Source organism: Salvia hispanica, chromosome 6 (assembly GCF_023119035.1).
Source record: "Salvia hispanica cultivar TCC Black 2014 chromosome 6, UniMelb_Shisp_WGS_1.0, whole genome shotgun sequence".
Taxonomy (NCBI): Eukaryota; Viridiplantae; Streptophyta; class Magnoliopsida; order Lamiales; family Lamiaceae; genus Salvia; species Salvia hispanica.
Window position 1 is genome coordinate 1,935,715 of NC_062970.1, and position 126,803 is coordinate 2,062,517.

At 36.1% G+C, this 126,803-nt stretch overlaps 13 protein-coding genes, 1 long non-coding RNA gene and 1 other non-coding gene across 21 annotated transcripts; 9 read left to right on the forward strand and 6 right to left on the reverse strand.

The window, feature by feature from the left end:
• The first annotated feature begins 10,797 nt into the window (after positions 1-10,797).
• On the forward strand, positions 10,798-12,952 carry LOC125191774 (serine/threonine-protein kinase RIPK-like). Its single transcript, XM_048089185.1, has 4 exons — positions 10,798-11,264; positions 11,399-11,534; positions 11,945-12,081; positions 12,167-12,952. The coding sequence occupies exons 1-4, from the start codon at positions 10,884-10,886 to the stop codon at positions 12,785-12,787; spliced, it is 1,275 nt and encodes a 424-aa protein (XP_047945142.1). The 5' UTR covers positions 10,798-10,883; the 3' UTR covers positions 12,788-12,952.
• Positions 12,953-14,446: 1,494 nt separating this feature from the next.
• Positions 14,447-16,933, forward strand: LOC125192207 (RING-box protein 1a-like). Its single transcript, XM_048089722.1, has 5 exons — positions 14,447-14,678; positions 14,805-14,855; positions 14,935-14,994; positions 16,471-16,542; positions 16,629-16,933. Exons 1-5 carry the CDS (start codon positions 14,531-14,533, stop codon positions 16,664-16,666), a joined length of 369 nt encoding a protein of 122 aa, XP_047945679.1. The 5' UTR covers positions 14,447-14,530; the 3' UTR covers positions 16,667-16,933.
• Positions 16,934-17,952: 1,019 nt separating this feature from the next.
• Positions 17,953-18,034, reverse strand: TRNAS-GCU. The gene has a single exon. It is a non-coding gene; the product is annotated as a tRNA-Ser (tRNA).
• An 11,227-nt stretch (positions 18,035-29,261) lies between these two features.
• Positions 29,262-33,117, forward strand: LOC125193159 (subtilisin-like protease SBT1.8). Its single transcript, XM_048090908.1, has 3 exons — positions 29,262-30,094; positions 30,387-31,303; positions 32,205-33,117. The coding sequence occupies exons 1-3, from the start codon at positions 29,385-29,387 to the stop codon at positions 32,864-32,866; spliced, it is 2,289 nt and encodes a 762-aa protein (XP_047946865.1). The 5' UTR covers positions 29,262-29,384; the 3' UTR covers positions 32,867-33,117.
• A 1,470-nt stretch (positions 33,118-34,587) lies between these two features.
• LOC125197076 (ubiquinone biosynthesis protein COQ9, mitochondrial-like) lies at positions 34,588-39,087 on the forward strand. Its single transcript, XM_048095776.1, has 6 exons — positions 34,588-34,946; positions 35,185-35,292; positions 35,892-36,053; positions 36,123-36,294; positions 37,060-37,133; positions 38,734-39,087. Exons 1-6 carry the CDS (start codon positions 34,668-34,670, stop codon positions 38,812-38,814), a joined length of 876 nt encoding a protein of 291 aa, XP_047951733.1. The 5' UTR covers positions 34,588-34,667; the 3' UTR covers positions 38,815-39,087.
• A 68-nt stretch (positions 39,088-39,155) lies between these two features.
• LOC125193517 (protein NEGATIVE GRAVITROPIC RESPONSE OF ROOTS-like) lies at positions 39,156-39,962 on the reverse strand. Its single transcript, XM_048091331.1, has 3 exons — positions 39,687-39,962; positions 39,475-39,610; positions 39,156-39,399 (listed from the first exon to the last, which is right to left on the reverse strand). The coding sequence occupies exons 1-3, from the start codon at positions 39,960-39,962 to the stop codon at positions 39,380-39,382; spliced, it is 432 nt and encodes a 143-aa protein (XP_047947288.1). The 3' UTR covers positions 39,156-39,379.
• A 33-nt stretch (positions 39,963-39,995) lies between these two features.
• On the reverse strand, positions 39,996-40,457 carry LOC125191699. Its single transcript, XR_007171207.1, has 3 exons — positions 40,340-40,457; positions 40,198-40,273; positions 39,996-40,105 (listed from the first exon to the last, which is right to left on the reverse strand). It is a non-coding gene; the product is annotated as an uncharacterized LOC125191699 (long non-coding RNA).
• Positions 40,458-48,492: 8,035 nt separating this feature from the next.
• LOC125193964 (pentatricopeptide repeat-containing protein At1g71210, mitochondrial) lies at positions 48,493-53,114 on the forward strand. Its single transcript, XM_048091935.1, has 3 exons — positions 48,493-51,320; positions 52,282-52,465; positions 52,661-53,114. Exon 1 carries the CDS (start codon positions 48,662-48,664, stop codon positions 51,263-51,265), a length of 2,604 nt encoding a protein of 867 aa, XP_047947892.1. The 5' UTR covers positions 48,493-48,661; the 3' UTR covers positions 51,266-51,320; positions 52,282-52,465; positions 52,661-53,114.
• A 296-nt stretch (positions 53,115-53,410) lies between these two features.
• LOC125193965 (40S ribosomal protein S29) lies at positions 53,411-54,621 on the reverse strand. Its single transcript, XM_048091936.1, has 3 exons — positions 54,462-54,621; positions 54,290-54,389; positions 53,411-53,582 (listed from the first exon to the last, which is right to left on the reverse strand). The coding sequence occupies exons 1-3, from the start codon at positions 54,521-54,523 to the stop codon at positions 53,574-53,576; spliced, it is 171 nt and encodes a 56-aa protein (XP_047947893.1). The 5' UTR covers positions 54,524-54,621; the 3' UTR covers positions 53,411-53,573.
• A 624-nt stretch (positions 54,622-55,245) lies between these two features.
• On the forward strand, positions 55,246-58,855 carry LOC125192486 (membrane-bound transcription factor site-2 protease homolog). Of its 6 annotated transcripts, none has more exons than XM_048090075.1 (11): positions 55,246-55,381; positions 55,487-55,620; positions 55,709-55,774; positions 55,856-55,922; positions 56,026-56,112; positions 56,603-56,706; positions 56,964-57,111; positions 57,214-57,294; positions 57,382-57,834; positions 57,912-58,226; positions 58,341-58,855. In XM_048090075.1, exons 2-11 carry the CDS (start codon positions 55,523-55,525, stop codon positions 58,503-58,505), a joined length of 1,584 nt encoding a protein of 527 aa, XP_047946032.1. In that variant the 5' UTR covers positions 55,246-55,381; positions 55,487-55,522; the 3' UTR covers positions 58,506-58,855. The 6 variants fall into 6 exon arrangements, with proteins under 6 accessions (XP_047946032.1, XP_047946031.1, XP_047946033.1 ...); XM_048090074.1 differs by having other exon boundaries at positions 55,487-55,613; XM_048090076.1 differs by having other exon boundaries at positions 55,272-55,381; positions 55,498-55,613.
• Positions 58,856-60,238: 1,383 nt separating this feature from the next.
• On the reverse strand, positions 60,239-61,623 carry LOC125191930 (protein LURP-one-related 6-like). Its single transcript, XM_048089365.1, has 3 exons — positions 61,390-61,623; positions 60,931-61,173; positions 60,239-60,576 (listed from the first exon to the last, which is right to left on the reverse strand). Exons 1-3 carry the CDS (start codon positions 61,621-61,623, stop codon positions 60,433-60,435), a joined length of 621 nt encoding a protein of 206 aa, XP_047945322.1. The 3' UTR covers positions 60,239-60,432.
• A 3,282-nt stretch (positions 61,624-64,905) lies between these two features.
• Positions 64,906-68,981, forward strand: LOC125196640 (probable polygalacturonase). Its single transcript, XM_048095236.1, has 5 exons — positions 64,906-65,642; positions 66,330-66,450; positions 67,430-67,678; positions 67,942-68,095; positions 68,231-68,981. The coding sequence occupies exons 1-5, from the start codon at positions 65,172-65,174 to the stop codon at positions 68,754-68,756; spliced, it is 1,521 nt and encodes a 506-aa protein (XP_047951193.1). The 5' UTR covers positions 64,906-65,171; the 3' UTR covers positions 68,757-68,981.
• Positions 68,982-70,615: 1,634 nt separating this feature from the next.
• Positions 70,616-82,204, reverse strand: LOC125196200 (putative late blight resistance protein homolog R1B-17). Its single transcript, XM_048094617.1, has 4 exons — positions 81,659-82,204; positions 80,892-80,939; positions 71,041-73,295; positions 70,616-70,969 (listed from the first exon to the last, which is right to left on the reverse strand). Exons 1-4 carry the CDS (start codon positions 82,154-82,156, stop codon positions 70,945-70,947), a joined length of 2,826 nt encoding a protein of 941 aa, XP_047950574.1. The 5' UTR covers positions 82,157-82,204; the 3' UTR covers positions 70,616-70,944.
• A 13,342-nt stretch (positions 82,205-95,546) lies between these two features.
• Positions 95,547-101,242, forward strand: LOC125196179 (putative disease resistance RPP13-like protein 3). Of its 2 annotated transcripts, XM_048094586.1 has the most exons (5): positions 95,547-96,019; positions 97,922-100,165; positions 100,256-100,288; positions 100,601-100,741; positions 101,057-101,242. In XM_048094586.1, exons 1-5 carry the CDS (start codon positions 95,603-95,605, stop codon positions 101,072-101,074), a joined length of 2,853 nt encoding a protein of 950 aa, XP_047950543.1. In that variant the 5' UTR covers positions 95,547-95,602; the 3' UTR covers positions 101,075-101,242. The 2 variants fall into 2 exon arrangements, with proteins under 2 accessions (XP_047950543.1, XP_047950544.1); XM_048094587.1 differs by lacking the exon at positions 100,256-100,288.
• A 3,193-nt stretch (positions 101,243-104,435) lies between these two features.
• Positions 104,436-107,634, forward strand: LOC125193520 (putative disease resistance protein At1g59780). Its single transcript, XM_048091334.1, has 3 exons — positions 104,436-104,726; positions 104,831-105,287; positions 105,848-107,634. Exons 1-3 carry the CDS (start codon positions 104,436-104,438, stop codon positions 107,632-107,634), a joined length of 2,535 nt encoding a protein of 844 aa, XP_047947291.1.
• Positions 107,635-126,803: the final 19,169 nt, after the last annotated feature.

Consider the following 126,803-nt stretch of genomic DNA (forward strand, 5'->3'; position numbering starts at 1 on the left):
CGTCTCATGTTACTTGCACTTTTACTTTTCGGCACGTCACAAACTTCTTACACTATTTATAGTTTAAGTTAGAATTAATGCATTTAATTAATATGTTAGATTAAGTTAAGAGGTCCATTAGTAAGTGATGTCTCGTTACACTTAAAATTTTAATTTAATTATATTAAAAAATCAATCTTAAATTTACGGCCTAAAATAAAAAGTGCGAGTAGCATAGGACGGAGGGAGTACTTTAAAGGTAGGACCCACATCCCACCAACCTTTTCAACTCACTTTCCATTAAATTTCTTAAAACCCGTGCCGGGTCAAAGTGTCTCAGATTATCTGGGACGGAGGGAGTAAGAAGTAATCATAAATACTGAAAAAAAAGAAAAGAAAAAAGAAGCATAAGAATGCCTCCGTCACATAATAGATGGCACATTTGGGGATTGTCACGAAATTTTAGGTGATATTGTTTTGTGTATTAGGTGGAGAGAGCAAATAATATTCCCTCCGCCCTAAGGAAGATGACCCTTTTCTTGGGCGGTACGTGATTTTATGCAAATTTATTTTGTGTATTGAAAGGAGAGAGTAAAGTAAGAGAGAGAGAATAAAGTCGAGATAAATGAGTTTCCATTTTAAGTATGAGTCATCTTAGTTGGACAAACTAAAAAGGAAAGTGGGTCATCTTCAATGGGGCGGAGGGAGTACTATATTTATATTAATGCGATATTGTGTTTTTTCTAAAAAAGAAATATAACATTTTTTGTGAGACAAACTAAAAAGGAAAGTGTGACGTACTATATTTAGCTATAGTGAATTGCATAAATTTATGAAGTTTGTCAAAATTAAGTTTTAAAATTTGAATGACAAACATAAAATTCTCAATCATTCTATGATTCCAATGATAAATTCTTTGTTGTAAGTTCAGTGGAGTACAAAATTGTTGCATACATATAAACTTCTGGTGATATTTATGAATAGTAAGTTAATTGTGTATTAACAAGATAACGTGAACAACATCATTTTGAACTTAAAAAAAATATATTGTACTCCTACTTGGTTAAGTGGGACAGTTGGGAAGTTTTTAAACTTTACGGTTTGTTATTTAAATTAGGAAAGGTGTGTCACGTGGGTGCAATTCAAATTTTGATTAAACTTTGTTATGTTGTAAGCAATTAGCACTTTTAATTATTCAGATGTCATCGCTTATTTTTCAAATTTAAAAATCTCTAATTTCATAATGTGTCTAAAATGCTCTACAAACAAGAAACCAAAAATAAAATGAAAAAATACAATAAATAAACAGCATATGATCATAAGAAAAAATTTCATTATTTGAACGATACGAGATTCTATGCTATTTTATATACGTGTTAAGTGGAAAGAGAATAAAATAGAGATAAATGTATTTTTATTTTTTAGTAATAGGTCATTTAGTTGAAACAAACTAAAACAATAATTGGATCATCTTCAATGTGCCGGAGCTAGTATCTTTTAACCACATATAGTATATGATTATGGAATCAAATTAGGGAGTACATTTTGGGGATTAAATTTGGAAGTACACATTTTTTGGGACACAACCCTAAATTTTACCCTAACCTACTTCTAGGTACGTCGTTTGTACTGTATGAAATTTGTTGGGCTTGAATTGGAATTACAATTGGGCAAGTTGAAATATATGTCTGATAAAAACTTAAAAGGGTAATGCCTAAAATAGTGAGACAATCTCAACTAACTATAGATAAATGTTGGAAAGTATTTTTGAATGCACTCAACATGATTAATCCAATACATTTTTTTATTATAACGTCCTTGTAAATTTTTTTTTTTAATTCTTGAAATATGCACTCAACATGATTAATCCAATATTATTACCTCTCCTACATTGTCTTTATTTAATTGAGTTTAAAAGTGGATTCCCATCACTTTATGGCATAAAGAACTACTCCTATTTGCGTACCTAACTTTTTTTTTATATAATTTTTCAATAAATCGGATGGAGCATGTATTATATACGTGGCGTAAAATTTTGAAATATCTAACACACATATGTCAATACTTGTAAATACTTTATATCTATGAAAAGGAGACACGCAAAGGAAGAAACTTATGAAAGATCATGACACAATTTCAGTTGAAAAGAGAGGATTGAAAAAAATGTATACGACAAAGTGGTGTGAATCATACAAATTAATAAAAATTGCAGATCATATCAAAAGATAAATAGAGGAAATTATCCACCACACCTTTAAAAGATCGGATCTATAAGTAAATCGATCCATGATTTAACCACACTTACATGTTGACAAGTCTATAAATTTACAGATAAATTGAAATATAAATAATAAATAAAATCTTACCGAAAATCTTAAACATAACTAATAACTATATTCAGTAGTCATCCTTTTATTATTTGAATTTCAAAATCATTACAATTTAAGTCATAAAAAGCCATTTTTGATGCTAACAAATCATATATGGGCCGGGTCGATATAGTTAGTGGGCCTAAGCGATCAGAAGCCCATAAACTGTAAATGGAATCCAATTTTAATATTTTGTTCTTTCATATTCTTTGACACTATAATAGTTTTCATATCATAAAATATTACTTTGATTTTAAACCCTTTTTATAAGAGTGAGAGATTAAAAGTAAAATGAGCACCCCTTCATGCTAATTTTTTTTTTATTTATGCTTGAAATTTAGTATGTAACGAAATGGGATTTAGAATAATTATTTGTCATTTATAAATCGACCAGGAATTCAAGAGATATGTCACAGCTTCTCTCAGTAGTATATATGTTGGAATCAAATACTACTCCATAATGTTTTGGGCACAATTATTTTTACTTCCAAATTAAATATCCTTTTTTTTATCATTAATGGAGTATATCATACTGGTAACATTGATATCATTACCTTGACTTTGTCACACATGACATTTTCGTAGCCTTTTTAAAGGTTCTGCATATGCATAAAAAAAATGGAGTATTTGTAATGCAAAACTGATCCATTAATTTATCCCTATTTATTTATGTATGTATTTTATAATTTTTTATTTAGAAGTTGACGCAGCGCAGTTTTGATGAGTTGACGAAGCCGACGCCGTCACAATTGTAGAAACAAGTGTGGAACCTAAGACAAAATGTTTCCTTCATTTGTTTAAGATCATGTTGTACATATTTTTAGGACTAATCAGCCACTGCCCAATAGTAATCATTAATCCAAGATTTTTAATTTAGAGTGCATCAACATAACATGTCGGTGTAGGATCGATCGGTGTTATTCCGAAGTAGTCGACATGGCATTGTCCGTTAAAATTCTAATATTTTGTCCCAACCAAAATAACAAAATAACTCTATTATTATGAAACGGAGGGAGTATATCTTGTTCTCTTTCGTTTCTCACCCTCTACATTTTTATTGTTGATATTGAAGAATGGATTAAGAATTAATTAGATTATGCAATATGAATATCGGAAATGCCTTGTGGATAATGGGCGTTCGAATTAAAAATAGAAATGCATAATCTGATTTATAAATAATAGTCAATAATTAGTATTTTTCGCGGTATGATTAATTAATTACAGTACATCAAATTATTTCGTCTTACTCAACATTTTCGCCTGATTATTAATTATTTTCTAGAATATAGTGGGCTAGTCAAAAGTAATGTGTAAGATTGAAATATGGGAATTAAAATTATGTGAAGTTCGACTCAGCACATTAATTGCACATTGAAAATAAAAACTTTTGAATGGAAATAATATCTATTCGACGACCTCGTAAGCATGTGGATATTTTATAAAGATTTAAAGATGGAAATTACTCGAATATATAATTTAGGGAATTGAGATTAGTCATAGCCATAGTGGTCACGAGACTCTCGACTTGTCTTACTAGTATGATATTATATTATCCGCTTTGTTCGATGCTCTCTAAAGACTTCATACTAATGGAGTTGGATTAATTCATATATATATTTGTAATTTTTACCCATTCTCTGATATTGGATATGATTTGCTCACCTACAAATACAACTGATATGCATGGACAAGTCGTATACCTTGCATGATTTCAATTCGTAACACTTTAGTTATGATGTGATAAATTTGAATCACTAATGTACAATTCTTGCCAAATCCTTGTAAGTTGTATCCTTTGTTTGGGAGACATATTAAATTAACACAAGATAATTAATTAAAATGGGCTTTTAAGATAAGGATATGTTATCTCACTCTTTTGGGCGGTTAAATAATCCACTTTTTTGAACTAATCTGCTTCAGGCCTCAGCGGTCCGAGATGGGCTTTGATAGCCTAACATGAACCTTATTTATCTACCAAACAGCCATATAACTCATATATCTTGGTCTTATCTACACTACCAAACAAGCACTAATTCGATTCTAATGCCAAATTATAATATGTTTAGTACTTCATTTCATTTGCGTTAGCAATATGAAGATCCTCTAATTGTGAAAAGTTAATTAGACTCTAATTTAACATTTTAAGTACCTTTTCTGAAATTGGAAGTAATAGATATTTATATACTTATGTATTGACAGGTAGTAGTATGATTTTGTATGTGAACAGAAAAGATTAATTATTCTAGATTTGTGGTCTTGGAATTAAGAAACAGGTATAGAATTCCAAGTGTAAATAATCAAGGATTTTAACCTGCAGATTTTAGTGGATTGGTCATGGTAGATAGTATTTGCTAGACCAAAGCACTATGGACTTTATTTTGTCCATACATCTTTATTTTTTGTCATACGTGTATTATTGCGTATTTGATGATGTGTGTGTATACATATACATATTTCAGCAGCCGACTATATAGCTCATTCTCATCTTTTATTTAAGTATTTTTAGGAGATAAAATCAACGAAAGACTTAAATAAATTTTCATATATTGACATTTAATTAGAGCCTAATTTGTAGTGGGAGAGGTGTGCAAATTGTCGATTAAAGATAAATTATACCCAAAAAGGTTTTGGTTTTGTTTTATTTATTTTTATTTTTGACCCAAAAAGGTTTGGTTTGTTTGTACATAGTTGCCACTTGCTAGAGGCATTTTCTAAACCATTTATATATGCTCCCTCTTTCTTGAAATTCCTAAATTCAGCAATTGCAAATATATAATTTAATTAGTATTATACGTTGTTGTTTAATTATTTAATGTGATGTTATATTAGTTGTTGTCTGATGCGTGCACGTAATTAGTCAGTAGCATTGGAATTTTGGTTAGTTACAAAATCTGATCAAATTAATAGTTTTGATAATTTGCATGCTGATTTTAAAATTCATATAAAACCAGAATTTAATAAGTAAAATAGTAAGAATTTAAAATAAAAAACTCCTCAAATAAAATCATTCCTCCAGTGGAAATTAGTGTCTGTTTCAAGCTAATATTTTTTTATAATAGTACATTAGTAATTTAGTACTATTGTTTTATGAAACCGACATCGTTCAAAAGATCAATAATTAAAATTCAAAGAAAATAGAAAAAATGCTTTATTTTATAATCTCTCTGGACAGAGAAGTCTTAAAGTTCCTTTCAAATTAAATTAACGCCACATGATTAAAGGATTTATATAATTTTTTATTATTACAATTAATTATGTATACACTATGTCACACAACATTAATCACAAATATAATTAAACAAGAAACACATTGACATTTTGTATTCCACATGTTGTAAATTTTTTTCTAAATTAGCATACATTTCCCATGCGTTCGAGTCACTTCCTTTTTCCAAAGTTAAATAATAAATTTGCGTGATTAATTGGAATACTATTACAGTCAATGAATATCACAAAAATTTCCTCTAAACATATCCTAAATGAGGAAAATTAAATTTGTTAGAGGTTTGGTTAAACTCCACTAAGAATGAGAAGGTAAAGGTTAGTTGTGTGTTTGATTATACTTTCAATCCTAATTATTTTGACCTTAATGAAATTCACATTCAAATTACTGCAAAGACCATTAATTTACGAAAATTTGATTTTTGAAGATAATTAATTGCACATAAAGTAGTCCTATTTGAATTTGAAATGGAAGGTTTTGGTGTGAATCGAAGTTTCTAAAATGTCATTGTCAAGACTTTGGCAGCTGCCCAAATGGGCTTCTTGTTTATTCCACAAGTAAGCTAAATTTAAACTTTCCAAAAGTCCTAATTAAGTTTTTAGTTTTTACATTAAAAACCAGAAGATATTTTGTAGGGAAATAAAAAATCCTATTGTTTCAATTCTAGTGCCATTCTTACATTGTTCTATTGAATTACTCTAACATGAATAATTTAAACTCGACTCTTGAGTTTTAAAAAGTGAAAAAATATAGGTATAAAAGATTAATGCAATATTCATCTCATTTTTTTTTATATCTATGCAGTTTTATAATGAAATATGAATAAAATTAGTTCGCACTTAGTAGGCTACGAGTTGATGAAGTATAACCTAATATTCACAATTATATCCTTATTTGATATTTTTTATATTTAAAATAAAAATGTTCCATAAAAGTTGGTTAAGATTTTTATATGCCTGAGTTGTCCCATAGAAAAAATGTAATGTAAAAAATAAATCAATTTAAATACTTAGTGAATTTTTTCCTCACATCATCAAGTATTTAGGGATGGAATTTAACTAAAGTTTAATTAGTCTCATATTCATATATCCATGAATAACATAGCTCTAGCAAAAATCTAACATGATATAAAAAAAAATGAATCACATGCGAATATCACTATGATTTAACTGGTGAAGGCGAGAAAAATCACATTAAAACATTAATTTCAATGTTATGATTGAATACTTCATTTATTAAATATTTGGGAATCTTTAAAAAATAATCATATAGATTGTGACAATAATTGATATTTGTAACAAAAAAAAGAGAGGTGTTGATTTATGATGTAACATGTTTATAACATGAAAATGCAATTGATCTGTTGATACGTCGCAATCGTATGAAATGTAGATGGAGTCTATTAAGCAAAATAGGCCATTTAAATGCCTAATTGTAAACTGAAAACATAATTAAATCTGTTATTTAATATTCATGTCCAATATTTTATAATGGGATTATTAGGTGATAACTCCCATTTGATTTAGAGAGTTATTATATAGTATATATTACTATCTGAACTTCATCCACGAAATATACTCCAGTATTTTTTATTTTGGATTATCCACCAAAATTAATTTCTATCATTTTTCTCTATTAAGATAAGTATAATTTTACATTTACAAGACTTCAACCATTTGTATTTCTAATCTCTCTTTTTCTTTACAAAATTTCTAATTTTAAACTGTCAATTACAATCAAGAGTCAAGACCACTTTTATATTCGGAGGTAATATTATCGAGAAATATTTAGATAGGATTAAGGGAATAACATACATTTGACTTAGTGGGATATTATTTTATTATATATAATGAGAAATATAATGTTACATAGCCATATAATATAAGCATTATTTTATTTATACATTTAGTTTTCAATAAAAAGTTTTTAATTTTATAAATTCATATAAATCAAAATTAATTTGTTATTTTAAGGTTATAATCTGATATATATTCCACGCAGCTTTCATCTTCTTACCAACTACTACTATTTCTAACCCTTTATTTTTCAAAAACTATATAGTAGTACTATTATGCATGCATCAATCTGCATGATTCATCATTCATTTATAAAGTTTTCAATCATAACTTCATCACCAAAGAAAGTGCATGCTCCACCCCAACAACAACACAATACAAAACTTAATTTACTTACGCATTTTAATTATTTTTGTAACTTAATTATTTATCTCACATTTGTTGAATTGGGGGTCAACAAAAATATTCTCTCTGGATAAATATTGTAAGATTTTATTATATTACATTATAAGATCTCAGCATGCACAATTCATACATTCATCATTGTTTATCATTGTGTGTTAATCCGCATAATTTGGTTATATATTTTGTGGAATAAATCAAGACAAGATGTTGCAACAAATAAGCTACGTAATTGTCATCATATACCATGCCAGATAGTCTGGTTGCCATGACACATATCAATGGTAGACATAATGATTACTTTAACTACATTTGTACATACAATTAACATATACTTATACTTATTATTATATAATTATTAAGTGCTACTATCATTTTAAGTTAACCTCAATAGTTACTGTTATTATCATCTCATGTCAAATCGAAAATCAACAATCTGACACAACTATGTGGGTGAGTTCGAAAATCAACAATCTGACACAACTATGTGGGTGAGTTAGCCTAGCAGTAAAGATCTCGATTTCAAATCCTTTGTAGTGTGGTCCTTAACTACTATCTAAACATTGACAATTATATCTATCCACCATCACAAAAGCTAATGATAGAGGAGATGTATCATAAAATTAAAATGTTCTTTTATAAATTTAATTGAGTGAACATATCACCTGAAAATATGTTCAAATTATTAACTTTTTAATTAATTAAATGTGGGATAGTTTGCCGTAAATTAAATAATTTTGCGAGTGTAGCGCCAAATATATCCATTGAAAAATCTGAAATTTTGTGGTGTGCATTAGTCTTGGTTCGTACTTTTTTTTTCATTCATAATTAAAAATAGTACTAGTAGTACTACATTAAATGATGATCAAACTTCTAGAACATTAACGAGTTGCAAGAAAACCTACCCCCATTTTATCTTATGAATTCTTGTGAACGATTCTTCCTCATATTGACCTTACCTTCCCTCTCTGACCAAATCATTAATCAGCGTGTATAATTTATTAAAAATTGACAATTATTTTAGGAAAAACAAATTTGTAATCCAACATTGAGCAAATTGTTCAAAACTAAATATAGTCAAATTATGGTCTTTATCAATTAAAAAACCTTTCATTTGTCCCTCAATTACTTGGCAATGATTCTAGTGATCATGTCTATTTTGCATATCATTGCATAACTAGGTGATGAGTGACTCATTTCTACATTCCACAACGAAAATATTTGTAACATTGTATGTGATATGACATTGGTAAATCACATGTATACACCATCACCGGTGAGTTAAACGATGTCAGTTGTTCATACCGATAACGTCGTCTTTTTTGGTTTAAAAACATCGACAATATATTACACGTATGTAACTAGATTTTTTCGTCACATGATCAAACTTCTTAGTTTTACCAATTAATTTTAAACTCACAAGGACAACCAAAATATAATCAAATTTCATGACTTTTTTAGCAAATTCTCCATCTACAATATTCCTATATAAAACAATTAATTAAATGGTGGTAGCATTCTAACTGTTTATGAAAGATCAACAATCCCGCGTGAGGGAAAAAACGAAAAAAAAAAGTCCACGTAATCTACATGCCCAAGAAAAGAATATTTCAAATTATCCAACTAGAATTTGAATAATATTCAAATAAATGAACAAATATTTTCAAAATAGAAAAATTAAAAAACGGCAATCGGCAGATCCAGGTCGTCCCCACAAAGAAAGTCAAACGGAGGGCACAATGGTCATTTTCCATTCAACCAATTTACATAATTACACGTATTTGTTTTGCTGATTATATTAGTAGTTGTATGTTTTTATTTTCATTTTTTAACCCACGCGTAATATAACTCCTTCCATTTTATACTATTTGCGGCTTTACCGAATTAAATAATAAAATAAAAACATTGTGTTTTATATGTAATGCAATATTAGGATTTATTGAAATTAACTAATATCTTTTGTATAATAAAAGTTTATATAGTACACTTTTAGTTGGTCGGATAAACATAGTAGTATTGCTTTTTAATACAATAATGTGACAACTATTAGAAATGGGTTACTCGCCTCTTAAAATGCCTCATAAGGAGGATGGTTATCCACACTTATATAGATGAACTAGGATCGTTACCAAACCGATGTGGGACAAGATATTAGAATTTTAATACGCCCCCTCACGTGTGCGCCGGAATGACACATCGGACTTCCATCACGTGGGTAGGCAAGAGAAGAGATAAAGCAGATAAACCATCATCGACTTGGGCCCTGCTTCGATACCATATTAGAAATGAGCCACCCATCCCTTAAAAGGCCTCATAAGGGGGAGGGTTATCCACACTTATATAGATTAGATTGGATCATCACCAAGTCGATGTGGGACAGAATTTAGAGAATTTAACAACAACACATTTATGAACAATACCATAATTTTAATAAAAAACAATTTAGTTGGTCGGATAAACAGAGAAGAATTGTTTTTCAATGTTGATATGTCCATCAAAATTAATCTCTATCGATTTATAGTAAATTTCGCTCCCTAATAAAAATGAGTCATATCTTCTACTCTAACAGTATTCCAATTACTTTATCTCGTTATCTGTATTTTATCCTTATGTTATCAAATTTGCATTAAAACTCGTTTTGTCTACTACCAAATTATTTTTCGTGGACATATATAATAACTAAATCATCACCTAAGATGTTCAAAATTCAAGAAAAAGGTAGGAGTAATAGTTTTTGTCACTTCACGTGATACCTCATATTTTACCATAATTAAATCAAAGTATACATACATAAGTGAAACATAAATCAAAGTAGACCGGCAATGAGTCAAGCTAGTAAAACTTTTCAATTCTACCAACCTCTCACGTATTGTCAAATGGGATACGTATGTTAGGACAGTAGGTGAACATATATGGTATAGCTGTACATTAATTTACACACACATTAACTAACCATATAAAATTAAAACATTACTAAGTCTCATTATAAAAGGAGATATGTGCACACTTCTTGTCTCCATGTCTTTGTACAATTGTTGAAAATTTCAACCTCATCCCTCAAATATTTCCCCATATAAACCCCAAACACAACCAAAACTCCTCCTCATTTTCAAAATGGCAGTGAAGAGGAAGATGAAATGGCAAGACTATTTCCCGGGCTGCTTCAAGCCCGAGGCCCCGGTCCGGGGCAAGAAGAAGCCGGTCGCCAAGCAGACCTCGTTCCCGAGGATCTCGATGTCCGATTTCAGCGGCTCCACCGTGCTCTCCGAGGATCTATCGATCTCCCTCGCGGGATCGAATCTTCATGTGTTTACGCTGCAGGAGCTCAAGGTCATCACGCAGAATTTCTCGTCGAGTAACTTCCTAGGCGAAGGCGGGTTCGGGCCCGTCCACAAGGGCTTTGTTGATGACAAGCTTAGGCCGGGCCTCAAGGCCCAGCCCGTCGCCGTTAAGCTCCTTGATTTGGATGGCGGACAAGGCCACCGCGAATGGCTGGTAAATATCTTATCAACTAAATTGTACTTCATTGTCCTGACAAGACCAATTTAGTGCAGACTATTTATTTTATGCATGATGTTTTATGGTTGACTTTTGGTTTAATTATGTTTTTTTTCTTGATTAATTTGCAGACAGAGGTGATTTTTCTTGGTCAATTAAGACATGCTCATTTGGTGAAGTTGATTGGATATTGTTGTGAGGAAGAACACAGGCTTTTGGTGTACGAATACATGCCAAGAGGAAGTCTTGAAAACCAGCTATTTAGAAGTAAGTTAATTTGAATTTAATTATGTCACCAAAACTATATAATTAAGTTGATGGAAAAAGTCAATTAGATGAGTTTGAAGTTGATTGAAACAAAAAAAAAGTGTTTTGGAGGATGTATTTGTTTATCTAACTGTCATGTTGAATGGATCAATCTTTTCTTGGTAGGTGACAACTGCCAAAGAATTTGATTTAAATAAGTTGTTACCCTGTCTTAATTAATCTTTTAGTATATAATCCTTCTTGTTTTTTTTATTGGACAATTTGAGATAAGTTGGTGGATCATTCCACACGTTATAAAATTATTATTTCAATTTTCTACATGATTGATGTGCAATAGAAGAACATATGTAATTAATTGAATTGATTTGAAAATTAAAATAAGATTAATGTTTTTTTCCTCTATTACACAGGATTTTCGGTTTCACTTCCATGGCCAACAAGAATGAAGATAGCTCTTGGAGCAGCCAAAGGGCTTGCTTTCCTCCACGAAGCCGAAAAGCCCGTTATATACCGTGATTTTAAGGCGTCCAACATTTTGCTAGACTCGGTAAGAACAATCACTTTTATTCATAACACGTACCGTTTTTATTCAAAGTAATTATTTAATAGAATGGCCCCACATTGTTTTGCAGGACTATACAGCCAAGCTCTCGGACTTTGGGCTCGCCAAAGACGGCCCAGAAGGAGACGACACGCACGTCTCCACGCGAGTCATGGGCACTCAGGGGTATGCTGCCCCTGAGTACGTCATGACAGGTCACCTGACAGCTGCGAGCGATGTGTACAGCTTTGGAGTAGTACTGCTCGAGCTGCTCACTGGGCGGAAGTCAGTAGACAAGACCCGCCCCTCCAGGGAGCAGAACCTGGCCGAATGGGCGCGGGCCCTGCTCAAGAGCCCGCGCAAGCTGGGCCGCGTGATGGACCCCAGACTGGAAGGCCAGTACTCCGAGGCTGGGGCCCAGAAGGCGGCGGCCCTGGCGTACCAGTGCCTGAGCCACCGCCCGAAACTCCGGCCCACGATGAGCGAAGTGATCGAAGTGTTGGAGCCGTTGCAAGATAGCGACGGAAACCAAATCGGAACCTTCGTCTTCGTCTCCACGGATAGCGATTCGAGAGAAATATCGAGCAACGGGGAAAAACACAAGGAGATGAAGCGGGAGAATCATCGGAAACCGGCGGCGAAGTCTCCGAAATCGCCGCTCACTTTCACAGAGATGAACTCGCCGCACCACCACCGGATGAGGAGAGTGTGATCATAAAATGCAGACTTTTTTGTACATAAATTTTAGCCATTGCTGCTGGTTTGTGTAGAATTACACATGTGATTAGGCCAAGTGTAATCATGGTTTTGTCATTAATTTTTTTTTATTCATTTGAATTTTGTGATTTTTAATGCAATGAAAAGGGAAGATTGGTTATTTTTGGATTGTTGGTTTGTTAACAAAAATAATTGACAACATTCTATATGATGGTTCCCCTTTGATTAATAGATCAGAATTTCGAATAATTATTGTTAAAGATTGAGGTCTCAATAAAATGAAATAGATAATTTACTAAAAGACTAGTCTATTATTAGAAAATGCTTGATCTTTAAATCTCTCACCAATTGTTCTCACAATCGCTGTTGAATATTGAGTTTGTAATACGGTCGAAGAGGCCGTACAGTTCTCTATTTTTGTCGCGGTTGCTAATGCTCTTACCCGATGCAGAGAAGTAAACAAACAAGCAAGCGTAAACAAATCTATATTTTTAATTTGATAATTAATAAACAATATCAATAGGTCAGATTTTAAGTATGGCATAGAAATAATTGATGACTTTATAGGCAAAAACATGGTGTCGATTTCACATTTCTCGAATTATTTGAGATTGTTTTGACTTTTTTTTAGTAGCAATCGAAGAAAACAAAACAAAAAAAGAATAATACAAGAATAATAAATGAATAGTTTTGTAATTTTATGACTTATTATTGGCTAACAACAACTTAGTCTTGAGAATGGGTACAAAATAGAAAATATTCAATAGAAGCATGTATTATATATTGTGGACTATAGAAAGCTTAGTGTGTACGAAATTTCATTCTACTATTTTATTTATTTTTTATTTCGTTTCTAGATCCCTACGACGATATTGACTATAAACCAAACGATTATTTACTTGGGAATGTATAGAGGTTGGTGAAATAGTGTGTATAAACTACTCGTACTAATTTTTAATTAATAATATTACTACTATTATTAAGGAAAAAACAAAGTTGAGTTGACACTTATACCATTGTGAGTGGAATTTCAATATGTTTTTTTTTTTAATTATAAAATAGGAGTAATACTCATGAAGTAATATACATAAGCATATACGGTATACTATACCCATCAAAATTCAATGAAAAATCACTAGCATACATATTACTCGAATTGTTTTTGCATTATCAAAATATTAGAACGTAATTGTAGGTGAACAAAATATGTAAATTACTCATAAAATAACGGATTAAGGCCGAAAGTCTTTCAGCGGAATGTAAAACACAAAACGATATCGTTTACATCCATTAAAAAAAGTGGCATTTCATATATTGATCGCTTTGTTCAACTATATAACCTGACATGCCATGCAAAATTTTAATTTAGGAAAAAATTGAGCTCTCGAAAAATTCACTACATGGTGTAAATTTATCACCAAATTTTAATTTCATGAAAATTACCTATTTATTATCGACAAAGTTAAAAATTTCTTAAATTATTGGCGTAGAAAGGAAAATTGTAAAATAAAAATTGTACTACCAAATTAGAATAATGCGAAATATAAATATAATCATAAATCGAATATCTAGAATTCGAACTATTTCATGAAATCTATTTAATAAATCATCTAATTATGATTATAAAGTTTAATCAATAGAAAAATTTGATTCCTTTTTGATATACAAAGATTTCGATTGCCATTGCCTTCCCCCAAATTAATACTCTGCAAAACAGCTGCCATTAACCCTAGCAAAAATGTCGACACTCGACACCGACGTCAACATGGTTCCGGCCGGAGAGGGCTCATCCGGCGCCGGCCCTTCCACTACCACGCCGCACTCCTGCAAGAAATCGAAGAAATTCGAGATTAAAAAGTGGAACGCCGTCTCGCTTTGGGCTTGGGGTATTTGTTCTATTTCCACTCCTATTTTCCGATTCGAATTGATTTATACGAGTGTATGCGATTAGGAATTCGTTCTGAAATTTTCGCGTGATTTGGATTGATAAACCCTAATTCGTACTGTTGCAGATATCGTGGTCGATAATTGTGCTATTTGCAGGAACCACATCATGGATCTATGTATGTCTCTTATTCTCTTGTTTACGCTTTTTTCGAATTTCGATCCGTTTTGTTTAATTTTAGTGATTTTTGTTGATAGGCATTGAGTGCCAGGCTAATCAAGCTAGTGCGACGAGCGAGGAATGCACGGTTGCTTGGGGTATGTTGCTATATAGGAGTACTTCAAATCGTTGCAATTTTGTACTCTTGTTTTCTCTGAGAAATTGTGGTTTAGAATAAGATAGTTTAATGGTAAAGGTGGATAAAGTAATAGATCTATCATCTTTATGATCTGAGGCATTAGGAAGAAAGGAATGAATGAATCGTATCACACCTCATTGGGTTATCTACCCGGTTGAAATCTGGAAAAGTAAAGATTGAATTACTTTTCATTCAACTACTCTACCCACCAAAGTATAAGCATTATGTTATTAGGTTGGATTTTATGTCATTTGGGACCTGTAGTCATTATTGTGTTATTAAGATAAATATATGTTGCTGATGAATTGGAGCTAAGTTTTTCCTGAGCTGTAAACGACTCATTGAGAAAGGAAAACTATATGACAGTAAATTAAGAATTTGGATGACTGTTCGATGCTAAGAACTTAAGATTGATGTTAATCCTATGTCTGCTAGTTTCTGATTTTCATACTCTTTTCATAAGTTATACAAAAGGTCAATCGTCACAACTTAGTGAGAATTCATTATTAGCTACCCGTGTCCATAAGATGCCCGACTAGCAATAACTAATTTGTCAAAACATCACTCAAATCTCAAACTCTGGCAGCAATGGGTATCTTGCTTCTCTTTTGCTCTAAGTTGGTTTCATTTTGTCTTTCTGAACAAATATACCCGTTCAATCTGAAATTAGCTCGTGCAATTATATACTGACAAATAGAGAATTGCCTAAAGTTAACTGTAGCCTTATAGACTGCTAAATTGAAAAGTGATCAAATGTGATGCTGCTGCTGTTTTAGAAGTGCCATGATGCCATTAGATTTCCCATTTAGCTTATAATGCGAACTACTCTTGCCTCCTATAATAGGAAGTTTTTACCTTGTTTGGTTACAGCAACAGTTGGATGAGCCACCTTGAATCCTTCGTGGTGTGTCATCTTATGCTTCCTAAAAAGCTGTGTAGTATGAGGAAGATTGGTCCTTAGTCCTTACTATGCTGTTTTGCTTATTGTTTGTGTCATGATATGTGCAGTCCCTTTTCATTATTTAGAAAAGTTTCAAGGATGTTTTCTTTTAGTTGGTCTGTGGTGCCAAATATCTTCGCATTCAGTTGTTCTCTCTCTCTCTCTCAAGAAGTGCCCTTGGTATTTCTTAAGTTTATTCTAACTTTGTTTAAGTAGGGCCATTTCATGACTGGAATGTTGTGCATGGCAGAGAGCATGAATTCTGTGAACGAAATTTAATATACTTCATATTGTCAGTTCTAAGTTTTACTGGAAATTGAAAAGGAAGTTTATGTTTGGTCTTTAAAAAATGAGATCACCGGTGCCTTCACTATATTCCATCCAGTACAACTCATCGTCCCAGATCATAATTATTTACTGTAACTATCTCTCCTTGTATTTTATTTTCTTGCAGTTTTCAGTTTTTTTATATTGTTCCTCCTACAATTTCTATAGGGGTTTGCAACCATGCTTTCCACTTCCATTGCATCAGCAGGTGGCTTAAGACTCGCCAAGTTTGTCCTCTTGGTAAGTCGTTTTCCACGTTGCACACTATACCTAATCATGTCATTATTGCGCCACGATGGTATCTTATGGTCCACAATAACTTACAGACAACAGCGAGTGGGAGTTTCAGAAGTATGGTCACTAGAGTTTGTGACTGGACTGGTCACTGGCTTCCTCCTTCAAGTTTGGCCAAGAGAATTAGTGTTCCTATTGTTTCTTCTTGGAGCGAACATTAAAGAATCGGGAGCCTTGAATCATCACAATATATCATTTGGACATCTTTTTCTAAACAGAACATCTTTAGACACATGTTTTGCTCTGCCTAGTTATTATCAGCACCATCTTACTATGCTAATGATTTGTGGATATGTCTCTTGTTGGTTGTTGCTGATATCGAAAAACGATTTATCTACCACAGTTTCTTTTCTTTTTTTGTTGTTTCTCTCTATTTTGTGAAATATTTTACACATTTATATATTGTGATCTGCTAGAAAATTTGATGGTACATAATTGAGTACTACTAGCCAATTTAGCGGTAATGCCAGTTTTAAAATCTCAAGATTCATAAGAATCTTGATTTTAAATAGGTTTGGAGATGTATGCCAAATACAAAATTTGTTTGGTAAAATAGTTGAATGAAACACAACTTATTTTTCTCCTATTGGTGTCTGATGTTTGAGTCACTCTTCTCCTTAAGTCAATAGATGTCATTTCATATATTTGAGTTATCAGTTATGTTTCTCCTTCAATCAATTGGTGTCAAAGATGTCTGATCTATCATGGCCACAAATGTTACAATCAATTAATGTCAAATGTAGAGAGTTTGAGTTATGATGGCTAGAGTGTAGAGTACCATTATTGATTATATTTTCTGTATGTGAGACAACCATCACTTGTTCATTATTGATTATATTTTCTGTATGTGAGTATGTGAGACTACCATCACTTGTTCTTTTAAAGTGTGATTTTGATTATGAAAAGCTAGATTGAAAAATAAACATAGCTTCATTGTTTAGAGCATCTCCAATGGACGACGCCCTTCCCGTCGCCCTTTCCAAATACACTTCCTGCCACGTCATAAGGGCTTTCCACCCTCCTGCCACGTCATAAGGACTTTCCACTGCACAATCCGCCCTTCCTATCGCCCTTCCCGCAATTAAAAAAAATTCACAAATTCACAAATATTCAATTTACGTTACGGAATTAAAATTTAAACGAGCCGTATATATAGAGTTCTTTAAAATACCGGACTTCCGAGCGTCGCCACAATGGCGGACATCCCCCGCCCTTCCCGTGTCCTCACAGGACGTCCACGTCCTCCTCTCCGTGCCACAATGGCGCCCTTCCCCGACGGACTTCCCGGAAGCCTCTCCGAAGGGCGACGGGAAGTCCGCCATTGGAGATGCTCTTAGAATAGAATAAAAAAAATAACGACGCCTGAGAGATTCGAACTCTCGCGGGGAAACCCCATGTACTTAGCAGGCACACGCCTTAACCACTCGGCCAAAGCGTCGTTGTTTATTTATTCCTCAATATAATTATTATTAATTATGAAATAAAACGGAAAAGAAAATCCTCACCCCTTAAATTACTTCTTTATTTTGTTTCCTTATCTATAATAAAGAATTTCATACTTTCTTATTTCTCACGAGTTAATATCTTTCATGAGTTAGTAATATATTTCCTCATATAAGCGAAATGGATAACAAGAAATGGTAAATTTTTAGATTTTAGAGGGTGAGATTTTTTTTCGGATATTTGTCAATGATAAATTTACCATCAAAGAAAATGCAGTCAAGGGTGTAAAACTCTTGTTCATTTGCTCTCCTCAATTAGATGAAGACTCTTTACTTGTGTTGGTTTAGAGTAATAAAATAAGAAGGATATGTATCCCACCAAAAGTAAGGAGATATTCCACAAACTATCCATTTTGCTTATTGTTAATGCAACAAAGTGCATGTGTGATATAGTTTATTAATTTTATCTTATCCCATTTTATATCCACTAAAGTTTTAGTATGTCACATATTTTCAAGTATAAGTTTATAATGTTTTATTTGATTTGGAGGTTAGTAAAACGGAGGAAGCTTATCTATCGCCTCGCTTCATAAATTCATAATTATACAATCTTTTCAATTAATGGAATATTTGTCTACTTTGGATAATGAGTATTTAATTTGCTATTTTTTTTTAATATTATCCTATAACTCAAATTGAAGTTGTTACATTGTATAGTACTCAATAACATAGAAAAACTCAAATATATTATACATGGAGTAGTGTTATTTAACTAAGATCACAATGAGTTCATATAATGCAGGTAGGTCAGCATATTGATATGCTTAAACCTCAAGTAGAACATAATTGATGGAGCACATCATAGTGATTCATTGATTCATGCAGCTCAAATAAATTTTATATACTAAAATTCAATATCATTTTAGCTCTGAAAATAATCCTATTGGGCCAGATCTGCTCCCATTCATTCAACTATTATTTCCATGACAAATTTGATTTATCCAAATAACCATTATATCATCATGATGTCATTTTATTATCATTTACTATTATATTATATGATAAATATATGTATATATGGTATTTGGATATGCAAAAATAATGTGTGGGTCTAGTAAAGTGAGCCATATGATCATTGCTGGTGCTCCCATATTGTCACTAATAATTGTCAGTTGTGGTTCAAGATTTTGTTTTAGACAATAATCCACCTTAACTTTCTAAATCTAGTTTCTTCCAAATTATTTAATGGTTGAACTGTTGTAGTGCCTTCAATAAGAGAATAAACAAAGCTGCATTCATAAATATCTCGTTACTTTTTTAGGTCTTGGACTTGATGGCCATTTGTGGTGATAATGGTTTTTTCCTAATATTTCATTGTATTTAATTAGACTTGGGGCATGAATTAATACTTATAACATGCATCCATTGATTTTGTTTTGGAATTGATCACTCTACTATCTATTGAACTATATATTATAGATATATTATAGCTAGATACGACCTTTCTACTATATATTATAGATATATTATAGCTAGATACGTTCTTTGTTAATATACACTTTTTTTGAGCATGAATTTTCAGAATAGTATGTTAAGTGAATGGTGAATAAAGTAAGAAATGCAGAGAGAATAAAATAAGAGTGTTATTTTTTGTCAAAAATAGAAATGACTCAATTATCTTGAAACTTCTTAAAATAGAAAAATGACTCTATTAATAAGAAATGGATGGACTATATATTATACTCTCTCCGTTCTACAGTAACAGAGGCATTTCGTTGTGAGCACTCATTTTGAAAAAATAATACTCCCTCCGTCTCACTTTAAGAGTCCTGGTTTACTACTTTTGGGTGTCCCACTTTAGGAGTCCTGGTTGGAATATTCCATAATTGGTAATAGGCCTCATATTCCACTCACCTTTTCCCACTCACATTTTATTATAAAACTAATATATAAAAGTAGAACTCACATTCCATTATCTTTTTTCACCAACTTTCCCTTGTATTTCTTAAAACCCGTGTCGAACTCAACCGGGACTCCTAAAGAAAGACGGAGGGAGTATTAAATAGTTAAAGTGGAGAAAGAGTAAAGTAAGAGAGAGAATATTGTAGATAAGACTCCTCACTGCATTATTTTCTTTCTTACTTTACTCTCTCTCCACTTTAACTATTTAATATTATTTTTTTAAAATGAGAGCTCAAAACGAAACGCCTCTATTACTGTGGAACGGAGGGAATAGTATATTAAAAATATTGACAAACTGTCAGAAAAATTATGAATTTTAGTCAAATTTTGATCTGTTCAGCGACTTTATAAATCAATCTTAAAAATCATAAATGAACTTTAACATTTGTTTTTATATTTTTTCATGTGGTCAAAATTTAGATAAAATTGTATCTCCTGTGACAGCTGAAAAATTCTACGAGAATGAGATTGTCACTCGACTTTAATTCTATTAATTGGACAAAAAATATCTTACTACTAAATTACATTTTCATAGGACACATAATAATTAAAATAAGAAAAAATCTTACTGGAAGGTGCATGTGAAATGCTTAAATAGATTTTAGTAAAAAGCAATTATTGGAATCATGAGGGACCATGTGATTTAAGTAGCTATACATCACATGGCTTTAAAAATCCACCCAAAGTTTTTAATTACTCCATATTTTTAAAAACAATGTGAAACGAAAGAAGTTATATGATTACACCGAAAAAGATAAATATCAAAAAATAAATACACCCTGTTGAATGTCAACAAAAACAGACGAAACTTACCTGCCAAATTCAATTAATATTTTCATATGAGAATTTCCATAAATGCTCTTTTAAAGCAATATTTGAATATATGGACGCATTAAAATAAATTTGGATCCACGATTGCAAAATTGTGTAGCATTTATTGTATTTAAGAATAATTGATATTATATGACCTTGCAAAATTCACAAAATATCAGAGTTTGCAATTGGGGGAAGTAATTAATACTATATCTTATTTTATGAACAATTGAAGCATGAGTGGAAATTCTCAAAATAATGATGAGAATTTGCATTTATACAAAAGAATAAAATACCCCATAAAGTAAGAGTTAATTATGGTATTAGTGTAATTTTAATATATTGAGAAATGTAGTAATTTTTTTAATATATATTGTATCAAATGGCAAAAGAATCACGTCTCAATTAGTAATTTTAGTAGAGTGACAAACCGCGTGATTTTATTATACTAACAAAAAAACAAATAACACCGATGAGTTATGACATATTTTCTTCATAGTAGCTAACACTACCGTACAGCATTCATACATTCAAGTCAATATCAGCAAATTTTAAAAAAATCCAAATAAATAATGAATATATATAAATAAATTAATATACCTATTTCACATTCTATTATTTTCTCTCTGTACCAAACAAAACTCGCAAGCCAAAAAGAATAGCGAGACATGATTCAATCATTCCATCAAATAAGAAGAGCAAAATAAATCCACACACTTATACGATGAAATGAACGACTATTTTCCATCTTTCAAGCAGACTCAACACTCTCTAAATGTAACCGTAAATATTTTATATGAACCACGTAATAACATAGAAAAAGAAAATCCAAAGTTCCTTATCAATTAAAGTGCTCTTCATTCTCCATTCTGAAAATTATGTATTCTTGTTGAATCTTCTTTGCAGAATAAACCAAACAAGAAGAGAAAATAGACACATGACGAGAGAGACAAAGAAGAAGGGAAGAAAAGGCGTTGCTACATTATAACGTCATCAATCGACCATTAAACGGCTACATGGAGTAGACAGCTCCTACGCCAGCGTGTTATGTAATTATTCGTAACACTCTAAAATAAGAAATTCAAGAAATTCTGGATCCTTCAGTATCTTTGATTGTGATAACTTAAGCATCCTTCCTATTAATTGGAAATGAAGCATCTTGCTAACTAAAATCGACTAAATAACGCTTTATCATCCATCCATCAAGTGCTATAGTTAATTAGAAGTTTTTTTTTATTATTTAAAAAAATAAAAAATTAACTTATATATGAAAAAGGAAATTACATATAAACTTCTAAGAAATGAGGAAATTATAACTGATTTCAAGAGGGCTCGAATTCGACACCTCCATTGATGTCTAAGCTCCTTGCCACTAAGACAAAGACTCTGAAACTATAGTTAATTAGAAGTTGATTTAGTGATGCATGCTACTAAAATAAGTAATGAATATGTTGTAGCACGTATAGCAAAATTATTGAACATGTTGGAAGTAATATAAAATCCAAAGAAAAGAAGCTGCGTAAATTATGCCACATTTCTTTAGATTGAAGGAAATGTGATGCCGCCACTATTTGCGCAAGCTTCATGACATCTGTAAAATCACCTTTTTAGCAAAGTTTTGACCAATTTATTGACTTAAAAAATTATATCGAATCTATCTTGTTTTTAGTTGTTTCATTATATTCATCTCAACGTTTAAAATTAGCAAATTCATCTCTAATTTTCAATAATTTTGTTCTAACTTTTTTCAGCTTAATTACTGGTTTTATTTCACTTTTTAAAATACATAATTTTTTAATTTTAAAAGTAACTAGTATATGAAAGATAGACTTAGTAGGTCGGAAATTTTGAAAATGTTGGGGACAAAATTATAAATTTTAAATATTAGGATGAAATTATTTATGCCGATTACGTGTAAATTGGTTTAAAAATTAATAAAATATAGTACACACTATACATAGGTTGTACATGCACATGCATGTAAACTAATTAATTCGAAGTGTTATTTTGTTGTAGTACTACTACTACAATTTATAGGCATGATACAAGTATTACCCTCATTAATTTAGAGGGTTTGTTTTGAATAAAATATATTTAATCATCAAGGTCTCGAGCAATAAGGGAATGTGCTTTCAGTATTTTGAATTGATTATAATTTGGTTTACCAATATCTTAATGTTCCATAATTGAGTTTGTCTAAAGTCTAAACAACAAAATTATTTATTTTGGATTCTTAAGGATAAGTCTAAACAAGTATACTTTCTAAAAGCTTTGGGATTTGATATTAATGCTAAAGGGACTTATTCTATTAAATTAAATTTTAATGTATGAAAATGCGAGGTGAATGCTTTTTCTTTAGGAGTAGAAATGACAAGCATAATCAAAATTAAATGAGTAAATATCACTATAGTAAAAGTTTATTTGGAGACATCTAAATGATGAAAGGCTTTTATTCAGAGAGAGTAGTATGGGTATTAATTAAATTCAACTACTTTCTTTATTAACAGTTATATGTATTTTTCTTAAATAGTTTTAGCAACCAATGCTTTTGGTTCATAACTTATATACACATGTTAAATAATTGCACGTTATTAAAGACATTAATTCTTCAGCAATAATTTGGGCACTACTATCATATATAGCATCATCTTTTGCCCTCTAGAATGCTAATGGAATTTCTGTTGTATAAACTCCTATATATAATTCTTTAATTATTTGACAAATCATTATTTTTCATTTTCCTTCAAAAGTAAATAAATCCGTGATTATGCATTGACACCTTATAATTAATCCTATAAATAAAATTATTGATTTTGTGACACGAGTATTTAATTTATATATGGACTTCCAACTATGAACCACCAAAACACATAATTAAAGTTAAATTACTTATCCCTAAATTGAGATGTTAAATGTAAAAAGGAATTACCTTTATCTCCTAGCGTGCTAGTAGCTAATCATGAAGAAATAATCAACAAAAGATGACTAAAGTCTCAAATAAGTGACCAAGCTATCTCAAAATTATGCTCCTTTGTCCTCTTGTAACTTTGTAAGTGTGTACGTGCTCGCCCTTTTTTTATACGAATTTTAATAAATATACATATAGATGAGTGAAAAATGAAAACAAAATTATTATATGAATATTGGAATAAAATATAAGGATTTAATTACGGGTGCTTTTCAAAAATGAAAAGGGACGGTTTTTACATATTCACTAGCAAAATGAGCACACTAAAACATGGAAGAAGTATTATAATAAAAAATAATAAGCTATATATTCACTCCCAAAAATGGACGCAGAAATATTACATTGATAGGGGCTGAGATTTCTAACTTTCATTTGAATGTATATTTTTAGATAATAGTCATTATTTGTAAGGGCGATTATACGATAATTTATATTAAATATCAATAACTTTTACAAAAAATTAATAGAAAAATGTTTAAAACATAAATTCATTAAGCACTTTAGCCCTTAGTCACCTCCATTTGGGTCTGTCCATAAATCACTCCTTCAATTTTAATTTCTCCATTTGAGTCTGCCCATAAATCACTCCTTCAATTTTAATTTCTAGTCCGTATATACTTGCAATTATAAATAAGTGAGAATGTGTGAGTTGGGTAACTTTACATTTTTGGATAAAACTACGGATCAAAACATTATTAATCCATTGCATTCAGACACTAAAGTACAAATATTTTTACACTTTGTTTGGAAAAATTATTTATCTACATTTTTCGTACTTATGAATTATTAAATGTGTATAATATTTAATGAATTTATTAAATAATATAAATTGGATGATTAAAAAGAAATATAATTATGATATAATTTGGAATATAGATTTATTGGAGTCATGGTGTAGTAAAAAATTAAAGAAGATAATGATGTAATTAGAGGTATTAAATTGGCCAATATCTATTTTGAGGCGGTGCGCGTGCGGCCTACCTATTTTTTGCATTCCCATGATATATATTGTCGCACTTTGAATTTTAAATTGCCTCGAAATGTGTTCTTCCAATTTGAGAAGTTTGTCAGATACCCAAATTTTGACTATACTATAATAATCCAATTAAATAACTATAGTTAATTTATACTACATCTTTCTTTATTATTAAACGAACATAAATTTAAAGATTTATCTAATAAATTTAAATTTGAAACTATTATATACTATTAATCACTCTACTATTAGCGAATAAGCAACTTATATATTTGTATATTTTCTTCTTTTCAAATACTTTATATTCTCTTCTTAATGTGGTAGTAGAAAACTTTTTTTTTTGGGGACGATATTTAAGAAAAGTTGTGTAATTGAGTTAAATTAAGAAAAAATAAAATAGTAAATAAAAAAGATAGAGTGATGAAGTGAGAATAAAGTAAGAGATAGTAAGTGGAAAGAAATTTATTGACTTTTGTTTAAAAAATAATGACTCTGCTATTATGAAATGTATCAAATTGCTAAAATGACTCCACTACTATGAAACGAAGGGAGTCTTTAACTAATTTGTAAAAGAGTCATTTTAAAAATTGAGAATTGTTATGACTTGTTCTATTTGTAATCTCAATTATTAATATTGTTATTATACGTAATTAATAAATTTATAATGGCTAGGGGGTGTATGAAAAGCTAAACATTTACTAAAAATAATTTCCCCACGACTTTATTTCCAAATTTTACAATATGTTGGTATACTTCATTCAATTCGTACTTTTTATTTTATCTCTCTCAATAAAACATATTCATTTCTTTTTCTCCAATGTTTCGAATGAATTCTATCGACGCTGCTCTTTCGCGCATCTAAAACAAGAATATATACAAAACATGAAATAATTTTTTTATTTTTTGAACATGTATTAGTACTGAAATTTATTTTCTAGCTAAGATTTAAATTCACCACGAGTAACTTGCAAGAAATTCCAGCTATGTATATTATGAGGAGGTTTAACATATAGTCATAGAGTAGTGTGTAAATACAGTTGGGAGATATTTATTAATCTACTCCACATTATATTCATGGTAAATTCTATTAAATGCGACTGGTTAGTTCTTATTAATTAATTTGCATTTAGAGTTACAGTTAGTAGTTCATCTTTTATGCTGGGATTGTAAATTGTTGAGTAGTACATAGTACTCTTAGATAAGGCCTATGAGTGGATAATAATATTACATTGGTACGAATAATAATATTCATAGTGAACGATACGAGTTTTATTTACAAAATTAATAAATAGAAAAATATTTTGAAGCATTGTCATTGAAAAATGAATATCCTCTAATCAGGGAAATAAACTTATTATAAATAGAAATAGATAATTTTATTTTATTAACAAAAGAAACAATTCATATTTGAATAAAAAGAGAATCAATATAAAGATCATCAATTGATCTTACGAATTATTCTACTGATCATTAATTATTTTAAGTTAGAAACATAATCACCAACACTCCAATTTTCTTTCTATACCAAACTTCAGTTATTATTGTGTAATGTAGTGATAATTTTTTTCAGTTTTATATACTATTGCAACTCATAAAAATCTGCATTTATGTTATTGAGTTGCTGAAAAAGTTGTGAATTTTGTAAAGGTAATGTGAATGATTGACTTTAGTCAAATATATATACACATAATTTTTTCCAAAATTATGGATTATTAATATCTTATTGCTAAATCAAAATTCTTAAATTCGCCATTAAATATTATATTTAATTTTGTCAACATATTAGAATGGACCTATATATAATAAACAAAGTGACTTGAAAGATTGAGAAAGAACATTAGCAAATAATACAAATAAATAATTTAATATAAATGTAAAGGGAGAACCGAAAGCAATTAAACATAACTCAAGTATGTTCTCATAATAATTTTCCAATCAATTACTCTACCCCTTAAGTCTAAAGTATCACTTTCAAATCAAATCTATGTCATGTTATATTTTTCCACAAATAGTCAAAGATTGAAAATTACACTTTGACGACACGCTTTTTACAAATTGAATGAGGATAATACTATACTACATAATCTTGTATTTATTCAAGATAATTAATAATAGTTTTATTTTTAACTCGCAAGATTATAGCTTCTGCCCTATTAAATGAAAAAGAATTATCTTATCAATTATGTTGTTCTTCATTTTCTATTACTGATCATTATTCTCTAGCTGGGTTACTCTAGTAGTACATAATTAGTGCACGGATTTTGTATTTCAATAAATATGGAATATTTATAAAATTATTGTTGTGTGCATATTTTTATCGTGAGAGTTCATCATTCTAAACGTCTCCTATTTTCAATTTTCACTAGGTTGGAAAAACGAAATAACCAGAGCATGTATTTTTTTTTACAAATGATTCATAATACCATGGCAGTTTGAAACAGGGGACCTATTGAATAGAAAAAAAATCTTATTAACTTAGTTGCATACAACCATTTATTTTTAATACTCGCATATTCGCTCATCTGCTATTTTGGAATGTCAAAGTTTCTGTTATTTTTCGTCACTTTCTAACTAGATTGGTTAGGCGTTTCACGTTAAATGTTTCATTCATTTTCCTATTTTTAGTAAATGATAGGTTACACATCTCATAATTTTTATAAAATTATTACATACTACTAATATAATTCATATTTCATTAATTTTTCAACAATTTTTCTTTACAAATCAAATAATTTCTTAAAATCAATACTAATACAGTACAATACTCAATAAAACACTTATTAAAGGAATGTTGAGTTCGACACGAGTTTTAAGAAATATAAAGGAATGTTGGTGAAAAAAGATAGTAGAATGTGAGTCATACTTTTATATATGAGTTTTATAATAAAATGTGGGTGGAAAAAAGTGAGTGAAATGTTGGGCCTATTACCAATTATGGAATATTCTGACCGGGACTCCTAAAGTGAGACACCCAAAAGTAAAAATTGAGACTCATAAAGTGAGACGGAGGAAGTAGTACTTCATGAAAGTGGAATCCACGTTTGATTAATTTTTACAATAGTTTTCGTTCACATTTATATAAAATTTGCCAAAAAATAAAAGGACATTTTAAATCATGGGTGGATGAAGTATTAATTACCGTCATCAATTTTACTACCTAAAAATGAATTGACATACAATTGTCTAACTTGAACCATACCATTTTCAAAAACTAATTCAATATAAGTGATATTTGTAAAAGGTAAAGTTGAAACTTGAAAGCAGTTATTGCGTGCACTTTGCTATTTACAGTTTATTTCACATCTAATAAATAAACTACTTTTTCACTATAAATATAATCATTAATAATATATTCATCATATAGTCATTTCATATTCCTCTAACAATTCTATTATTTGTCGTTTTCCATAACAATATGACCGATTCATTTCATTTCAGCATAAGTCACGGATTAAGTACGCTCGATAAAGAGAAATATTGTCCCTTCACATAAAATAAATATTGTAATGAGACAATTTTTCACAATTGCCATCTGCCAAACTATAATGGACAAAAATTGAAGCGCTTTTTCAACACGCTATTGTTTTAAAAAATAATAAATCATGAAAACATATCATCAAATTTATTCAAATTCTAATTTTATTTTTTGTAATTTTGATTTTAGTTGATAAATTACTCAAAAGTTTGAATTTATTTGCATTTATTCACTGCAAAAAAACTAGTCTATATTACTCTATCCGTCCCTGAAAATTTATCATTTATTTCCTTTTCCGCCGTCCCTAAAAGTTTGTTACATTTTATTTTTACTGATTGGTAGTAGACCTCATACTCCACTAACCTATTCAGTATTCTCAGTCACATTTTATTATAAAACTTATATATAAAAACTTTTTTAGCACACTTTCTATTACATTTTTTAAAACAATTAACGTATCAAATGGTGACAAATTATAAAGACCAGATAGAGTATTACTAATATTTTTCATTCCAATGGTGTTCACATAAAATTTTATGACTATCATATCATATACAATATCAACAAAAATTCATTGGAAAATAATAACAAATAAATTTAAAATTCATGATTTTTACCTATGATCATTAAAATTACCATTTGCCTAAACTTTCTGATTTTTTGGTATTTTTATTTAATAAAGTAGTATGATTTATTTTTCACTAATCATATCTGAACTAGGAGTATTTTTTTTATTTATCTTTACATTATCAATTTCACGTTAGGATAAACTTTTTTTTATGGACAAAGATAATTGAAATTAAAGGTGGATAGAATATTACTCCATTATTCAAATTAAATCTAAATCAAAATAGAGAAACGACATGCCCAACCCACTAACTATTTAGTGGGTCTCAAAAAAAAAGAGCCGTAATCCACCAACTACCTAAGTCTGAGCTGGCAGTGGCATTTAAGTAATTAACTCAAACTCCAGCCCTCAAATCTCAGCTCTATCCTTATTTAAAATCACGCCTTCCTCACCTCTGTCTCCTCAGACCCTCTCCATTTTTCACACACAGTGAAATACATACACTCTCTCTATCTCTACATATAAAACATATCTGTAGAAAGAGATAAAACAGAGAGAGAAGATATCTCGAAGCTTTTCCAAAAATGGCGACGCGCTTAGCAATCTGCCTCTGCGCAATTGCCGTTTTCCAGTCATGCCTCGTTGCCGTTACGAGCAAGCAGACCTACATTGTGCAGATGAAGCACCACCTCAAGCCGGCGGACTACGCCACACATTCAGACTGGTACTCCGGCCACCTGCAGGCGCTCACCTCCGCCGAATCCGCCGCCGATTCCATCCTCTACACCTACGACGCCGCCTACCACGGCTTCGCCGCCGCGCTCTCGCCGGAGGAGGCGGAATCGCTGCGGCAATCGGACGCGGTGGTCGGAGTGTACGAGGACACGGTTTACTCGCTCCACACCACCCGCACGCCGGAGTTCCTCGGCCTCGAGGCGGTGGACGGGAAGTGGGCGGGGCACGGCCTCGAGGAGCTCAACCAGGCGTCGCAGGACGTCATCGTCGGCGTCCTGGATACTGGAATTTGGCCGGAGTCGAAGTCGTTTGCCGACGCAGGGATGACGGATGTCCCCGCGCGGTGGCGCGGCGAGTGCGAGGCGGCGGCGGATTTTAATCCGAAGATCCATTGCAATAAGAAGCTGATCGGCGCGAGATTCTTCTCGAGAGGCTACAATATGATGGCGGCGGCCGGCGGGAAGAAGGAATCGAAGTCGCCGCGGGATGACGACGGCCACGGCACTCACACCGCCAGCACCGCCGCTGGATCTCTCGTCGGAAACGCCAGCTTGTTAGGGTAACGGATTTATAAATTCAGCTTATAATTTGGATATTATTGTTTAATTCTATTTTTATTATATTTATTTCAATTAATTTGGATATACTATGTGATTGTTAGCTAATTTCATGAATTTTTAATGTAAAATTGATAAAATAGAATTGATTTAGGGAAGAAATTGATTGAAATGTTGGTAGTATTAAGCACATATTGATTGTTGATGATCAAAATTGAGAAAAAAACATATGTATTGATTGTGGAAGAAGAAGAAATGTTTTCTTATCATTCTCTTTGAACTTACGTTGCTCAGGTACGCCAGCGGCAATGCTCGCGGTATGGCGCCGCACGCGAGGGTGGCTGCTTACCGCGTGTGCTGGTCTTCGGGTTGTCTCGGTTCGGATATCCTCGCAGCGATGGACCGAGCGATCCAGGACGGAGTCGACGTGTTGTCTCTATCCCTCGGAGGCGGATCCGCGCCGTATTCACGCGACACCATCGCCATTGGCGCGTTCGCGGCGATGGAGAAGGGGATTTTCGTGTCCTGCTCAGCCGGGAACAGCGGTCCGGCTAAGGCTTCCTTGGCTAATGTCGCTCCGTGGATAATGACGGTCGGAGCTGGCACGATTGATCGGGACTTTCCTGCTTACGCCACCTTAGGCGATGGCCGGAAATTCACCGGTGTATCGCTGTACAGCGGCCGTGGAATGGGGAGCAAGTTGGTTGAGTTGGTTTACAACAAGGGGACTAACTCCTCCGCTAATTTATGTATGGCCGGCTCGCTCGATCCGACCGCGGTGCGCGGGAAGGTGGTGGTGTGCGACCGGGGGATCAGCGCGAGGGTCGACAAGGGCGCGGTGGTGAAGGAGGCCGGCGGAATCGGGATGATTCTGGCAAACACGGCCGCGAGCGGGGAGGAGCTGGTGGCGGACAGCCACCTCCTCCCGGCCGTGGCCGTCGGGAAGAAGATGGGCGACGTGATCCGGCAGTACGTGAAAACCGCGAAAAATCCGACGGCCGCGCTGAGCTTCGGCGGCACCGTGCTGAACGTGAAGCCCTCCCCGGTGGTGGCGGCGTTCAGCTCCCGCGGCCCGAACATGGTCACGCCCCAGATCCTGAAGCCTGACGTGATCGGGCCGGGCGTGAACATACTTGCCGCGTGGTCCGGGGCAGTGGGCCCCACCGGCCTCGAGAAGGACACTAGGAAGACCCAGTTCAACATCATGTCTGGTGAGTATTTTCCTTCCTTGCATAACGGCTACCTCTTTTATGCCCATCATTATTTGACTGCTTTTGGTACTTTATTATTATTTTTATTTGGTAAGTGTGATTCAGCAGCAACAAATCTCATGATATTTCTCAATGCTGTTGCCATGATAGTATTAAGAAATTTGAAATATTATTAATTACTCTATTGTTTTACTCAGGAGGTGTAACATGTCAAACTTAGTCTTGTTTGATTATTTAACTATATACTGTAGTTGGTTCTGTGAATAAGGCAGCCTTTTTACTATTACTTCAATTCATTGGGGCTTGTAGTGGTGCCCCGGGTTTTGAACCGTCGGTTTGTGTTCCGGTCTGAGAAATGTGGAACCGTGACTACTCGACAACCAATTTCCCAATTCCGGTTTTGAACTAATCTTGACCGGTTTTACCTCTTATTTCTATGGTTTTTTTTTCCGATTTTTCATGGTTTTGGTTCAAATGGGAAGTGTCGGATAACTTCCCGGTCTGGTTAGGTTTTAACCACCGGTCCAGTTTTAACTCGGCATTTACTAGGGGCTTGTTTGTAATAAATAGAGTGTTGACTGGTGATGTTTGTTTCAAAGTTTTTGGTGATAATTTTGAATTTTGAATATAGGATATATCATACATAGGAATAGTGTTGTATTTGCATTAGTGGAGATATCTTCACAAAAAAAGTAACTACATAGATCAACATGAGCTGTAAAGTAAAGGGTGTAACTGAAAATGGTTGAGCTTGAAAATGACATGACTTAGTGTATGTGGTCACATTCTTATAAAATAAAAATATTCAGACACCCATACCTACCTTTTGTTGAATGATACCTTAGTGCCATTGTCACTACACTGACTTTGTACATTATATTTTGTGACATTGATGTTTCAGGCACATCCATGTCCTGCCCTCACATAAGCGGCTTGGCCGCCCTGCTCAAGGCTGCGCACCCGGCGTGGAGCCCGAGCGCGATCAAGTCGGCCCTGATGACGACGGCGTACACGGTCGACAACTCGAACTCGCCCCTCCGCGACGCTGCCGACTACTCGCTCTCCACGCCGTTGGCGCACGGTGCCGGCCACGTCGACCCTCAGAAGGCGCTCTCGCCCGGGCTCGTGTACGATGCTTCCCCCGATGATTACGTTGCGTTCCTGTGCTCGCTGGGGTACACGGTCGAGATGGTGCAGGTGGTTGCGAAGCGCCCGAACGTGACGTGCGCGAGGAAGTTCCGGGACCCTGGGCAGCTCAACTACCCGTCGTTCTCCGTGCTGTTCGGGAAGTCTAGGGTTGTGCGGTATACTCGCGAGCTGACTAACGTGGATGTGTCCGGGTCCGTGTACAAGGTCGCTGTCGAGGCGCCGAAGAACGTGGTGGTCACCGTGAAGCCCGCGACGCTCGCCTTCAAGAAGGTGGGCGACAAGCTACGCTACACGGTGACCTTTGTCTCGGCCAAGGGGGCGGGGGCTTCGAGGAATGAGTTCGGCTCGATCACTTGGAAGAACGAGCAGCATCAAGTGCGGAGCCCCTTTTCCTACTCGTGGACGCGGGTCTGAGAATGTTGTCGTCCCCAACGACGATGCTCGGATTCCCAGGATCGGATCGGCCAATCATCCTTAGTGGTATCGAAAAACAAGTGTTGTCGGAAAAAAAAGGAAAAGAAGAAGAAGAGATGGTAGATGGATGATGCGGCGGTTTGGGATGCTGATTTCGTCTGTTAATGTTGCCTTTGGCAGAAGCTGCCTTTGTTTTATGGGATTATAACTATGTTCCAATATAATTTAATTAAGCTTAAGTCATAAAACCACCTAATTCTTGTTGTTGATTTTAACCTTCGAAACGGGAACGAAAATACTACATCGGATTCGAATTACTAAAAATAAAATCAAAATCACAATATAGAATTAGACCATGCAAAAAAGTAGTACTCCATAAAAGACAAATACTACACTATATATAAGAGTTTGAATCGTACATCACTCCTATTTCGTGTATGGTTTGCATTTTGCAATGAGACATAAAATATACATGTAATAAATGGCATTTTTTTGTTACTCTATTTATTTAGTTGAAGTTATTTTTTTCTATATTCAACTAAGGCATATGTAACTCTCAAGAATAAAGTAATATAGTGCATGCCTAACTACGAATGCTCAATGATATATTTCGTTATCTTTGGTTGACTGAATCCATTAATCAATACTATAACCCGAAATCCAAGCAAATGGCTATAATAACGATTGTGAATGAAACAATTCGCATATAGCAAGCAAACATGGAGTAACAAAAAAAAAATGAGGGTATTCATCCTCAATTCGATAAATGGGATAGTAATGAATAGCATTGGCTGTGTATGTGTAAGTAGTCATCCACAGACTTGTACGCAATATTTATTATGATCGTGATAGATATCTATAAAATTTAATCCACACTAACTCCATCGGTCATGCATTCAATAAAGGTCGGCATAGTTGGCTTCTATAAATTGGGGAGTGGTGTTGCAGCGTTTGTGCACACAACATCACCTCAGTTGGCTTCTTCTTTCTATTCGTCACACTCTCTAAGCAGCAACCGCATTGTATCTAACAATGATTCATGGATTTGCTCGTGATTTTATTAAGTGAGATAGTTGTTTTGCTTTTTTTTCATGCATGCATCAAATATTTCATATGGTTATACTCATACTTTTCCCATAAAATATTTGATACAGTGTTGTCAACCGTGCGGAGTATCATTTCGCTAGAAGAAGGGTTCGAGCACCAACTTATATCGGATTTGTTGGGATAAGGGTTCAAGCACCAACTTGTACTCTATATATGAAGCCATGAAATAAGACTTTTTTCCGAACTCTCAATTCGACTCAAATGCTTAAATATAACCTTATTTAGAATTTTCAAGATTAACCAAACGAAGGCATATACTTAATCGTCTACTCCCTCATTCCTTTATAGTCGAGTCATTTTTTCATTTCGGAAAGTTCCCTCAAGTTGAGTCATTTCCATATATAGTAACTTTTTCCTTTCTCTTACTTTATTATCTCTACTTTATTCACTTTTTACTTTATTCTCTCTACCTTTTTTCTCTTTCTTTACTTTTTTATCTATTTATTTAACACACTCAACATTCATTTCTTAAACTTCGTGCCGAAAAGTTCCGCCTCAACTATGAGAGAAGGGAGGGAGTATTATTCAATTCTATTTTTAACAAATTATACTAATATCATAAAAATAGAATCATTAGGAGTAGTATATATTAATATTCGTGACAAATGCAAAATTGCTTCACTTCCTTTTTTTGGTAACCGCGGACTTGAATTGCAGTGCATACGTGGCATTACTAAATTCCACTACTAACTCAATGTACCGATCCGCGGCGAGGCGGTTGTTGCCGGCGGCGATCTGCCGCCGCACTCTCCGATTAGCCTCTCCTTCTCCTTTCTCAGCCCCAATCGCACACCGAGCGGCGTTTTCAGCTGGCGCGGCCGATAACGCTCATAATCACACGCCTGATAACACCGCTGCTTTCAATTCGTCGCCGTCAACAGATCAACGGCGGAACCCTAGAGCCACGGCCAGCCCCAAATCTCACTGGCAGGAAGAGCAAGCTCGCGTTCTTCAGGCCTCGCTCGGCCACGTTGTACGGTCTCCCCCTCCAAATTTATTAGCTCTCTTCATATATCGCGTAATTGTATTATATGCAAATTTGCTTTTGGTTTTGTTTGTGTGCATTATCCTGGTGATTGATTATCATTGTTAATTTGCTGCATGATGATTTAATCGGAGGAAAACAGAAAACTTATTCTCAATTTTGTTAATATTGTATTTTCCCTCTGTTTGACATATGTATGCGCATATTGTGTGATTTTATGGAGCAGGTTAGATTAGGATGGACAGAATCTGCAATGGTTGCTGGAGCGAAGGAGGTTGGTGTCTCTCCTTCTATTGTAGGATCTTTTCCTAGAAAGGAAGCTGCTCTTGTTGAGGTATAACTTTTGATCTTTACATCCGTTTGCTTTGGGGCTTTTCATGTATTACCTCCAACTAGAATGGTTGATTGTCATTTCCTTTGCTTTTCTAATTCCAGCATGTTTCCTGCTCAAGGAGTCAAATTAACTGATTGACAATGAATGAATTGTTGATTTAGGAACTTGGAAAAACTGAATTGTTTCTCATCTTTTCTTGACTTTGTATTGAATCTTATATATGGAAAGCAAAGAGTGTGTATGTGTTTTCAATAGTTTGCAACTCCTCACTCAAAATAAGTAATTGGTTGCTCTAAACAGTTATGGTGTTTGTCAATCATAACCAGGTTCTACTCACATCATGTTGATTGACTTATTTTAAGTTGGACAATTGCTATGCATAATCTTCTCGTTAAATTATATGGTAGTTGAACTGTACAGTCTGCTATTTCCATTGTACGGCCAGTTTACAGGGATTTCATCTTTTCCCCATGATGGGAGTATGCTATTAATTTGCTGTATACTGTTGCTTCTCTAATTATCAAAATTCAGTTCATGTGCCACTTGTAAGCAGCCTCATATCATGCTTAATGTCCTATGTCCTTATTTGTTTTGTGCAGTATTTCATGGATGATTGTCTGCAAAAGTTAATTGATATTATTGACACAAAAGAGGATTTGAAGAACTTGATTCCGAGCCACCGTGTAGCCAAGCTAGTCAGAATTCGCTTAGAGATGCAGGCACCTTACATCTCAAAGTGGCATCAAGCACTTGGCATACAGGTAACTGTTTTAGTGAGTCTCTTATTCATTCGTTTACCATATACTTTCTCTGAATTTTGCTCATTTTAGGCGCAACCTTTGAATATCTCTACAAGCTTCAAGCAAAGGGCAATGCTTGTTGATGAAATTTGGCATGCTGCTGGTGATGAGGCCACTGATACTGATTGGTATGTGAAGCGCACAGTCCTTGGTGGAATATATTCGACAACCGAACTATACATGCTGACAGATAATTCCCCAGGTTAGAGTCCATATTATGTATTTTTCTATTCGAACAGTCCAGTTCCATCTCAGAATGACCTTGGTATTATGGGCACATCAGCTTCAAGCCCCCAACTAAAGTCAGTGCGGAAGGGTTCTGTAGTCTTAGCTCTTGATAGAATTCTCTTTTAGCATAATAAACAAACAGTATCAGTTTTAGGCTGCTGCTGCCCCATCAAATACCCCTTGACCTGACTTTTCTCTCCCAAATCAGTACTCTTGTAGTCCATCTAATTAGTACTCCCTCCATCCCAAGGTAGTTGTGACGTTTATTTTGGGCACGGGATTTTAAGAAATTAATGTTTCAAGGTTAAAGTGGAAAGGGAATAAAGTCTAAAAGAGAAAGAGAGTAAAGTAGGAGAGAGAACAAAGTTTCTTGCCAAAAAGGAAACGACTCAACTACATTGGGACGACCTGAAAAGGAATACGACTCAAGTATCTTGGGACGGAGGGAATAGTATTTAACATCGCAAGAACGTTCAAAAAGTTGATTCTCTAATTTTCTACTCTATAACAGTGTGACTGTTATTCATTTCCGTACATCATTTTATCTTAAGCTTCCTCTGTGTTTCCCATTCAGGATTTCATGTCAGAAACAGTAGTTACATCATGGTGGTGATGCAATTAATTTATCCTTTAAATAGCTGTTTAGTCCTGCTAGATTGTTGGATAGAGCATTAACTAGTATTGTTTACATTAATCACCGGCGAATGGCTTGTTCACTTGCCACGCTTTCTTTTGTCAGATTTTCAGGACACATGGGCTTTCTTGGATGACCGAGTTAGAGATGCATTTGACCTGAGAAAGTCACTTGAAGAGGTAATCATAATACTCTGGAAACAGAGTTGTTTGACATGCGAAGATGTATTTTGCATATTTCTTTGGGAACCTTCTCTCTTTTCACTTGATTTTGAATCCTACCCAAATTGTGAAATACATCAGCGTTAAATGACACCGATTGAGTACATGGTTTCCAATGCTAAACCAACTGACAGTTTCAATCTCTCAAGAATAACTGTCCTTAGTGCCCATTACCCAATGCTCAGTATGTTGTATGATTATTCCAATTTATTGTAGTATATGCTCTTCTTTGCTTGTTTTAGATAGAGGAAGAGATGTATATGAATATATAGTAAAACTCCTTTGAAAATGTGCATATTCTAACCTTTTAGTTATCAAATTTTTTGTTACTCTATTTTGTTTTAAAGAAGAAAACAAGGCATCGCATCTTATGTGTGTGTGTATAGAAACGACTTCTTATTAGAGCTATAAATCTTCCTAAAAGATTACTGTGGTTTTGAATAGTTTATGGGCCCTGAATCTAGATTCACTAAACATGTCTATGTGAATGTATAGCATATTACGTTTGCATGTTTACCTAATTTGAAGTGTGAGGAATAATAGTTCCGAAGAGCTCAAGCAAGTTAGGATGAGGAACATTTGCTTCTACATGAAATTCATACTGTAATTTCCATTTCTGAACATATTAAAAACTCCAGCTTAGAAATGCAGCATAATCTTTTTATTGATTTTGGAGAAAGGAAGTGCTCTGAACAACATACATGCATAAACACCCTTAAACTAGGTTGGGAGGAGCCGAGGAGGATAGAAATTGCTCTTTAGGCAAAGAAAGTAGCTATAATATATGTTCCTTAAATAATAGTAATGGATTTAGCCATGTACTGTATTAAATTATTTGATTTGATCTAACTTTCGGCTAGTACTTATTCCATGATGCAGCCGAGAAGGTGCAAATACTTATTCCAAGATGTAGGCTTAAGATATATAGAATTATAATTAAGCCAGCTCATTGAGCTAGAGCATCCCAATGATCATCTCAAATAGCTACATGCTTGATGCATTGGTTGAGGACCGGTTCCTTATTCGAGTTAAACTTTTGCCACCGTTTTAGTTATTTTTTCTTTTTGACTTGAGAGCCTAAGAACCTATTCTACATAACTCTGATTTCTATCAAGTCCTTTGAGAGTTATGATTGGAGCAGATTCAAAGAATTGAATGCTACATGCTTAGTATATTGGTTCTGGGATCTATCAGTTAATTATAATTTTTCTAATTATTTCCACACTTTGCAAGACATTAGACACATAGCTAGACAAGATAAGATAATCCATAACAGAACCATTATAACCATTAATTAGTAATTCAGGTATTAATAAATGCATCAATTATAATGAAACTGTTTTGGAAACCCACCTGTATTCTAAAACATGGCTGGAATTATTGGAATAATTTTGTAAATGCCTACTTTCCCTACTGCAGTTATGTGTTACAAAGCATGTACATACCATGTTTTAATTTCCGGTTTTTTACCGTATCTTCTTTGTTTCTCTTTGTGCAAGAACACATGTATAGCAATCCAAATATCATTATCTGAAGCTTTTTGACTTTGAATCTGCAGGTAAAATATTTGGCCGAAGCAGTGGGGGCTGGGATGGGAGGTCCTGTGCAAGGTTTTCTGAATAAAATTCTTAAGCGTTGAGCGTTTTACAAGGGTGGTAGAAATAATTTTACTGCTTCCGTTCTACCTCTTTTTCCTTCGTCTTCCATTTTACAATGTCAGATAGTCAACTACAGCCTCTCCCTTCGAACTTTCTCTTCGATTGAAGGAGACTATGTATGTATGTTCAACAAGAACGCTAGAAGGTTCGATCTCTGATATCTCCAGAATCCTCTATCTGGAAGAGTTATTTTGCTTTATCAGATTAGCTGTATATTCATAATAATGCTGTTGTGGGTCTTGATTTTGGTCACATTTATGCAGCTTGTGTATGTAAAACAGTATAGTAACTTTGAACATTTAATATTTATACACATTCTGAATAAAGACAGTGTGTAAAACTCATATATATGTGCTCTTCAATCTACAATCAATTTGATATCTCAACAAGAATCTTGAAGAATAACATGTGTAGTGATGTGCCAACCATGGCAAAACCCGATTTAGCCATGCCGTCGAGTGCTCTCAGCACTCAACGCCACGGCAAGCCATGGCAAAAACATGCCCAAACTCCAATCCAGTTAAGAATTGTACCGATCGCAGATCGTCAAATCTCCAGCACAATATCTGCAAAACATCGAACGAACGCACAGTTGGTAACACGTTTCTCCCCACGAAAAACCATTATCGATTTCGACTTACATTCGGAGTCTGTTTTATCCCATTTGCTTCCATGAGTGGTGTTGTCTTCCTCTTCCTCCTCACCCATATCCAAGCATTTGTTTGGAGTTGTTGGCCTTTGAGGGTATATCTTCTTGTGCAGCATAGCCCTCAATATCTGTAAATATTTAATTAGTACTACAATAAATATTTATTCATGCATAAAAATTTTATTTTAGAAATCGAGCTTTCACCTTCTCCATCGTCGATTGATCAATTTTCAGATCTGGAAGCGGATCTCTGATAATCGGAGGCGCCGCGGCGAATCCGCCGCCGCAGAGGAGCGCCTTCTTCAGCAGAAACGACAACGACCTTTTTCCGATGCCTCTGTTTCTCTTATCCGACTTGATATCTCTTCCGCCTCTCTCCACGAGGCTGCCCAGCCTCTCCAGGCGGCGATCGCCGCCTCCATCGCCGCCGCGCAGGCAGTTTAAGAGGTGCTCTACCGACAGATTCTCCTCATCATTCATCGCTGGTGTTGATTCATCACTCTCAACTACTGGATCCACTTTGTCGCGATTTTTCGGATTCGCGTTGTTTCCGAATGTGCCGATCGCCAGCAGCGCGTTCGGCCAATCGGAGAATTCTTCGTTGCAGGTGATCTTCTTCTCATCTGCATGCATTTCAAAATTGAAATTGAATCACGCAAATTCATCTTCTTCTTAGCTCTATTGGTGTCGGATTAATGATTTGAGAAAAACAAACGTGATTTTGGTTGTGGATTGGGCTTCGTGTTGCTGCCTTCGTTGCCATTGCGTTTGCTTCGAATCCAGCTGAAGATCTGAATGTTGAAGATTATGTTAGTTTAGTATTGACTGTTGCTAGCTTGAGTTGGAGATTAATTTACCTTCATCTGTGGCAGCAACGATTAATCTGACTTTTTTCTCCAAAAAAAAGTGTGGATGGAGTTTGTAATGTGTGTAATGTGTATGGTGGAATTGGAGAAAAAAGGTGATGGAATTCCCACAAGCATGAGAAATGAGGTTTCTAAGGTATAAATAGAGCGGGTAATTGCACGGAAAATCATGAATTTTGTGTCAATTTTGATTTGTTCCGTAAGTTTCAAATTTTGAATGATACGGAGTATCTGAAGTTTTGATTTTTCTGACTCGTTATGTTTTAATTTCGGTGAAATTAAAGCTCATGCGATGGATAGAAAGGTATACATGAACAATACGTTCAATGAAACATACGATGTTGTTTGTTGAGGTAAAAAATAACATCATTTCTTTTATAAAAAAAAGTCTCATTAGCTCTACATGATCGAACTTGTTTTTTTTTTTTTTTAGTTTCTTGAACAAAACGATGTATTTGGCCGTCCATATCAACACGTTAGTACACGTAAGCACCATTATTTGTCCAAATTATGAAAATCTTACACATGTGCGCCAATTCAGAATCACATTTGCCCGAAAAATCATTGAGCCACAATGATAGAGACCTAGGGCAGGTGTGCGATAGCCTATGGGTAGGTGTGAGTGTAAGGAACTGACAGGGATCTTCTTAGCTTCGATTTAGCTAAAGATCTCCATCGTGAAAAAAGTCAGAGAAATCAAAATTTATTGAATTGTCGTTTGAATGTTGAACTAAATAAATTAGAATTTGTTCAAAGTTCGTGATATTTTATACCTCAGACAGGTCAATTTACGTATGTATTGGGTTCAAGTTCCAAAGCACTTGTTCAACCGCCCTTTTTTGAATTTCTCTTGCTGTCTGTTATCCTATGCGTTTGTTTCATCGAAAATTTCTTACAGCTTCTTCAACTGCTTTTTATGTGCCGCAGCATCAATAACGATTCATTATTAAATATAAACAGATTATGATTGTTTATAATGTTTGAACGGTTAATCAACTATAAATTCATATTTTATCTTTCAAATGTTTGCCATTGTATTTTTTGTTAATATTTGGCATGTGAGATTATAAATAGTAGTACTAATGAATTAAAGCATCACACAATTATACTCCCTCCGTTCCATATAATTTGAGACACTTTGACCCGGCACGGAATTTAAGAAATCTAATGGAAAGTGAGTTGAAAAAGTAGGTGGGATGTGAGTCCTACTTTTAAAGTATTAGTTTTATAATAAAATGTGAGTAGACATGAGCTAGCGAAATATGGGGTCCACTTGGTAAAAGTGAAATGAGATAAATTATATGGGACGATCCCGACCCGAAATGAAATACTGGATCAAATTATCTGGGACGGGGGAGTAAAATATAAGAAAATTTACACGAGAATTGATTATCTAAATCGGTGGAGCAAGTACATATGTTTGTCAAATTTGACTATCAGTCTGCTCAATTTTGACTCTATTCTAACACCAATAATGAAACCATACACATTGATTGTACCCTCCACCTTCAATTCCAAAGTGAAGTTGCTATTTCATCATTTATTACTAGTATTATTATTTAGTCCCTAATCAATGAATAAAGTTTGGCACAAATGCATGAACAATTAACCATCATCTCACTCTTTTCCTAATCACATTCTTGATAAAAAAGGGTTATTTATCTTATTTCTAATTTAATTTTAATTATTGCCTAATCTTTGCTAGGATATACTGCATTGTGTATGCACCATGCTTTCGAGAATCATGAATTTGTTTCATGCCGAAGTTTTAATCCCATGACTAATTCATTTCTCTCTCTATCTATCTATCTCTTTAATTCCTTTTTGTTTCGAAAATCATTATTTAGAAATTACTATAATAAAAGTTGGATTTTTTGAGATATAGGGAGTAATAAATTTATGTAGGTAGAATTTTTATTATTTTTTATTTTAACAAGTAAAATAGTGTCACGTAGTCGTGAAATATCTTTATGGACCCACATCGTGAAATGTATGGATGCACCCTAATTATGGACCTAAATTGAATAATTTTCCTCCACCAAAAATGTTTAAAAAGTTGGAAAAGAGAATTTTTTTGGGCTTATCCCTTTAGTGGAAGGGCAAGAAAATATAGGTTGCATACATTAGGTTTGTTTTCACTAAAACTGCAAAAAACCAAAGGCTGCAAAGGCCATTTAATCCTATTAGGCTGGAATTAAATTGGTTAATTTAAGTGATAGGAATATGTGTTTTAATAGTTATTTGTGTGGATAAGTGTCTTCCCATGCTCACCCAACCTATGTTCTTGTCTATATTAGGTATATGTCTAATCTTCACAAATACTAGTATCACATAATTAATATTTCATTTATATATGGGTGAATTTTAAGTTGAGTTACAAAAAATTATGTTAACCCTAAGTAAAAAATCTCAAAAAGTTTATTTTCATCTTAAAATTAAACGTTGGAAATATAACTCGATCCTACATTTTGGGATTAGTATGTAGTATGTAAATGTATATTACTCCTCTTTATTAGTAGTTAATTTTTATAAACCGATTTTCATACTATAAAATACCTCAAAAACCCAATTACATACAATGTACATTTGATTAAACCTAAAAAAAACAGTTGGCAGGCAAATTTTACGTCATTTAAATAATTTTAATAAAAAAAAACATCTGAAAAGGATGAAAAAATACTATACACTGTATTCAAAAACTGTTACTGGCCTAATTAATAGGCAGGTAATTTGACAATTTTGAACCACCATCATTCCATTAATATTAGTTCAGCTATAAATAATTGAATGTACCATTCATAAATTAAGAATGATATTCCCACCACTTTTATACGAAAGTGACCAAACATGATGAGTTTCAAGTACTTTCACTTTTACATTCGTAAAATTATAATATCAGAATTTTGATTTTAGATTTATTTTATTTTGTTAAAAAAAATTTATATTGTAAAGAATTATTTTGGCTATTAGATAGTGAAGGTCTATGAATAATTATAATGCAAAATATATATTTAGCCAACATTCCAATGCTCTCAAAAAAGCCAGTTTTTTTTTTAATGTGCTCCCAAATTAAACGTGGGTCCAATTTTGCCGAAACATTTACAACTGTTTAGATGGATATTTATTTTTATTTGTGGTTCTAACTTAATTTAATGAAATGAGTTCCCTTCAAAGGAACAAGAGGAAAATGCCACACAAAATTTAGCATACATATAACCACTCCACAGATTCTAGCTAACTTTTTACATTTTATTCATTCAAGATTTGACCTATAATACAAATATATGCATGCATGTCCACCTGCCCCCAATTCCATATTTACATACTCCATATATAAATCAACATTATTTGTGAGCATTATTCTTTTTCAGTCTGTATTAATTAACATTATTTGTTTAATTTATATACATTTTAATTTGATTTTGAGCTACTCCCTCTGTCCCACGTTACTTGAGTCATTTCTTTTTTGCACTCATTTTGAAAAAATAATAATAAATAGTTAAAGTGGAGAGAAAGAAAAGTAAGAGAGAGAATAATGTAGAGAAGAGTCTTAACTATAGTATTATCTTTTTTACTTTATTTTTTCTCTACTTTAACTATTTATTATTATTTTTTCAAAACAAGTGCGAAAATAAAGTGACTCAAGTAACGTGGGGACGGAGGGAGTATTATATATAATCAAAATAAATATATGATATACAACAAATAAGAATGGAAGGGGTGCTCACATAAATTATGTGTTATAATATTTCACTCATACTCTCTTTATATACTCTATCAATCCACAAAATGTAGAATAATATGTATGAAATGGATTTGAAAATTGAATCTTTTGTCTCCTAAGAGATTCAAACTGAATCACACAATTTCGAATCTACCATACATTTTCATGATATAAGACCGATAAACACACTTTTAGCAAATTTATACGTGTCTGTACTAAATTCACGATTTATGATCAATACTCCCTACGATCGCAATATTCAGTCCCGTTTTGGCTCGCTGCGAGTTTTAAGAAACGAGAAAGAAACTCATAAAATAAATGAACTTTAACTATATGGACTCGTCGAAACAGCAAAACAGAACTTTATATAACTTTATATCGCGGATACAGGAATTACATTTTAAAAAAAAATTAGCCTAACTAATTCCTATAGTATTTGTTTTATATTTATCCCATGTGGATCAAACAAGGGGCTCAAGTTCCAACCTAGAAAGATTATTGGTCTTATGAAATGAATAAAATGGGTGTGGCGCCTACAAAATATTACTACAACCCATTGCACGTGAACATGTCCATTCCCACATGATGATTGTGCAAAACAATTCTCCTTTGGTCTGCCGTCACACGTGTCAACCGGCGGCGCCCCCGATCGCCGCTCATCGTACTCCGCCGCACCAACACGTGTGTCCGAGGTCGGAGAATTCACCATCACATTCTTGAATTTTGACAAAATCTAATTATGTGCCACTTTACTCTTTCCCCCATGCCTATGCATACATCCCAATTACTACTAGTACAATTTTGAGGAAAATTGTTATTTTGGGTTTTTTCTTGATTAATTAAAGGTGGAAATCAAGGGTGATTAGTGTGTGGATTAGTGGGTAATATGTGGGTTTTGGGCTCCAATGGTGCTGCGGCATATGTTGATTGGAGATGATTTTGAGTTTGTGGTCCCTTTTCGACTAAAAGGAGTAATGTTTGTTCAATTTCTAAGGATGGTTAACATTATATACCAATAACTAATTTATGTGGGTTGTGGTTTTCTGATTTGATTCTGTGGTCCAATTGCTAATTTTATGATTCTATTACATTTGTAATCTATTTATATACGCGTGTGTATATAAATAGAACTAAGACATGTTCTAATCCACTAAATAAAAAATGAGTGACTAGATTGTCTAAAATTGATATTATCATATTTTCTTTCTGGTATAATTTTTTTTTAAATTATAGTAGTAGTACTCAAGCTTTGTCACTATCAGTTAACAAATCTACCATTTTTATTAGACGCCACTTTTAATGGGACGTCAATTCTAACTAAGAGCATCCACAATGGCAATACGGTAACGTAAAACTAACAACGAATTGAGAAATTGGTTCAGCACCATGACACCTTTGTGTTCATCTTAAGTGAATCTTCGCACATTTATCTGAATGAAAAAGAAAATTTCGTGCATCATCTTTTAATCCATGATCCTAGTGCTCAAGGAATAAGTATCTTTGCATTTTTTCAATTCGATTCTATCTTAAAAAATATATACTTTATTTATGTGTCACCAAATAGACCATGAGATTACATAAAAAGAACTCTAAATTTTAAGGCATATAATACTTGTATAGGAATGTGATCAAATGCAAACTCTAAATATTGTACAAACTTCAAACTTCGATCCAGACCGTTAGAAAATATCAACATATGATAATATAATAACAACAAAAAATGTCAACATTGTGTCAATGGTTAATGTTGTGTTGAAATTGTGTTGGCATTGTAGTGACACCAAAATCTTGAAATTTTATACTGTGTTGATGTTGGTTGATGTTTTATTGAAAAGTTTGAAGTTTGTGTAATATATAAGTTTGCATTTTATCACTACCCTGCTTGTATAATTGTTAATAACACAGGTACTCCATTAATATGTAATTTCACATATGTTTTAATTTTATGTTCCAGATTTTCGATATTTTAATTTGACAGGTAATATTTAAGATTTTAATAGAAATAAAGAAAATGCCATAATTGTGCAAGGAGATCCTTGGTATTAAGACACAAAACAGTGGGCAGAATTAATTAATAAAATTAGCTGCATAGATGCATGTACAAGTACTATTAGCTAGGGGATCAAATCCATAACTTTGATGCCTACTTTATGTACTTTTGTGTCTAATTTATTTTATCAATTTGATTTGTTCATATTTCGACCAAATTGAATTAATTGGGTTCCCAATTATATATATTTGGCATCCGAAATATGAGTTGGATGTATTCGGTGCAAAATTTAAATTTTCGAAATATTGGGATATACGGCTTATGTCCTACTCCCTCCGTCCCGCTATAGTAGTCCAATTGACTTTTCTGCACTCGTTTTGTAAAAATGATAATAAATAGTTAAAGTGGAGAATAATAAAGTAAAAAAGAGAATAATATAGAGAAGAGTTTTATCTACATTATTCTCTTTTTTACTTTATTATTTCTCCACTTTAACTATTTATTATCATTTTTATAAAATGAGTGCAGAAAAGATGGAACTGCTAAAACGGGACGGAGGGAGTATGTTTCATGAGTCGTTTTTTTGGAAAAGAAAATGCGTAGTATGAGAAAGATTCTAGAAAGAGGAGAGATTAGTTGTGTTACTCTTATTTTTTAAAAAGGAAAAATTAATTACTCAAGTAATGTGAAATGTTTTGAAATGACATTGGGAGTAGTTTGTAGGAGTAGGAAAGATTGAGATAGTCACAGGCTGAAATGTAACTCAATTGGTGAGACGTATCTCATCTAAACAATATATCAGAAAATTGAGCTACCACAAAGATAGATAATGAACCATTATTAATCATTTTTTTTAAAATATAAATATTTTTTAGTAAATATTAATTTATTACTCCCATCCGTCCCACATTTGTAGTAACATTTAGTTATGGCACAAGTTTTAAGGAATTGGTAGAGTGTGTAATTAATGAAGTGAGAGGTGGAGTGTGTAATAAATGAAATGAGATGGTGGAGTGAGATGATGGAGTGTGTAATAAATGAAGTGAGTTGGTTGAAGGTGGGTCCCTCTTTGACTTTTTGGTTTTTTATTTTTGTTATGATTTATTTTAATATAGATAATGGCATTTGGGTGTAATTTTAGTGAATAATGGGGTAAAATTTTATGTGCAAATATGGTAAATTCTAAATGTTACTCCAAATGTGGGACGGACTTTTATGGCAAAATGTTACTACAAATCTGGGATGGAGGGAGTACTATATTATTCTAAATTTTATTAAAATAATTAATTTAGAATTAATTTATTACTATGTTATTCTAAATTTTTACTTTTCTTTACATTATTTTCTTTAAATTATAGTACTAACTCATATTGAGAAAACATCAATAGGCTCCAATTTATAAGATGCTGTTACATGATTTATATTTGGACTGTAAATTTTTTTTAAAAAAACAGTTTTATTAAGTGTTGGAGGCCCAAGCCCAAGTATTTTCAATTGTTCAGCGTTAATTCTTCTCAAGATTGTTCAAAATTGAATTGGTCCTACTCCTACACTAAATTAATGTTGTCACATTGAAATGTCAATCTCATATGCTAAAACTAATCCAAATACTCCTCTATCTATCCAATTAAACAGTATTCATAAAACTCAATCTTATATAATCCATCTTATTAAATATCAAGTGTCAAATTATTCTACTTTAAGTAGCCCATATCATCAAATCAGATATGTATGCAATGGCGAATTAAGGTGGTCGTGGGTACTGACGGCCCCCATTGTCAATCGATGAGGGTCGGAAAATTCCATCAAATTCCATCATTCGAATATATATTTTGACTCACTTTCATTCTTCATTAACTATTTATTGCTGCCAACGACCGTTGCATTGTCTCAGTCTTCATATGCCGCCGAAAAAATCTCTTTCGCTATGTTCAATCTCAAGAGTTTCGTATACTGAATCCATCGTTTATCGTGTGTCCAATTCTACTCTTAGAACTTAGTACTCTTATGAAAGTCTCTCCTGATGGAGGTTTGGGCCTTAGCTAATTGTAATTCACGGTGGCCTTATTCTGGGCCATTTGCTTTTATATGGTATACCACTAGTATATTTTTATTACACATTAAAATTAAAACTATAATTTTGTACTACTACATTTTTATGCCACCATTATGATTTTACAATGGGGTATTTCTTCCTATCTTGGGTTTATAAAACTTTGTTTTTCTAAATAAATTAACTAAAATAAATTACATTGGTGCAATATTCCCATCTAAAATGAATATGAAAATTTTTAATAATCTTATTGAATCTTTATATTATGTGATGTAAATATATGTAGACAATAAATTTAAATGGCAATTTACTAATCTGTTGAATTAAAATAAAAGAAGGAAATCATAAAATTAGGGAAAAAAAGAAAAGGAGGAAAAGATAACAACGTTTCTCCTTAAACCTCCACACTTCTTCTCCGTTTACCCCTACAAAATCCGCCGCCGCCGTCATTCTCCGACGCGGCAAAGCTTATCACCAATTCCCTCCCTCCCCCAATTTCACTACCCCGTCAATTTCACCTCTAATTGCTCGATTAATTTAACAGTGATGCTGAAGCTCAGAATCCCAAGGCAATCCAGATCCCTAATTCACCCTCCTCCCTCACCCGCCCCAGCCACGGCGGCGGCTCTATCCTCCGCCGCGGAGCCTCCTATTCCGATTCCCTCATTTTCCAGCACGAATCGATCCGTCGCGGAGCCGCAGCAATCCGACCTCGCCCATTACTTCAGAGAATGGTTCATGTCCCGAAAAATCCCCCTTTACGATCGCATCTTGGAAGCCCTACACGCGGAGGACGCCGACCTCTCCCGCTTCAACCTCCGCCTCTCGGAGGAATTAGTCCTCGACGTTTTGAGATACAACACCAAGGATGTCCTCTCCTGCTTGAAGTTCTTCGATTGGGCGGGGCGGCAGCCGGGTTTCTTCCACACGAGAGCGACGTTCTGCTCCATTTTCCGAGTTATTTCGAAGGCGAAGCTGACGAATTTGATGCTGGATTTTTTGCAGGGATATGAGAAGTATCCGCATAATGGTAAGCAATTGTATCATACTATATTGGTGATTGGTTATTCGTTAGCGGGGCGGTGTGAGACTGCGTTGGCTGTGTTTGGTAAGATGCGGTTTTTGGGGCATGATTTGGATCGTGTGGGGTATAATGTGCTGCTGAATGCCCTCGTTGATGGAGGTCATTATGATTTTGTGGAGAGTTTGGTGTTGGAGATCAAGAAACGGGGGTGTGTGGACAGCTCCACGCATACGGTTATGGTGAAGAATTACTGTAAGCAGAATCAGTTGGATCAGGCGGAGGAGTATCTGCGCGGTGTGATGAAGGCAGATGATAAGGTGAAATTGAATCGGTATGCGTTGTCTGCCTTTCTATCTGCATTGTGTAGGAACAGGGAGTTTGAGAGGGCTTTTGTGTTGATGGAGGAGTTCAAAATGATGGGAATTAATGTGATGGGGCATGTGTATGGTGCGTGGATCAGCGAGCTTGTTAAGGTTGGGAAGATGGATGATGCATTGCAGTTTTTCAAGGATAAGCGTGCGGTTGATGATTATGTACCGGATGTTTTTCATTTCAATATACTGATTTATAGGCTTTTGAAGGAGGATAGGCTTGAAGATGTGTATGATTTGTTGGTGGAGATGACCAAAAGGGGGGTGGTACCTAATGATGTCACAATGAATGGTGTCTTATGCTTTCTATGTAAAGTAGGAATGGTGGACGTTGCAATGGGGTTGTATAACTCAAAGGAGCAGATTGGCCTCTCTGTCAATCGCATGGCTTATAATTATCTAATATTTTCTCTGTTGGGGGAAGGTAATGTCACCGAATCATATAGTGTGTTGCAAAACTCCTTGGAGCAGGGTTATTTCCCTGGTGAGAGGACCTTGTCCATCGTTGCTGATGCCCTCTGCAGAGACGGGAAGCTTGATAAGGTGAAGGAGTTGGTTACGTTCCTCTTGAAACAAAAACTCGTGCCCAGAACGTTTTCATACGACAAGTTCATATCAGCTTATTGTAGGGCTAATAAAGTTGAAGAAGGATATGTGTTACACGACATGCTTACCGGATTAGGTCAGTCATCTCGGAGGTTTGGTTACCATAGCATGATTGAGGGATTTTCGAGGTCAGATAGAGGAGATATAGCGGCTAGGTTACTCATTGAGATGCAAGAAAGCCATTATCGCGCAACCCGGAAATTGTATATCCGAGTCATTAAGAGCCTATTAAAAATGGATAACCCAGACACTCGATTCTTTCAATTTCTTGAAACGCAGCTGGCTAGTGGACTTTGTGACCCCTCTGTCACTTACGCGAACTTCATTGATGGGGCTGCACATGCAGATAGGCCTGACCTGGCTCTGAAAATATATGAGGAGATGCAAAAATATGATCTTCAACTGAATTTTAGAGGTAGCATCAGATTATTGCAGTGTTGTTTGAAAAACGAAAAATTACCCAATGCTTTGTTTCTGTTCTGCCAATTATCCGTTCAATGGCAAAGGAGAAAATTGTGGAATGCCATGATTGTTGGTCTTTGTAGACTTAAACATGTGGACTATGCTTCAGAGTTGTTGGTTCATATGTATAAAGCCAGTATGACTCCATCTCTCCAATGTTATGAGGAACTTATCAAGATGAACTGCTATTTGGGGAATTATAGTGATGCTATAGATCTTCTTGATGATATGACGAGAATTGGTCGTCAAGTTTCATCCTTTATCGGCAATGTATTTTTGCTTCATGCTTTGAAAAGTAGGTCATTATATGAGGCTTGGGTTTCTTTAAGTGAGACAAAAAAGCTCACAAATACAAGTTGGATGCTGGGTCACCTGGTTGGCATATTTTCTGATAGTATTGGAGGATATTATTTGGAGGAGGACATCGAAACACTAATCGAGCAGTGCTTCGAAACTGATCTCTACACCTATAATATGATGTTAAAAAAATTTATCAGGAAGGGAAGCAACTCTGCTAGTAGATTAGTCCATCGGCTGCGCGAAAAAGGATATAAACCAAATAGATGGACTTATGAAATAATTACCTATGGTTTATACAGACAAGGGCGGAAGGAAGAAGCTAACATGTGGAGGAATGAGATGGCCCTAGAAGAAAACCCAGAAACGTTGGACATGAATAGAAGATGAACTTTGTTTGTCACGCAAGGCATGCCTTAACAGACAGCACCTTCAATACAGCCAAGTAAGTTTATATTCTTGCTTACGTTATCTATGCTTCTCATTATAGGAAAAATAATCGTAAAGCACCCGGTGCTCAATAGACTTCTATAGGATCCTGAATATGTTTTACTTGGAGATGGAGATTCTTGAGAGTTAGTACTAAATTATGGTATGGAGATGATGTGTATGAGTATATAAAGTTATTCTTTAATGGAAAGAAGTAGGTAGTACTTGATAAATTTTTCACTAACATATTCGCATCTGGAAAATGTCAAAACTTCCCTTCGTAATTCTTTGGTGGAGAAATTAATGAATCTGATTCGATTGGGACCGGGATGCTAGCAAAATAAAATATGGACAACACAGCTGAACTCAATATTTACTAGAGATATATGTTTGAAATAAGGATTGGTATTTTTGGTAAAGTTGTTAGTACTTGTAGAGTTGGAGGATTTTGAGCTGCTTGTGAAAGTATTTTTCCATTTTCATGAATGTGATATATGACTGGGAGGTTTCATCAGAATTCCAATTAGTCATCAGCATTTTTCACCTCGAGCCTTACTGCTTGGGCGAGAGCATGGTTAAATAGTCTTACTTTTCTTTACATTATTTCCCATGATCCGAACCTTGCAGTTTTGTTAGCATTGAGAAGATTCAGTTCATTTTTATTTTTAAGGGAAATCAGAGCTTTTTTACGTATGGTTAACAAAACTTCTTCAAGCTTCCCCATAGAACTTACATATTCCATCTTACAAGAAAAGTTCAGCAAAACATAATCTAGCTTCTAAGACATCAAAATTTCGTTCAACTTTCCTAAGTACTCCAACTGTTTTGAGTTCATGGTTAAGTATGATAGTTCAACTCATTTTTAATATTTAATGGGGTAATAAACTGCATTAGTAGTTACTTAGATGTTTTCTTCTTGTCATCTTTACGGGTATTCCATTGATTTATTCTTATATCAGAAGATTTCCCTTATTCAGATTAGCACAAATAAGGAACCAGCAAGCTATTGAGAAGTTCATCGGAATGGAGGCTGTGGCTTATTTTACAGATCAACATTCTTGCTATACACGAAGGGAAAGGCAAAAGGCACATTCGCATAAAAAGAGATGCTCTTGAGTCTGCCAAGGCATTGCTGTTCCATGACAATAGAAGTCTGTGCAGGTAAAAGATATATTCAAACTTCAATTTCATTTTATATGATATTATCTCATAGGAGAGAGATGGAAACAAATTCTTTCCATTGATGTTAACATGGCTTGGCATCAAAGTTTATCCGTTATCAAGATCCTTAGCTTTGTCTGTGTCCTCAAGAATGGTTCGATTCTCCAACTCTATTCGTTTGCTCTTTCTTGGCAGTTGGGTCGATGGTGGTGGTTGTACTTTTTTCTCGAGATTGAAGGTGTAAATGAAGTTTTGATGCCCGTAGAACAGAAATTAAAGGCCTAGCCCAGATTTGTGGCTTGCGTTGTGAGAGCCCTTGCACTCGCAGGAACATCATATCTTGGGGCTATTAGTGTATCTTGAGTAAACTGGTGCGGATGCCTGTTGGGACGTTTTCGGGTTCAAAGTCCTGGGAGGAACCTTGCATCAGCGAACGGAGATCAGAATGAGAACAGCGACATTCACATTAGTCAAGTAAAGCATATGAATCAGTTGCATCTCAGATTTTTTTACGTACATCAGTTTTGTTACACCATTGATGTATTGTCTGAGCTTATCGTAAATATTTATTCATTATTTGACCTGTAACAGTTTCTGAATAATTTTATTCCCAAGAACCATGAAAATAAGCATTTTCAGGGGAGATCAACATGAATGGTAATCTCCAGATTCATTGTATTTATTGATATGTTTGTTTAATAAGCAATTTTTTCATTCTAATTTTTCAACTTATGACCAATAATCTTAGTTTTTTAAAATTCTATCACAATATTTTTTAACACTTTTGTTCAAGACTATTTATCAATTCTATCACAATATATTTAACTTGTAATTTTATCATTGGAAATTCTATCAAAAGACAGAATCATAATAGAGGGTACCAAAAAAAAATCATAATTGAATCAATTGAAGGAATATAAAGCATTATAAACAAGACGATGAAGATAAGATAACAAAGACTGAAAGTAGTACTATCAATTATCAAAAGTGATAAGTAACAAAGTTAACATAGCAACATAATGTCTGAAAGAAATTCAACAGCTAAAACAAAATTTTAAAAATCCATTCAGTTTCCATGCCCTCGCTTCAAGACCTCAATGTCCAAGCATTAACGGTACTGCAAAAGGAGAAGACAACGATATTGAGAAACAGCACAATTGGAATCAAACGAAGTTGATTTATTAGCTGAACTATGTAACATAGTTGTAACAGCAACATATTTGTTCGTAGAGATCAATAGAATTCATACCACCAAAAGAGTTGTAGACAAACACCAGCTTAAACTAGAGTTTTCAAAACATACTACTATTATCCATGTATATGTACCATAAACCTGAGCAATTACACATCCAAATCTCGCGAAATACAAAACAGAAGTATCACGAAAAGAACAGCATTGAAAAAGTATCCATTTTGAGGCCAACAAATAGCAATGAAATTCAATATCAAACAAATAGCAATGAAAATCAATATCAAAACAATTAGCAATGGAAATCAATATCAAACAAGTTTCAGGCACATGTATATATGGATTTGATCAGAAGTTAATTAGAAATCATGTACATAAAAATGCTCAGTATTTAATCCCCCAAATATAAAACAAAACATTCAAATCAAAATCCCCAAACGTATTAACAGCTCCAACACTAGATTATCATCAAACCAAAATCAATAATCCAATCAAAATCTCCGGACTAATAAACCACAAGACAGGGGATACATACAATACAATATCAATAGATCTAACAACAAATAAAAAGGTTCAACAATTAATCAGAAATTTAATCATAAACCAAAAAGGGGGAAATACGGTAAAGAATCGACCTTGATGAAGCCAATCTCCTTGGCGTTGCTGCGGAAGCACTGCCTGCAACACATGAGACCGTACTTGCGAATGATTCCATGGGGGTTTCCGCAAACCCGGCTGCATCACAATACTAGGGTTAGCGATTGGGTAAAATCGAAATTAGAAAAAGAGAAGCGAAATTGAACGAACCAAGTGCGTGAGCCAGGGCCGTAGTTCTTGGGGTGCGAATTCCAGATGTTGGAGTGACCCATCTTCTGTCCCTCTTCTCTCTCTGCGGAAAATCTAGAGTTTTGGAGACGATGCGCCGACGATGTAAAACCCTAGTTTTGGTGAAGGCGAGGTCTGACACGGTATTTATAGGACTACGTCGTTTTATTCTAATTTAATTTATTTAATAAAATATTAGTTTTGTTATTATCTATCAACATAATCCTTAATCTAATAGGTGTATAATCTTCAATCCAATCTCACTACATATTTTATTTTCATACTATCATATTAGCACTATAAAAATAGAAAAAATAATTACAAATGGTATAAGTATGATGCTAAAATGTCATGTGAAAGCTTGAATTTTTTTCAAAAATCCTAATTTCTCCACAAAAAAAATTATTATTATCAAAATCGAAATTTAATTGCGGCAATAATAATTTTCACATTTTTTGTGTACCCTTGTAAGATTATTATCTTGGATCAATGTTTTGATTTATACTACTTTCAATAATTTAATTATGTAATTCTAGAATTTAGTTTTTAATATTACTGTATTATTTATTTTTATTTACAAATATCAAAACATAGATAAATATACTTAAACTGAAAAATATTACTATAAAATTTTGAATTAAAGTGAATAGCTAAAATTTGAAATATTGAATTTGACTTGAAAATTTTAAAATATAAAGGTGGTAATAAGGAGTAATTAACAAAAATTAAATGGTGCCAATTAAATCTCCTTAGTTAATAGCCATAACTGAAACCTGCTCAAAACGACGTCACTTGATCCTTCTTCACCACTCTCTCCCTTTCACTGCGACACAAACAACCGGAAAAATCGCCGGCGAATTGAAGCTCACTCTTCGAAACGAAGCGCTACAATTCAAACACATGTAGTAACTTACTGTTGCAGCGTTTCCTTTTTTACTTGCTACATTTTTCTACTGATTTTGGATGCAATTGAAGCTAACAGTTGACAACGCTAACAATTTCTGCAGAAGAAATGCAGCAATAGGCTCCGCCGCGGATGATGGATGGTAGGCGAGGAGGAAGACGGCGGGGCGATCAGACGCTTCTGCCTTTGCGCCGCCCTGCTAGGCATTTCGCTCATACCGTTTCCTGCTGGTATCGCGTAATTAATTCGTATTTTGCTTGGAATTCGGAAATTGAGCTGTTGGTTTCTGCATAGGATGATGTAATTTAATCATCGAATTGTGTAGGTATTGTGATTTCAAGTGCATCGCATTCAATGAGCTGTTGTTTCGTTTGGGTCGCAGGCACGCTAGGTTTGTGCCTTTTTTTTTATCTCTGATGATTCTGAATTTTTGGTTTGATGGAGCAGTAGTTTATCCTGTGGCTCTATGCAGGATCTTGAGGATTTGGTTTTCCATTGGGATTGGGTTTAGCTTGGCTGCTCTCATTGGAGCTACAGTAGTTAGTGACTTTTTCAGCATTTGCAACCCCTCTTTTCTTCTTTGAAACAATTAAGCTTGCTCTCTTACATGTGTTATTGTGTCTTCTTTTCTCTTTCTGCAAGATTATTCTCTGTGAAATGGCAAAAGCAACTCTTACGTATGCTGGAATAGCGCGGTCTCGCGACTCCTCATTCAGCCTTTCTTTTTTGGTTAGTGTTACGTCTTCCTTCAGAATATGTTGTTGATGATACTTCTATTGTACCTGGATGATGATGATTCATCTACAAGCAACAGGATGCTAGTTTTATCTGAAAAGGGAATTCTGTTGCTTTGACCATTTATATAATTATATTTGCTTGAAATGGAATTTTGGATTCTTATGTGACTAATCCTACAATTTCAACTGACATGGAGCATGCATGATGGGTCTAGTTTGTTTATGGAATTTGCAATTTGCTCCCCTCTTGAACGGATATTGATCATATTGTGCATCCCAATTCCTAATTAATTAGATTGTCATTTGGGGCAATTTATTGACACTCAGTGTTTTGGGTGGCTATTTTGTCATTTTGTTGATGTTGAAGATCATTATTGGCTAGCTCATAAATCCCTCCCTTATATTTTGTAGAGTTGCCTTCTTTCTGTGTAATACTTGAGCTTCTTGGTTGATCCTTCAGATTTTACTTACTCTTTATGCAGACTGCTGGCATGCACATGTCACCTTCCAGTATGGGCTTCGTGTGCTTATCTTCTTTCTTGTGCGTACTGGTGCATGAGTTTGGCCATGCTCTTGCAGCCGCAAGGTTAAGAATTTCCCTCTGCCACTTGACACTCATTGATGCCTTACAATATTGTAAGGCAAATTACACTTCTCTATTTGTGACGCCTCTGTTAGTATCCAGTTGCATGTGCTATCAATACTAGGAGAATATCATTCTTTTGTATCATATGGAGCTGAATATACAATACGGTTGTGAATACTGATAGAATTGAAAAGCTCTTTTGGTTAGAGAATGTATCTCACTATGGTTATTGTACATTCAATTCCTTGCTGGTGCAGTGAAGGTGTGCAGATGGAGTATATTGCAATCTTCTGTGCTCTTGTATTTCCGGGAGCTTTGGTGGCTTTTAATGACTCATCATTGCAGCTATTACCTGGAGTGGCTTCTCTCCGTATCTATTGTGCTGGTATTTGGCACAATGCGGCAGTAAGTTCACATGTCCTTTTTATCTGCTAGTAGTAGATAATCTCTGTGTAGTTGTAGTTTGCATTCCCTGATGCTGAGCCTAATTAACTGTATCTTCTGCAGTTTTGTGGAGTTTGCACATTGGCTTTGTTCCTTCTTCCCTTCGTCTTAAGTCCACTCTACATCCACGGTGAAAGCCCCATGGTACTAAAAACAAGCATATTATTGTGAAATGAGTTTGCCAATTGTTTTGGATGCCTCATAGCTAATCCGAGAACTGCTTTTTCACAGGTATTAGATGTGCATTCTACGTCACCATTGTCGGGTTATCTTTCACCATATGATGTTATACATTCTTTGGATGAGTTTCGTGTCTATACTGCTGACGAATGGAAGCAGAAACTTACTGTTTTGACCGAGCAGACTCCCCCACTTTCGTTTGGTCAATCTAGTGGAATGGGAAACTTGCAAAAGAGTTATTGTATTCCGCATTCCTTGATTGAAAAGAGCATTCATGTTCCATTCACAAGGTATGAAACATATTGTCCAAATGAACTTTTTGCCTTCGCACCAATAACATGTCCCGATATGAGCGAATATGGCGATGGTGGCAACAAAACCAATAATCAGGAAAGTGTAGAAACGATTCATTGTTTGAATGCTAAGGACGTTATCAAGCTTAAGAAATGTGCGCATGATCCCGTGCAAGCTTCGAGCAATAAAAGCGGATGCCTTTGCTCAGAGGTAGTGTGTCTTCATCCTGAAATTCTTCAAATCTATTGGCAATAATATACTTTTCACTTGAAATCGTCTGGAAACAGGATGAATCGTGCTTGATGCCGGTGCAACTGCCAGGTTTAGGATGGGTCGAGATTACATATTCTAGATTGGAATGCCTCAACCATGGAAGAAGTTTAGTTTCGGAAAACCAGCAATCCAATAGTGGAGAGAAAGGCTGCCTCCAGACTTTTGTCTTTGTTGGTGATCTCACCGCAATGGCACATTCAGTTCATTTGACATCATATCAGCCTCGACTGTCAATGTATTTCATCGCGTACCTTCCAGATCTGTTGGAGAGATTTCTGACGTGTTCCTTCCATGTCTCTATGGTTCTTGCTCTACTGAACAGCCTACCGGTAGGTCATACAACCATTAGGAACTGATTTTGGAATATTTTTTCCTGTGTTTCTTTGCTTGATGATGCACTGGTGACTCGTATAACTGTAGTTAAAATGTTTCCATTGTATCAGGTGTTCTTTCTCGATGGCGAATCCATTCTAGAGGCCACTTTGCTGCACTACTTTGGCTTTCTGAGCTCCAGGACGAGGCAATCAGTTCTGCGATGTTGCCTTTATGCAGGGACCGCGATTTGCGCCTTTTTAATTATGCGAACAGTATTCGTCTCGGTTAGCTAGAGTGGTTTGCTGGTGCAGCAACATGTTTGCATTGATTTACCAGAGAAATTGCAGTGGACAGAAGCAACCCAAGCCGATTCGTACAGAAAAAGAAAGCAGAGGAGGTGGAGGAAGCCGAAAGACTAGCCATTGGGAAGAAGATCCAAAGCTAAAACTGCTTTTGCAGAGTTTACCAGTTTTGTTTGTTGAGACTTGATACATATCAAGACTAACTGCAGACTAAATAGTTGTATGTTTCATTTTCTCAACACAAATTTGGAAATTTACTCTTCAACACTTCCCAAAATATGTAAATACAAACTTTACTTGGCCTAGTGGCTAATACTCGAGGCTAAAGTTTTTGAGTTCGAGTCCATTGTGACGCAGCCTTTTAAAAAGTTCTGTTTATTTATCCATAAAAGAAAGACCGGCTAGATTTTGGGAAGGTGTTAGTTGTTAGGCCCAACTGAATTTTTTGGAGGAAAGCGGATTTTCCGTATGGAATGTGGGCTTAGGTCGACCCATAATTTTATGTTTTGGTGGTCCGGCCCGACTGTTTGAGAAGATTGATAAAACTAGTATTAATGTCATTATGAACCAGAGACGGAGCTACATGGAGATATAGGAGGCCCATGGGCTTCCCCAGCGTGAAATGTCCGACTTCGTCATTGTTCTCAACTATCCTAACTCCTAAGTGAAGCATCTTGGAAAGCAAGTCATTCATTTTGTCCCATGCAAGTTGGACTTTCAACATGTAATTTATGTAGGTAGAGTTAGTGACAATTTTGTGATTCTCTCCAACTACTATGACCACTACTATAATTTTCTACGTTTTATTACCTAAGACTATCTAAATTAATCCTTTTTCGAGTAAATTCAATACTAGTGCATACAAATTCAAACTTCTCAACTTCTGCACTACTTTCCATTTTCTTTTAACTATTTGCCTCAATCATCACTAGAGGTTAGTGGATCCATTCTTTTAACAAAATAAGACATCAACATTTGAGGTACGGATTTAACGGGGTCGAGAGATTGACTGACCCTACCACCAGCTCATGATTGCCGTCGAAAAATCCTATCAGTCTGTCATCAACCCATGGCAGCTCCGCCATCGGCCCAAATAGAGTGAGAGAGCAATGTTTTTTTGACTTCACCAAATTATATTTAAGCTTAAATTATTTTGATTAAAGAATAATCCACACTTTGGGGTCTTTTAAGCAATAAAATGTAGTAGAATTCAAAGCTCTCTCTATCTCTGCAGGACCGATCCCCTTTCTTGTTTCCCAAATGCTCAGCGAGAATCGTGCATCTCCTATTACCGACCCCACGAGTTTTATTTTCTAAATACATCACCGTCAACATTCAATAACTTATTTGTACTAATTTTATCTCCCTTGTCTACATGCATGTAACAAAATAAATATCCATCTTGAAACTTAGCACTTTTTTAGCACATGGAAAATGTGGAAAACATGGGTGCGAGTCATGATAAAATTGTAGTATGTTCAAGATATGTACTACTATAATATATTTATATAATGAACCAATCACTTTTGATACAAGAATCCCCTTTATTCAATATATATATATATATATATAATGAACCAATCACTTTTGATACAAGAATCTCCTTTATTCAATAGTTGCTGAATTTCCAATCCTTCTTGAGTCCTTGACTAAGACAAATATGAAACGTACACATCATGTACTTGTGTTACGTAGCTAACATACTTAGCTCTACAAACGCATAGTGCATATCCAATCATTCACCAATATCGATATGTTCGACATGTGTACTGATGAAATAAAATAACGAAACATAAACACAAACGAATCTCAAACAATTTTTTTCCCTTTCGAAACGTTGATTGACTAATATTCCAAAAGGAGAAATAAAAACAGATTGATTAACAAGAATTATTTAAATAAAATTGTAATAAAATGGTCAACATCTTGTAGATCCATCATATATGTAGTCAAGAACAGCAATCACTCCAAAAACAAAAGCTTGATCGAAACCAGCCTTTATTTCCACATGATACATATCTCTTGTCCTCATCAATCGTTGCATCTCCTTATTTACACCAATCTGCAATAATAAAATAATTTTTTTGTCACAACCCAAAATCGTACATTGCACATTCTTATATGCAACAGGGCAGAAGCAGGGTCAGACGCATAAATTTATTTTGACAATGGTTACAGTACTATTAATATAAATTTTGAGTTTGAAACTTTGTGAATTTTGTTGAGATAATAAAGGCTTTGCAAATGGTTCACACAAAATATCATAAATTCGATGATTTTATAAAGTAGAAAAATAGCTTAGTAGGGGCTTAAGTCCCCACTAATCGTGCATTTTTTAGTATGGATAATTGCTACTAAAATCATGAAGTTTTGATTTGTTCTGAAAGTAACGGTATAATGTTGATTGATTCATTACCAGTGCTACGACATCTCCCATGGGGCTAACAATGGTGCAAGCCCGGGCGGGAAAGTCGCCATGGACTTCAAAGCTGCCGTGGCTGCAAAGCTCCTTGGATTCGACAGATATCCGGAACACATTTTGGGTCAAGAAACACGAGTTTGGTTCCTTTAAAGTGAAGACGAGTTTTTCGGACCCGACGAAGTCGTAGACGAACCCTTTCCATTTCCTAGTTAGGCTTAGTGCCTCAATTGTCCCTCCCTTCAATCACAATACATCTTAACGTCAATTCATCAAAATTCAACAAAAGACTGAAACAAATCCACTATCTGTTTCATGTCAACCTATGCGTGTAGCAACTCCCGATATAGCACTAAAAGTAAAAGCAAGACGCGACAGGATCCGCACAGGGAAAAGCGCTTGTCACTCGTTGGCAATTAGCGGCATCCTGAAAACGTCCCGAGTCGAAATAATTACCTTACGCCGGATGAGTAGCAAAGCATTTCCATCTCCATCTTTGAGAATGAGTTCATCCTTTTTGCCAATAACTCCGCAGCCGTCGACGCGAAACAAGACCCGTTGGGCCGCGTCCGCCACCACGAAGCCGCCCCCGTTGGCCACGTTCGGCCGCCGCCTCACGGCGAGGATCACATCCGACGGTGCACAGTAGACTTTGCTCACAATTGGTAGGACACTTGATTTTGTAGCCATTGATTGGATTTATTCCAAAATTTCAACTCAATATTCCAATTTATAGAGAAAGTGAATTGTTTCAAAAGCAATGTTCAAATTATTGGGTATATATATAATCTATATTCGAAGAAGTTTGGCAATTATCCTTTTTGACTATTTGTGCAGCAAACGAATCTTGTTTTAGTGTGGAAAAAATTAAATTGCGTTGCTAAAATACGTAGAATTAATGAATTATGGTCTCAAATTTCACTTTGGAGACTGCATAAACATTAATTAAATATTTAATTTGAAATGATAAAGATGATTATAATCATACGACACGACACATACTATAAGATCTATTATTTTTGCTAATTTTGTCAAGATTTTGGTATTTGGAATCGAAGTGAAGTGTTTTATAATATTGCCTTTTTAGTGTATTGATTTTTCTAAAGTTTCACGTCTCCTTTATTTGAAAACTGGCTGCCTAATGTTTAGGGAATCGTTTGAATGATTTTTGGTCTTTAATTGCTAGAAGCTAATTAAATTTCTTAATCTTGATTAAAATATACCTTCCTCAACTACGATTTTCGTCGATGACTAGTGAAAATCACAAAGTTTGGTCAAATTTTGGTATGTTTCGCACACTTCAGAAGCTTGCAATTGTCCTACAATGACTTTTTCTGAGCAAATACGATGTAGAGTTCGCGTACATGTGTAAAATTTTAGCAACATGAATGTATATTGGTGTAGATGTGTGTGTGAAATGTGGCTAAACTAATTAATTTTGAGCCTAATGAAGAACTTAAAATAATAAAATGTTATATTAATAAATTTGGTGAATAATAGAATTTTTGAAACGATGTGAGTTGTTATACAATAAAATTAAGGTCCAATGGATACAAGAACTATGACCTATATATTTTTCATGAGTTTAAAGGAAAATAATTTTTAATTAACCCTTAATTGTAATTACGGGGGATTAATATTCATGTTAACGATTTTGACTAATTTATTGAAAGTAAGTAAAGATAATTAGCTATTTAGCTTTATCTAAACGTGACATGGTCTTGTGATATATATCCAAGTACAAATATATGGTGGGCATTAATGACTTTGCAGACGTGTATTTGTGAAGTGAAACACGGAAAGAATACTGTTTTTCGAAACGATTTTCATTGATATTTCAAATCGAGAGGTGTACCATGACCGATTATTTATTATAGCTTGTATGCATTAGCAAGATGTGAATGCTTTAGATATGATCAATCATTTTCAAAGAATAGTAAGTACGTAATTATCGATGGAAAAGTGTTAATTAGATGTGCTTTAACTAAGAAGTGAATATTTCCTTAATATTGAAATGAAGTCATAAAGTGATGCAAATTTACGATGATATATACTGATCGTAAATAGAATTACGTGTATATGAATGTTTGATAAATTACTTTATGATTTATATATAAATTCACTTAGCATTCTTTAGATTAATTAAAGAATGACATATATGCATGGATAAATTTGTGCTACATATCTTATATGAACATCAAGATTTAATTTATTTTGTTTGTATTGGTATTGTTTGTTTAGTTTTACTAATTCAGTTTGTTTCTAATATCTTAAATATTGTTATCGGGTTGTTAGTAAAAATAAAGCTTGATTCATTTTTTATTCATATTTTAAAATTATAGAGAATGGAGAAATTGAATATTATAGTTTTTAATCTCATTAATAGTGTTTTAAAAGTATTAGAATTAAATTAAACACATAAAAAAAAACAAATGTTAACATAGACTTTTTTGAATGATTTCTCATAAATAGTGCTCACATAAAATTAGAAACACAACTTTGATCAAATATCAAAAAATAAGAGTATATTTTATTAGGAATATGATCAAATGAAAACTCTAAATATTGTACAAACTCAAAAGTATGATCTGGACCATTGAAAAACGTCAACAGATCACAAAAAAACATCAACAGGAAAATGTCAACAGAATTTCAACGGTAGTCAATGATTGATGTTGTGTTGATATTGTGTTGATACTATGTTGACATTAAAATCTTTAAATTTTACACTGTGTTGATATTGTATTGAAACTGTATTAAAGCCGTGTTGAAGAGTTTTGAGTTTGTACAATATATAAGTTTGCATTTTATCGCAGCCCCTTCACTAAATGTATAAAATTACTGCATTCACAATTACATTGATGTGATTGCATTGTTGAAAAGTTACTCAAATTTAACTACTCCCTTTCTTCATCAAGTAGAAACATACAAGTAACTATAGATATCCGTGATACATAAAAGTACTACTAATCTTAATTTAAAGATTAATTATCATATAATTAGACATATGACCAGCCCAAAACTAATTTAATCAATTGACTGTTACTCTCTACCTATTTCCACTAACCAAATTGATCTTGATTTTGTACCCTCAAATAGTTAGACATCTTCCTTGGGCGGTGGCACATTACAATGCTCCAACTCTTCAACAACTATTTTCATTTTCTAAAGGATAATTAAGGGTTGACTTCAAAGTTCAAAAACCTTAATCAACATACATATTTGTGTTCAAATTAATAGCAGCAAGCAATGCTTTAATGCAAATACATGCGCGAGTGGCGTGTCCTTACAAGCACGCCACACAGCGCATAACTAAACGCCCTTCTCGGCTAATCTAATTGGAGTGTGCTGCATACTCCAAGAATATGCCCGTCGAAGATAAATTATAGTCATTCATTTTTACTAAGTATGAAAATTGAATTAGTATAAAAAATTTCCCACCTACTTTTCCATTGAATCAACAATCCTTTTTGTAATTTTTATCCATAAATAGTTCACCTTCCACTGCTTTATTCATGTTAGTATTCCATTTTTCCTCCAATTTCTCTCATATTTCTTTGTATTCACAATTTTCAAATATTTAAGGAGGAATTTAAATACTAAAAATTTCAAGGTTTAATTAGGTTGGAGCCATGGCCCATGTGTACCTATGAGCCCACATCAACAATGGCCTAAATGCATGGAGGTATCCATTGCCTATTATCTCTCTAGCTAGATAGCTTATTCATCATAATACAAAAAATAATTATTACAAACTTTATGTTTGAACATGTGAGAATCACACTTATTTAATTCACATTAACACTATCATATTGTTTAATTCATCTTATTTAATCATAAAATATTAAACATTAATAGTATTAAGATCATTAATCTCACATAAAATAAAGTCCATTTTACTATATTATTTAGTACTAGTATTTGTTTATTCAGAGTTATATAGAAAAATAAAAAATCAAGATTCAATTTTTAAGGTAATATAATAAAATGATTCATCTTCTCCAAATCCCATCGGAAAACTGCGTCTGAATCTCACTTCCCTTTGAATTCACTTCACTGTCTCAATCAATTCCCAAATCCCACACTCATCACAGCTCCTTGATCCTCACCTCCCACCCTCCAATTCCCATTTTCCCCCTTTTCCAATCCCAATCAAATTATTCAAAAACCCATCTCCCCAATTCATGCGCCCCCAAATCCTCTCAGAACCCACCAATTCCAGTCAATTCGACGATTAGATGGTGGAGACGCTCACCCCCACCTCCAGCCCGCCGCCCCTCTGGCGGAGATCGGACCCCAATCACCACCACCACCGCCGCTGGATCCCATCGGCCTGCGCCTTCTTCCTCTCCACCCACAAGACCTTCCTCGCCGCCCTCTGCCTCGCCTCCCTCGTCACCGTCGTCTACTGGCAGCGCGGCGCCGCCGGCGCCGGCGGATTCTCGCTCTTCGCGCCGGCGTTCCAGCTGCGGCAGCTGCCGAAGCTGCGCCCGGTGGCGTTCAATTTGACCGATTTCGGAGGGGTGGGCGATGGGGTGACGCTGAATACGGCTGCGTTTGAGAAGGCGGTGAGGGCGATTTCGAAGCTGGGGGGCAAGGGCGGCGGTCAGCTGAATGTGCCGCCCGGAAATTGGCTGACGGCGCCGTTTAATTTGACTAGTCATATGACTTTGTTCCTTGCTGAGGGTGCTGTTATACTCGGCATTGATGTGAGTGGTTGATTTGAATTTTGTGGATTTTGCTGTTTTTTGTTTCTGTTTTGAAATTTATATGCAATTTGTTCCTTTTTAGGGTTTGAGTTTTTCTAGGTCTGCGTTTATGAATGGCAAAGAATTGATTTTTTTCATAGGCTCATTTTGGTAGTGAGCTGAATTTGTTACTTGATTATGAAGATCTGAAGAATCCATTAGTTTTTGTAAGAACTAAATGAAATGTTATCTCTAGATTTATTAGCTAGATGGATATTTGTGTGGATTTAGCATGACTGAATTAAGGAAATATATGCATTTGCTAATTTAAACCACTTACCGATCTTCACTGAGCATAAGAAGGTTCTATACATGGAAGCCGAAATATGCTAAAATGTTATCTAGAGGTATTGGGAATACACACATATTGATTCCAAAATGGAATGGGTTCCTTGAATGATTCTACGTACTCGTGACTCTCCATTACTGAACATGACAGGACCAATATGCTGAGTAGGTTGCTTTTTATGTTTTTTTAGATACTCCATACATGCCAAATTTAGTACTATCTGTTTTCAATGATCCTCCTTTTACCGATTTCGATCTGGCATTGTTTGTACACCTCCTCATGTATCTTAACAAGTTGAAGGGCCGTATATATCTTAGTAGTTCTTACACTGATAATTGATCTTATTACTTTTTATGAAGGATGAAAAATATTGGCCTCTTATGCCTCCATTGCCTTCTTATGGATATGGCAGAGAGCATCCGGGACCAAGATATGGAAGTCTAATCCATGGCCAGCACCTCAAAGACGTTACAATTACAGGTTAGCATTGGAGGTGTGTGGGTGTGCCTAATATAGTTGTTGGTAATAACTGTAGTATTGTTGTTTCATCACATCAGATATCTTTTGTTGTGAGAGTTGATATTGATTTTAGAGATGAGAGTAGAACCTAGATTGCGTGGAAACTAAGTAAACTTTATCAAATAAGTCTGGCCTCATGGTGCCAAACATGACTGGAGCATATAAATGGGTGAGGCATCTGTTGAATGATTTCCAGAATTAAGAAATGGAGATTAGTGGGCTGGAAGTGGCTGAAATATCTTAGCCACAATGTCATTTTTACTTTTTTTTAAATTTTCAGTTTGAAAGGTTTTGGCCTTTTGGGTCAATAAGCTCTTGGAAGTTAAGTTTAAATCCAGGACTTCTGTTGTTGCCTATACTTGTTATCCAAGCACTCATACTTGGTTCATTGAATTCCACATAGATATGCTTCTCAACCACCCTCAGTTCATATTATTATGATGCAATCTTATCATGCTTCAATATGGAAAATTATATTTTTCAACCTATTCATGCTGTCAAGTATATAGTAACTTAGTAATTTTGATTTTATCTAAGACACGTGCATGAATTTATGTATACCAATCACACATGCCACAACTGTCTCAGCTGCATGTGTCACTGTGGTTGTGCATAAAAGGCAATTACATGAATATTATCCTTTCCTTGTTTCAGCTCACAAAAATTGGTTAATAAATCCTGTCAAAACCTAGACGTCTATTCTTAGTTAATCACTTCATAAAATAAATAGCCCATGGTCTGTGTGTCAAAATGTGCTTAATACATCAAAGTAGATGGACATTGCCCAGAATGTTGAAACTCAAATAACTGCAAAGTCCACAAGTTCGATTCTAAGTTCATGTTCTTCATAGTTAGCCCTAAAACTATGCTGTGCCTGATACACATTTCATTTGTAAATGGACACTTTGGTCTGAATACCTATGAGTCTTCCTCATAACAGGGCATAATGGCACCATCAACGGCCAGGGACAAGCATGGTGGAGAAAATATAAACAGAAGCTTCTAAATCACACAAGGGGACCGCTTGTGCAGATTATGTGGTCTAGCAACATTTTGATATCTAACATAACATTACGCGACTCTCCTTTCTGGACCCTTCATCCATATGACTGCAAGAATGTGACGATAAAGAATTTAACCATCCTTGCTCCAGTTTTTCAAGCTCCAAATACTGATGGCATAGATCCTGGTGAGTTTCTCTTTTGCATTTGTTGATTGGATTGTATAGATTATTGTTGCACATACTTGTTATCTTCCGTACAAATTAGATAAATATGTTGATAAGATTTAGCTATAGTTAGCATAGCAAAGTTTTTTAACTGAAGTACATGTCACTGGGAGAACCTAACAACTTTATATCCCTCGTGCTGTTCGAAATGCTAAGAGCCGAATTGCTTTTTCGTTCTTTGTATCTGTTTTTCTGAATGAAGCTAATGATATTGAGACAAACAGATTCATGTGAAGATATGGTGATTGAGGACTGTTACATAAGCGTTGGAGACGATGCTATCGCCATAAAGAGCGGATGGGATCAATACGGGATTCGTTACGGGCGACCATCAAAGAATATACTCATCAGGAACCTCGTTGTTCGCTCTAATGTCAGGTGAGGCTTACGTGCCCCTAGTCCATATATTCCTGCGAAGACTAATAACCATCGCGTTATATTTTGAACTTTGGATGAACACCATAAAATTTTTGTTCTGCGTAAAATGAAACCCGATTTTTTTTTGAATGGCAGCGCGGGTATATCTATAGGCAGTGAGATGTCCGGTGGCGTATCGAATATCACCATAGAGAACATCTACATATGGAAATCAAGGCGAGCTGTCCGCATCAAGACGGCCCCAGGAAGAGGAGGGTACGTCCGAGGCATAACTTACAGGAACCTGACATTTGACACGTGCCGAGTGGGAATCGTGATCAAGACGGACTACAACGAGCATCCAGACATGGGGTACGACCCCAAGGCTTTCCCGGTGCTAGAAGACATAAGTTACACCTCCATACATGGCGAATCCGTCCGAGTCCCGGTCCGCATCCAAGGGACCGCGGAGATCCCCGTGAAGAACGTATTCTTCCAGGACATGTCGGTCGGCGTCGCCAAAAAGAAGAAACACGTATTCCAGTGCGCTTTCGTCGAAGGCCGCGTCGTGGGGACCATTTTTCCAGCTCCCTGCGAGAACCTCGACTTGTACGATGAGGCCGGGAATTTGGTCCGGCGGTCGACCTCCCAGAACAGCTCCGACATAGATTATGATATTTGAACCGGTCACTGCCATTTTCTTCGTCGCGGGGGGCCCATTTTCCTGACCAACGTCGTCTTGTCGGACATCGACCGAGGGGCCGGAAACAAGGGTGAGGCAGTGTGGTGAGTATGATCAGTGAGTAGCTTCTTCCCCTTCAGACTGTTGTTTTGTAGTGATTGTTTTTTGACTTTGTATATACATTCACACATTACAGCATATATACACAAGTTACATTTTGTCACATATAGTAATTTATGCTAAGATTGTCTGAGATTAAATTGACCCTAGATTACTCTATTAATTCTAAAAACTAATCTAGTTCTGTGATTTTTCAGAATTTGTAAGTATGCAAAGTCGATTATATTACCTTCTTATAGGGATCAATGCATGATGTTATTTAAATGATTGAAATGCTTTTTAAAACCGCATTTGTTTATTTGCCCGTCGTTTATTCTGTACTTCTGATTGTGTTTTAGAACATTGCATAGGCACTTAATTTTAATAAATGTATTAATTAATAACCCCTTAATGCTCAGCTACCAAACAGAAATTAGATGGTGCTTTTATCCATGTCCGTCCATCCAAGAAAAATGAAGAAGAAAAAACAATCCATGCCCATAAGTGGAAATGGCCTTATCTTAGAGTGTGACACTTTAAATATTACTCCATTCGTCCCTAATATTTTGTCACCAGGTTTAGAGATGCCCAAGGTTTTCGGTTCCGGCGGTTAACCGCGAAACCGTAACCGTCGGTTCTGGTTCCGAACCAGAACCGTGACTTTTTTCTTGAACCGGAACCACCATATTTTGAACCGTGGGCCGGTTTCGGTTTCAAATTTTACGAACCGAAACCGTACCGGAACTGTCGGTTTCGGACGGTTCCAAACCCGAACCGTGAAAAACCGTCGGAAAAATGTGAAACCGAGCCGGAACCGCGAAAAACTGCCGAAAACCGGCGGTTCGAAACCGTGAAAAACCGTAAAAAATCATCAGAAAATCGGCGGTTCCAAACCGGAACCGGAACCGCCGGTTTTCGAACCGAAACCGGAAGCGTGAAATAACCTCACGGTTCGGTTTCGGTTCCACATTTCCCGAAACCGGAACCGGCGGTTCCGAACCGTAACCGCCGGTTTACGAACCGTGGGCATGTCTAACCAGGTTGTGACAAAATAGAGTAATTATGTAATCAAGACAAACAGAAACGTAAAGAGACACAGAATTTACGTGGTTCACCAACGTTGCGTTGACAGTGTGTTTTCAAATTACCGAATTATGCGTCCTACTTCTATATAAATAGGTACATAGACGACGTTCGGCTAGCGGCAAACTATACTGATTCAAGGCATACTAACACACCATTCAGATTTTAATAAATGTTAGCAATTAGTAAGTTGAAAAGTTTAGTGATATATGAGTCCTACTTTTATATACTTAGTTTTATAATAAAATGTGAGTGAAAATGAATTAGTCGAATGTGTGATCCACTACCAAAAATAGTAAAAGTAAACGATGACAAATTTTTAGGAATATGCAAAAATAAAAATAAGTGACAAATTTTTTATGGATTGAGGGAGTAGCAGCATGTAAATGTGACAACAGATAAATAATGTAACAAAATCCAGTGATATATGAGTCATACTTTTATATACTTAGTTTTATAATAAAATGTGAGTGAGAATGAATTAGTGGAACGTGAGATCCACTACCAAAAATAGTAAAAGTAAACGATGACAAATTTTTAGGAACATGCAAAAATAGAAATAAGTGACAAATTTTCATGGATAGAGGGAGTAGCATGTAAGTGTGACAACAGATCAATAATGTAACAAAATCCTAATAATAATTATGATGCTATAACATGCTATTTAACCTAAAAAGTAAAAACCCACTAATCACTCTTATAATTAATGGACGCCCAAATATGTTAATTTATCCATCCATCAAAAGTGTACAATACAATTAGAAAAAAACAAGCTTACAATGTAAAAAACCAAGGTTATCCATCACACAGATTACAATGTAAACACTCCAAGATTATTAATATAAATCCATCACACAGATTACAATGTAAAACCAAGGTTATCACAGAGACGACACAAAGCACAGGAGTCCCTTTTGAACACAACAGATACGATGGTAGAAACAAGACAAACGATATGCAGCAAGCAGAAGACTTGATATCAGGCCTTTGAACATAGCACTATGGCTCATCCTCTTGGATTGATTGTTTCACTGCATAGATCAGTGTTAAGGATTTCTTGGTAGTGTGTTTCATATATATACACAAATAAGTTAAGTCTTACCTGATAAGACGTAGATCACATCGAGCGCCAGTGGTGAGCTTGAATGGAATCTCCCTCGTGCGGTTTTGATTCTGTTCGGTTTGTATTTCCTCAATTCTCTTGGCAGACTCAACAATAGATTTCTTGACCAGGTCGATCTCCAAACTCTCAAGATGTTCACTGGGGCTCTCTGGGATTTCTGACAGTTCTTCACAATTCTTGATCACAAGTGACCTGAGTTTTGGAAAATTAGACTTGGAGGCAATCCACTTAACCAACCCAGATTTCTCGATGAGCAAGAACTCGAGACAAGGAAATATATCAGCCTCATCAACAATCCATTCCTCTCCAGTGAATGCATTATCTTTCAACTTGAGGATTCTCAGTTTCTCCATCTTTGCCAACAAGTGCATATGAACATCCCATTTCAGGTCTGTGCCTGTCTTCACTAAGGTGAGACTAGTGAGATTCGGTGGGCAAAATAGATTCAGCTCAACAAGGAACGGTGAAGGTTTTGATTGATCATCTAGATCATTCATCAGCTTCAACTTTTCCAGCTTTCTGAAATCTTTCAAGAACATGACATCAGCAAGATTAGTTAATTTCCCACGAACCCCCAGTGCTTTGAGATGTGGGGCCCTTTTAGCCAGAACTTGCTTGCACGATTCCGGTGACAATCTGCTGAATGTTTGCAATTTGTGACATGCTTTAGCTTTCCATTTTTTGTCATCTAAGAAAATTGCTGCTTTTGTTTTGAAACGCCTCAAACGGATCATCTTGGAAATGTTTGATTGGATAGTAATGACTTGTAGTTTTGTGTCAACTATCAGCGTTTGTAGGTTGACCAAATGGGAGATATATTTGGGAAGCACTTGGAGATTTTCAATATGGAGAGTAATGTGCTTCAAAAGGATAAGTTTTTTAACCGCCGGAAAACTTAGGAATTTGGTGGACCTGCAGTTCAAAACCCTAAGATAATAGCAGACTTCTGGAAAAGTCACAGTCTGCTGGATAGATTCCTTATAGAAACATAGAAGCGAGCGGACACGCTTTGCAGTCAGATCTTTAGGGCAATTAGTAAGAAACTCTGTGGGATCAGAGTTGAAACAAAGACGACGAAACTCTGGTGGTTTAGCATTTGGAGGATCAGGTCCTCCTCCGATTGATCCGTTTATCACTTGGAACAAATTTTCCTCCTTGGCTTTATTTCTACAAAACTCACGTATCATGTCATGAGCCAAGCATGTCTTAACTTGTTCAAGATCTTTCTTTGTCACCGTTAACAAGTTCATTTGTATAAGAACATTCAGAATCTTCTCTGCCTTTTCTTCTAAGCTCTCATTGTCCCCTTCCCTCCATTTTATGAATCCTTCTGCAATCCATAATTGTGTCAATGTTGAAACTGGGATCTCATGATTTTCAGGAAACAACCCTGAATAAAGAAAACAAGTCCTCTGATCATGATCCAGTCTCTTGTAACTCATATCTAACAAATCCGAGATCGATTTCTCTGGATCTTGATTTAGAATCTCATTCACTGTGGTTAATACTTTTAACCATTCATCTTCAATCGCAGTGACTGGCTTGATCTTTGCAACAATACGCTTAAGGAATCCTCCAATCAGCTTAATTACCAATGGCATTCCATCACATCTTTTAGCTATATCATTCCCGACCTTTATCAATTCTTTATCGCAATCTTCAACTTTGTCGAAAACCTGTAATATCAGAAGTTCAAAACTTGCCTCTTGGCTTAAACCACCTAGACGGTAAGGCTCTCTGTAAACATTAGCAGATGACGCAATGTCAGCATCACAAGTGGTTAATAAGACTTTGCCCCTGTCGTTAGGCAAAAATGCTTTTATTCTTGCCCAATCTTCCATACTCCATACGCTGTCAACAACTAGCAAGAACTCTTTATTTTTCAAACTCCCTTTAACTGAGTTCATCAAGACACCCTCGTCTTTGAGAACCATGGCTTTGACAGCTATTTCATTCATGATGTAACGAAGTGCCTCCATTAAATTGAAATTTTCAGAAACATGAATCCAGAAGCGGAATTTGAATCTAGTAACAACCATTTGATGCTTATAAATCTTCCGTGCAAGTGTTGTCTTCCCAATACCAGCCATACCCGTGATGCTGATAACTTCAAGTCTATCACTTGGATCCAATAGCTTGTTAATAATTGAGTCTTCCTCTTGAAAACTTACAAGGTTATTGTCCAAGTCTGACGGTTTCCATGAAGATTGCTCAAAGGCCCCGAACGACTGATCCTGTTAAGGGAATAGAGGAAGTTCATTAGGTTGCAAGCATTTTATTATTTTAAACATGAATTTGTGCACACACAAATTGGCTTTAAAAAAATATAAATGGATGTGTACCAAAATAGATACACTACCATCTTGATGGATGTATGGAGATAGCAAAAAGAGCACACTTGTCTTAAACTAATGTAGAGAATCGCCAGGTCTCACCACCAATATCTTTGTGGATGAAAGAAGTCAGGTCTTATGTGCATTTGCTTTTGCATTTGCAGTCAAAGGCAGAAATTAAACTTAGGGATATTTAGGGGAAAACGAAAATAAATTTGCAAATTTTTACGAAAAATATGATACATTATGCCCTACATAGGAGCTACATGACTCCCCTCTCAATTGTCCCATGGTTCGAAAACCACCAGTTCCAGGCCCAAGAGTGGTGGAAATGAAATCAACCCAACAAGAGAGGAGGCAGTTCAAGTTTTGGGCCCAAAGAAGTCGGGAAGGTACATCGGCAGTAGCTGTTTGGGCCAAGCTTGAGTCTCTCTACATGACAAAATTGCTAGCCAACCGATCGTATATGAAGCAGAGGTTGTATTCATATCGATTTATGGAAGAAAGGGGAATCAGTGAGCAACTTGAAGAATTTAACAAAACCATCGATGATTTGGAGAACATTGATGTGAAAATGGATGAAGAAGACAAGACGATTATCCCGTGAACGCCCTCCCTAAGTCCTTTGATCAGTTAAGGATGCTATGCTTTATGGGAGAAAAACTACAATATCACAGGAAGAGGTACAATCTGCTCTGAAGTGTAAAGAGCTTCAGAAGATGAATCAGAAAGGGGGTGCACAAGATCATGCAGAGAGTCTGAATATCAATTCCTTTAAGGGAAAGAAATCCACTAAGAAGAAGGATGCATCACAGAAATTCAGTCACAATCAAGTGAATGAGAAGCTAATGGAAAAGAAAAAAAACCCATGTCACTATTGTAAGAAACCTGGTCATCTCAAGAAGAATTGCTGCTCATGGAAGAAGAAGCAGACTGAGGAAGAGAAGCATCTACAGATTGTATTGAAGCCATTGAAATTCCAGAGATTCTGAATATAATGGGGAAGGATGACAGGAGTTCTTGGATAGTGGATTCTTAATGCAGCTTTTAAATGTGCCCTGTGAAGGAATGATTTTAGGAGCTGGCTGAGGGAAATGGACAGTGCTCCTTGGGAATAATCAGATCTGCAAGATCCAAGGTATTAGGAAGATTAGACTTATGCTGGATGATGGTAGTGTGAAAATCCTCACTGATATCAGGTAAATTCCAGAAATTAAAAGGAACTTAGTATCTCTTGGGATGTTGGAGCTAAGGGGATGTTCTTTCAATTCTATTCAAGGGTGTATGAGTATTATCAAGAATGGCAAGACAGAAATGACAGTAAAGAGAAGAAATAATTTGTATCTGATGGCCTAAGTCATGAATGGAACAGTAAATATGGTTCAGAATGGGAGCATGAGACAATGGGATGTAAGACTTGGCCATTTGGGTGAGAATGGAATGAGAGAACTGATAAAAAAGGGTTTGATCAGTTTCACAAATAAGCAAGAGAAGTTGCAGGCTTGTGAGGAATAATGTATTTTGGGCAAGAGCAAAAAGCTACCATATGGAAAAGGGCAACACTACACCACTGGACTATGCTGATTCTGATCTATGGGGCCAGCTAAGCCTTCAATAATGGGAGGTGGCAGGTACTTCTTATCCATTAGAGATGATTATTCTAGAAAATTGTGGGTCTATGTACTTAAAAAGAAGTCAGACGCTTTCACATACCTTAAGCAATGGTGTAGAGATGTTGAAACTGAGAAGGGGGCTTCTTTGAAGTATTTGAGAATAGAAAATGGGCTGGAGTATCTCACTAGTGAGTTGGAGAATTTTTGCAAAGGGAAAGGAATAAGAAGACACAGGACCGTGCCAGCCAATCCACAACAAAATGGAGTGGCACAAAGAATGAACAGAACCATACTTGAAATGGTCAGATGCATGTTAGAGAGAAGCTGTAGCAACTGACGGATGAGCACATCCTCACTGTAATCGAGTCAATCCGATTGGTCTTCGAGGTTCCTACGGGTCTTCCATCACCTAAGCAATGAGACCACCACATTCACATCCCCACTTCGGTCAAACTGGTCAACATGCGACCCTACCGAAACTCCTATTTCCAAAAGGCTGAAGTTGAGAGACAAATTAAAGATATGATGAAGCATGACGTGATACAACATAGCACTAGCCTTTTCTCGTCCCTAGTGTTGCTAGTTTAAAAGTAAGATGTGACATTCCGTTTTAGAGTTGATTATCAAGCACTGAATGCTACAACGACCCCCAACCATTTTCCCATCCCTATATCGGATGAGCTATTTAACGAGCTCCATGCGACTAGAATATTTTCGAAGCTTGACCCGCATTCTTGTTACCACCAAATCCGCATGCACGTGGATAAGTTCACAAAATAGCTTTCCGAACCCACAATCGCCAATTCGAGTTTCTCGTCATGCCCTTTGGTCTTACTAATGCACCTTTCGTCTGTAGTGGAGACAATGCATTGAACTTTGGGATTGGAGTTGTGTTATACAAAATGGTTATCCTATGGCAGATTTTAGTAAAAAATTGGCCCGTCGACACCATGCCTCTACCTATCACAGGAAGTTATATGAAATTGTGGAGGCCAGACAAAAATGGCGACAATACTTTCTCGGTTGGGATTTTATTATAAGAAGTGACTAACAGATCTTGAAGGATTTGCTCTCTCAAAATGTGTAAACGTCCGACCAACATTTCTACATCCTTGAGCTTATGTGATACGAAGTGGCGGGTCTACAGAAGAGGAGATCGCCAAGTCATGTGGCCAACAAACTTGGGAGACACAGAAAGAGAGTAGGCGGCAGTCAAAGGGGAGGAAGGCATATCTCACGACTTAGTTAGTTGCAGATTCATTTGTAATTTGAATTTAGTTTGTTGCTATCTTCCCTCACATGTAAGTCTATATATTGAATCTCCACAATGGTGATTATCATCTTGGGAATTTCGGTATTAGGCGATCTCTGATCGAGGGCCTCTTCGGAGGATTTATCATTTGTTCTCTTCCGTTCATTCTTAATAAAGTCGAGGTTCTTATCTGCAAATCACTTTTTACCTCATATGTATTTGTTGGCTTAAGGGAGTTTATTTCTTCCTCACTTTGTCGAGCACTCCTCGTGCTCTGATTGCTTTCCAAATTGGCACCTTAGATCCATCAAATTGGTTCGGTGACGATGGTTAACACTCGCAATACGGACACGCGACTCGACGGATGAGAGAAGGTCGCAGACAATCTGGATAAAAAGACAAATACACTTCCACCATGATCGATGAACTCAATGTTCAGTGCTCTACGACAAACAATCGTGTTGCATCCTGGGGTCCCAACTTGAAGCCTTTATGGCGGAATTTCGAACGACTATGGCAACTGGATCTTCCTCCAGATCCACTCCACCACCCCCATCGATGACCAAATTGGGAACGCCATAACAAACTGTTAGTACAAACCTTCCTGCATGCGTAATCGGAACAGACGTTGCTTCAAGAGCAACTTATTGGTTAGAGACTTCGTCATGTATAAACTCTCCAACTTCGTCCAGAGGGCAGCCGCAGTCTCCTGATCAGCGACTTCGATGATAACTTCGTCAGACAGGCACAACATAATTGTCGAGTGAGCCTTTTCATTTAGGGTTACCCACTCGTCATCCTTCTCGTCTGCCTTTTTCGCCTTTCCTTTTTTCAGTTAGCGGTGCCACAACCCTTACTACTTCATCAAAGACCGCATCTTGATCTGCCATAGATCGAAACTATTTCTCCCAGTGAATTTGTCGACTTTCACGTTCAAAGCAGACATCTTGATCGATTAACATAAAAACCGATGCGGAATTCAAAACCCTAGTTCGAAAACCAGGCTCTAGATACCAGTTTGTTGTGACAGAATAGAGTAATTGTGTAATCGAGATAAACAGAAACGTAAAGAAGACACAGATTTACGTGGTTCACCAACGTTGCGTTGGCTACGTCCATGGGCAGAAACGGAGTTATGCGCCCTACTTCTATATAAATAGGCCCAATACAAAATTAGGACCTAAAACATAAACATGTCACCCGTTCGGCTAGCGGCAAACTATAACGGATTCAAGGCATACTAACACAAACGGCACCAACCCCAACCTGACCGTGCCTACGTTTGACAGTACGTATATTATCTCCTCGCTGGCACGTGCAGAGGAGTACTTTATGGTGGCCAACACTCCTACTGAACCTGGGGGTAACCATGGTAGCCTTGGCGAGCCCAGCTTTGCCATGGTTTCAACTCTTGCAACGACGACTTTCCGCGTTGACATGGGATCGTTTTCAAATGGAGTTTATGAAACGTTTCGGTGATAAGATGGCTTTGGATGGTTATGAGGCATTTGCCTCCACTCGTCTGGATGGCGTTTGGCAAGCCGCCTCCATGGACTTTATTGTAGGGCTTCCCCCATCACACATGTATACTTCAGTCAAGTGGTTTATCACTCTCGAAATATGCTCATTTTGGAGCGTTGAAAACTTGATTTGATCCTCCGAAAGTGGCCCGCCTCTTTTTTGATACAGTTGTCAAGCTTCATGGATTTCCTGAATAGTTGTTATCTTATAGGGACCCTATTTTCATGAAGGAAACTTATGGGATGAGTTGCTGACCCTAAGTGGCACTAAACTTCAATATACCACGACTTATCATCCACAGACGGATGACCAATCTGAGGTCATGAGCCGTGCCTTGGAATAATATCTCTGAGCATTTACCTTCAATTAACTGAGACGATGGTTTCAAATACTTCCTTGGGCTGAGTTAGCTCTAAACTGCATCATCAATGTGAGTATTTGAGTGACACCTTTCTAAGCTCTTTATGGGAGAAGCCCGCCAAACTTATTTTGCAACCTACCCACTCCCAATATAGCAGTAATAGATATTTTGACACAAAGGGAAGAGACGTTACGTACCCTCAAGGACAAAATAGCTCGCTCCCAACGCGAAATGGTGAATATGCTAACTTTCATAGGAAGAATGTGGAGTTCAGCATTGCTGATAAGGTACTCTTTTGCCTTCATCCTTATCGTCAACACTCAGTTGGAAAACCACTTACGGTGAAATTGGAATGTCAATTTTACGAACCTTTTACAATCACGGAATACATTAGAGCAGTGACCTACCAACTTCAATTGCTCATTGACAGCAAAATCCATTACGTGTTCCACGTCTCGCTCTAAAGACTGCACCATTGGCAAAAATAGCCTCAACAGTCCTGTCGGCCCATTTCCGGTGATGTCAGTCCCTAGGTACTCCTACCCGAGCTATGGAGGAATTTTATAAATTATAGAATTCCATTAGGTCGAGTTATTGCGAATTATGAAATAATATTTCTTTTTCTCATTCTTGTACAAACCCTATACAACTTCTACTACGACAAATATTTTCTACTTCATTCCTACAAATTTTCGAGTGCTCTTCATTCATTGATAGGGCGATTAATCCTATCATATTAAAGACCAACTTGAATTGTCCAATTCCAACAAGGTGACTGATGACTTGGAAAACATTGACAAATTGGATTATGAGGATAAGGCAACCATCTTGCTGAATGCATTGCCTAGATCATTCGACCAATTGAAAGATACAATGCTTTATGGAAGGGAATCTTCTATAAAAACAAAATAAGTATGGTTTGTTCTCAAGTGCAAGGAGCTCAGGAAGCATGGCCCTAAAGTAGTGGATCCCATTGCATGAAGTTTGAATATATGAAATGCTAAAGGCAAGCAGCCATTTAAGAGAAAGTTTGGGGGATCCAAGCAACATCAGTCTCAAAAACCAAATCAAGATGGAGATAGGGAACCAGATCCTGCCATTATTGCAAGAAGCGTGTCCATTAAAAGAAAAATTGTTCTTCCTAAAAGAGAAAGTAGGCTCAGCAAGAGGGTGTTAAGAGCACCACTGATTTTGTAGAAGAAATATAAATCTCGCACACATCAAATGTCATGGAATGTCATGAAGAAATCCCTTGGATTATGTATTCAAGGTGCAGTTTTCATATGTGCCCCATTAAGGAAAATTGAAATAAAGTGGAAGAGAACCAAAGAAATTGGTTCAGGTGGAGGTGGGAATAGAGTTAATGATGGCTCTGTAGAAGTAGAAACTATGCTTGATGAAGATGTAACATATAATGCTTCTTGAACAAGGAGTGATCAGAATGATTTGAGTGATTACATGCTATCCAGGGATAAAGTCAAAAGAAGTGTAAGACCATCTTCAAGGTATAGTGATGCTACGTGTTTTTTTAATTTTTTTAAATTTTTTTTATGCTCAGTTTGATATGAAAACTGCTTTTCAACAATGATATTTAGAGGGTACCATATATATGGAACCAACCTTAAGACTTCTCTATGCATGGCAGGAAAGACGGTTTTCTTATTGAAGAAAAGTCTCTATAATTAAAGCAATTTACTAAACAGTGACAAAAAAGTTTATTGATGGAGAAAATAGGTTTTGAGAAATTCAATTATGACAACGATGATACTTCAAGCATAAGGATGGAGTGGTTGTAACATACCTTCATTTATATGTGGATGATATATTTCTTGTTGGAACAGACATGGAAAAAGTAGAGAATGTTAAGCTGCTAAAGGAAGGTTTTGAAATGAAGTATGCGTGACTTTCTAAAAGGATATTGGGCATGGATATAGTGAGAAACACGAAGTACACAAAAGTAAGAGTGCTTCAACTTCTATTTCTCAACTGCTCAAAGTATGATCAGTCCAAGAAATTGTCTAGAGATGAATCATGAATGAGATGGGGCAGATCCCTATGCTAATATTGTTAGCAGTGTGATGTTTAAGACCAGACATTGCTCATGCAATTAGTATAGCTAGCAGTTACACATCATTTCCAGGAATAGAGCATTGGCAGGCCTGAGTGCATCATTAGGTTTTTGATGAGTTCCAATGACATAGGAATCATGCTCAAGTATGAAAGCATAGGAAGTGAAGATTCCTTCATTGTTTTTCTTTATTCGGATTATGGTGTGTAAAGCTCATCCTTATAGGTGATAGCCTTCTATTGCGGTTTTGTATGTTCTATTATTCTTGTGTGTTGAGAGATCTTTAATTCATATTGTGAGCTTGTTCATAAGCATTGATCTGTCTTGTCATATGCATCAAATCAACAAAGAAAGTATCGTTATTTTGCCCGTAGATATATATTGTCGAACCACGTAATTCCAATTTGTTATTGTGTTTCATTTAATTACACATTTTTCTTGGTTGTGAATGATTGCCTAAGAGTTAATTCACAATTTTTTTCACAAGTTTGGGTTGGAAAGAGTAAAATCTATTCCATAATAACTTCACATCATAACCGATCATTCAAAATCTATTTCTAAAATGTTTATCACATTAAATTTTTATTTCAAGTTTCACGTTAACATATGATTATAAATCAAATTCCATAGTTTTGAGAAAGTATAAACAAAAAGGAGAAAGTAGAGAGGGAAGATGCCTCACCATTTCCAATATGTCGCCAGCTCCAACGCCTTGCTTTTCTTCGTGAACCTGGATCCCAATTTTGTTAATTGGGTACAATAAATTCAATCTAGTAAGCAAATCTTATCTGTAGGGATCCGGATTTAATATAGGCTCAGTAAACCACTATACATAATCACCTTTCATGACTAGTACTCTTTTTATCCCATGAAAAGTATTTTCCCGGTATGTCACACTTGATGATGCACGTGATTTTTAAGGAATGTTGTTTTGTGTTAAATGCTAAGAGAAAATATATTTTTATATAGACGTGAGAGAGAACTTTTTCTGAAAAAGAACAGTACGGCATCTAGAGAGAGTACTCTAATTGAAACAACATGAGTTTCAATAAATAACTGATAAAGTCAGAAAGAGATAGAAATAATTTATTTTTATGAGACCGTTCAAAATGACAAAAATGGTCTATTATTTTTATAAGATAAGATAAAACAGTTTAAACTTTAAACAATAAAGAAAGAATTTTGTGAATTATGCTTAAGATTATGAAAGAACTACTTCTAGAAACTGGCATACAAAATTTAACCAGTCAAGAAAATCTGAAAAACAATTATTTAAACTAAAAAATAAGCAAAAATTATAAATTGAACTACAAGCTCAACATGTAACAGCATTATCTCTATAAGTGCCCATCCATCCCTCCCAGGCAAAAGAAGGGGGGGAAAGGAAAAACAAGAAAAATCAACCTAATTGGAACAAAAAGAATTTTGTTAAAAACAGGGTATCCTTACCATAGTCACTTTCACGGGGACGGGGATGGGGATCTGCACTTGCGAGCTGGTGCTGGGGCTATACTTGTTTTCTTTTATTTCAACGCTCTCTTGCTTGATCAGGTTCACAGCTGGTTGTATTTGTTCTCTTTCAATGTTCTCCTTTTTGATTTCATCCATAATTGGTGGTATTTCTTTCCTAAGGAGCTTCATCTTTTGTTCTATTTCAGTGCTAAAAACACCCTTCATTCGGTTAAACCAACCCTTGTTCTTTGCAACATCTTTCTTGGTCAACCAAAGCTCGATGGCGTCTTCCACTTCATAATAAAGATTTCGGATCTTATTCTCCACTAGGAAGTTTACTCTCTGCTCCTGCTGAAGGAATGCCTCTAACTTAGCAAGCTCTGCTTTGAGATTCTTGAACTCATTTGGTGCCCCAAGTTTCAGATTCCTAAAACCCGTCCACTCCTTCATTAGCAATTCCAGTAGGAATTTCACAATTTCAGCCTCTGCACTCATCTCATGAGAGAGAGAGAGAGAGATGGTTACTTTATGAACAAGATGAGATAGTGATTTGTGGAAGCTTTCAACTTTATTCATATGTTAGTATTCCTCACGTGCGACGCGAGAATATAGTACTCCCTCGGTAAGAGTTTAAGTGATTGATTTCTTTATTGCCGTTGTTTTATGAAGATATAATAACGATACGCATAAACAACTCCCCGCGCATTCTAAAACGCCGCATGAACATGTTTGCGTGGAAACCGCGGGTCCTCTGAGCGAAGTAGTCGTCATATAGCTGCCGATGTGCAGCTACGTGATCCCGATCAATCACTGCTCGGCGGTGGACAACCGGTGGAGGGCGAGGTACCGCCTGCTGTTCGACCCTTCGCATGTACCGCTCTAGCTCGCGGTTCATGTAGGCCTCCATAGCCTCATTCATCTGCCGTTCATACTCCTCAGTATCCCCACCACCACTACCACCACCACCACTTGCTACCACCCGCGTTACTCATCACTCGATGTTGCTCTTGTACATAAATTTAGAGAGAGAGAAAACTCGTTAAAACAAGTGGTGCAAATGAAAATGAAACTAAAATCGCGTATATATAGGTTTTCAAAAATTTTAAAAAAAAACGAAAATTGGCGCTGGCATGCCACAATGGCGGCCAGCGCCCTCAAATCGGCTAGCCCACGCCGATTTTTTTGACGATTCGCGGCTGGCCGATTCCAATAGTTCGGCTAGCTGACGCGAATTGGCTAGCCGATGGGCTAGCCGCTATTGTGGATGCTCTTACTTTACTTTTTCTCCACTTTAAATACTACTCCCTCCGTCCCTCTTTAGGAGTCCCGGTTGATCAATTTTGGGCGTCCCGCTTTAGGAGTCCCGGTTGAGATAAATTAATAAAAAAATGCTTACAAAGTGTTAAAAGTGGGTCCAACATCCACTACAACTAATAAAAAAGTTTAAAAATGGGTCCCAACATCCACTACAACATTTATTTATTGGACACTCAATTAAAAGTGGGTCCCAACATCCACTACAATATTTATTTATTACACACTCAAACACTTTTTATTTAAAATATGTGCCCGACTCAACCGGGACTCCTAAAGCGGGACGGAGGGAGTATTTATTATCATTTTCCCCAAACACGTGTCAAAAAGCAATCAATCACTTGAGACTTGAGACGGGACACATGGAGTATTGAATAGTATAATCAGTACCACTCCCCCCTTTCCGCGGCAATGGAGGCGTATCTTTTTGGCACGCAATTTAAAAAAATTGTATTAAATGAGTTAAATAAAGGAAGAATAAAGTATAAGAAATAAAAAAAAATAAAGAGAAACTAAAATAAGAGAGAGTAAAGTAGAGTAAGAGAAAAAATGTGTTGATTTTACTAAAAGAGAAATAACTCTATTAATATGGAACGTACGAAAATTGCAAAATGAATTCACTACTATAGAACGGACAAAGTACTTTCTTTACTTATAAAGCAAACAATCTCTTTCTCCTATTAAAAGTGATAGTGTTTTCATTTTTTAATTGTCTCACTAAAATATAATACTCCCTTTGTCCCACGAAAGATATCATATTTGTGGGAGACACGAAATTTTTGGAGGTTTTGTTTTGTGTGTCACATTTGGGGCTTCGAACCAATTCAACAAGTGCCGCACAATTAGCCGTGAGTGCATGAAACAATTAGTTTGCAGGAACATCAAGGCCTTCCGCGACACATAATTGAAAACACAACGCCCAAACATAGATGAATATGCACGAGATGGTTCATGGATTTCCCGTTATGCTCCGAAACATAATGATAGGATATTAATTATCAATTAATACCTATCGGATAAATTATTTGAATTGAGTAGGAAAAAAGATGTGAACAAGAAAGAGATCCATATTTGAAGTGCTAGGGAGGCGATAATAAAAAACTCCACACATATTTATAATATATACTCCAACATTACAAAAACATCTCCAATAAACTAGGTAAAAAAAAACAAATCCTACAAATATAATCTTAACCTCTATGAAAAATAAATCAAATCGTAACAACTAAACAATAAATTATAAAATAAACTAAATAATTATACATAAAGATTATTAGCTCCCTTCTGGAATAAAGTAAAAGTCTATGTACATATCACATAGATTATATGCACTGACAATGGAGAATTGTTTTATGGTATGAAGAGGTGACTATGCCAATGGATACAAGGCCACATTAATTCTATTGCTGACTAGCCTCTCGGATCTATTGAACTAACATGCATCTTTTTGTGTTGAGTTGATTCACTTGGATTTTATATGGTTTTAGATGATAGTTATACTTAGTTTTGATCATATATTGTGTACTTTAAGACATGGTTATAGCTATTTCTCTATGATATTGGTATTTTGACAATTTTATAAAGAATGTGTAGAAATAGAATAAAAAACGAGCTTAAATGGCGAAAGGAAGCATCCGAGATAGAATAGGGCGAAATTGTCGAACGCTGCCGGCGAGCTGCCAACTTCGTACCTGACCAACCTAGCGACTCGCCAAGATCTCCGCTCAGAATTACCGTAAGCAGCTGGCGAGTCGTCAGCTTCGACGCTCGACAAACCTGGTGATCCACAAGGTTTGGCCGACTGTTCTATTGATGGAAATTCGGGCCGTTATATATATATATATATATATATATATATATATATAATATGCATGGTACACCTCCTACTCCAAAAATATCAGTTTTTCACCTAGGAAGAAGAAAAGAACGAGCAGAGGACAAGTATCCATCGCAAGGTTGAAGACGAGGCCTCCAATCTGCCAAATCCAATTCTAGGAGTTTCTATTTTACTTTTATTTTTGTTCAAACAATGTTTTTTTATATTTCTTTGACTTTTGTGATGAACATGAGTAGTTAAACCCTCCGTAGAGTTCTACGAGGGAGATAAAATGATTCTTATGTTTAATTAAATTCCTCTTTTCTTGTCTTAGCTCATGTGGTTATTTTGACTTCTCATGTGCTTCTACATTTATTTGACTGGTCATATTATAAATGCATGTGGACTATACTACAATAATCGGGAGACGAGTAGTTTAATTTGAAAGAAGAGAAGTTGACGTCTTGACCAATATAATCGGAAGATATGAGCCTTTGAATGAAACTAAGTTAGGAGCTTTTAGGGTTGTTGCCTTAGTTCTACACTTCGGTTCTAGGTAACAATTTATAAATTGTAAGCTTCGGGAGAAGATATTGTTTTACCTTAGTGATTGCTTAATAACCCTTGAGACCCTTTGTTGGCATAATTTGGAATTTAGTTGAGCCTATGATAGTTGTTATCGAACTGTAGGATTATACCTCTCCATTCTTGATCTACATCCGTTATCTTTTATTTGTCTAGGGTTTTTATTTGCTTTAATTATTGTTTATGCTTTGCTTTCAAGTAGATTTAGAAAAACAAAACTTTCTGATTCTTCTAGATAGTACTCCCTCCATTCCATAGTAATGGAGATGTTTCTTTTCAGCACATAGATTAAGAAAAATTGTGTTAGATGAGTTAAGTAAATGGAGAATAAAGTGGAAAATGAAAAAGGTAGAGAGCTGGAGAGAGAAAAATATAAGAGAGAGTAAAGTAGGTGTGGAAAAATGTGTTGACTTTTACTAAAAAGGAAAATGACGCTATTACTATGGAACGTACAAAAATGACAAAATGACTCTATTACTATTTAACGGAGGGAGTAGTTAAGATTGATTCGTGGTACTTAAGTTAGCATTCATTGTCTCTGTGGATACGATACTCTTGCTCACTATTTGCTACAGTAGTCCCGTACACTTGCGGGTATATTTGTGTTTAAAATAAGTTGAGTCACGAGTAAAACAAATGACATCAATGTCTTTAATCAATTACGTATATTCAACAATGTATGCATCAACATTCACCGAATATCGAATTCACGACCAATTATCTAAAATACACCATGTACTACTTACTTGACCGACAAGATCTATCTATGTTTGTTGGATTTCGTGAAATTGAATATGTGCTTGACACGCCCAAAGAGAACATTATTTCCTCATATAGGAGGCGGCACGAAAGAACGTTGAGCAGGTTTTCAGTGGACTTCATGCAAGTTGGGCAATGGTGAAGGTCTAGAGTGTATCTAATATACAGCTCAGTCCCATTGTAAACGATGCATATTCATTTCTTGGTCATGCCACTATAAGGGGGTTATTTCCTATTTTAGCAAATAGCAACACATTCATTCTCTCTTTAGTTTTCTAATTTATGCTCTCTCTCTTATCTCACTAAATGACACTACCTAAAATCTAGTGCTAAAAAAGATATCTCGCTTATAGCGGGACGTATGGAATATTAATTATGCATCGTCAACGTCATGTATACATGTATTATATTGCATAATAGTATATGATAAATGAAAACGGAAGAGCGCCCGAATTTCCCGAGTCCTTCGCCCCCCGAAAAGTTCCCGGGGGAAAATTTTTTTTATAAACCCCCCCGGGGGAACAAACTCTCCGCTATCACCCGGGGCCCCCCTTTTGCCCCCCTTCCGAGGGGAGGGCGGGGGGCGAAAGCCCGGAAACCGGCCAACCGCCCCCCTTGTTTTCCCCCACGCCTTCCGGCACTCCCCCCGGGGGGAAGTCCTTTCCATGGGGGGCGCCTCTGTGGGGGCCGCTCTAATTTTAAACCCATTCAACGACCCCCTTCCTTGTTGAACCCGGGGGATCATCGCAAACCAACACCCACGTTTTAAAAGGGCGACGTTCACCCCCGTCCATTTCCTACGGGGGGGTGTCGTTAACGGCCACCGCGATGACTCCCCCGACCACCTTCTTTTTTCCCCTTATTCTTCTTCGGCCGGGCCCGCCCCCGCCCCCGCCCCCCTTTTTGGGAAAAGGGAGTGTCCCCCCACCGACATCGACCCCCAACTTAGTGAATAATGAGACCTATATTATTAAATTGATATTTTCCAAAAATGTAATAGTAAAAGTCAAAATTGATCCTAAACATATAGCCAGAATATGAATTTGGTCTCACTTTTTGAAAATCGGGTCCTAAACATTTAAAATTGTTGTCGAAGTGGTCCTAAACATTTAAATCGTTGTCGAAGTGGTTCTTTTCTGTCAAAAACTAATGGTCATCACCCAATTAACGATTTTTTGACTTAATTAGTATAATGATGCATAATAATTTAATAAAATTAAATAAAATTAAAAAAAATCAAAATAGAGTCCTCTTATCCAGAAATTTACGCCGCCGCCTATCTCGGCCCCCAAATCAGTCCCAACACCCCCCCGCCTCAAGATCAGTAAGCGAAACCATCTTCCAACAATAGCGACCGCGTCGGCGGAGATTACAACGCCGGACCGCCGAGAAAGAAAATTGAAAGAGTGATGAGGAGGACCGAAAGGAATGGGGGTTGATGGCGACAGCAATGGTGGACGACGACGGTTTTGATCTCAGGTAGCAGCAATGCAGAGAAACACACAATGACGACGATTTGTGGAGGAGCGAGCAGAGAGAGAAAGATGCGACGACGTTGAGCACCGGAGAGAAGAAGAGAGAGATTCCGGTTTAGGAAGAACAAATGAGAAATGGAAGAAAAGGAAAAAGAGGGAGAAATAGTCGATTTTGGATTTTCTTAGTATTTTATTAATTTTATATTTAGTTTTGTTTAATTAATTATGCATTAGTATATTAATTAAATTAAAAAATCATTAATTAGGCATTGATCGTTAGTTTTTTACGAAAATGACTACTTCGACAACGATTGCAAATGTTTAGGACCACTTCGATAACGATTGCAAATGTTTTGGACCTGATTTTTAAAAAGTAAATGTTTTGGACCAAATTCATATTCTTGCTAAATGTTTAGAACCAATTTTGACCTTTACTCAAAATGAAATATATGTAATTTTATGCGAAAATAAAAAATGCACGTATGGAAAGAAATTAGTACTAAAAACTAATTAGGCGGAATTCGTATTTTTCTGTTATTTACAGAGTCACGCATTATCTTTCAATACCTAAGTGAGGCAGACCTTATCATATATTTTCAAGTGGTTGATTGATTCAATAAATGTGGAACCAATCAATGACTTTATAAAGAAACTTTATTACAGTACTATTTCTTTTACCTAATGTGAGGGCCAATGAGGCAGACCTTATCATATACTTCCCTCTGTCCCATTAAATATGCAACGTTTACTTTTGCGCACTTGTTTTGGAAAAATTATAATAAATAACTAATGTAGTGAAAAAATAAAGTAAGTGAGAGAATAATGTAGAGGAGAGTCCCTTTTATATTATTTTTTTTTTACTTTATTTTTTCTTTACTCTAACTATTTATTATTATTTTTTTAAAACACGTGTGAAAAAGCAAACGTTTCATTTTTAATGGGACAAAGGGAGTATTTTCAAGTGGTTGATTGATTCAATAAATGTGGAACCAATGACTTTATAAAGAAACTTTTATACTCATTTCATCTCATAATAGATGTCATACATTCCCTTTTAGTTTATCTCATAAAAAATATTACATTTTATTTTTTGGAAAAAAGTTTCCTTTTACATTAATATATATTATTTACTCTATCCACTCAAAGAAAAAAACATATTCTAAAATTCTATGACACTTTCCAAATGTGTCATCTATTATGGGACGGAGGGAATTTTTTTGTCGGTAAAAAGTATAAATTATTTTATTTTTTATCAGTTACCGAAAAATATGAATGTTTTTTTTATCAGTTATCGAAAAATATGAATATTTTAGTTTTAAAATTTTATTTTTATATATTTTCTTTTATTTTATCAATTATACAATTAAATTAAAAATTAAGCGAAACCAAATATTCATACTACTAGTTTTAAATGACGAACATTAAATTCTTTGTATATCCCTACGGGTGGTAGATGGAGACCTGCACCGTACATCAACATGGCAATAATATTACCCATGTGAAAAAGTATCGTTCTTTCGCTATCAGCCTGGAAAAAGCTTAATTGATTTGACTAATGCTTGAGCCTTGGCCCACGTTGAATCAAATAATGTCACCATGCAATAATTTTATACTACTACTAGCAATCGATTGCATTTTAACGTGCCCTTATTCTCACTTTATTTATACTCCTTCCGTCCCGGAGTATTAGACTCACTTCTTTTGGGCACATGATTTAAGGAATTGATATTTAAATAGTTAAAGTGGAGAGAGTAAAGTATGAGAGAGGGGAAAAGTAGGGGAGAGAAGAGAGAAAAAAGTAGGTGGAGAATAAAATAAGATAGATACTTTTTGGTAAAAAAGAAAATGAGTCTAATATGTTGGGACATCTCAAAAAGGAAAGTTGGTCTAATACCTTGGGACAGAGGGAGTATGTTTTTTACCTAAGTTTTTTAATATCTACAAAAAGCATTGTTTTTGGCTTTTGCCCCTTCTTATCACCATTCATTAGTTTAATTTTCAAAGCTTTAAAAAGTTTTTCTTAATTTATAAAATTTGTTATTATGATTATTTATAAAACTTACTGGATTAGAATTATTAATTTTAGTATTAAATATACCCCATATTTTAAATTGGTTCTGGCCCGGTTTAGTTAATTGGTGCCTAATATAAGTTGATTGCTTGGAACTAATGCGACAAATTTATTCCCTCCGTCCCTGATAATTTGATCCAATATTCCATTTCGGGCCATTCCACATAATTTATTTAATTTCACTTTTACCATTTTTGGTAGTGGACCTCATATTCCAATAACTCATTCCTACTCACATTTTATTATAAAACTAATATTTAAAAGTAGGACTCACATTCCACCAACTTTTTCAACTCACTTTCCATTAAATTTCTTAAAACCCGTACCGGATCAAAGTGTCCCAAATTATCTGGAACGGAGGAAGTAACAGCTTTCCAAGGAACGTTAAACAAAACTTCCTATCAAAAACAATAAGTCTATGTGACCAAACTTCCTATCAAAAGCACAGGCATTAATCCTTTCACCGAAAGAAGATTCTAATTTCTAAGGGTGTCTCCGGTGGCGCCCCTCCCACTCGCCCCTCCCACTAGCCCTTCCCATGCCACGTCAGCACTAGCCCTTCCCATTCCACTGCCACATCACTAGCCCTTCCCACTCGCCCCTCCCACTAGCCCTTCCCATAATTAAATTAATTTACAATTAAAATTTAAATTCACGGAAATAAAATTCGACACCAATACGAACGGGAAATACGAAAATTACATTAAAAAACAAAATTACATAATTTAAAAAAAAACATAGTTTAAAAATAAAATTACATAATACCCTCGGCTCTCACTCCTCGTCCTCGTCCTCGTCCCCGTCGCCCGTGCCGCTGCCACCTCCGACATCCCCGCCCCCGATCTCGACGCCATCATCATCAATGGGTGGCATCCTTAAATCGCGCCGACATTGGTCGACCATCTCCTTGCACAGCCTTCTCAAGACTGGATCGTGCGTGTTATACCACTTCAAAGTGATCTGCATCGAGGGTGTGTTCCCTCCGCTCGTGGTGGGGGAGTTTTTATTGTACGCCTTTGTAGTAGAAATGAAATTTGTAGAGAGAGAGAAACTTGTCAACACAGTGGTGAGAATGAAATGAAGTTGGGAGAGCCCTATTTATAGAGTTTATTATATAAAAAAAATTAAAATGTCATACGTCCGACCTTCGTCACAGTGGCGGACGTCCGGTCGGACGTCGACGGAAGGGGCGAGACCTTCGCAGGGACACTCGGGACGGGCGTGGGCGCCCTTCCCACTCCCTACGGCGCCCGTCCGGTCGGACGTCGCCGACATGCGAGTGGGAAAGGGCACCGTTAGAGACACCCTAAGAGTATTTGAGAAAGTCAAATACTCTTGGACTGGTGTACGCTATTTTCCATTTTTTAATGATTCTAATTACTATCCACGTTTTGCTAAAAATCAAACAAATACTGAAATTTAAAATTAAATAATCATATTACTTTAGTTCTTTAAAAATATAAACTACTATATTTTCATTTTAGTAAGTATGATAGAATTAGAATATTCCTATATTAGAAAAAAAAAATTTCTCTCTAATTAAGTGGGTTCTATTCTCTATCAATTACACTTTAATTTTTATTTTCTATTTTTCTAAATTTATTAATTATATATTAAAATTTGTATATTTCATCAAATTTTATTTTTAAAGACGGAAGTAGTATTATCTTTCTAAAAAGTTTCTTAGCAAAAAAAAAAGCCCATCAAAATTTAGTACTGTACTCTGTACTAGTAAGATTCTATATGCAATTTTCTAAACCAAGTATAAAAACCTTGGAAATTTGTATATATTCATGATTATCCAACTATATATTATTTTTGTTAAAATTTTAATTTAATATGGAAACGAGAAAATTATATATGAACATTACTATTGAGTTAGCTGATGTTGCCTTTTATAAGGAAAACAATATTATTATTTTGTTGGAAAATATCAACAATATATTAGACGTGATCGTTTAGATTTTGTGACCGCGAAATAATTTCATGTATATCAAAACTTAATAATTTTTTAGGTTAATTTTTAAAATTATGGAACTGATCAAAATTTCATAATTGCTTTTGGCAATTTACGGTACATAAGAGCATCTCCAATGGAGGCTAGCGGATAGGCTAGCCGATCGCGGGTGCTGCTAGCCTCCATTGCGTCAATTTAGGCTAGCCGATCGGCGAGCTCTAGCCGATTCGCGGGCGCTGGCCGATGCGCTAGCCGCCATAGTATACTCAATTTCGGCTAGCCGATTGCATTTTTTTAATGTATTTTTATGCATTTTCTTTATTTATTGTATTTTTAATGTATTTTTTTATGTGATTTTTTAATGCATTTTTTAATGTTTTTTTTATAAATTTTTTTTAATTATGTAATTGTTTTAGGATGCATCTTTTTTTTAATTTATATAAAATAATTGAATTTTCTTGTATCCGTGTCGTAAATTTAATTCCATATTTTGTGTGATTGTAATTTATTTATTTTTTATAATTTTTCTGGCATAGGCTATTACTTGTCAAGTTTCTTGTCCTGATAATATGGTAGGAGGGGTTTCTTATCCTGATGATGTGGCAGGAGGGGTTTCTGATCTTAATGATGTGGCAGAAATAGTTTTTGGCTTGGCTATTGCTGGACTATGACTGACCTAAAGCCATTGAAAATGCTCTAAAATATTAGAGCAAAAGGATGCATTTGTGCGTACATGCAATTGAGAATAATAAAAATTAGTAGTACTACACAATATCTGCATAATTATAGACAAAAAAACGAATGCAGAATAATTTTTATTTAAAACGAATAGATTAATAGAATTTTAATATTTCATCCGTCCTATAGAAATATAAGCAATTAATATGGCATGAGAATTAAGATAAAATTGGCAAAGTAAAATAGAGAAGGAGAATAATAATTAAAATAATGTTAATGGATAGTGGCACTCACATTATTACTAGTATAATTTCTAAATAAGTTGATGTAAAGAGTAATAAATTGGAATAACTTTCCAAATATAAAATTCACGTGTTTTTGCAGGACGATTGAAAATGAAAAGTACATATATTTTTATGGAATGAGGAGTATATATTATAGTAGTACTCCCTCCTTCTCCCTAAATGTCCACTTTTGTCATTTTCATTCATTCCCCATTTATTGTCCCATTCACTTTTAACATAAATGATAAATAGATCTCACATCCCACTAACTTATTTCACACGTATTTTATTATAAAACTAATATATTATATAAAAGTGGGGGTGCACTATGGTGCCACCATAGATAGGATAACACCATACCACCAATATAGTCCGTTAGATCTCATTTATGTACTAGGATTAAGTTTCGTGAACAGAACACGGGTTGCAGTCTACTGTATTAGATATTGCAGTCTACTGTATTAGAATTGCAGTCGTGGTAAATTGCAATATTATTGTGGTAAGACTGCAATATTCAATGAATAACACTGCAATCTAGTAACGTAAAATTAGAAATTTACTATTTTACCCCTCCGTGTTTTTACACGTGGCAGCATGATAAACACACGATTTTCAGATCCAATGACCTAAAATGACGACATGATGTTACAATAAAAAAGATTGTCATCTTAATACACCCCTATAAAAGTGACATCATATTTCACTAACTTTTTATATTCTTCTTAAAATCTACGACAGATCAAAGCGGACAATAAATTTGTGAAATTTTTAGTGTGATTTGGGGGCAAAACTGTAATCAACTTTCCGAAAATAATTAGAGCATCCACAACGGCAAAAAAAAATCTCCCCATCTCGTCTCGGAGGGACGAGACGCCAGCGAGACGGCGTTGTGGGCGTCGTCTCGTCCCCATCTCGTCGCCAACCCGTCCCGCGTCTCGTCGCGGCGAGGCACCCCGCAAGACGTCTCGCCACGCGCTTGGGCGTCGTTTATATCCGTTAAAATTGATTTTTTTTTTATTTTATTTTTAAAATTAGAAAAAATTCAAAAAAATAAAAAATATATATAAAAAAAATTTCAAAAATTATACTAGCCGTTTATAGCCGTTTATAGCCGTTTTTTACAAATTTTTTATTTTTTTTTAAATTTTTTTTAGGCCCCAAATCACTTCTATAAATACCAAATCATTCCCACAAATTATTCACCATAAAAAAACTCTCTATTCTCACTCAAACACACTACATTCTTCATCTCAAAATATTTTTCTTGTCCCAAATTTAATCAATTCATGGATCCATTTGAGCTAATGCGTCAACTAATGGAACAATCGCTAGAAGAAGATCGACGTAGGGAGGAGGAGGAAGCCGCGGCGCGTCAAAAGCGAACCCGGAAATACATCCATCGTGACAGGGAGCAAGCCGCCGCAAGGTTGGTACGCGATTACTTCTCTAACAACCCGAGATGGGATGATACCTACTTCCGTCGCCGTTTCCGTATGTCACGCCCGCTATTTTTGCATATCGCAAATACATTGGCGGCCCGGGAAGAGTTCTTCCAAGAAGGTTTCGACGCTACTGGCCGTCCCAGTCACACGACGCTCCAGAAATGTACTGCAGCAATCCGTCAGCTTGCTACTGGACAAACGGCGGATTTGTTCGACGAATACCTACACATCGGAGAAACCAATGGGAGACTTTGTTTGATGAAATTCTGCAAAGGCGTCCGGGCAGCCTTCACCGACGAATTTCTGAAGAAGCCAAACACCGCGGATTGTCAGTTTCTGCTCCAACTTCAAGAACAAGCACACGGGTTTCCCGGGATGCTCGGGAGCGTTGATTGCATGCATTGGCAATGGAAGAATTGCCCAACGGCGTTGAGAGGGTCATACACGAGCGGCCACAAAGGCACCCACCCCACCGTTATACTCGAGGCCGTCGCCGACTACCGGCTATGGATTTGGCATGCGTATTTCGGGGTCCCCGGCTCGAACAACGACATCAACGTGCTCAACCACTCCGACCTCTTCACCGAAGTTCTGAATGGTAAAGCGTCGGCCATCAACTTCGTCGCTAACAACCGCCAGTATAAAATGGGATACTATCTTGCCGATGGCATCTATCCGAAGTGGCCAACCTTCGTGAAGACGTTCAACAGGCTGCGGACGAAAAACAGAGACTCTTTTGCGCAGGAAGCAAGAGGTCTGCTCGCAAGGATGTGGAGAGAGCGTTCGGGGTTCTCCAAGCTCGATGGAACATTATCAAAGCCCCGGCTCGTACGTGGTTTATAGATAATATGGTCGACATCATGTATACGTGCATAATCTTGCACAACATGATTGTTGCCGACGAAGGACCTCAGGCGGGAAATTGGTTCGACCCTGAGACCGCGGGAAGCTCTACCGCAAGTAGTCCACCTCGCAGTGGATTGCATCCGTCTTTGGAAGAGCGGATGTGTATTCGGGCTAGGACACGTGATTCTACCGCCCACGGCCAACTCCAGGAGGATCTAATGGAGCACATTTGGGCAAAATTTGGCAACGAGTAGACGCAAATGATCTTCATTAGACAACTATTTGCCTCCATTTTTTTTTAATGGTGTGTGTTTTTATTTTTTTAGGATTTTAATTATGTGTGTTTTTATTTTTTTAGGTTTTTAATTATGTATTTTTTTTATTTTTAGGATTTTAAATTGTAATTTTATTTTATTTAATGAAGTGTGTTTTTTATTAATTGGATTTGTTGAAAATAAAAATGAAAAATGAAATTGAATGAATAGTTAAGAGATGAGATGGTTAAGAGATGGATTGATGTGGGTGCTATCTCTTAGTTAAGAGATGGAGTGAAAAGTACAGTGGGGCCCATGAATAGTGAAGAGATGAGACGGTTAAGAGACGGATAAGAGACACCGCTGTGGATGCTCTTAGACGATTTACTTGATAACAACACATCTTTACCAAAAGCTCAACCCCTCTCTCATTCTCGATCCCATCGGAGATCAGATTAAGATGGCGGAGGCGGCAGTGTCATTCTTGCTGCAGCAGCTGGAGGAGGTGGCTTTCGGATACGCAGATGCCGGAGCGGAGAGAGAGTTTGATCAGCTGAAACACGACCTCGATTTCATCAAGGCCTTTCTCAGGGACATAGCGAAGAAGAAGAAGATGAATCAGGTGCTGAAATTACTGGAGAGGCGGATTATGGATGTGGTGTACGAGGTGGAGGAAACCATCGACACTTGCTTGACCAAAGCGATGGAATTCAAGGCCACGAACTTCATACGACGCCGTATTAAGCGTATCAGCATAGCCAACGCGGTCAAGGCCGTTAGGGAACAAAAAGTGTTGCCATTGTATGAGGATATCAGAAATTCTGCTAACGCGATGATTATTGCCGATGGAGCCATGGGCACCGAGACGTCAGAAACGGTAACATACTCATTCTCATCCTATTTACTTGTATTTCTGTAACTCCATCCTTTTTCAATTTTATTTTCAATATTAGTACTTGTAATTCTCTAATTTGTGTGAATTTGGTTTTACTCTAACGCCGACGAAAAACGCCGAGTTGGAATATAGAGGTCTTAATTTGGATAAGAGAACTAATTTTGAAAAATACACAAATTAAAGATAACTAATTTGCTAGTTTTAATCATTCATTTGCGTCGAGGAATAAAAAAAATGAAAAATTGATTTTTATTTGTGTAATAAACTAATTATAATAATGCGGAGCTCAAATTTTAACAAATGCGGAGCTCAAATTTTTACTTTAGATTGATATCAAATGTGCTTTAAAAACCACCGGATAGATTGTGTACCTTTTCAACCTTTTTTTTATCGAAATACCCTTCAGCCCTTGAAGGGTAATTTGGTCTATTTGTGGTGAAAGAAATTCAAACAAATTAATTTTGTCTTGATATTATAGGATGAATTTGCTGTACACAAATTTTATTTTATTTCTCTACAAATTCAGAAAAGGAAATGGTTACGTTTCTCTCATCACTTATAGACTAAACTGTCCCTTAAAGGTCGGAGGGTATGTTAGACCAGTAAATTTAAAAGTCTCTGCAATAATATTAAATTAAAGACTATGGACGAAAAAAAATTCCTAATCAAGTCGTTATGATTTGGTATTCCCTAGAAAATATACTCCGTATTTAACTTAGGATGGCTCATGAGTACCATTTCCAACTACATGCATAAATTACAGAAACACATTTAATTTATCTGAAAGAAAAAAGTATATAAACTATACCAAAATTATGTGCAATCATATATACACTCATAATAATACTCCATACTTAGTATAAGGTACGTGTGATCAATATAGAACTAATTTTAAACACAGTAAGCATAACTAAATAAAAATAGTTTATTATACAATAATATCGGGTTTATTGTTACTTCGTTTTAGTTTATTGTAGAAAATTATGATCTTAAATGACCTAGTTTATTTTTAGATTGTTTAGTTCATTTTAAAATATAATGAACTAAAATGATGTTATAACGAACTCTACGTTCTTTTATAATGACTTATTTTATTTGGTTCTGCGTTCTATATTTAAAAGGTGTTCTATATTTAACGCGACCCTTGAACCTTGATATTGAGGTGTAATCATATGATAACCCACGTCTTAAACAAAAATAAATCAAATAAAAGGAAATTTTATGGCATTTTAATTAAATCCTAATTGTATAGTTTTATATCAAAAGGACGTTATATGATTGGAACAATGATATTAATATTGATATTGTATGATAAAAACATCATACTATCATTTTATAAACGAAATATATCATTTTTATACAGTAAAAATATCATTTCTAATTTCTCAAAATAACATTTCATATTCAAAACAGCCATTAAAACATCATTTAACTATGAAAAGTATATGGAGTTGAGTGTTGTTTGGTTGTTGTTTGAATCAGAAATGATATTTTGAACCGTGAGAAATGATATTTTGTGAGTTAAATACGATATATTTCGAATGAAAATGATATGAAGTTGTTGTGTTGTTTGGTTGTTTTTTTGGATGTCAAGTGATATTTTGAGTGATTAGAAATGATATTTTTGTTGCATAAAAATAATACATGCAGTACTATTTATAAAATGATATGGTATATGCAGTACTTTCGAATTAGGACACTCATCCCATTAACTTTTTTACCACTTCCTTTTACAAAATTAAATAATTTCCTAAAATACGAGCTGCTCAAGAATGAGATATTTATTGGTGTATGGAGGGAGTAAAAACCGTGTAATTACTTGTTCGTTTTCCTTGTCTAAATTGGCGGTGGCTCTAACTGTAACTTGTTTGTAACATTCAACAGGATACACCAATCGGACTTGTTTGTAACATTCAACAGGATACACCAATCGGACAAAACAGAGTAATAGGATTTGATGATGACGAAGACAAAATAACTGCCTATCTCAGTGAAACTAGAGAAAGGCTTGGCGTTATCGCCATCGTGGGCATACCTGGCCAGGGGAAGACAACATTGGCATGGAATATTTATCAAAGCAATTCTATCTGTTTTGCGTTTCCCAATCGCATTTGGGTACACATGCCCCGGGAGTTCAACGAAAGGGACGTTTTCCTCCAAATCCTCAAGAAATTCATGCCCAGTAAAGCCATCTCGAGTCTCAATTTTGACGAGCTGGCTAACACAGTCTGCAAGTGTCTAGAGAAAGAGAAGTTCTTGTTAGTCTTGGATGATGTATGGAGTGTTGCTGCATGGGAAAAGATCGAGGCAATACTGCCATTAGACAAGGGGTTTGGTAAAGTCCTCATCACCACCCAAGAGAAAAACATTGGAGAACGATGTATAAAGGGAGCTAATGGAACTCTCCACAATCTCAGGTTCCTATCTATTGATAAAAGTTGGGAGCTACTCCAGTATGAGGTGTTTGGAGATTTGAATTCATGTCCGAAAAATTTGGAGGGCTTTGTGAGAGAAATAGCCAGCAAGTGTGATGGAGTGCCACTGATGATAACTGTGATCGGACGTGTGCTTAAGGACCAGCTCATGAAATCCCGATTGAATCTTGCGCATGAGTTGAAGACGATGTCTCAAAGTGTGAGCGAAGCTTTACAAAACAGGGTGACACGCATAGCAGAAGTTGTGGGGTTGAGCTACCACAGATTGCCCAATGACTTGAGAGGGTGCTTTATTTTCTTAGGTGTATTTCCTGAAGATTACGAGATTCCAGCTAAGATGTTGTGTGAGTTATGGATTTCTGAAGGATTTGTATTGCCCAGACAGGGAAGAAGTATTGAGGAAAGTGCGGAGGAGAATATGAATGATCTCATCAGGAGGAACTTGCTTGAAGATGTGAAAACTAATCACATGGGCAAAGTTAAAGCATGCCGTGTTAATGCTATGATACGTGCATTTTGCATATCCATAATTAAGGAAGAGAATTTATGTGAGGAGGTTAGACAATCATTAGAGACCGGGGAACTTGAAACTTCAGGTTCTCAGCTACAAAAGTCTCATCGTCTTTGTTTCCGCTCGGATCCCTCTAACTTCTTATCTAAAAGTCCACCTGGTCCCCATGTTCGTTCGCTTTTGTGTTTTAACGAGAGGCCTGCCAAGCTGAAGTCAGAGTTTCTAGCAGTTATACCAGAGCGCTTCAAAAAGCTTAGGGTTTTGGAGTCCAAGTGCATCGAGTTGGAGCAATTTCCATGGAAGATTGTCAAGCTAGTCCACCTCAGGTACCTAACCTTATACATTGAAACTCTCGAAACTCTTCCAGAGCCATTCACCCAGCTATGGAACCTACAATCTCTTGTCATTAAGACCAAGTCTCGTTCCATTATAATGAAAGCAAATTTGTGGAGAATGATGCGACTGAGGTATCTCAACACGAGAGCAGCTATTCTCCTAGAAAGTACTAAATCAGATGGCGAAGCAGGGCATAACCTTCATACATTGAACAGATTGGCACCTGAATCTTGCACTGATGCCATCTGCACAAAGGCTGTAAACCTCAATACCTTGGGGATTTATGGGAAACTGGCCTCCATTTTTCAAAAGAAATTCCTAGAGAAATTGCACCATCTTGAAAATCTGAAGCTTTATGAACAGCCATCTGAAGATATGTTGCCTGGTCTACCCCTACGGAATTGTTTCCCGCCAACACTCAAGAGGCTGACACTAATGAATACATCCCTAGAATGGACGCATATGTCCACGTTGGCAATGATCAAGACCCTTGAGGTCCTCAAGTTGAAGGAAAACGCTTTCGTTGGACCCTACTGGGCGGTCACAGACTATAGCTTTTCTAATCTCTATTTTTTACTGATTGCTAACGCGGATTTAGTTATCTGGGAGGTCTCATATGAATCTTTCCCTGAACTTTCGTTTCTTGTGCTTAAGAAGTGTGAAAACCTCGTTGAAATCCCAGAGGCTCTCGCGAAAACCCTTGAGAAACTGGAAGTGGAGCGTCTTCAAGAATCAGCAGTTGCATCCGTAAGGAAAATTATTGAAGAAAAGAAGTACCATTTCGAGAAGAGGTCGCTTCAACTTCACGATTGGGAAAGCCCAATATCAGACACCAGAATTGGGCAGGTACCTTGCAAATATCTCTCTCAACACTTTGTATTTATTAGAGTAACTGGCTAGACAACGTAAGTCACGGTTCGAATTTTGAATCGGTAGGCGGCGGTTCCTGTACCAGTTCATAATCGACAGGTTTTTACTCCTCTTTGCCAGTTTGGGTTCTAGTTCGACGGTTTCTTAATTTTTTCTTACATTTAACAAAATGAACATGATGATAATTGCATAAAAATAAAAAAAAATAAAAAATCATAGGAGTACTAATGAATAAATTATTACTACTAGTTTTTAAATAATTATGAATTTATAATTACAAGTTTGCATCTGCTTTTGAAAACAACAAAAACTTAAAAACCAATCATTCTTGCGGTTTGAAATTTACAGTCTGTCCGATTGCGATTTCAACCATGCATGTCTAGTAGGATCTAAAAAACTTTATGCATATAGAAACTGGAAGTGGAGCGTCTTCAAGAATCAGCAGTTGCATCCGCAAGGAAAATTACTGAAGAAAAGAAGTACCATGTCCAGAAGAGGCCGCTTCCAGTTCACGATTGGGAAAGCCCAATATCAGACCCCATATTTGGGCAGGTACCTTGCAAATATCTCTCTCAACACTTTATATTTATTACAGTAACTGGCCTGACAACGTAAGTCACTGTTCCAGTTTTGAATCGGTAGGCGGCGGTTAGCAACAAGGCAAGTGTAAAAATAGTTAGTAGTAGGGGTAATATTTGATGTGAAATCAAATACAAATAAATATTACTGATAAATATGATTATAGGGATCTACGAGGTTTGGATATTCCCTCTTGATATAATTAAAATATTCGTATCTCAATTTGATTATATATTGATAGTTGAGATATTTGAGACCCCATTGAAACTGAATACTTGATCAATGCAGTGGAAAAGACTGATGTAGATTTCACTCCAAGGTCAGGTCAAGACCTCTCGTTATGCAGCGTTGCCGTTGGAGGCTTTATAAATAATATGTGTGCTTTTTGTGGAGATCAGTAATATTAAGAACCTCATCATGTAGTAATTTGTTTGTGAACAAGAACCTTATGTATTTCTTTTTGTTTCTCTTTCATCTCTCACTTTATCGTACATTCCGTTAAGTAAATGATAATGCAACATGCATTTTAAATTTATAGTGGTTGAAAGATCATCCGGACGATCTCTCGTCAGCGATCGTCCGGCCATTGCAAGTCGGCGGACTATCTCGCGAACGAGCGGTACGACCGAAAGTTCGGTCGCGGACGATTGTCACAATCCCTCATCCACCCATTGCAGGCCAACGGACGAGGACGATGCTCGCATTCTCTTTTTTTATTTTAAAAAAAATTCAAACATTATATACACTCCCCCAATCAATTTTTTTCTCACAATCACAATCTATCCACTTCTCTTCTCTTCTTTTATCTATTTTCAAATATGGATCCCAACAATTTCCCAAACCCGAACAGTGCGAACGACGGTATGATGATGTTCGGCAATGACGGCTGAGACTCCTGGATCGTTTATGTAAATTATTAATAAATTATTACTATCAATTAGCATAAATTATTTACTTGTTTCAGCTCACAAAGATTAGTTTACCAATTCTTGTCAAAACCTAGACGTCTACATTTGAGTATTCACTTGAGCATCCGCAGCGGTTGCAAAATCGCCGTCCGTCTGTCCGTGCCAGCGATAAGGACGAGCTCATCCGCCGCTGCAAGCCGTCCTTCGGTGCCAGCGGCACAACGCTGCTCTTAGCTAAGAGCACGGCCGTGGCGCTGTCTGATTGGCCAATGGCTTATCCGTTGGCATATTCAATTTTTTTTAAGAAATTCGAAATTAATTTAAAAAAACGTTTTTAAATAAAAAAATATTTTCCTACTTCCCAAAAAATTATATCCGTTTTCTATCCACTTTTAATTTATTTTTTCAATTTTTTCCCCCAAAATTGACATTTTCATCTATAAATACCCCACTTCAACACTAAAAAAATCGCATTCACATCTATTCTATCATTTGCATTCTCTCATCTTTTTTCTCATATTCTCTCATCTAAATTCCCACCACACTACACAATGTCCGGCTCCGGCGATCACCCCTCCGGCAATCGCGGTTGGAACCACGATTGGTTCGACTCCGACTCATTCCCTAGTTCGGAAATGCAATTTTCGGCCCCTCCTCAAACCCAAGGTTCGCAAGTTCCGGGTGGCCACCGCCCTTACCCGATGGACGGCCAAAATGCCTCCGGGTTCGGGTGGGCACCCGAACCCGGATCGGGAGGGAGCGGCAGCTCTACTCCTACTCCTACTTCTACTTCTATTCCTACTCCTACTCCTCCTACTCGTGGCACCCGCACCCGTACACTCCGGGTGAGATGATGGCGATGTTCCAAGCCTACTTGGCAGTCTTCGAAGATCTGAAAGTTGGCACGAAACAAACCGGGGAAACCTATTGGTGGCGCATCACTCGTCTTTACACGTCTAACATGACTCGCGACCAACTTGTAACATATGTGGGAATGATACGGGGTCTCAAGAGAACGTTGGGAATAGAGGACTAGTCTTCCACATGTGTATTTTTTAATCTTTAATTATGTAATTTTTAATTTGTAGGATTTTAATTATGTATTTTTTTTATTTTCTAGGATTTTTAATTATGTATTTTTATTTTTTAGGATTTTAATTATGTATTTTTTATTTTTTAGGATTTTACTATGTAATTTTTATTTTTTAATGTATTTTTATAATGTAGAAATGTTTTTAGTAATTGAAGTATTAAAATTGAATAATAGAATGGTGGGACCCTTGAGCTTGTCCTTGCGGAAGAGCACGGATGTAGGTGTTGTGCTATTAGCTAAGCACAAGGAGTAAAAGTGGGTCCGGGCCCACCTCCGTGCTCTTATTTAAGAGCACGGATGGGGATGCTCTTAACAAAAGCAATAAAATATTAGTCTTATGATGTGTGTCAAAGTGTGTTAAATACATCAAAGTAGATGGACGAGGAGGCTGATAAAGTAGCGATTCCACGTTCATGTTCTTGGTATATCGCAAATAACCATTAAACTATGCTATGCCTGATACTCATTTCATTTGTAAATGTACACTTTGGTCTGAACACCTATGAGTCATATTGGACTGAAGAATGTTTCTGTAGAAGCCACGAAGAAGTTCGTATGGTATGGGATATCATTCATGTTTGTTCTAAAGATGAAAAGCGTAATTACTTGTAATGTTTGTTTCATCAAAAAGATTATGTTGATAAGATCTAGCTATAGTTAGCATAGCTCTGATATAGATTATGATATTTGAACCGGTCATTGCCATTTTCTTCGTCGTGGGGGCCCATTTTGCTGACCAACGTCGTCTTGTCGGACATCGACAGAGGCGCCGGAGACAAGGGTGAATGGGGCGGGCAGTGTGGTGAGTATGATCAGTGATTAGCTTCTTCCCCTTCAGACTGTTGTTTTGTCACAGTTTACAGCATATATACACAAGTTATCTTTTGTCACAGTTTGCATTTGCCTTTGAAACTTCTGCAAATATATAATGAAATTGGGTTAATTAAAACTTCTGGCCTCAATTTGCATTATGTGTTTGCAATTAAAAGTCTCATTTTACTTTTTATTTTGGGTAAAAAGTGAAATGGGAAAAATTTTGTGGGACTGACGGAAATAGAAAAATGGGACAAAATTTCAGGAACGGAGGGAGTACTATAAAATTAGGACTCCCGTCCTATTAATTTTTTTTACCATTTTCTTTTACAAAGTTAAATAATTTCCTAAAATACGAGCCGCTCAAGAATGAGATATTTATTGGTGGATGGAGGAAGTCAAAATAAATGCCTATCTAAGTCAAGGTAGGCTTGGCGTTATCGCCATCGTGGGCGTACCTGGCCTGGGGAAGACAACATTGGCATGGAAGATTTATCAAAGCGATTTTATCTGTTACTATCTTCGTCCCTGAAAATTTGATACAGTTTACTATTTCGGTATGTCCCTGAAAATTTGATACACTTCACTTTTACCATTTTTGGTAGTGGACCACATATTACACTAACTCATTCCTACTCATATTTTATTATAAAACTAATACTTTAAAAGTAGGACTCACATCCCACCAACTTTTTCAACTCACTTTCCATTACATTTCTTAAAACCCGCGTCGGGTCAAAGTGTAGCAAATTTTGGGGGACGGAGGTAGTAAAAGTTTCCCATTCGCATTTGGGTACACATTCCCTGGTAGTTGAACGAAAGGGACGTTTTCCTCCAAATCCTCAAGAAATTCATGCCCAGTAAAGACATCTCGAGTCTCAATTATGACGAGCTGACTAACACAGTCCGTAAGTGTCTAGAGAAAGAGAAGTTCTTGTTAGTCTTGGATGATGTATGGAGTGTTGGTGCATGGGAAGATATCAAGGCAATACTGCCATTAGAAAATGGGGAGGGTAAAGTCCTCATCACCACCCAAGAGAAAAACATTGGAAAACGATGTATAAACGAAGCTAATGAAACTCTCCACAATCTCGGGTTCCTATCTATTTATCAAAGTTGGGAGCTACTCCAGTACTGTTTGGAGGTTTGAATAAATGTCCGGAAAATTTGGAGGGCTTTGTGAGACAAATAGCCAGCAAGTGTGATGGAATGCCACTGATGATAACTGTGATCAGACGTTTGCTTAAGGACCAACTCATGAAATCCCAATTGAATCTTATGCACGAGTTGGAGATGATGTCTCAAAGTGTGAGCGAAGCTTTACAAAACAGGGTGACTCGAATAGCAGAAGTTGTGGGGTTGAGCTACCACAGATTGCCCAATTACTTGAGAGGGTGCTTTATTTTCCTAGGTGTATTTCCTGAAGATTACGAGATTCCAGCTAAGATGTTGTGTGAGTTATGGATTTCTGAAGGATTTGTATTGCCCAGACAGGGAAGAAGTATTGAGAAAAGTGCGGAGGAGAATATGAATGATCTCATCAGGAGGAACTTGCTTGAAGGTGTGAAAACTAATCTCATGGGTAAAGTTAAAGCGTGCCGTGTTAATGCTATGATACGTGCATTTTGCATATCCATAATTAAGGAGGAGAATATATGTGAGGAGGTTAGACAATCATCAGAGACCGGGGAACTTGAAACTTCAGGTTCTCAGCTACAAAAGTCTCAGCGTCTTTGTTTCCGCTCGGATCCCTCTAACTTCTTATCTAAAATTCCACCTAGTCCCCATGTTCGTTCGCTTTTGTGTTTAAACAAGAGGCCTGCCAAGCATTTTGGATTTTTGAATTTTCATTTTACAAGATATTTCGAATGTGTCGTTGCGGGTTGGATTAAGTACAAGCATTTTGGACTTTTGGAATTAAATTTATGATTAGATTATAATTTTTGAATTATTTCGGATTATGCATAAATTCAATATGATATATATCCAAATGCATGCCCCTATCTAATAGGGAAAAAAATCTATAATCAAGATAGACTAGGTGGCAATGTGATGTGATATGAATCGTTAAGTAAGGAAGAGAGATAAAAATAATCTAGAGCACTCCATTCATTTTAATTTGATGAATTGTACTACTCCATGTTGTAAGGCGCTGTCCACAACTAGAAATTGATCTAGAGCACTATTTACTTTCATTTGTTTCTTTTAAGAATATATTGAATATCTGCATCTTATTTTTTATTTTATTTTTGTGTATTGTGACAGGTGACACAGATTTAAAATCTTTAGAATATGTTGGAAGAGAAATTGTATCAAAGTGTGAAGGGTTACCACTATCAATTTGTGTTATTGGAGGGATTTTGCGCCTAAAAGAATATGATTTACCAGAATGGAAAAAGGTAAATGCAAACATGCAATCATATTCAAGGCATGGAGAAGGTGTTGAAGATTACAAAAGAGTAAAACAGATGCTAGAGTTAAGCTATGATGCCTTGCCTTATTACTTGAAGCCATGCTTCCTCTATTTAGCATGTTTTCCCGAGGATCACAATATTGACATAGAGAGATTGTATCTATTGTGGATGGCGGAAGGCTTCATTTCAGACCAAGATAATGGGCCTAACGAGACTCTAAGAGATGTGGCCCAAGGATATCTAACAGAACTTGTTATGAGGTGTATGGTTCAACTCCGTAAAGATCGTTCCTACTCTTCACTAAACAAATTCGGTACATGTGGGTTTCATATTTCGATGCATGATCTCTGCTCTTCTAAAGCTGAAGAAGAAAAGTTTCTGAAGCGCATTGATGCTTCTAAATATCTGGCCGACATTTTTTCACCAACTCAAAGAAGGTTAGTAATACCTCCATCCATTGGCAATTCCGAAAGCAGATTAGCCATCAATTGTGACTTCGAGCGTAAAGCGTCAGGTATAGATGGGTTAGAGGAAGTTAAAGGTCTCAGATCATTTATACTTTTCCAAAATGGTTTAAGTTTATCAACCAATATTGGCTTCAAAGAGAGTACGATTGACTTTAAGACGTCGCAATACTTGAGGATATTTGTGGTAGAAGGTTGTGAGTTTGAAGGGGGAAAGTTACCAGTCAAGTTGGGTGAACTTATTCATTTAAGATACTTGAGTTTACATGGCTCTGAGGTGGGTGAGCTACCGAAGTCTATATACAACATGCCATACCTGCAGACCTTAGATTTGAGAGTCCATGAAAGAATTAGATTGTCGAATGTGATTTGTAAGATGAAAAGACTAAAGCATCTGTTTCTCCCATTTCATGACATAGAAGTGATTGGAGGGGAGAAACTAAGACTAGATGGGCTACACGAGTTGGAGACATTAGAATGGATCAACAGTGAGACAACTTGCATTGCAGATATCCCCAAATTGATTAGTCTACAGACTCTACGTGTTAGAGTTCGGGATGCGGATAGCATGTCAATTGTGTTGAGCAACAAAAATAGCCAATTAAGTGTGACTTGTCTTCAGGTTGAGTTATGTGATCTAAGTTCAGAGAAAGATATGGAGGTTTTAAATGAGGGGTTGATGTCTCCATCGTTGGTAACTTTGAGGATGTTTGAATGCAATATGAATGGCAGTTTTCTATACTACAAACAAGGGATGTGTGAAAATTTAGTAACTTTGGAACTACATAACTGCAAGGGTAAGGTAGACATGGAGGAGTTTGGCAAGTATCCCATGTTGCAAGAGCTAACTGTATATGACTTTGTCAAGATGGCAGAAACAATAACTTTCCGTTCAAATTCATTTCCACAACTCGAGCGCCTTGAATTAGTCAGGTTGCAAGATTTAAAGAAATGGGAAGTGGAAAAAGGAGCAATGCCAAAACTTACTTCCTTGCTCATCAAGGAGTGCCCCAATTTGGAGAAGGTTCCAGATGGTCTGAGATTCTCCTCCTCTCTTCGACAGATGAGAATCATGAATATGCCAAGAGAATTTTCAGAGAGAGTAAAGGAAGAAGATTATGCGTCATTTGTGGTTATTAGGGTCCTTCCTGATGAAGAAAATTTTTGGCTGTAAGCTGAGAACTTAGGAGCAAGTAAGTGCCTGATGTTTTTGGAGGTAATAAATTTGTGAGCATACATTAGTAATTATATACTATTGTTGTGTTTGGTAGGGTAGATACTTCATCTTGGGATGAAATTCTATGAACAAAAAGACATTTTTGTTCATAGAATTCCATCCTAGATGAGTTATCTACTCCACCAAAACATGGCTATATATATATATATATATATATATTGGCTAGGGAAGTTGTTTCTCTTTTGTGATTTCTATATAACTAACTGTTATATACATACATAATGATCTTGACCTTGTGCTATTTCTAATTTCTTTATCAGATGATAACTTTCCTGTCCAACAGAGCTTTGATTTCTAATTATTAATTATTACACTCATATTAATAATTAGGCTCTCCAGCGCACCTCCATGACCAACACCTGAGCCACCTACATTGGCTCCAACACATCCGCACTGCAACCAACATCCACGTCATATGCTCCAAGATTATGTTTAGTTATTTCTTTATAGAGTTGAGTCTATTTTAAGTCTTGTTATCGAATCGGTTATTATTTTCATCCGGGTTTTCTTTGTGGTTCTTTCCCGGATCAGATTATGAGAGTTGAACCACATAGGTTTAGGTCTGTTTTTCCATTATAAGTTGAGCAATTCGAACTCATCTTTTCTGGCATGTATCATATATCTTCGTGATATTTTATCAATTTGTTTTCTTGTAGTACAACTTTATAATTCTCTTTTTTCAAATGCCCACAATTGAATGTTGGTGGATTTGTTTTTTGTGACCAACAAATGCTATTATTGTTATAGTATAATATAGTTTTTGTGGACAGATGAAGTAATGTTTATTGACTCTGAGTACGTATAATTCCTTTTCGAGTGTAGCACATATGTGCATTACTTGTGCTATTTCTTTTTATTTTTGGAAAAAAATTTTATGTACTAGAATATCTTCATGATATTCTTGTAACTCTTTTCTTGTACAACTTACAATTTTCCTTATGTATAAAGTACTCACAATAAAAAACTATGCTACCGGAAATGTGGTAAAGGTAAAACCAAGAGTAGACCCTCAGAATAATTAGATAAAAGAATATAGTCCTATTTTGGTCCTTTACATATGGCTGATTTATGATTTTGGTCCAGAAAATTCACTTTTCAAAAAGTAAGTCCGAAACAAATGAAAAACGGTATCGTTTGCATCCTTTTTTGACGGCACCGTCAATTCTCGACGGTCAATCGTCAATTAGTGAAAATTTGACCGGATTAGACTTAATCTGAGATTATTAGTTGGTTAATATTATGTTAATTATTTTGCTAATAATTCAATTTTTTAAATATTTTTGAATATGAATAATCAATTATCATTTTTCACTAAAGAACTCCGATTCCAACCAAACGTCAATCTCTCTCTTTTCTTTCTTCTCTCTCATCACTCTCTAAGAAGAACCCTAGTTCCGATTCCGACCAAGAAGCTCGATTCCAACCGATTCCAACCGATTATTGTTGGTTGCCATGAGTTGGAAGTCGCCGTACCCAAACCACCGTTACACCGAAGGTCTCTCCGACGTGAAAAAGTCTTATGCGAGGAAGAGGAAGAAGGCTGAAACGAGCGATTCACGTCCGCCTGACACCGAACAAGGACCATCGGTTGCGTCGGGATTTGTGGGTTCTAACTAGCTCTGACGCGGATGTCTATTCTTCTCTGAAAATGAACCCTACTTCTTCAGTGGGTGACCGTCGAACTTCCCTAGAAAGTGACCCTGATTTTGAGAGGACGAAGAAGCCCCGATATCCCTGTCATTGTGGGTTTTAATGGTTTTGGGTGTTGATGGTGTTAAGGTTGATACATTGCCTTATGATAATATTTTTTTGTGGATGTAACATGTAACTGTGGTTGTTTTTTAGCATGTATCAGGTGTAAATAGCTTATGACATTATCAGGTGTAAATGGCTTAATATGTGATCTGTTGTTTGATGCAGTACCTTATGGCTATGCCTTTTTGATCGGTTAAATGTTCGGGACCAATACGAAGTAAAAAATGAATATGAAGGACCACTTTGTATTGTATTTTGTTGTCCATTTATTGGTTCAATTTGATGTCAATTTATTAGCATAGTCGATAAAGAAACAATCACATAGAGGAAGCAATCTCATAACGTATGAAACCAACATCACTCACAAAATTTTGTAACTGTAACTCTGCAATTGGTGTGCGTAAATGTTCAAGACCAAATGAAATTAAAAAATTTATAGGAAGGACTACTTTGACTTATACTTTAGGATTGTCCAATTAGGGCTTTCTGGCGATTTTTCTAAGAACATCATGAACGATTCACTACAAAATTCAAATACGAACAACACTACAACAAATTCAAATTACTTATCTACTTCAAAATTCAAATAGGATTCGCAATTACTACATCAAATTACTTGAATATACACACATAAGTGTTGCAACAACAACAAAACAAAGAACAACAAAGCTCAAAACATTCATTTGGATTTTTTTCGTAATTTCGGTCAAATTCAAAGCCAGCTCCTCAAAATCGGCACCACCGATCGAGGATGACGAAGAAGAGGCCCGATTTGACTCGTAATTTCGACATCACGATTTGGCTCGCACCACTTGAAGAAACCGCATTCCTTCGTCTCACATGTGAAGTAAAGCTTCCCCCTCGACGGTTTGCCTTGTCCGATGACAATACGGAGTGCCGCCATCTTCTTACAATAAGGTAGCTAAATCGGAAGTCTCCGAAGTCGCGGTAGCGGTCGCGGCCGACGGAGACGGAGTTCCGGCTACACGTTGAACGGCCCATGTTCGAAGGTGTTTGTGGAGGAAGAAGAAGAATGAGATGGAGAAAAAGAATTAGGGTTCTTGGGGAGGAAGAAGAAGAATGAGCGGGAGAAAGGGGGGGGAGAAATTTGAATGAAACGAGAGTTAGGATTTTGTGTTTAATATTAGACTATTTAAAAATGTAAAGCCAAAAATTAAAAAATATATATATTGAATTAGCTACAGTAATTAAATTATGCTAATCGGGTCAAATTTTCGCTAATTGACGGTTGACCGTCGAGAATTGACGGTGCCGTCAAAAAAGGATGCAAACGATATCGTTTTTCATTTTTTTCGGACTTACTTTTTGAAAAGTGAATGTTCCGGACCAAAATCATAAATCGGTCATATGTAAAGGACCAAAAGAGGATTATACTCTAGATAAAATGAAGAAACCAAAGCTTACAATTTTCGAAAATCATAAGCCTATTTAGAATCTTCATTCCTCGAGATAAACAATTGCTTAGAGCATCAAATACAAACACAGACAGAATCAGCTCAAAAATGCATTTTTCATCACACTAAATGTTGAAGCTAAGTTGTTAATTTACCATACTGCTCAAAAAGGCAGCACCAATTACAAATGTGATAACTTCAACCTATTATTACTACGAAATTCTAAATCTCTCACAAATGTTGGTACATGAGTTGTGCATATTATTGATCTTCCTTCAAAATACTCAAACTAAGGATAATATGGATATCAAGACACACTTGAAGCTCCAATTTGATAAAAAAATCATGAAGAATTCCCAAAAAATGAAGTGAAATGCAGGCATCTAGGCAATCCATCATCCAAAAGTTCCATCCTTGTTCCACCAAGTCACTTGCTTTCTGCGTCATATATATCAGTTCTGAACAGCATATAAGGAAAAACAAACGAAAGCAAAAACTAAAGACTAGATACATATATAGGCTGAAATGTTTCGGGAAAAAGGAAAACAAAAAGCTATGTCTAAATGTAGAAACATATCACTCCTGCAATATACTTTTACTAGGAATAACTCAACCCTATAAGACCTGGGGCTCCTAACTGAAATTTGAACACACTCTCCAAGTATTATACAATCAAAATATTCTGCAGACTATAGTCGCAACTAGGCAACCAGCCAAATTGACTACTATGCATTTTCCTAAATATGCATCTAAGGAAACTTTGAAACAGCATATAAGTTAATACGGTCATACAAATAAGTATATTTGTTAAATAAGGTTCTTTTTAACAAACATGATTCTCACCTTCATTATTTTGACGAAGGAACCAGATTAGTTAGAGGAAAACACAAGGTTTCCTATAATAGTTATCTAATCTGTAATCATGCATCAGCAAAGATTGGAGCATATCCAACTCCTCTTCTTTATGCAAGGGTTACTATAATAAACACAGCCAGAGGTTTAACTACATTAGCATCCTAACAGGTTTCAGAATCCAAGGTTATCTTAAAATTGCAAGATTATCTCTTCTCACGGCTAGATGTTCAAAGCTACAAACACTAACAAAGCCAAATATGCTCCTAGGTATTTGCCCATCTTACAAGTTTGCATCTGCTTTTGAAAACAAGAAAAACTTAAAAACCAATCATTCTTGCTGTTTGAAATCACAGCGTTTGCAATTTCAACCATGCATGTCTAGTAGGATCAGAAAAACTTTTTTTGCATTACTCTCACTCTTAGCTGTGATGTTATTCCACGTGTAGTTATCTGTTTGAATGCATTTCATATAAATATTACTAATACATATGATTATAGGGACATATTCCCTAGCTCTTGATATAATTAAACTATTCGTATCTCACTTTGATTATTGATAGTTGAGATATTTGAGACCCCATTGAAACTGAATACTTGATCAATGCAGTGGTGAAAAGGACTGAAGGGGATTCACTCCAAGGTCAGGTCAAGACCTCTCGTTATGCAGCGTTGCCGTTGGAGGCTTTATAAATAATATGTGTGCTTTCTGTGGACATCAGTAATATTAAGAACCTCATCATGTAGTAATTTGCTTGTGAACAAGAACCTTATGTAGTATTTCTTTTTGTTTCTCTTTCTTCTCTCACTTTATCGTACATTCCGTTCAGTAAATGATAATGCAACATGCATTTTAAATGTATTGTGGTTGAAACATCATCCGGACAATCTCTCGTCAGCGATCGTCCAGCCATTGCAAGTCGGCGGACGATCTCGCGAACGAGCGGTGCGACAGAAAGTTCGGTCGCGGACGATCCCTCGTCCACCCATGAAAAGAGGAGGTTCTAGTTATAATCCAGAAATGATTCGTGTATATATTTCACAGAAACGTGAAATCAAAGTAGGCGATAAAGTAGCCGGAAGGCATGGAAATAAAGGTATCATTTCAAAAATTTTGCCGAGACAAGATATGCCTTATCTGCAAGATGGAAAACCTGTTGATATGGTCTTCAAATTTTATTTTTGCTATGCTTTTATTTCCTTTTGAACGAACATTATATTAGGATAGTTTTTTTTGATAAATCTTTTCGGGTTTTCTTCTTGATTCTTTCCCGAATCGTAGAGTCGAATCAAGCAGGGTCCGATCTCTATAAATACTAGAGATCATTAGAGAGTCAAAAATATCGAGAATTGAGAAATAAAAAGATCTTCTTTCTCGAAACCTTAGCTCTTTACAAACCCTAGCGCGGCTTGGGCGTTGTCTAGATCTTTCATTCATACAAAACAGGTGATCAGCTCTCAAATAGGCTCTTTGTGCCTATTAATTGGTGCTTTCGTTGATCTCTCTTCTCCCGTACCTTACGATGTCGACGAGTGAAACACAGCCCTTATCAGCAGCTGAATTGACGGAGGAATTGCTCGATGTCCAAGCGCGCTACGCTGGGCAGGATAAGAAACTGCTCTCCATCCAGTTTGATCTCGAGGTTCTCACACGCAAACAAGATACCCAAGCTAAGAAGATAGAGGACAGCCTTGCCATCCTGATCGCCGCAAGCAAGAAGCAGCACGCAGAACCCCCCGATCCGGTTCTCGCGCCCTCCAGGAGTTGGAAACTACCGCAATCACTGGTGCGACCCCCGCAGGGTCAGGAAACCGTACCACTACCAAAGATCAAGCCAGAAGCACCTAGGTTTAATGGAGAAAACGCGATGGAGTGGATTCGCAAAATCCAGCGCTATTTCAATCACCACTATACACCACTGAAGGACCGAATCTACTTGACCTCATATTTGTTTGATCATCCAGCTTCCAGTTGGTTGACTTATTGGGAAGACAATTGTCCGGAGAAAGGTTGGGACGAGTTTTTGTTGGCTGTGAAACACCGTTTTGACCCTGATGTTTATGTCGACTATGTTGGGTGTTTGGCCAATCTTCACCAGTCCTCAACCGTTGAAATCTATCAAGCAGAGTTCGAAGATCTAATGCAAAAAGCCTCCAATGTGGGGGAGGAGACCCTGACATCACTCTTCATCTTTGCCCGCGCATGCCAACGTTGGGCAACCCGGGGAGTGCCCAACCACGCCGGCCCGGGGACGCCGCGCCAAAACCCCGGACAAATGGGACCCACGGCCATCGAAACCCGGGCGGCCGGGGACCCCCCCCAAGCCGGCACCCCTATTGTCAAGATATCGTGAACGTGCAAACGTCCCCAAAAAAACTTGTGTTATTGGTGCCCGAAAAAGTACACTAGAGAACAGCGAGCAAAAAGGCCCACGCCAAGGGTGTAGATGATGAAGATGATGAGTTGTTGGAGTCCCGGCGAGGGGAAAGTGCGAGCGATGGTCATTCGGTGACGCCCCCGGGGTACGTGATTGGCCCGCAACCAAGCCGTCATCCGTAAAGGGGATTATTTGAGCGGGAGGTGTCCGTACAGGCGGTGGTAGTACTCATAATTTTATTCCCCCACCGCCGGAAACGCTAAGTTTCCTTCCCTTTTATTTTTTCGAGTTTTGGGGGAATGGTGCATCGTTGAAATGTTCATTTGTTGCTTAAAAACTAGATGTTTAAGGCAATTCCTTCGATATAGATCGTTTTTTTAAAATTAAAAGGCTGGGATGTAATTCTAGGAGTGCAATCCCAGGACCTTGGGGATGTGACCAAAAATTTTTGGAACTTGACGTGGTTAAAGGGGGCAAAAACCATATTTCGAAAGGCGATGGCGCCAAACCCGGGAGGATTTCTTATAATGGTTTTTCCCTTTGATTGATCACAAACCGGTGCATTTTTTTGAGCTCATATCGGGGAACCCCGGTCCCGACCGGGGGCCGAGCCCCCTTGCCCCGGATCCTCTCATCCCGGGTCCCGGAGTCATATGATTCGATATTCCGGCCCCCTCCATGCCCCGGCCGCCGGGGGATCATAAGATACATACCCCGGAAGGTACTCGGCCAATCAATTCAAACCTTCGATATGTTTTTTAAAAACGGAGATCAAACGTCAAGTAGAAAATGTTGTCACGGGGAGTTTTTCAACACGGAAAAGCCCGTTCTCATCGCCCATTTTGTTGGAAAGGGAAAAAAAGATGGTACTTTTCGCTTTTGCGTTGATTATCGTTTTGAATACTACCACCCCCACCATTTCCCCCCTTGGGAGGCTCTTGCGCCCCAAAAGGCGAGTGTTCTCCAAACTCGACCTTGACCCTTACATCAAATTGGATGCATGGGGCCCGATATCTTTTGCATTAACACCGACGGAATTTTAATTTTTTAGTTCCCCGGTTTGGAATCCCCCGTCGACATTTGGGCAAGACTATTTTTCCCCCCTTCTTCCAAATATGTTATTTTTTTTTTTGATGATTTTTTGGTGATATTTTATGGGGGAACCGCGATTCATTGGAGGGGGTAATGTCTTTCTGGCTCTTTTTTTATATCAACCCTAAGTCTCTTTTGGGGTGGCGACGATCGACTTTTTTGGGGCATATTTTTCCCGTAAAATATGGGACGGCTAAGATTGAACCCTTATCTTGGCGGCCCTAAATCCAGCTCCGGTTTCTTGGGACCCCTTTATTATGGCTTTTTGTAAAGCCTACCTTCACCCCCACCGGTTTTTTGAAAAAAGGGGGCTTGCCGGGCATCGGCCCCTGGGACGGTTTAATTTCCCCCATGGGGTCTCCGGGTTCCCTTCCCCACTTGAGCTTTTCCCCGATGCTTCGATTTTGGGATTGGGCCCCTTGTAAAACTCCCTTGGGTTATTTAGTAAAAAGTTGGGGCCTAGGCGATTTTGCATCCCCTATCACAAAGGGGGCTATATCTTTGTCGAGTGGGGACACAAATGGAGCAATTTCTTTGGGGGGGGTTCTTATTCGTAGTGACCAACGGGGCTTGAAGGATTTATTTCCCGGGGGGTCCAAACACGGGTCAAAGTTCTATTTAAGAAAAATGGGGTTTAATTTTAAAATTGAGTACAATTAAGGGCCCAAACGGGTTGGCCCCATCCGCCGGGGGCCGAAGAACGCCGGGAGGGGGGAATTTTTTTGTCTTGCTCTCACAACCTATTCCAACCTTGATGGGAAAAGGGCAAGAAAATCGGAGTTTCCCGACTTTGGGTTTAACTTCCCGGCCGGTCCGCGGGGCGCCGGCCTATCCGTGTCCCCCTGATTTTTATATTTTAACACCGTCTATACTTGGCGAACTCCATGGTGCGGGCGGAATTGCGTGAGTCACATGATCCCAAAGGGGGGGCCACCCGGGGAAAAAGGGGGACATTTGCTCGTGCGCGACGTCATTTTATTGGTTGGGAATTTGGACGATGTGAGGCGTTTGCGGTTTTCCCTTGCCAGGCCCGAAGTACATTGGCCCGCCTTCGGGGCTCATTCCCCCCGTCCCGGGCGGGATGGTCTTTCTAGGATTTCATTGTGGGGCTCCTCTTCGAGGGTTTACCGCAATAATGGTGGTTGTGGATCGCCTTTTTCCAAATATGCCATTTTTGCGTTCCCGGGGTTTCGATGCACCCAAGGTAAAAGTTATTCATCAACACGGTGCCCAAAATTCATGGCTTCCCCCGAAAAGCATTGTCGGGTTTGATGCAATTTTTTTTAAATGAATTTTGGGGGAGTTGTTCTATTAAAATGGGCGAAAATTTTTCCCACCCTTTTTCACCCCGAAAAAATGGACTGGGGTCCCTCGGTCTCTCGAGCAATACTTGCGCGCCTTCCGTTTTACCAACCCAAAAGATGGTATGAATTTCTTCCTTGGGCGAATTAGCAATGTTTCGGTTTGAATGAAGCACGGGGTGTCGCCCTTTAGGCCCTCTATGGCCGTGACCTCCAAAACATTTTTTGGGCCCCCCGGGCCCCCCCATCCAAAAACGCGGCTTTTCGGCTTCCTTGGGGGAACGTACCACCCTGCCGGGTTTTTAAAGGTAATCTGGCGGCCCGAGACGGATGGCGGAGAAGCGAATAAGCATAGGAAACATGTGGGGTTTAAGGTGGGTGATCAAGTTCTTCTCGTCTCCAGAAACCTTAGCTCTTTACAAACCCTAGCGCGGCTTGGGCGTTGTCTAGATCTTTCATTCATACAAAACAGGGGATCAGCTCTCAAATAGGCTCTTTGTGCCTATTAGAAGTATTGAGAAAAGTGCGGAGGAGAATATGAATGATCTCATCACGAGGAACTTGCTTGAAGGTTTGAAAACTAATCTCATGGGTAAAGTTAAAGCGTGCCGTGTTAATGCTATGATACATGCATTTTGCATATCCATAATTAAGGAGGAGAATTTATGTGAGACCGGGGAATTTATGATATTGTCCGCTTTGGGCAGTCCAAAAGGGCCCGACCCAAACATTAGTTTGATATTGTCCGCTTTGGGTAGTCCAAAAGGGCCCGATCCATAGCCACCTGGGCTCTGATACCACTTGTTAGGATTGTCGACTGCAACATTAGTTTGATATTGTTCGCTTTGGGTCAAGCCCGCACGGATTTGTTTTTGGGTCACTCCCAAAAGGCCTCTAACTAATTGGGGTTGGACAGGAATTATATACACCTTCCAACTTCCCTCCCTCATCCGATGTGGATGGGTATGTAACCCAACAAGAACCTCGTCATGTTGTAATTTACTTGTGAACAAGAACCTTATGTATTTCTTTTTGTTTCTCTTTCTTCTCTCACTTTATCGTACATTCCGTTCAGTAAATGATAATGCAACATGCATTTTAAATTTCTAGTGGTTGAAAGATCGTTCGGCCATTGCAAGTCGGCGATCTCGCGAACGAGCGGTATGAACGAAAGTTAGGTCGCGGACGATCCCTCATCCACCCATTGCAGGCCGACGAATGAGGACAATGCACACATTTTCTCTTTGTTTATTTAAAAAAAATTCAAACATTATATACACTCCTTCAATCAATTTTTTTCTCACAATCACAATCAATCCACTCCTCTTCTCTTCTTCTCTCTATCTTCAAATATGGATCCCAACAATTTCCCAAACCCGAGCAGTGCAATCGGCAGTATGCCAATGTCCGGCAGTGACAGCGGCGCCCGTTGGCTCAGCCACAAAAACTATAGGGTCGAGACTCCTGGATCTGTAGCGTTTATGTAAATTATTAATAAATTATTATTAATTAGCATAAATTATTTACTTGTTTTAGCTCACAAAGATTGGTTTACCAATTCTTGCCAAAACCTAGACGTCAACATTTGAGTATTCACTTAACAGAAGCAATCTTATGATGTGTGTCAAAATGTGTTTAATACATCAAAGTAGATGGACGAGGAGACTGATAAAGTAGCGTGAGAATTTTACTCCTATATACTAAGTACTATACAATTTTCACTGTCCAAGTCAGCTACTTTTGAATGTTAAAATTAAACTATGTTGTGCCTGATACTCATTTCATTTGTAAATGTACACTTTGGTCTGAACACTGTGAATTATGCAACCGTATTCGACCAAGAACGAGAAGCAAAAAGAACTCAGGCGATTACATGGTTCGGCACTTAGGCCTACATCCACGGGCAGAACTAGTGTATGCTTTATTTATCAAACGAGTACAAGGATTACAAGAAACACTCAATCTCTCAGCTGAATTTACAAGATGAAGAACTCTTCTCAACTCGCTCAAAGTCTACTTGCTTCGAGAGCTATCACGCACAGTCGAAAGAATTCCTAACTCCCCTCTTGATTTTTCACTCTTGAATTGAATGAATGAATCTGTGGAAACAACACGCTGTTTAAATGCTGTTACAATCACTCCAGAAGAGAAGTAACCAACTCAACTGCCAAACCAGCTCAGTTCCCAAAATCGGTTGTAATCAACGGTCACTTTCAATTTTGAGTCCTCACTTCTCCAACGGCTATATTTGGTAATTCCCCAAATTGAGTTGTTGATCAGCTCAACCTCTAACAAACACCTATGAGTCATATTGGACTGAAGAGTATTTCTGTGCAAGCCCGAAGAAGTTCGTATGGTATGGGATATCATTCATGTTTGTGCTAAAGATGAAAAACATAATTACTTGTAATGTCTGTTTCATCAAAAAGATTATGTTGATAAGATCTAGCTATAGTTAGCATAGCTCCGATATAGATTATGATATTTTGTTGGAACGAGGAAATTAATTAATTGGAGAACTAGAAGGCTAGAGAGGAAGTTATGGCAAGAATAATGAAAAAATCAATTAAAGACTATGGAAAATCAAATAAAAAGGATATTAATATAATTAGAATATATTTTTCATGTTTAGCTAGAATTAAAGCCTATAAAAGGTGGTGTAACCATTGAGAGAAAAAACTCAAGTCATTCACGATGTAGTCTTTAAAGTTCTCTCGTCCTTTACTTTCTGTAGTAGTCTTTGATTTTCCGCATTTTACTTTTCAACATGGTATCAGAGCAGGTTCGACCACATGGGTCGATCTCTGTCTCAAAAGCCAAGAAAAAAAAAATAGATAAAACATTATCAGAAAAAAAATCACGAAAGGAGGAGCCTCTGCAGTTAGCAAGAGAATGAAAATCTACCCAACAGGAAGAACTTCAATTTCACAGAACTTCAAGAGAATGAAAATCACCAACAGGATGCAAAGAACATGGCCACAGAACTTGAAGATTATTAGACTCCAATTTTGGGATTTTAATTTCTCATGAGATTGGTTGGCTATTCTATTTGATTTGAAGATTAGAGAACTTGAGAATTGAAAGAGAACGATGAGAGTCACGAATTATCTGACAGAGGAGGAGAAGAACTAAACAGCTGAACAATGCCTCCATGGATGGAGGAAAAGGCTCCAATGGAACAGCCCGCCGAATAGATCGAGTCTCTACCTCCAAAAGCGAAGAAAACAGAGGAATCCTTGGTTTGTTCGGCCGAGGGGGAGAGGAAGTATCCGACCAAACAATGAGATCTGGCCTGAGAAAGTACCGCCGGAATGGCCCGTTAGAAGCTTGTCATGACCAACATCAGGGCATTCTTGTAAGGAGACAAAGCAGTCGAAGAATTACCCGGCGAGGGGGAGAGGTTAGCCCCAACCGGATAATTGTTCGAGATGATTGGAGCAGCGCCTATGCCAGAGAAGATAGCTTTAGGCAGAAATGGTCCGGAGAAGAAGAAGCAACCGAAAAAGGAGAATCTAAGGCCAAAGAGGTGGCAGCCGTGAGAGACTGTAAACTCATGTTATAATGGATGAAGCGTTTGGCTGAGGGGAGATATCAACCACTGCCAAACGATTCAATCTCCGAATCTAGGAGAGAATTACAGAGGACGAAGGAGGAGCAGCCTACGTCTGGAATGAAGGAGTGTTGGCTCCAAAACTGGAATCCGTCACAAGGGGAGTTGTGGAAACATTAACCGAGAAGAGAACGAATGATGATTGATAGTCAGTTGATCGAAAAAGAGAGCAGTCGCTAAAGGAGGAGCGATGCACCCTCGATGGCGTCGAGGCACCGAAGAAAAAGGACCTCCCGAACAGACGCGGAGTTCGGCGATAACTTGGTGGAAGTGGCATGGTTTGAGAGTATGTCACCGAGATGGTTTCACGTCCTCATTGTTTGGGTCTCCAAAAAGTAGAAATAAACTTGGGCCTAATGATTATTAGGCTCAAGAAAGAAAACAAATGAATGGGCTCATAGTTTGAGCTGGAATGGGCCGAAAATGGTCTAAATTTGGCTCCTAGATACGAGCAAAAACGGTCTAGATTAACTCCTCGACAAGAGTCAAAACTGTCTGACTTGGCTCCTCAACAAGAGTCAAAACTGTCTAAGATGGCTCCTTGATATGAGTTTAAACTATCTAAGATGACTCATAAATATGAGTAGAAACTGTTTTGACAAGCTCCTTGACACGAGTTAAAACTGCCAACAAAAAATTGAAGAGCTCCTTGACACGGGTAAAAACGTCAACAAAAAATTAAAGAACTCCATGAAATGAGTCTAAACTTTCAATGATGAATGAAGAGCTCCTTGATAAGAGCCTAAACTTTCAATGAAGAAGCTCCTTGAAACGAGTCTAAACTTTCAATGAAGAAAAAATAACTCCTTGATACGAGTATAAATTATCAATAATAAATTGAAGAAGCTCTATGATACGAGCATAAACTGTCAATGGAAATTGAAGAACTCTTAAATACGAGTATAAACTATTTATCAAACTAAAGATCGTGCAAGTTAAGTGTCGCAAAACTCGATACTCAACTTGAGGGGGAGTGTTAGAATGAGGAAATTAATTAATTGGAGAACTAGAAGGCAAGAGAGGAAGTTATGGCAAGAATAATGAAGGAAATCAATTTAAGACTATGGAAAATCAAATAAAAAGGATATTAGTATAATTAGAATATATTTTCCATGTTTAGCTAGAATTAAAGCCTATAAAAGGTGGTGTAACCATTGAGAGAAAAAACCCAAGTCATTCACAATGTAGTCTTTAAAGTTCTCTCGTCCTTTACTTTCTGTAATAGTCTTTGATTTTCCGCATTTTACTTTTCAACATATTTGAACCGGTCACTGCCATTTTCTTCGTTCAGAAACGTTATTACTTCATTGGATAAGATTTACTTCATTCTAGTAGGACTTCAAATGCTTCTACACATACTTCATTCCAATAATTTATTACATTATTCCATGTGTTTATTAAACCATATTAGCGTCATGGCGGTGGTGATAGATATTGTAGAGGGAAAGAACGGCACGCGACGGCGAAACCACATTTACGTATTGGAATGAAGTAAAAACCCACTGAAATGAAGTAAAAACCTACTAGAATGAAGTAATATATTCTGGAACGAAGTTAAATATTCTTAACATGTTAGTATGACTTATTTACCTTCGGATGAATTAAAATAGGCTCGTGATGAAGGCGAAAATAATTTATAAATTTCTATATTTTATCCATAAAAAACTAGATCTAAAAGCCCTAATTTGGTAGAGTTCGGTGGTTCGGTCTTTAAGAGTGGATTTGTGGATAATGAGACTCATTGAATAACTATTTAAATACGCATAGAAAATTTAATAAAATAAATTAATATTACTTATTAAATAATACTACTAAAAATCATGAATTATTGAAAAATGCATCTCATGTTTTAAAGTCAAAGAGTACGATTAATATATTGATCACACGAGATTAATTAGTCTCAACATTGGCCGTTTATTAAATTGCATATATATTTCATGCTTAATTTAATTAGCATATTGTTGAAGCATAAATTCAAGATTTTCTTTGGAAGTTGCAAAGAAATTTCTTGGAAGTGTTGGCATATTTGGATGCAATATCAATGGCGATTAGCACTTTCTTAGTCACGATCGTGGCTACTTCGTTATTATGAATAATTAGTTAATTCGATTGGATCCATTCAATGAAAAATATAATATTTATATTTCCAGTCGCATTTTTATAAAATTAATTATTGGTTGGGATGTTTGCAAGTCAATGTCGGCCAAAAGGAGGAAGCATTCAACTTCTCACCTAATACTATTCACCACGTTTTTGTGTTTTTGTAGTATATTATTCTAGAAATAAATATATGAAAATATTAATAATGGCATGATTATTCAAAATTTAGCTATAGGCTAGGACTAGGGTGCGTTTTCATCACTGACGGATTCAGAACACGCGATTTATGGGATCGGATCCAATGAAAAATTGTCAGTGACGTTGGGAGACATATGTGGTGTGGCGGTCATCGCTTTGCAGAATCTACGACAACACCAACATCTGAATTAAATAGAGTTTTCGATTCTTATGGGCTGACGATGGGGTCGGTCGACCCTATCACCACTTAGATTAATTTGTCATTTTTAATTTTATAAATAATGTAACAACTAGTACCACTACAAAGGTGAACTCATTGGTTAGATTAATTTGTCATTTTTAAATATTATAAATATTGTAACGACTTGTACTACTACAAAGTGGACTCATTGGAATATTTATTTGGCCAATTCAAATTCAATTATATGTCCCTTTCGATCGAAGTAGCTTCCTAGGAAATTTCCACATATATAATACTACTCCATGTTTTATAGTATAATATTTGTGTGACTCTATTTGCGACGTATTAATGTGTGTGGGGCATTTATTGAAGTCGGTAACATATATGCATAATCACGTGAACTTGTTATTTTGACATTTAATTTCATAATTAATTGAAATCGGTATTAAATCTCCTACACCTACCGGAATTAAATAGTCTTGTTTATAAGTTTAGGTTTTCGCATTATAATTTTCAATTAAAATACTATCATGTAATATTACGATAATATAATCATAATAAGATGTGTTGAATGTGCATTCCATTATCATTGTCCTCAACTTTTGCTTCGGTGTCATGGCATTTTTCGAGAGTTGCTTGCTGGTCGAAACTTCTTATTTTCAGTCTTGGTGTTGGCTGTGTTTAGTTTTTTCTATTTGCTTTTTATGTCCAATTTGATAAGATAGATAACTCGTCTATTTTGAAGTTATATGACCAAAATTTTTCCCTATGTTAAAATTATTATTCACTACCTATTAGTGATTTTTAGAGAAATTTACTTTAGTTAAATAATGTAATTTATCTATTTTCTAAAGAAAAATGTGTCGTACGTGCTTGTATAGTTGTATGTAGAGCTGCCCAAGGTTTACCGAACCGGCGGTTAAAACCGAAACCGTAACCGGCGGTTACGGTTCCGAACCGAAACCGCGAAAAATATGCCGAACCGAAACCGTGAATTTTAGAACCGTGGTTCGGTTCAGGTTCCAAATTTTTCGAACCGAAACCGCGACCGAACCGCCGGTTCCGGACGGTTCCGAACCGGCGGTTTCACGGTTTCGAACTGCCAACGCAATGATAAATTTAAACATAGTTAATCATTATATTAAAACTATACTCCATTAAATAAAACATTGTTGAATGATCTGGTTTATGAGTTTTATACTCATATATATAACTTTCATTTTTAGATTTGGTAATATCCGTAGAAACAATAATGTGGGACAAAATTTTGTAGCAAAAATAACTTTATAATACTATTTGGTAAAATTAGATGGTAATTTGAAAAACATAAGATAAAAGATAATAAAATAAAAATAACTAAATTACAAGATGGAGTCTATGTTGTATGGTTTATGGTAATAACTTTATAATACTATTTCCGATTTTATTAATTAACATATTTTTTTTACGTATGGAATCTATGGAGTATGGACAATTATTAATAAATATTTATCCAACATTTTTTAATAAACTTAGAAGAATTGATTACTTTAAATAAAGTATAATAAATTAACATTGGTATGTTGTAGTCTTCAAAATTGATTAGTTGAGTCTTTAAAATTGATTGGTTGACGGTGGGAGATGGCTGCACTATTCAAAATTGATTGCACAAAACACCATTTCTTTTATTTTTATTTATTTATTCTTAAATGTTGATTTTAAATTCAAATTGGATCTCATTTCTCTCTATTTTTATCTATATTAAATACTCCTCTTTATCCTTACTTACACTCACCTCATTTTAGTGTTAACAAGAATTTCTCTCTTCAATCTCTCAATTTAAACTACCCATTTCCTTGTTCCAATTTATTTTATAATTTCAAACTATATGGCAAAAAAAAATTAATGAAAAAAACCGTGAAACCGCGAAACCGAACCTAAACCGCTACGAACCGTCCGAAAACCGGCGGTTCCGAACCGAAACCGAAACCGCCGGTTTTCGAACCGAAACCGAAACCGTGAAACAGCCTCACGGTTCGGTTCCGGTTCCATATTTCCCAAAACCGGAACCGGCGATTCCGAACCGAAACCGCCGGTTCATGAACCGTGGGCAGGTCTAGTTGTATGCATAAAAGATGTGACATAACTTGAATGAGTTCTTTAACATTTTATTTCATAATTATGTGACCCATGCCCTTATACATATAATGACAAATTTTAAAAATTTATACTATTAAACAAATATCTCTAGACACTTCCCGAACTCTAAAAATATAAACATGATAAATAGAATACCTAAAAGGAATAAGATAAGATAACTATATAAAAATGAAATTTTAGATAATGTTACGATATCATGCTGGAAAATTTGTTGGCATTAGGAGAATTCTCGATACTACTTGTGTTAGTATTTTGAAGATTGAAGAGTTCAAACGTCTTTATTGGATGTCAAGAGTCAATTTTTTTCTTTCGACAAATTTTTTAAAAATGATGAAGTTTTGACAAAATCAATCGTGTATGAAAATATGAAATTATTCCACAATCAATTTGTTTTGTAAAATAACATTTGATATGACAATCGAAAAATCATGAATTCAGGTCTCCGGCGATGAGATACATGATATTGTCAATTAGTTGAAAAATATAAACAATATTTACACTTAGATGACTAAATTTTTATTGTGCGGTAAACGTGAATAAATCCTAGTTCTAATATTTTCTAACTAATTATTAAAATTGCCAGATAAACTAGAATTTGACCAAATTTGAATGTAATTTTTTAATTTTGCGTTTTTGGGTTTTTATAAAACAGCAGATAAATTGGCCATGAATTATTTGGAATTTGGATAATTTTATATGATGTTTATATAAAAAGAAAATAATTACACTCGTCCGTCAATGATGTTCGAAAGGATTAGAGCGGAATTGTTGCTAACGTGAAATCAACGATAATTTAAAAAAGGGATATTGGCCTCTAATATCACGAAATTTTCAAAAAGTTGGGTTTTTCCCACAAACTTTAAAATTGGCAAATAATATCACGAACTTTACACCGTGTTTGCTTTTTCCCACGAATGAAAAAATTCACACAAATAATATTATGATACGGATGTTTTTCGTAATTTCTCGGCAATAATTTTGAAAGCTTCAAGTTTTTCAATCTTTGAAGATAGTTTTTCTTGAAGCACACCCTCCAAAATTATTCTTCAATCTATTAAAATAACATGAATTTTTTCATTCGTGGGAAAAAAACAAACTCGGGGTAAAATTCATGATATTATTTGCCAATTTTAAAGTTCATTGGAAAAATCCAACTTTTTAAAAATTTCGTGATATTAGATGCCAATATCCCTTTAAAAAATTAAATTTAATGAATTTTCTATGATCACATGTACAACACCAAAATGCTCAAGTACAACGTGATATTCTTATAAGAATCCAAAAATATCTAATTGTAAAAGCGATATATCACAACCAAAGCTAAAGAATCCAGCAATGCAACCTCATTTTAATTTAAATTTCTCATCAAACATATAGTTTATCAAATTTTAACTTTTCGATGCTAAGAAACCCTAAACTCAATCGATCCTTTTATTTCATATTTTTTTATCTGATATTTTTCTTTTTATTTTTAAAAAGAGTTCGTTTTAATCTCAAAATTACCAAACAAGAAGTTTTATTGCGTAGCGTAGAAAAAAAGATTGGAGAAAATCATTCACAATTTTTTTTAAAAAAACCATGTGCTTAATTAGGTGATGCCCGGGCCGGGCCGGGCCAGGGCTGAGGCACGTGTCAGCTTGCCATAGGCTGTAGGGACGTGAACATGTTCTCTGCTTTCTTTCTCTTTCTTGCTAGGCAAATAAAGCATCTTCAACTTTTTCTATTTCTAATTTGGTTTTTATTTATATAGAAATAATGCAGTGGAAATTTTTCTAACATGTGGTTTGATAATTATAAAACATTACTACTATAACATATACACTTCAAAAATACTTATAGATAAGAATCTCAAAGATTGGCACGTTCACTCTATCCCTAACCCTATCGCGAGGCAACAAATCACACCCATTCAACCGTAATTGCTAATGTTAAATAGTGGTTCATTTCTTACGGTTAAATATAAATATTTAATTCATTACAATGTATTCTATTGCTTGTAAAAAATAGTCTTATTTTTTATTCTTCCATCAAAATTAATCTTAGTATTCCTATATATAAAATTTCACCATTTTTTTCTTCCTCTTT

What these genes read in the sequence shown, in the direction of transcription:
- LOC125191774 (XM_048089185.1), top strand. Translation starts at nt 10,884, where the DNA reads ATGGCAGTGAAGAGGAAGATGAAATGGCAAGACTATTTCCCGGGCTGC. An exon ending in AAGGCCACCGCGAATGGCTG is followed by an intron (nt 11,265 to 11,398) that starts GTAAATATCTTA and finishes ATTAATTTGCAG; the next exon opens with ACAGAGGTGATTTTTCTTGG. An exon ending in TGAAAACCAGCTATTTAGAA is followed by an intron (nt 11,535 to 11,944) that starts GTAAGTTAATTT and finishes TCTATTACACAG; the next exon opens with GATTTTCGGTTTCACTTCCA.
- LOC125193965 (XM_048091936.1), bottom strand. Translation starts at nt 54,523, where the DNA reads ATGGGTCACTCCAACATCTGGAATTCGCACCCCAAGAACTACGGCCCT. An exon ending in GGCCCTGGCTCACGCACTTG is followed by an intron (nt 54,390 to 54,461) that starts GTTCGTTCAATT and finishes ATTGTGATGCAG; the next exon opens with CCGGGTTTGCGGAAACCCCC.
- LOC125196640 (XM_048095236.1), top strand. Translation starts at nt 65,172, where the DNA reads ATGGTGGAGACGCTCACCCCCACCTCCAGCCCGCCGCCCCTCTGGCGG. An exon ending in CTGTTATACTCGGCATTGAT is followed by an intron (nt 65,643 to 66,329) that starts GTGAGTGGTTGA and finishes CTTTTTATGAAG; the next exon opens with GATGAAAAATATTGGCCTCT. An exon ending in TACTGATGGCATAGATCCTG is followed by an intron (nt 67,679 to 67,941) that starts GTGAGTTTCTCT and finishes TGAGACAAACAG; the next exon opens with ATTCATGTGAAGATATGGTG.
- LOC125197076 (XM_048095776.1), top strand. Translation starts at nt 34,668, where the DNA reads ATGTACCGATCCGCGGCGAGGCGGTTGTTGCCGGCGGCGATCTGCCGC. An exon ending in AGGCCTCGCTCGGCCACGTT is followed by an intron (nt 34,947 to 35,184) that starts GTACGGTCTCCC and finishes TTTATGGAGCAG; the next exon opens with GTTAGATTAGGATGGACAGA. An exon ending in GCTGACAGATAATTCCCCAG is followed by an intron (nt 36,295 to 37,059) that starts GTTAGAGTCCAT and finishes TTCTTTTGTCAG; the next exon opens with ATTTTCAGGACACATGGGCT.
- LOC125191930 (XM_048089365.1), bottom strand. Translation starts at nt 61,623, where the DNA reads ATGGCTACAAAATCAAGTGTCCTACCAATTGTGAGCAAAGTCTACTGT. An exon ending in TGCTACTCATCCGGCGTAAG is followed by an intron (nt 61,174 to 61,389) that starts GTAATTATTTCG and finishes TTGTGATTGAAG; the next exon opens with GGAGGGACAATTGAGGCACT. An exon ending in TGGGAGATGTCGTAGCACTG is followed by an intron (nt 60,577 to 60,930) that starts GTAATGAATCAA and finishes TTATTATTGCAG; the next exon opens with ATTGGTGTAAATAAGGAGAT.
- LOC125193520 (XM_048091334.1), top strand. Translation starts at nt 104,436, where the DNA reads ATGCCCAGTAAAGACATCTCGAGTCTCAATTATGACGAGCTGACTAAC. An exon ending in TACTCCAGTACTGTTTGGAG is followed by an intron (nt 104,727 to 104,830) that starts GTTTGAATAAAT and finishes CGTTTGCTTAAG; the next exon opens with GACCAACTCATGAAATCCCA. An exon ending in CGGGGAACTTGAAACTTCAG is followed by an intron (nt 105,288 to 105,847) that starts GTTCTCAGCTAC and finishes GTATTGTGACAG; the next exon opens with GTGACACAGATTTAAAATCT.
- LOC125192486 (XM_048090075.1), top strand. Translation starts at nt 55,523, where the DNA reads ATGGTAGGCGAGGAGGAAGACGGCGGGGCGATCAGACGCTTCTGCCTT. An exon ending in CTCTCATTGGAGCTACAGTA is followed by an intron (nt 55,923 to 56,025) that starts GTTAGTGACTTT and finishes TCTTTCTGCAAG; the next exon opens with ATTATTCTCTGTGAAATGGC. An exon ending in GCGGATGCCTTTGCTCAGAG is followed by an intron (nt 57,835 to 57,911) that starts GTAGTGTGTCTT and finishes GTCTGGAAACAG; the next exon opens with GATGAATCGTGCTTGATGCC.
- LOC125192207 (XM_048089722.1), top strand. Translation starts at nt 14,531, where the DNA reads ATGTCGACACTCGACACCGACGTCAACATGGTTCCGGCCGGAGAGGGC. An exon ending in GAACCACATCATGGATCTAT is followed by an intron (nt 14,856 to 14,934) that starts GTATGTCTCTTA and finishes TTTTGTTGATAG; the next exon opens with GCATTGAGTGCCAGGCTAAT. An exon ending in TCGCCAAGTTTGTCCTCTTG is followed by an intron (nt 16,543 to 16,628) that starts GTAAGTCGTTTT and finishes AATAACTTACAG; the next exon opens with ACAACAGCGAGTGGGAGTTT.
- LOC125193964 (XM_048091935.1), top strand. Translation starts at nt 48,662, where the DNA reads ATGCTGAAGCTCAGAATCCCAAGGCAATCCAGATCCCTAATTCACCCT.
- LOC125193159 (XM_048090908.1), top strand. Translation starts at nt 29,385, where the DNA reads ATGGCGACGCGCTTAGCAATCTGCCTCTGCGCAATTGCCGTTTTCCAG. An exon ending in GGAAACGCCAGCTTGTTAGG is followed by an intron (nt 30,095 to 30,386) that starts GTAACGGATTTA and finishes TACGTTGCTCAG; the next exon opens with GTACGCCAGCGGCAATGCTC. An exon ending in CCAGTTCAACATCATGTCTG is followed by an intron (nt 31,304 to 32,204) that starts GTGAGTATTTTC and finishes TTGATGTTTCAG; the next exon opens with GCACATCCATGTCCTGCCCT.
- LOC125196200 (XM_048094617.1), bottom strand. Translation starts at nt 82,156, where the DNA reads ATGAGTGCAGAGGCTGAAATTGTGAAATTCCTACTGGAATTGCTAATG. An exon ending in TCCCCGTGAAAGTGACTATG is followed by an intron (nt 80,940 to 81,658) that starts GTAAGGATACCC and finishes ATTGGGATCCAG; the next exon opens with GTTCACGAAGAAAAGCAAGG. An exon ending in TGTGATCTACGTCTTATCAG is followed by an intron (nt 70,970 to 71,040) that starts GTAAGACTTAAC and finishes TGATCTATGCAG; the next exon opens with TGAAACAATCAATCCAAGAG.
- LOC125193517 (XM_048091331.1), bottom strand. Translation starts at nt 39,962, where the DNA reads ATGAATGATGAGGAGAATCTGTCGGTAGAGCACCTCTTAAACTGCCTG. An exon ending in ATCAATCGACGATGGAGAAG is followed by an intron (nt 39,611 to 39,686) that starts GTGAAAGCTCGA and finishes AAATATTTACAG; the next exon opens with ATATTGAGGGCTATGCTGCA. An exon ending in GGATAAAACAGACTCCGAAT is followed by an intron (nt 39,400 to 39,474) that starts GTAAGTCGAAAT and finishes GATGTTTTGCAG; the next exon opens with ATATTGTGCTGGAGATTTGA.
- LOC125196179 (XM_048094586.1), top strand. Translation starts at nt 95,603, where the DNA reads ATGGCGGAGGCGGCAGTGTCATTCTTGCTGCAGCAGCTGGAGGAGGTG. An exon ending in GCACCGAGACGTCAGAAACG is followed by an intron (nt 96,020 to 97,921) that starts GTAACATACTCA and finishes AACATTCAACAG; the next exon opens with GATACACCAATCGGACTTGT. An exon ending in TACCAGTTCATAATCGACAG is followed by an intron (nt 100,289 to 100,600) that starts GTTTTTACTCCT and finishes TTATGCATATAG; the next exon opens with AAACTGGAAGTGGAGCGTCT.